The 144,179-nt window shown below is 40.3% G+C and overlaps 3 protein-coding genes and 2 pseudogenes across 8 annotated transcripts; 1 reads left to right on the top strand and 4 right to left on the bottom strand.

The window, feature by feature from the left end:
• Nucleotides 1–29,861: 29,861 nt before the first annotated feature.
• Nucleotides 29,862–48,772, top strand: CCDC90B (coiled-coil domain containing 90B). The gene is made up of 9 exons (XM_080911507.1): nt 29,862–30,301; nt 37,406–37,525; nt 38,266–38,369; nt 41,961–42,062; nt 43,208–43,249; nt 43,328–43,399; nt 43,792–43,845; nt 45,614–45,728; nt 48,286–48,772. The coding sequence occupies exons 1-9, from the start codon at nt 30,202–30,204 to the stop codon at nt 48,345–48,347; spliced, it is 771 nt and encodes a 256-aa protein (XP_080767633.1). The 5' UTR covers nt 29,862–30,201; the 3' UTR covers nt 48,348–48,772.
• A 1,687-nt stretch (nt 48,773–50,459) lies between these two features.
• On the bottom strand, nt 50,460–87,768 carry ANKRD42 (ankyrin repeat domain 42; the record flags this gene model as incomplete). Of its 3 annotated transcripts, none has more annotated exons than XM_080912873.1 (12): nt 50,460–50,675; nt 53,633–53,777; nt 57,194–57,320; nt 60,717–60,889; nt 64,704–64,809; nt 66,445–66,570; nt 68,362–68,562; nt 75,312–75,447; nt 77,902–78,021; nt 79,165–79,272; nt 84,533–84,696; nt 87,711–87,768. In XM_080912873.1, the coding sequence occupies 12 exons, from the start codon at nt 87,766–87,768 to the stop codon at nt 50,583–50,585; spliced, it is 1,557 nt and encodes a 518-aa protein (XP_080768999.1). The 3 variants fall into 3 exon arrangements, with proteins under 3 accessions (XP_080768999.1, XP_080769000.1, XP_080769001.1); XM_080912874.1 differs by having other exon boundaries at nt 77,905–78,021; XM_080912875.1 differs by lacking the exon at nt 50,460–50,675 and adding an exon at nt 52,237–52,320.
• On the bottom strand, nt 68,973–70,561 carry LOC308416966 (UV excision repair protein RAD23 homolog A-like; annotated as a pseudogene). Its single transcript has 2 exons — nt 69,663–70,561; nt 68,973–69,157 (listed from the first exon to the last, which is right to left on the bottom strand). The product of its transcript is annotated as a UV excision repair protein RAD23 homolog A-like (transcript).
• Nucleotides 87,769–94,501: 6,733 nt separating the features above from the next.
• Nucleotides 94,502–118,988, bottom strand: PCF11 (PCF11 cleavage and polyadenylation factor subunit). 2 transcript variants are annotated; one of them, XM_080913543.1, is made up of 16 exons: nt 118,519–118,988; nt 114,880–115,005; nt 113,126–113,314; nt 112,629–112,823; nt 110,241–111,358; nt 109,302–109,482; nt 108,716–109,199; nt 106,628–108,180; nt 103,541–103,640; nt 100,517–100,636; nt 99,988–100,093; nt 98,853–99,036; nt 97,909–98,064; nt 97,392–97,484; nt 96,893–96,928; nt 94,502–95,728 (listed from the first exon to the last, which is right to left on the bottom strand). In XM_080913543.1, exons 1-16 carry the CDS (start codon nt 118,708–118,710, stop codon nt 95,513–95,515), a joined length of 5,049 nt encoding a protein of 1,682 aa, XP_080769669.1. In that variant the 5' UTR covers nt 118,711–118,988; the 3' UTR covers nt 94,502–95,512. The 2 variants fall into 2 exon arrangements, with proteins under 2 accessions (XP_080769669.1, XP_080769670.1); XM_080913544.1 differs by having other exon boundaries at nt 109,109–109,199.
• A 17,977-nt stretch (nt 118,989–136,965) lies between these two features.
• LOC308417788 (small ribosomal subunit protein eS1-like) lies at nt 136,966–142,440 on the bottom strand (annotated as a pseudogene). Its single transcript has 2 exons — nt 142,359–142,440; nt 136,966–137,725 (listed from the first exon to the last, which is right to left on the bottom strand). The product of its transcript is annotated as a small ribosomal subunit protein eS1-like (transcript).
• Between the last annotated feature and the right edge of the window lie 1,739 nt (nt 142,441–144,179).

Genomic DNA, 144,179 nt, shown 5'->3' with positions numbered 1-144,179 from the left:
TCAGCTTCCAGCTCCAGCCATCCCCACAGAAATGAATCCTAGTCCTCTGGAAGTCTGAACCCAAACAATTCCTTTCTTCTATAAGTTACCTCGGTCATGATATGGCATCATGGCAATAGAAGAGTAATTAGTATGTTTTCTTTTGTCTTTTTGGTTGGTCTGTTGGTTCATTCATTTGTTCCATTTAGTGTTAAGATTGAGCCAGGGTCTTGCCCACACTAGGTGAGTGCTTTACCTCAGAACATCTATGTCAAATCCAAACATCATAATACTGAAGTGTAAAGGCCACTAAGTATTACTAAGAGACTATGCTTTAAGGACATTCCTTTTTGTATGGCAGAATATGTAGTACATCACTTTCCCTGGCCAGCAGACTCAATTTAATCAGAGAAATTATTGGAATAGAAGAATTTCACATATCATTGCAGACCTACTGAATTAAATACCTTTAGCAACATGAAAGAAAAAAAGATACCTTGACAGGCGTCATGGTGCACAGATTTAGTCCAAGCACTTGGGAGGCAGAGACAGATGGATCTCTATGAATTTGAGGCCAGCCTGGTCTACATAACAAGTTCCAGGACAACCAGAGCTACATAAAAGAGAAGAGAAAGATGCTATCTCAAGAAAGAAAGAAAGAAAGAAAGAAAGAAAGAAAGAAAGAAAGAAAGAAAGAAAGGAAGGAAGGAAGGAAGGAAGGAAGGAAGGAAGGAAGGAAGGAAGGAAGGAAGGAAGAAAGAGAGAAAGAAAGAAAGAAAGAAAGAAAGAGGGCAGGCAGGCAGACAGACAGAAAGGAGGAGAGAGACCTTAAGAACTTGCTGAAATCTCATAGTTGTTTGTAATAAATTATTCTATGGTCTCCCAATCTTTTAAACCAGATTTCTTCTTCTGATAAATGATCTCTGCTGATTTTGATCATGAAAATTCACTCTCATCCTCCCACCTTCATAGAAAGCTTTAATGAGTCCTTTAAAATTCTTAGTCTCTTTGCCCCTCACACAGATATCTTCTAGAAGAAAATTAGTTCTCCCTCATTAACCCAAGTCTATCACCTTAGAATAGAAGGAGGTGACCAAGGTTTGATATGATCACTCCCTTGAGAGATGGAGCAAAAAAAAGATGCCTGTGAATTGTGAGCACCCTGTGATAATAATCACCCAGGTCTCCGTCTCTAAGCAACAGAGCACGGGGAGTAATTACAGGCTCCTGCTTTCATATTGCATTCAACAGTTTTCAAAGCATAACCACATCCTATTGAGTCTCTCAGCCATCTCAGGAGGACAGAAGAACAAGAATTATGATTAATGAGGCCCAGAAAGGCTAAATGATTTTTCCATAGTCACAAAGCTACTGAGCAGTAAGGTTGGTACCAGAATCCACAATCTTGATATTTTCTTCCAGAAAGCTCAGAATAGAACAGAACATGTCTTGTGCTGTTCTCAGAAGTGCCCTGACCATCCGTCAGCAATTTAATGAGGGTTAGCTGGAAGCCAGCTGAGAACAAGAACAATATACAAACCCATCAACTTCAAGACAAATGGAACAAACAAGGGCTAGGAAAATATTCCCAGGTCAAACATATCCAACTCCATGCTTTTACTGAAGACTAAATTCGAGAAACAAATACTTTATAAGCTCTTATTGCCACTGGTCTTAAACTAGCTGCTGCTAGTCAATGAAACATTGTTCCTCCAAAGGCTAAAACTTTCCCTGGCATAGGTAGGGTATGTTCTAATATGTTTGGTCCATGAATGAATCCCTATGAGTCTGTCTGAGCTACTGACTTTGTCCTTCTTGATACCCATTGAGAGGATGTTGGGATTCTTGTCTGTGTCCTCTCCCATGCCTCAACAGCCTGGGTCAGTGTATAACTTCTAATCATGACAAGAAGTCAACCTAATAGAGGTTTCTTCCTTGCTCAGCACAGAGCATAAGCCTCTCTTGTCCTAAAACAGCAATTTTCCATTGAACCAATCCTCATTTCCCCAAGATACAACAGATTTGACATTTTCAGAGCATAAGGATTTATTGTTTTAAGACAAAAGCAAAACAAAACAAAATCAATACAGTTTTATTTGCCAATTGTTGTGATAAACTTGAGAAAGGAGAGCCTCTAGGCTTGCTTTTCACTAATCCAGAAGGAATCTCCGATACAAAAGACAAGGAGTCTCTCTATGCTCAGCCCTAATCCCTGGTGAGCACCATCACCTGATTCTTTACCACCTCTAAACAGCTTCTGCAGGTCTTTTAAACAACGCATTGGATACGTGTATACCCACCATTAACATTAATTAGGATGAAGAATTAGAGAGTGGCTTCATTCTAACCTACCTCTGTCTCTATGCTTTTTTTTTTTTTTAAGCAAGCAACACACTTGCAAGTTTTTAAAATAGAAGCACACTCCCCTTCTGTCTTAGTCAGGATTTGTATTCCTGAACAAACATGGTGACCAAAAAGCAAGCTGGGAGAAAATGGTTTATTCAGCTTACACTTCCACATTGCTGTTCATCACCAAAGGAAGTCAGGACAGTAACTCACACAGGGCAGGAACTTGGAGGCAGGAGTTGATGCAGAGATCATGGAGGGATGCTGCTCACTGGCTTGCTTCCCCTGGCTTGCTCATCTTGCTTTCTTACAAAACCCAGGGCCATCAGTCCAGAGATGGCACCACCCACAATGGGTCCTTCCACCCTTGGTCACTAATTGAGAAATGCCTTACAGCTGAATCTCATGGAGGCATTTCCTCAAGGAAGGCTCCTTTCTCTGGGATAACTCCAGCTTTCATCAAGTTGACACATAAAACCAGCCAGTTCACCTCCTTCCACTCAGCTGCCCCCCCCCCCCCCCCCGCTGAATGCTGTAGAAGACAAGCCTAGGTCTGTTCATAGAGTTTTAAAATGCTGGAATCTGATTTTCTGCAGCTGTTCTAAAAGGGAGGCATGGCTGTGATTGCTGCTCCCTTCAAGCTGCCAATCACACTCCTTCCTCAAGACAGTATAGAATAGGACAGGTAGGTGGGAGATCTCTGACACAAAAGGCTGCCTCTGCCTCTCTCTTTATCTACAAGGCTGCCATGTCAAGTCCAGAAATAAAAGAGAAATGAACTGGGTGTGCACCAGTTAACTGCAGAAATACAGTCTTCCACATTCATTTTTAATAATATAATAAGTTCCAGGCACAATGCCCATCAAAATAGTTATGTGGACACATAGGCTAGCCTGACCAAGAACTGCCTATAGAAGTTGTATACAACTTCTGGGTATACAACCCTTTGTAAAGGAAAAGAATAGAAACAGATGAATGAGTTCTATAAATTGGTGTGTTTTTATCATTGCTATGACAAAATATCATATCAGAGAAAATTAATTTAGCAAAATTTCGGCTGATGTATCAAGAGTACAGAAGAATACCATCAGTCTACCCTTAAAATATAGACTTTTCATTTGTACGCTCATAGGGAGGAGCTTGGGGCAGCTGATCATGCCACATCAATAGGAAGGAAACAGGGGGAAATAAATGTTCCTGTTAAAATCATTTTCTGCTTTTTACTCAGTCCAGGAACCCAGCCCTTAGGATGGTACTATATTAGGGTAGGTCCTTCTCTGTTAGATAACATAATCCAGAGAGGTTTCTCACAAATTAAAAAACAATTTACCAATATTTGAATAAAAATACACCCTTAAAGACTAAAACTAAATCTACTTTAAAAGAACTAATGTTTAAAAAGCTAGCAGAAGAAAACTGCAGAGTTACTTGAATTACTATCTGAAATGGAAACGTTTAGTTTCTTTGGAATGTCAGTTATGTCAAATGATGTTTTGCTGAGGCACACAGGTGAGAGGGTGTCTTGGAAAGAAGACACATGGAGACTGTTTTCCTGAAGCAGACACTGGTGAAAGAATGTTTTACTATAGCAAACACGTGAAAGGACGAATGACGTTTGTGAGGAGTATAAACATGACCCCATAGGCAGTGGAAGCTCAAGCCTTGGTTTCCTCTGCTCCGCCTCACTGTTCTTCTTTGCTAAGGACATACATGTATTAGTTTCCCTTATATTGTGTTGCTGAGCCCATCTTGTGGTGACACCTTAGATAGAAAATCACCAAAGAACTTCTTGTAAGATTCCTGTGGCTGCTTGCTGCTTTCTAGCCTCAGGCTGGTTGGCAAGTCTTGCAGTTTCCTCTGGCTTGAAGTGTCCTTGCTGTTTTGTCTGTGGTGTCTGCTGAGAGGACTGGACTACAGCTGCTGGTTCATATTTGGTGTTTGCTACTGGACTGAACTGCTGATATCCTGACAATGAAGACTGGATTTGCCCCCAAAGAACTATTTATAAACAGGTTTACTTCCCCTGTTTCCTAATAACTTTTCCACAACCTCTGGCAGGTGGTAGAAAAGAGGAGAGGTTGAATCCTTATTAAAGTCGGTTGGGGGGAAAAGTATGCCTTCAACTATCCTTATTTGAGTGATCACACTGTCAGGAAAAAGAAACAATAAAAGACCCTGAAGTGTAATTCAAAGTTGATAACAATAAGATTTTAAAATATACTTTTAATCCCCACACTCAGGGAGTTAAGGCAGGAGGATCTCAGTAAGTTCTAGACCTGGTCTGACAGCCAAGAACTGTTACACAGGGAAGTCTTGTCTCAAAGAACAACAAGCAAGCAAACAAGTAAACAAAATACAAAAAGCAAATTACAAAAGAAGAATAAAGTGCTTTGTAATAAGTTTTTAGAAAACTATATTAAGGAACTTTTTTACCAAAAAGAAAAAAAAAAAAAAAGTTGAACTGCCAAAACTTATTTAAGGAAAGTAAGAATTCTTGAACTGACCTTCCATAACCAGAAAATATTGAGAATAATCTCAGGATATCCTCTTTAGAAGGCACCAGGCTAGAACAGTTAAGGTGCTCCCTGTTCTCCTGGAGAACCAAAGTCTGGCTCCAGTGTTAAGTGGTCCCCAAGCACTTGTAACTCCTGCTCTCGGAGATCCTAAGCCCTCCTCTAGCTTCCGGGGTACCACCATTCAGTTCTACCAAACCATGGTGTTGAGGTGAGGAGGGGGAGAATGTAATAATAAAACAAAGAGCAACAAAATACCTAGAAGTAAATTCCTGAATAATATGCATAACAGTAGGGAATTAATAATGAAAAATAATAAACATAAGGGGTGCCATGGCTTACTTAGATTTTGGTTTTAATTTAAGCGTTCAGAATTACCCAGGATCTGTTTTACCCATTTGCCCAGGTAAACATAACCAGGTAAATATAACCAAACTCCTGAAATCCCACCCATTTTCCAACTGAAATCATTTTTGGTTTTCCTCTCTATGTCCATAAACCTTAATAGTTACTTGCTTCCTCTCCAGTGGTAAAATAAAGTGGGAGGAAGAATAAATGGATGAGTGAATTACATGTCTCACTGTGTATGCACAAAGTGTATAGTATCTCACTGCAATCGATGCGGCTATATATAAGATAGCTTCAGTTATAAAACAGCCGATCCTTTTATGAATTACTAAGAATGAAGAATATTTGTTACTTAATCAATATACCTCTAGTTCAGAGCTGATAAAACTAGAAAGTGTCCCTTTCCATCAGTGATGCATGTTATTATCCTCAGTGTAGAGAGAAGAACCGAAGGTCGTTCAGAAAGTTGAGCAATTTCTCCAATTGCTTCCTTCTTAAAACTGTGGATTTTGTATTCCTTCCCATCCTAACTCTATATTTAATGAACAGGGTTCTTTCATTTGTTTCTGTCATTTTTGATATTTTTCTTTTTTGAGCCAGGTTCTTACTATATAGATACTGAACTGGCCTTGAACTAGTAATTAGAGATTGACCCCACACTTGTGTAGTGAGAATTTTGGTTTCCTTTAGGGGGCTGCTTCAGGCTGTCCACAGCAGCTGACTCTGATTTGCCTTGTGCTCTAGTAGGGGTGTGATTTTTGCCAGCTGCAGATAGTTTCTGCAAGTAAGTGACATTTAGAATTCTGGAGACTCTTCAGAGGTTATATAAATGTCCCAAGAGGTTGGTTGGGTTGTTGGTTAGTTAAATAGTCATGCACAAAGGAAAAAACAAAAAGAAATTCAATATCCTGACAGCAAAGAGCAAACTTGCCCCAAGGAACTTGATGCTCCTAATAAGCAGGAAGTAGTCTAACAATAATGTTGCCCCCTTTCCCCTCTATTCTTTTATATCTCCTGTATCGTGTTATGAGGTTGAAAGGGTAGAAGGAAAGGGGTGGAGAAGAGTGGAAGAAAGAACCCACAAAGTAGCTAAAAGTCTGGCTACATACTTGGCTTGCTCATTTGTTTTTAATAATGCATGAACATAAAGACCATACTTGCTCCATTAGAATCATATGGTTTACTTGACTCATTCTAATGAACATAACTATCTGAAGAATGAGTCCCTGTTTTTAAAATTAAGCCCAATGGTTCATATGACTAGAAGGCAAGACTTGTCACTCAGATAGCACGCCGTGAAAAACGTTATTCTTTTGTTATAACTCGCTGGTCCATCAGGATGGGTGAGAAGCGGGAGTTACTGCTCCCCAGACTATGCTCCTGTGCTCACTCAAGTTGGACTGGACATTTGAGGCCCTGTGCTCTACCCCTCATACTATAGTGGGAATGCTGAAAGACCCCACTACAACCAAAGACCAGCCCTCATCACATAGTCCTGAGAAAGATATTAAATCTGTGATCTATCTCAGGCTTGGGCTCAGCGTGGTCCTTCCAATGCTAATCCATGTTACCCTGAGCAGGTCATTAAAGGTCACTAGAAAAGAGTATAATACGTCTTCCCTTAAAGCAGTAAGGATTAATGAATACTTGACACCCAGCCTTAAATAAACAGTATAGTAAATACTACTTGTCATTTTCTATTATCTCATCATTTACCTTGTTTGTGCTAATCCACCAGTGCAGAGTGAGCCCAACTCCTCTTTAGTACAGTTGCCCTTCAAACTGTTGAAGAACATAGTCCTGTCCCTAAGTCATATCCAAATCAAACTACACAAGTCTTTCTATTCTAGTTTATGTAAGGCAGTTGTGTTCTTACTCATGAACTGTAAACCCTGATGAAAAATTACATTTGAAAATGTTCCTTTAAAGTAATATATACCACGATTAATAGAGAATTTTTAAAAAAGCATCATAAAAATATATTCAGCCTAAAGTCTGGCTTTCTAATTTAGAAGTGTGAAAACAATCCATATCACAAAATACACACATAATAAAGAGGAAGTTCAGAGTCCAACTGATAGGTGAAGTGATAGTGTGAACAATAAATTCATACAAGGAATAACCACTACTGTAAAAAATAGAGAAGTTAGAAACTTCATTAACAACCAAAGACATAATCACTGGAAATAATAATGAGACACCATTTTCTAGGTAACCTTAGGGAAGGGGGTGTTGCAATCAAGTCCGGTGAGGGTGAAAGAACAGAGAAACTAGTGCATTCAAAAGGTAGAAACATGGTATTATTTTACTTAAATAGTTTGGAGGACAACTCGACCAAACATATAAAGAGCAAACATATGTTTACATTCTCTGATCCTATAAACTCAGTTCTAGTGAATTTGCTCATGACCAGTCTCCTCATTTGCCAGCCTAGGGAACTGTCCAAGGGCAAGAACTGAATCGTTCTTATTGTGATCTTCCATACCCAGTGGTGCAGAGTTAGTGATGGGTACATTTTTGCTTCATGGAAAGATACTGAAAGTATCAGGCTGCTGGCAAGATGCCTAAGGAGGCAGAACACAGTCCATAATAGGGGTTGCAGCCCATGTTTCCCTGGGTGAAAAACGTCAGGGTCTGGGATGGATGCTGTGGTTTCCGGATCTCCTGTGTACCCAGTAGCTGCTGGGGTAGTGGGGAAATGTCCATGACCAGGCAGGAAGGGGATGGCTGCCATTATTCTCCGGAAGCCCTTACCCAACTCCAACTTCTATGCTTCAAAGGCACCTGGCATACATGTGGTACACATATACACATATATGTATTCAGTAAAACACTCACACATAAAATAAATTACTCTATAAAAATTCCAGCTAAGAATGCAATTGTGGCCTGAACTGATCCAAAACTTAAGAGACAGGAAAGAGTCAACTTACGGTATAGCAAAGTCTTACTCCTGAGACACTGGATTCTCCAGGTCTCCTTATTTAAACTTTTTAAAACGCTACTGATAACACCTCTCTACCACAAAGTAGTACCTTATCTTTTAATTTTCCCTAGACTCTAGGACTGAACTTACTACATATCCGTTTTCCTTATGTTCGAACGTAAGTGTTCCATTATACAGTGGGCATGATAGCACATACCTGTAATCCATCACTTGCAGATTAAGGAGGAAGAGGTTGAGTTTGAGGCCAACCTAAGCTACATCACAAGACCATGTCATTATCTTTTTTTTTTTTTATACCTTTCTTTTTATCCCATTCTCTTGTTCCCATGCCACCTCTTATGGCTGAAAGACGGGCAGGTGGGTGCTTACTACTGGCCATAGCTTTCAGAGTTGACACAAAATTTGGGAAGGCCACATCATCACAGCCTCTATTAGTGCTTGCACCCATCAGAAGGAAGAGAAGAATGCTCTGTCTAGACATGGATGAAGCTGTCAACTCAGAGACTCTTCAGAACTACCAAGTAGGAAAAATAAATGGAGCAAGAACAGTATTTGTCTCTTTATAAAGGAATCTCTCTTACATCAATTCCTTTGTGATTGAAACAGTGCCCTCAACTGTGTTTCTTCCTATGAGGAGAACTTTCCCATCTCATCCCCTTCAGAAGGATTCCCAGCTCAGTCACATTCCCCCACAGGCTTAAATACCTGACAAGTTGACTAAGCTTTTGAGAGAACCAAACTCCTGTGATTCTTCTGTGTCCTGATTTCATTAACATTTTTAAACTCTGCTGTTACTAAATTTTTCTATTCTTGCACCTGTTCGCATATTTTATCTGGAAGGCAACCTGCCACTGAGCATTGACCTGGAAAATGAGAACCTGAAACTAGAAAATAAACTAAGAATCTGGATAAAGCTAAAAATAGTTTCAACCACTATTGAGAGGTATTCCGTCATCTCAGGAGGACTAGCTAACTTCTCAGTTTGTTCTAACTTTAAGAATCTTTGAACAGCCCTGAACAGTGGTGCATAACCTTTAATCCTCGCACTTGAGAGAGTAAGGCAGGTGTATCTCTGTGAGTTCAAAGCCATCCTGGTCTACCTATTAAGTTCCAGACAGATAGGACTACATGAGACCCTGCATCAAATGAGAGGGGGGAGTGGTGAGGGAAGGAGAGAGGGGGGGGGGAGATGTCTTTGTCTAAGTGATAAAATTTCACCCTTGGCCCATCTTCGGCTCACCAGTGAATGGTGTTTGTGTGCCTCCCAGTGATGGAGGTTGAAGGTACTACTTGTCTCCTTGAAACGTCCTGCTCCCCTGGTCTCTGAAGCAAGTTGCCCTACAACAAGAACATCCTTTTTCTTCTAAACATCCCTGTGTTATTTTGAGGGACTACCAGTTACCCCAAGGGCAAGGACTCCTGGTTCAGTCTCTAGGCAGCACAGTTTCTCTAGGAACTATTGCTATATAAGGACGGGTAAGCTTTTCCGTGTCTCCCCCAGAGGCTACCTGCAGCTTAGCTGTGGCACACACTGGAAAATAGCCGATCCAGGCCACCCCACTGTGTCCAGTATAACTACAACAGTAAACACACAGTTTCCCAAACCTCCTGGCACATAAACTGGGTGTGATCCACTTCCTCCAGTCAGGTGGGATGGTTTGAGACATAGGTACAGAGCTGAGGTGGATGAAGAAAGAGACACAATATGAGCCATCACGTTTTTCACATGAGCTGACTTGGTTCCAGAGCAGAGTCAAGGCAGCCTCTTCCTGACTGGGGAAAAGCTTAACCTCTGAGTGTGGTTCTGGGGGATTCCTAGAAGCTCATATTAAGTTCTGTCTCTGTTGCTTCCAGCAATTCTGTGGCCCATAATTGCTTTTCCTCAGACGTCCCCCTGAGGCAAGAGGAACAGATTCTGTTATTTCTAAGTACGTTCTCTAGATAATGCCTCGCAATCTCTCATATGCCCCCACCTTCCACAATTGTAGTTATTTCTACAAATGAAAACTCCTTTTTCTTTTCTTGTGCCTCAGTTTACCCAAGCTTTATTGTGAACTTGTTCTGCTTCAGACCCTGGGCTGGAACCTGGAATTATTATCATGGTTTGGTCTCTTCCCTTTTAGAGAAACAATAAAGTGTGTAGTCACTATTAATCAGAGGTAGCTAATCTAATTTTATATGGAACATGCTTGTGTGTCTAGGGGGCTTTAGAGGGAAGATACACATGTTGGGGATGAACACTAGAAAGGCATTTTATCTTCATTCTATCTACTGAACACTACTCTGAGCATCTTCTTTTTTTTTAACAACTTTATTTTACAAAACAAAGATAAATGTACAGATTTTGAGCATTGTTTGCATAAAATTATACAATACATTTTTGTCAGTACTTTTTTTCAGATTTTAAAATAATTTTTACATAAAACTATGAATATATTTTTAGTCAGTACTTGATTTTTTTAAAGGTTTGATAGTATGCATTGAAAATTTAGTAGTTACAATGAGCATAAAGTACATGTAAAACAAAATGTAACATGGAAATAGTCAAAGTTTTCTTGTCGTATAGAGATTTTTTTGTTTTGTTTTGTTTTGTTTTCTTTATTTCTTGGACTTCATACAGTCTGTGAGTTGTTTCTGGGGCAGTGCGAGCCTCTGGGGTTAGCATCCCATTATCAGTGACTGCATATTATGTCTGTTCTTTTGTGACTGGGTTATCTCACTCAGAATGATATTCTCTAGATGCAGCCATTTTCTTAAGAATTTAGTCAAGTCATTGTTTCTGGTGGCTGAGTAGTATTCCATTGTGTAAATGTACCATAATTTTTGTATTCATTCATCTTCTGAAGGACATCTGGGTTCTTTCCAGCTTCTGGCTATTATAAATAGAGCTGCTATGAACATTGTGGTGCATATATCTTTGTTGTGTACTAAGGTGTCTCTGGGGTATATGCCCAGAAGTGGAATAGCTGGGTCTTCAGGTAGTACTATATCCAATTTTCTGAGGTATCGCCAGACAGATTTCCAGAGTGGTTATATTAGCTTGCAACCCCACCAACAGTGGAGAAGTGTTCCTCTTTCTCCGCAACCTTGCCAGCATCTGTTGTCATCTGAGTTTTGGATCTTGGCCAATCTGATTGGTGTGAGGTGGAATCTCAGGGTTGTTTTGATTTGCATTTCCCTGATGGCTAAGGATGTTGAGCACTTCCTCCGATGTTTCTCAGCCATTCGATATTCCTCAACTGAGAATGTTTTGTTTAGCTCTGTACCCCATTTTTTAATAGGGTTATTTGATTCTCTGGTGTCTAGCTTTTTGAGTTCTTTGTATACCTTAGATATTAGGCCTCTATCTGATGTGGAGTTGGTAAAAATCTTTTCCCATTCTGTTGGCTGCCGTTTTGTTTTCTTGACAATGTCCTTAGCCTTACAGAAACTTTGCAATCTCATTAAGTCCCATTTGTTAATCTTTGACCTTAGAGCTTGAGCCATTGGTGTTTTGTCTGAGCATCTTCTAATGGGTGAACCAAGGGTGGCAAATGTCCTCAGAGGTGACAGACTTTAAATTTACCATGAACTGGAAAGGTTTTGCATCACAATCAGCCTGCCTTCCATAAAGATGACAAAATACACAAGTTCTCCATTGACTCTACCTGTCTCTTCCTAACAGATGCTGTCATTTTCTTACAAGAGATCCGGGAGCAATGAAATGCTACCTGCAGGCAACCGTTAGGAGAGAATTCTGTTTATCATGGAAATTGTGGGGTTAATAGCATTACTGCTGTAGCTCTCTTGAACCCCTCCATCCTGAGCTTCAGGCATATCTGACCTTCCTCATATCTCTGACATGGCGTGCCCTGGCCCCTGTGCCTCCCTCACTCACATACTTCATACTGCTCTCGTGCTTGGTTAATATCCTGCCCATCCACCATGGCTCACCTAAAATGCCACCATAGGCAGAATTAATTTATTCCACATCTGTACAGTGTACACTTAGCATTTACAGATTTCTATAGTATTCCCTTTGACCATTTGCAAACCGCCCTAAACATCCAGACCATGAACTAACTTAAATTTTTATTGGAGCAGACTGTGGTTCACAGCTACTGTACAGAGAATATCACTGATCTAACCAAGTGGTGCTCATTTTTACCAAGGGGTAAAAATGAAGTCCCCAGGAGAGAAGATGATGGATTATGCTCCTATTCCCACCTGCATCTTCACAGGAAGAAAAGAATAGTCATGCATTCATTCTAATTCCTCAACTTCATCTGAAGGGTCTAGGGGCATCAGGATATAGGATCATAAAAATATGACAAGGGGAAAGAAGGATGTATAGAAGATAACCAAGAACTGAGAGAACAAGACTGGAGCAGGGTTAGTTAGGTGCTTGGACTCAGGCTCCACTTTTCAAGTGTGATGGTCTATATATGCTTGGGCCAGGGCCAGGAAATGGCACTATTAGGAGTTGTGGCCTTGTTGGAGTTGGTGTGTCACTGTGGGTGTGGGCTTTAACAGCTGCCTGGAATTGAGTATTCTGATAGCAGCCTTCAGATGAAGATGTAGAACTCTCAGCTCCTCCTGCACAATGCCTGCCTGGCTGCTGCCATGTTCACGCCTTGATGATAGTAGACTGAGACTCTGAACCTGTAAGCCAGCCCCAATTAAATGTTGTCCTTATGAGAGTCACCTTGGTCATGGTGTCTATTCACAGCAGTAGAACCCTAAGACAACAAGTTAAAGTTGATGGTCACGGACCAGAGAACTGATTGAGCCCAAGGGTCAACCGTCATTCTTTCTGTACTCCTTTATCCATGCACATATCCAGTGATTAGTCACAATTTCCCTTATGTTTGTTTGTTTGTAACTTCAGTGTGCATGATATGAAGCTATAGAGGACACCCAAACGCAGAGATTCCAAAGGCCTCAGCAGTTGCTCTAAAAAGATGGAGCTGCCCACTGGTATCCATTAGCATGGCCCTCCTTCCAGCATTACCCTGGGAAGCTGGGGTTCTGCCTTCTCCCTTCTGGATGGCCAAGGACTCATCCTGGTGGTCCTTGAATTTGTATCACAAACATAGGTCAAGGCAAGCTTTGTAGAGACAGTGGAGTGCTTGAGCTGAGATGTTTTCACAAGGATAGACCACTGGACCATGTGGGTTGGGGCAAGAATGAAATCAAACTCAAGTGATCTGTAAGGTTTTCCCCTTCAGGGTTTTAGACACAGAATTAGAGAAAATTTAACCTAATTTTGATAACTGGAATTAAACATAATGACACTTCAGAGCTTACAGCTTGTTTTCCTACCATCTGGAAACATCACTAAAATAGAATAATAAAAATAATGTTAATAATCCTAACACTTAGTAAGAACTTTCTCTGTGTCATTTGCTGTGCTGGGCCTCCAGAACTCACTTGGTCCTTACAACAACACCAGGAGGTTAGTGATATGCTCGCCCTTGTCTAAAGATGAAGAAATGAGCACAGTAAGCTTAAGTAAATTGCTCAACATCACAGAATTTATAAGAAAGTTGATTTGGTTCATCACCTTATCACATCAATTATTAATATATCTGTGTGAGAACTAGAAGACAGAATCTATTTTAAAATTGGAAATAAGAAGCCTGGTCACATTTCCAGTCATTCTAAAAGGCAGGCTATACATGCAATCAGCACTGTCTCACAAAAGCCCATTTTTATCTCACAGCTAAAGAGCAGTTAACATGAAAGTGTCTTCCAAGGCACGCAGTGTGCTGTTCACCAATACCTCTCACCCTACTCTCCCATCTCCACAAGGTGGCCAGAATGATACTCTAATCCCAAAATATGCATTTTTAAAGCCCTCTAATATCTTCCTCCTACCTACAGAGAAAGTGCAGAGAAGCAAAATACACTCCATGCTCTAGAGTCTTGCTTTTCCTCACTACTACTGTTCCCCAGGTCCATCCCCACATGTTCTATGAGAGGGAAAGAAACATTCCTAGACCCTGATGCCCCTGAGCTCCTGCTACACCTTTGTCAAAGCTGTTCACAAGTGGCCATCATGGTTGGAATCTGCTTTGTTCTGGCTACTTTAGCTGGTCTTTGCTATTTCCCATTCCAAAGGCAGAAAGCCATGATATGGATTTCAGGACTTAAGCACAGCCTCAGAAGAATGCTTACAATGATTCCCAAATACCTCTATGTCTTTTTGTCCACTGGGTTCCAACTGCCCTGAATAGCATAAGGGAAATGTCTGCATAGTGTCTAGAACACTCATTGATCAGCATGTGGCATTTTTGCCCTTCTAGAGGCCTCCCTTACTCCCCTAGAATGCCGTCGTAGAAGGGATGATGTCCTCACCCTACCTTTTTGGAATGATTGACAAGAATATCTTCAAGTCCCAACATTCAGCATTAAACATGGGTACTATGTTGGGATCTGGGTCTGTGGTTGTGGGTGGGTAGCAAAGAGCCCAGCAGAAAAGAAGGCAAACCTCTAGTGGTTGACACTAACCCTGAATGCACTATAAAAAGAACTAGCTTAAAGCAAGCTGGTCTAGAAGCACTGTCTCACCTTCATGGTGATTCTATTTGTGCCAGCAAAGGAAGAGGGTGGAGCTTTCACTGTGCTGCCTGTGAAACCTTCCTCTCTCGGCTGCAATAAGTACAGTTTAGTTATTTTGTAAGCAGAAGAAATATTGTTCCAAAGATGTGCTCCTCCTTGTTAGAACTTTCTCTGAAGGAACTACCTGTGCTCCTGCCCACAGGCTTTATACCATAAAGGCATCTAAGGAGATCCTATCCTCCAGCACCTACTCTTCCAAAAGGATGAGAATTCTAGTTCTACTTTGCAATGTTTTAGGAAACTTAAGGAGCCTAGATATTTGGATAAACTGAAACCAGAAAAACTGATGTATCACAGTCTTATTACCATGATACATATCTGAGAAAACTAATTTGGAAGGAGGAGAGATATATGTGGTTTCAGTGCATGGTCAGCCAGCCCTGCCATTTCCAGGCTGTGGCGAGGGAGAATATCATCCTGGAAGAATGTGATAGAACAAAGCTGCTCGCTGCAGGCAGCCAGACAGCAGAAAGAGACAGACAGGAAGGGGTGAGGAAAATATAAAACCTCAAGCATGTGCCTCCAGTAAACTCCTTCCTCCAAGTTGGTCTCACCTACTAAAAAACTGACAGCACCTTCTAAAATAAAACCACTAATGGGAATAAAAACTTCAACATACAAGCCTGTGGGGCCCATCTCCTGTTCAAAACCTAGCAACTAAACCCCCTCATACGTCCATCATCTGAATAGCTGGCTCTTTTGTCAGAAGCCATGCTGACACTTTGGTACCCCGTTGGCAGACAGAAGATAGTGTGCCCATCGAGACCTTGAATATGGGAAAAATGTGTTATTCAAACCCATTTCATATGGCAAGCTCTATAACTGGTTTGCCTATTCTGGGCCCCTCAACCTTACCTGAAAGATCCAACATTTCGAATCTTAAAATAACTTTTAAAATTGAGAACAAACAAGCCCAAGTTATTTAATAAATCTGCTAAAAGCAACTGGGACTTTTTAAATGCATGTTTATCCATAAATTCAAATACAACCATCACACTGTTATAGAAAGGCATAGTTAAGTAAAACCCTTTGATCCTGGCTGAGTAAATCTAAAGGTGTTTCTCAGCATTCCTGCAGCAGAAGGTCCTCAGCTGTCATCCTAACAGGGCATAAAGATCTTTCTCAACCCCTCTACAGGAGCCCCTATTCCACACATCTGCCTTTCAGGACCAACTCTCGACTTTGAAGTTTAAAGAACTCTAAGTTTTTCCAATATATGGTGCTAAGTCCATCCATCCCTTAGGGGTTAATTGTACCACAGTGTTGACATTCTTTGATTCTGGTGGTTGTCACTTCTAATATACCAACACAAAGATCCACATCATACTTGAAAAGGCTCACAGTCCTGCTGATGTCTCTATCTGCTGAGATCTGACTTCTGGAAGAAAGAACCTCACTTCTAAATGAAGGACCATCTTCAGGACTCATATCATCCCTTCTCCCCTCCCCCACCATAGCAGCGTAGAGAGCCACAATTTCCTGTGTTTCTAATTCTGTTGTGTATGGCTTTTACACATCCTCGTAAACACTGATATTGGAGTGCACATCATCATATCTGTGTCTTCTATAAGCAAATACCCAGATATTTCAATAAGAAATTCTCAAACCACTTCCTTCTGTATTACCTCAGGCTGCATAATGTGGCTCTGACAAATAGCCATAATTATCAGTTAAATGTTAGGTGACAAACCCATCCCTATTCCACCAATCTAGAATTGGAAGTATATAATTCTCAGCTAAGCTACGTTTTCCCCCAAAATGTTATTCTAGTTTGCTTCCTTTCGGTATAATAAAACTCCGACTAAAATCAACCTGGAGAAGAAAGGGTTTATTTAGCTTACAGCTTACAGTATATCATCAAGGAAAGCCAGGGCAAAAATTCAAGGCAAGATCTTGAAGCTGAGACCATGGAGGGAAGCTGTGTACTGGATTTGCTTCCCTGATTTGCTCGGCTTGCTTTCTTATGCAGCTCAGGACGACCCTCCCAGGATGGCACCACCCACAGTGGGCCAGGCCCAATCTGATGGGTGGATTGTCTGAGTTGAAGTCCCCTTATCCTATATGACTCTAGCTCACTGTAGAAATCCTAAAACCCAGAAACTCAGTGGATGCCAACAGCAAAGTTCTTTTAAAAGATCACACAGCATAGGAGAAAGGGTTTTTGTTTTTTTGTTTTTTTTTTTGGAGTCAGACATTCAAAGCTTTAAATCCCACCCACAGAAGTTGTGTGGCACTAAACAAGTTCTTTATCCTTTGGGGCCTCAGTTTATACATCTATCAACTTGAAGAGATCATTGCTAGTAAGTATTGTTGTCTTGGAGATTGGAGTTCATGCCGCAAGAATTCCTAGGTTCTATTTCTTTAAAACCTTATATCAGTATTTGCCTCACTGAGATCATCAGAATTGGTGGGGTAACTATCATTAGTGATGTAACTATGGAGGGTGAGTCAGGTTTAAAAGTTTCTAAAATAGAGCTAAGACCATACAAACTGTATGACTAAGAAGAGACCAGTGAGACAGCTCAGCAGCGCTTACTTGTGCAAACCTGTGACGTGAGTCTCATCCCTAGGTCCCATAGAGGAAAGAGAGAACCAAAGAACCAATTCACAAAGTTGTCCTCAACCACATGATGTGTTATGGTACATGAAACACACACAGACACACACAATAAATTAATTAATTAATTAGTTAATTAATTAATTAAAGATTGTTTTTTTATTATCAGACATACAATTATCTCCAATAGGATAAGCAAACAAAACTGGATCTTTTCTCCAAAAGTTAAACAGAATTACCATACTACCCTACAGTTACACTCTTAGCTGTACACCCAAAAAGACTGAAAGCAGAAAAAGAAGTATGTGTGCATTTGTGTTCATATCAGGCCTATACACAATAGCTGAAACAGAAACAATAAACATTAATGAATAAATGGAAAAACATATAATAGTAGATGCATACAAAAATGTTTGGCATGAAACACTGATAATGCTGCAACATAGACAAACATCTGAAACATTTTGCAAAGTGGGAAAGGTATACCAAAAATATCACCTATCAATGGTTCCATTTATATGGTATATCCGGAACAGATGAAACCCATAGAGGCAGAAAATAAATGGATGTTAGCCAGAGGCTGAGAGTAGGAGAGAAGGGGGACACCTTCTCCTTCCTGTGTGCCAGGAATGAAAATAATACAGTGGTTTCTCTCTCACATACTTCCCGGTTTTCTTATGTGCCGTGGCCCTTCTGCACACAGTGTTCCCCCACACTGGGATCTGCCACACCCGCTTCTACCTTTTGCCTATTCTCCCAAAGGAAAGCCCACAGGGCTTCGCACCCACAAGTATAAGCCTCAGTTACATGTTTCCTTGGCAGCCACGCTTCCCTTCATCTTGGTCATTATTAGTCTCACAACCAACCTGAGATCAGGACCATGCTTTGTGTATATCTTTCCGTAACTTGTTTGAAAGAACAAATGAATCATTAGTGAGAGACACTAGGATATTATAATTCTTTGAGAGTTTGTTGCCATTTTCTTTATCATTCTTTCCTCTGATTGACTGCAATTGTTAGACGTATGTTAACTTCCTGGCACATCCAGGAAAATAAGTTGTTTCCTCTGTCTCAGGAATTACACAAAAATCTGTAAAATAAGCTTCAGAAAGAACAAAGAGTTGATTTCTATCCTTTCACTCGTATGCCCCCTAGTGTCAGGAACTAGCAAATATGCTAAAGAAGAAAATGAAATCCAGATAAAACTATTTCACTGTCCTCTTTAAAAGACTCTGGAGTCACCTGCAATAGAGAAGACAGACTTATGAGTGTAGCATATGTATTCTCTTCCACTTATGACACCCCAAGCAACTGTGCCAACATTAGCCCTTGGTCTTGGTCCTTAGGTATCTGGGTCTTTGAGAGAATGTAGGTGGCTAGTTTTATAAAGTGGATTCATGAATCATTTGCTAAGCTCATTACATTTATAGACTTCTCTTTGATATTCACATGCTCATGAACAATATGCTGTGTACCTTGATCCAAGACCTTCCCATGTTTTCTATGTGTGTGATGAAATACTTAAAGATGCTGTGTCGTTGTAGAGATGAACCTGGAAGCCTAGCAAGGAAACCAGCCAGTATCTTTGCCTTCGCTGGGTATTTATCACCTTAGCACTGAATCAGCACTGTTCTCCCACTCACTAATGAGGTCATTTAGCACAAAGCACTTGCAAACTGGAAAAAAAGTAATGGCTTCATTATATATGTGTTTGGCAAGGAGTAGCACTTATCTAAACTTGGTGTGCACAAAAGTAAAACACATGATGATAAACTGGGACCTCTTCTGAGCTGCCAGCCTTTGAGTTGTGGACAAACTAGCTCACTTCAGAGTAGCTGCCTTTCTAATGCCAGGCCACTTCACACCAGTGGCACAAAAGAAAAACGATGCTTTTGCCTGCATTGGTGAACGGTAGAGCTCTGCCTGGAAAGAGACTTCAATGGACTCTCAACTTACTGTGGCTCAAAAATGTTCAAAAGTTCTTGAGTCTGCTGTATGAAACTCAAAATCTTTACTCGTTCTTTATTTGCCTCTGATTTCCCAAATTCTACCCAGCACCCATGTACTCCCTTGCCCCGTCTAAAGCTTTCTTTACCAAATTATGACATATTTTCAATACTCACAGATTCATTTATGTATATTACCAAAGGCTTGTTATGGGCCAGGCCCTGTGCTAAGTACTACAGCCAACAGCAATAGATGTGGTTACCACAGCATAAAGGCTTTATAAGATGGCATTCCCACTGGAATCTGACCATTATGAAGAAGTTGGCCTAATACATTAGAAAATGTTCTTCAGGTTGTGAAAGCATCTCACACAAAGGCCATGAATAAGAAAGCCAGGCTGGGAGGCCAGAGGGTGTGGGTGGCTGGGTGGGGGAGCACTCCACAGAAGCAAGAGGAGGGGTGATGGGATAGGAGCTTTCCAGAGGGGAAAGGAGATAACACTTGAAAAGTAAATGAAAATATCCAAGAAAAAAAGAAAGAAAAAGAGAGAGTAAAATTAAATAAAAATTATATTTTATAATATATAATAATTTTATGTTCATATAACATATATAGCATACATATCATATATTGCATCATGTAATAAATAGTTATAATTTATAATATATTACATATGTTATGTTTCATATGTAATATCGTATAATAGTACATTTATCATGTAATACATATAATAAAATAATATGACATTTCAATTTAAAAAAGCAAAATTAAAGTGTGCTTGCTCATTCCAAATCTGTCTCTTGGACCCTGTGTCTCTGCTTAATAGAAATCAGATTTGAATCCTACCTCTCCCCTCATTTCTAAATGCTTTTATTAGCGTGCAAGTGAAGGGTTTAATAATGGCATTCTTATTTAATATTATAATTACTTTATGCTTGCTTACTCCCCACTAACTGCTCCTGTTACTTTCCCCTTCCTCTTTCCTAATGGTCCCTCCCCTTCTATTTTATGTCATACATATACACATCCCTAGATTACACTTATGAGGAACCCCATGTGTGTTTTGTATTTGTGTATCTCTGCCTTATGTTGTGAAAGACCAGGATAAACCCTGACTCCCTAACAGGTAAAGTAGAAGACCCCTAGCAGGTAGAGTAGAGCCAAAAATGTAGGATCGCAGGTTCAGTGACTGTTCCAGGAACTGGCTGACCATAAATAATTTATGGCCTTAAGGTCAGGGTGACTCTGTTTCAGAAACTGACTGACCATAAAAACATAAAAGTTAAATAACACATCATAAACAATCTCAAGAAACCGGATGTTCCCCTCAAGATTCTTCACTGGTATTTTTGGTATTCTCCAATGGCATACACCCGCTGTTGTGGTTTGTTTCCTTTAAAACCCCCTTCTCGCAGCCACTCAGGGTCAGACTTCTCTACTCCTGAGTGGGATATGAGTCTTGACCCCAGTGCACTGGTCAATTAAAAAACCTCATGTAATTGCAGCAAGGATGGTCTCTCGTGAGTTCTTGGGGGGTCGTGTTATCCCAAGACTTGACTGAGGGTATCCCCTCTGCAGGGGTCTTTCATTTGGGGGCTCAGTTCGGGATTTACGACCACCCTCGTCTCCAAAGACCCACTTGGAGGTGAGATAATGTCTGTGTCTTTGCAATTGTCTGTGTCTTTGTAATTCTGTGCCGGCGAAATTCTGTTTCTGTAATTTTGGTTCTGCAGTTGCTCATGAGTTCTGGTTCTGGTTTTGCAGTCACTTGCATCTCAGGTAGAGACGGAGGTTCACGTCTCTGGTAGAGGTGGGGAGTGTGAGTACTGGTAGACGTGCCAGGGGCTCACCAACTGCGTTGCCTTGGGAAACGTCCCAAGAGGTCTTAAGGAACCCCAGGGACACCTGGATGATTCCTGTCTGGGTGCCGGTGAGGGTACAGTAGTTCTCCTGGATTGGAGAAGCTGTGCGCCCTCCCGGCCATCTGTATTTCTGGAGTGGTTTTTGTCTGTCTAGGTGGAAAGGATAAATAGAACCCTAAAAGAGACCAAAATTGGTCTTAGAGAGCGGCAGGAATGACTGGACAGCTCTCCTTCCCTTTGCCCTGTTCTGAGTTTGGAACACCCCTCGATGATTTAAACTCACCCCTTACAAAATTCTGTGGTGGTGGGGGGGCACCGCTCACTGAGTCGGGAGGATTGCATGATCCTGATGCTCTTCTTTCTAAACCCCTGTTTACCCACTTCTGTCAGTTGGTAGCTGGGCTGGACTCCTGGGACATTCCTGATATACAGATCCTCAGAATATGCCTCTAGAAGTCCCTAAAAGATTTTCACCCAGAGGCAAGTTTGGGTGTGGGAATCCAGAGGCAAGGTGCCACTTGGGGAGACTAGGATTTTACATTTGCCCCTGAGATGGCCGAGACTGGGCCACCGCTCAATGTTGTGGAGGCTTAGAAAGTTTACTGACTCCTGTTGGCTTTGCCTCTCCTCAGGACCCCCTTATTATAAAGGCATTGCGGTGTCTGGGACCTTTAATAACACCGCCAACCATGATACCTGTGTCTGGAAGAGTAAGAACAAGTTAACCCTTACAGAGGTCTCAGGAAAAAGGACCTGCATAGGGAACCCACCAGCTGCTTCTAGACATCTTTGTAATGAGACCCTGCAGAGCAAACATCTACTAATAGATTCTTGGTACCCATGCTTGATAAATGGTGGGCATATAGTTTGGGATTAACTCCTTGTATATTCGCTTCTGTCTTTGAGGATACCAAAGACTATTGTATACTCATACAGCTGGTCCCTCGGGTTTATTATCACCCTGCCGGCACTCTTGGAAATGAATTTGAGACTCAGATGATCTGCCACCAGGAACAGCAGTGAGTCAGCGGTGAGCCAGGGACAGAGGACTGCCGAGGAGACATTCCGACTAGACTGGGTGCAGAGAGATCTCTGCCGAGCGTGCAAAAAAGTGTGGTCCCCCGGTTCCCCCTCCCCACTCCCGCTTCCTTCAGGGAACCAGTAACCCGGCATTGGGCTATTCCCAGCCGGACAACCCGGAGTGCAGAACGCGCACTCAGACCATCAGCCACCAGGAACAGCAGTGAGCCAGCGGTGAGACAGCAGTAAGACAGCGGTAAGCCAGCAGTGAGCCAGCGGTGAGCCAGCAGTGAGCCAGTGGTGAGCCAGCAGTGAGCCAGCAGTGAGCCAGGGACACAAGACTGGAACAGCAGTGAGCCAGTGATGATCCAGCGGTGATCCAGGACACAGGACTGACAACAAGATGGCAAGAGGAAAGGGAAAGAACATACCCCCAGGGAAAACAAGACAACCTGGCAACACCAGTACCCAGCTCTCCCATCACAGCAAACAGCGGAATGCCAAACACTCCAGAAAAAGAAGACGCAAAACTAAAATCATACCTCAAGACGATGATAGAGATCCTTAAACAAGAATGGGAGGAAAAGCATAAAAAATTAGAAGCTTTTAAAGAGGAAACAAGAAAAACACTCAAAGAACTCAAAGAACTAGAGGAAAACAGAACCAAAGAGATGAAGGAATGGAAGAAGGAATTTAAAACAGAAATTGACACAATAAAGAAAACCCTAGAGGTAGAAAACCTAGAAAAGAAATCAGAAGTCACATATGCAAGCATTTCCAATAGACTACAAGAGATGGAAGAGACAATCTCGGGGGCCGAAGACAACATTGAAAACATAGACAAAACAGCCAGAGAAGATGCAAAAACCAAAAAGCTCCTAACCCAAAATGTCCAGGAGATCCAGGACACAATGAGAAGACCAAACCTAAGGATAACAGGAATAGAAGAGGGCAAAGAATATCAACTAAGAGGCACAGTAAATATCTTCAACAAAATCACAGAAGAAAACTTCCCTACCCTTAAGAATGAGATGACCATGAGCATAAAACAAGCCTTCAGAACTCCAAATAGATTGGATCAGAAAAGAAATTCCTCCCAACATATAATAGTCAAAACGCCAAGTGTCCAAAGTAAAGAAAAAATATTAAAAGCAGTAAGGGGAAAAGGCCATGTAACATATAAAGGCAGACCAATCAGAATCACACCCGATTTCTCAACAGAGACTATGAAAACTAGAAGAGCCTGGACAGACATCATGCAGACCCTAAGAGAGCACAGGTGCCAGCCAAAGCTGCTATACCCAGCAAAATTCTCAATCACCATAGATGGAGAGACTAAGATATTCCAAGACAAAACTAAATTTACACAATATCTGACACAAACCAAGCACTACAAAGAATTATAGGTGGAAAACCCAACACAACGAGGGGGACTACATCCAGATGAAAACAAGAAAACTCCTAAGCAAGAAAACCAAAAGAAGAAAGACATACAGATACAATTCAACCTACAAAAGCAAAAATAGCAGGAAACAGCAACCACTATTCCTTGATATCTGTTAACATAAATGAACTCAATTCCCCCAATAAAAAGACATAGGCTATCAGACTGGATACATAAACAAAACCCAGCAATTTGCTGCATACAAGAAACTCATCTCAGAGACAAAGACAGACACTATCTCAGAGTAAAAGGGTGGGAAAAAACCTTCCAAGCAAATGGCCTCAAGAAGTAAGCTGGAGTGGCCATTCTAATATCGAATAAAGTAGACTTTCAACCAAAAGTTATCAAAAAAGATAAGGAAGGACACTTTTTACTCATTACAGGGTGAAATTTGTCAGGAGGAACTCTCAATCCTTAACATATATGCTCCAAATGCAAAAGAACCAATATTCATAAAAGAAACCCTAAAAGCTCAAAAAAAACATTGCTCCTCACACAATAATAGTGGGAGACCTCAATACCCCACACTCACCAATGGACAGATCAGGGAAACAAACCTAAACAAGGACACTGTAAAACTAGCAGAGGTTATAAACCAACTGGAATTCATAGATATCTACAGAACATATCATCCTAAAACAATAGAATTCACCTTCTTCTCAGCACCTCACGGCACCTTTTCAAAAATTGACCACATAATTGGTCACAAAACGAGCCTCAATAGATATAAGAAGATTGAAATACTCCCATGCATCCTCTCAGATCACCATGGTCTAAGGCTGGTCTTTAACAACAACAAAAACAACAAAAGCCCACATACACATGGAAACTAAACAATGCTCTATTAAATGATAGAAGGGTTAAAGAAGAAATAAAGAAAGAAATTAAGGATTTTCTAGAATTCAATGAAAACGAAAACACAACATACCAAAACCTATGGGATGCAATGAAAGCAGTACTGAGAGGAAAACTCATAGCTCTAAGTGCTTCCAAAAAGAAACTGGAGGGAGCATACATCAGCAACTTGACAGCACAGATGAAAGCTCTAGAACAAAAGGAAGCAGATACACCCAAGAGGAGTAGATGGCAAGAAATAATCAAACTTAGGGCAGAAATAGACCAAATAGAAACAAAAAGGACCATTGAAAGAATCAACAAAACCAAGAGCTGATTCTTTGAGAAAATCAACAAGATTGATAAACCCTTAGCCAGACTAACTAGAGGGCAAAGAGAGAGTATCCAAATTAACTAAATCAGAAAGGAAAGTGGAGAAATAACAACTGAAACTGAGGAAATTCAAGAAATCATCAGATCATACTCAACAAAGCTGGAAAATCTGGAGGAGATGGATGAATTCCTAGACAGATACAAGATACTAAAGTTAAATCAGGACCAGGTAAACCATCTAAATAATCCCATAACACCTAAAGAAATAGGAGAAGTCATCAAAAGCCTCCCAACCAAAAATAGCCTAGGTCCAGATGGGTTCAGTGCAGAATTTTATCAGACATTTATTGACGACATAATACCAATACTCTCCAAACTATTCCATAAAATAGAATCAGATGGAACACTACCTAACTCATTTTTTGAGGCTACAATAACCCTCATTCCTAAACCACACAGAAACCCTACAAGGAAAGAGAACCTCAGACAAATCTCACTTATGAACATTGATGCAAAAATACTCAACAAAATCCTTGCAAACCGAATCCAAGAACACATCAAAACGATCATTCACAATGATCAAGTAGGCTTCATCCCTGTCATGCAGGGATGGTTTAACATGTGGAAATCCATCAATGTAATCCACCATATAAATAAACTCAAAGAAAAAATCCACATGGTCATCTCACTAGATGCTGAGACAGCATTTGACAAAATTCAACACCCCTTCATGTTAAAAGTCTTGGAAAGAATAGGAATCCAAGGCCCATACCTAAACATAGTAAAAGCAATATACAGCAAACCAACAGCCAACATCAAACTTAAGGGTGGGAAACTTGAAACAATCCCACTAAAATCAGGGACTCGACAAGACTGCCCATTCTCCCCCTACCTATTTAACATAGTACTGGAAGTCTTGGCCGGAGCAATTAGACAGCAAAAGGAAATCAAAGGGATACAAATTGGAAAGGAAGAAGTAAAAACATCACTATTTGCAGATAACATGATAGTGTACTTAAGCAACCCCACAAATTCCACCAGAGAACTTCTACAGCTGATAAACAAGTTCAGTAAAGTGGCCGGATATAAAATTAACTCAAACAAATCGGTAGTCTTCCTATATTCAAATGACAAACATGTGGAGAAAGAAATTAGGGAAAAGATACCCTCCACAATAGTCACAAAAACTATGAAATACCTTGGTGTGACTCCAACTAAGCAAGTGAAAGACCTGTATGACAAGAACTTCAAATCTCTAAAGAAGGAAATCGAGGAAGACCTCAGAAAATGGAAAGATCTCCCATGCTCATGGATTGGAAGGATCAACATTTTAAAAATGGCCATCTTACCAAAAGCAATCTACAGATTCAATGAAATCCCCATCAAAATTCCAACCCAGTTCTTCACTGAGTTGGAAAGAGCAATGTGCAATTTCATTTGGAATAACAAAAGACCTAGAATAGTGAAATCCATCCTCAACAACAAGAAAACATCTGCGGGAATTACTATCCCTGACCTCAAGCTATATTACAAGGCAATTGTGCTGAAAACTGCATGGTACTGGTACAGAAATAGGCATGTGGATCAATGGAATAGAATAGAAGATCCAGAAATGAGCCCTCATGTATATGGTCAACTGATTTTTCACAAAGGAGCTGTAAACATTCAATGGAAAAAGGACAGCCTCTTCAACAAATGGTGTTGGTCCAACTGGCACTCAGCATGCAGAAGAATGAAAATAGACCCTTTCTTATCTCCTTGTACAAAGCTCAAGTGCAAGTGCATCAAAGATCTCCACATTAAACCAGATACACTGAAACTATTAGATGAGAAAGTAGGGAAAACCTTAGAACATATAGGCACAGGAGAAAATTTCCTGAACAAAACACCAATGGCTCAAGCTCTAAGATCAAAGATTTACAAATGGGACTTAATGAGATTGCAAAGTTTCTGTAAGGCTAAAGACACTATCATGAAGACAACACGGCAGCCAACAGAGTGGGAAAAGATACTTACCAACCCCACATCAGAGAGAGGCCTAATATCCAAGGTATATAAAGAACTCAAATATCGAGATACCAGAGAATCAAACAACCTTATTAAAAAAAAATGTGGTACAGACTTAAAAAGTTCTCAGTTGAGGAATATCTAATGGCTGAGAAACATCTAAGGAAGTGCTTAACATCCTTAGCTATCAGGGAAATGCAAATCAAAACAACCCTGAGATTCCACCTCACCATCAGCCATATTGGCCAAAATCCAAAACTCAGATGACAACAGATGCTGGCGAGGATGTGGAGAAAGAGGAACACTTCTCCACTGCTGGTGGTGTTGTAAACTGATACAACCACTCTGGAAATCAGTCTGGTGGTTCCTCAGAAAAATGGACATAGTACTACCTGAAGACCCAGTTATTCCACTTCTGGGCATTTACCCCAGAGATGCTCCAACATACAACAAAGATACATGCACCACAATGTTCATTGCAGCTCTATTTATAATAGCCAGAAGCTGTAAAGAACCCATATGTCCTTCAGTAGATGAATGGATACAAAAATTGTGGTACATTTACACAATGGAATACTACTCAGCTATCAGAAACAATGGCTTTACAAAATTCTTAAGAAAATGGATGCATCTAGAGAATATCATCCTGAGTGAGATAACCCAGTCACAAAAGAACAGATATAATATGTAGTCACTGATAATGGGATACTAACCCCAGAAAGCTCTGAACACCCCAGAAACAACTCACAGACTGTGTGAAGTTCAAGGAAAAATAAAAGAATATATTTTAATTAAAATAGAACTGTATCACATCCCCCTTTCCTTCCTACAGCCCCTCCCAGTTTCTCTCCTATCCCTTCAAATTAATAACCTCTTTTCCTATATTATTGTTACATATATACATATGTGTATGTATATGTACCCACAAATACTTAATTGCAACCTTAAAAATGTATTTGTATACTTTTATGCAAAAATGCTTAAAAATTCATACATTTATCTTTGTTTTTTAAAATAAAGTTTTTTTAAAAAAAGAAAATGAATTTGATAAGCACCGGAGACATTTCAGTAGGGAACCCATTTGTTGACGTTAGCAGTCATATTGGGACTTGGAGTAGCTGCAGGTGTGGGAATGGGCACCGAAGCACTAATACAGACCCCTCAGTATTTTCACTCATTGAGATCCGCAGTAGATAAAGATTTGTGAGCCCTAGAACAATCCATATCTAAGCTTGAAGAATCACTGACCTCCCTCTCAAAGGTGATCTTGCAAAACAGAAAGGGACTAGACTTGCTGTTCCTTAAAGATGGAGGCCTTAAGAGAAGAATGTTGCTTTTACGTGATCATTCAGGAGTGATTAAAGACTCTATGAGTAAGCTGAGAGAAAGACTAGACAAAAGGAAAAGAGACAGAGAAGAACAACAAGGATGGTGTGAGGGATGGTTTAACAGATCCCCATGGCTGACCACTTTAATCTCCTCATTAGTGGGGCCTCTTTTAATTTTGCTTTTGCTTCTTACATTTGGACCATGCATCTTTAACAAGTTAGTAGCTTTTGTTAGAGAAAGAGTGAGTGCTGTGCAGATTTTGATGTTGCACCAGTAATATAATGCTTTACAAAGTCAAGAATATCACTATTATGAAGATACTTAGATCTAATTCTATGATTGGAACTAGGCACTAGAAGTGGGGAATGAAAAACCAGGATAAATTCTGACCCCCTAACAGGTAAAGTAGAAGACCCCTAGCAGGTAGAGTAGAGCCAAAAATGTAGAATAACAGGTTCAGTGACTCTGTTTCAGGAACTGGCTGACCATAAAAACATAAAAGTTAAATAACACATCATAAACAATCTTGAGAAACCGGATGTTCCCCTCGCGATTCTTCACTGGTATTTTTGGTATTCTCCAATGATGTACCACCACCACCCCTTTGTGGTTTGTTTCCTTTAAAACCCCCTTCTCGCAGCCACTAGGGGTCAGACTCCTCTACTCCTGAGTGGGATATTAGTCTCAACCCCAGTGCACTGGTCAATTAAAAAACCTCATGTAATTACAGCAAGGCCAGTCTCTTGTGAGTTCTTGGGGGGTCGTGTTATCCCGAGACTTGACTGAGGGTCTCCCCTCTGTGGGGGTCTTTCAGTTACTTAATATCATACTCTCCCATTCCTCCCCAGACCCCAAAATGTCATGAGTTTGATTGTCTTTATGACTGAATAATAAGTACTCAGTTGTGCGCATAAAAATTCTCATTCATTTGTTGATGGATTCCTTGGCTTCCTCTACAGCTTGTCTATTGCAAATAGGGCCAACATCTCACTCTCACTGGACTAGAACATTGTTTAAACACTTACATAATAATAAAGTATCACTGTTTCCTATGGAAGCTTATTCTCTACACTCTCCTATTCTCTCTATTACAAATTCTTGGAGAGCAGAAATCCTTGTAATCCCCACATAGCCTGGCAGAAAATCCTGCACAGTAAGAACTTGCCTTGTTGCTGAAGTAAATTATTTCTTTGTTCTTCAAATTACTGATTGTTTAACCTAGTTGGCCTTCAGATATTTCTGAGAATGAAGGTGGAAAATACTTCAAAGTCTAGAGTGCTTCATTTGAGTACTAGGGAACCACCCGCAGAAGAGGGGAGCAGTATCTCCTGCCTCTGTGCCTAGTAAGCACTAGTACCCACGGCAGAATCATTTCTATTTCCTTCCATGTGTAATTTACTATAGCACTTGCCTGTGGGAATTAAGTTTTGTTTTTAATGAGCCTCAAGTGCTTGAAATGGTGATTGGTAGGTAGCTGATTCCCATAAACTTGAAATGGTAAGCCAATTATAACTAGTACGTTGTTTTCAAGATTTTACCAGGTGGAGCAATGGCTATGGTAACTTAAGTCGTCGAAGGGTAAATCATAAACAATAGCGATCCAGCAAGTGGAGAATTTCTGTTTCCATGAAAAGGCTTAAAACAGTTGGTCCTCCAGTGCACCAGAGGGCCAACCAGAAAGACCCGAAACTGCAAACGTGTGCTGCGGTTTGGATTTCCATATGCCTTCTGGAAGAGGACACAACACGGTCTCATCCCCACAATCCTCAGCAGCGAGGTTTGCGGGTCCCAGGATGCTATGCGGCAACATTGGGCTCGGTTTGGGAAGCTTCCTGTGGGAATAAAATCACGGCCAGCAAATGGGCGTCAGAACGTTCTCCAAGACCTCGGTTTCCTAGGGCGGTAAAAGAGGAAAGAGATGGGAGGGGGCGATGGGCTAAGGGATAAGCTCTGAGCCGTGTAAAGTGTGGCTCTGTGAAAGGCCTAACTTTGTTGAAGAAAAGGCCCCGTGTTTTAATGACAGACCGGAAACTACATTTCCCAGAATCCTTATGGTAGGAGAACTTCATTGTCCGAAAGCCTCTGCGAGAATCAACACGCATTCCGGTTCCCTTTGCTGACCGGGAGCTCCGAGAATGAGGAGCCGCTGGATTTGGCGGTTCCTGCGCCCTGACGGCAGCGGACTCCGAGGGATTTCAACTCCCCACGGGCGTCTGTCATCCGCCCTGCGGAGAGGTGAGACGAAGACTCGCTCAGCGAGAAGGTTCGGGCGGGAGTGCGTGCTCGGGCGTCCGCGAGAGTGACACACCCCCTACGGGGCCCCGCCCACCGTCGCGGGCTGACCCCATGGGGTCTGGTAGGACAGCCTTCGTCCTAGATCCAGCCCTTGCGGACCTGCGCTTCCGCTTGGCTTCTGATTTGGAGGGGGAACGGGGCAGGGTTCCGTCTCATAATGTTAATGAACTCTTTGGTAGTTTGCGAGAATCGTGATTTACAAATCACATAATAGGGTTTTGTTTTGTTTTTTTAATTGCCCTGGAATGTCTGCGTTTCCAAACACTTACTTTACTCTGAAAATATCTTATTTTACTCTGAGAACTATTTCCAAGGCTTTTTTTTTTTTTTTTTTTTTTTTTTTTTTTACACTTTTGCTTTTCAATTTTTCCACCGTAAGAGGCATCCCTGTTGGGATTCTGTAAACCCCACCCCTCAGTTACTTAGCCACGGCCAGGTATACCCCACCCCTCAATTACCTGGCAGTAGCCAGGTATGCTCCGCCCCAGTGACCTGACACTATAAAAGGGGCTGCTTGCCCCCTCCTCTTTCTCTTGGCCTCTCTTGCTCTTGTGCTCTTGCAGCCTTGCTCTCCCACTCCTACCCCTCCACTTACCTTTCCCTTCCCCCTCTTTCCCACGTGCTCATGGGAGAGAGCCTCTACTCCTCTACTCCCTCCCCCCCCCCCCCCCCCGCCTCTACCACCCTCTTAACTCTCCCATGACCTAAATAAACTCTATTCTGTACTATACCGTTGTGTGGTTGGTCTCTCAGGGAAGAGATTCCCTACATGGACCCCCAGAGGCATCTCCCTTGACCCCAGGCCTTGCCGCACCTCCATGGGCCATATGCCCCCCACTCTCTTCATCCTTCCCCTAACATTGGTGCCGTGACTCGGATCATCATCCTTTCACAACATTGGTGCCCTGTGACTTTTCCTTTCATTGGTGCCCCGTCATCTTTTCCTTACAATCCCAACCTCCACATTTTGATCCTTCTGGATCTGTGATGATAAACTGGGTTATTCAGTACCCAAACACTTCTCCCTCCACAGTTGTAAGGGTTTGTTGTTTCCTTTCCTTTTTTTTTTTTTAACCTGTTAATTTTATTTATTCCACTGACTTGCAGTCAAGGCTGACCTTGTAAGGCTGCTAGAATTAGTCATGCCTTTGATTACATATCTAGGAAGATAGTATAAATACACATTCTGATGGACTTTTCAAAAGAGGATGGGAGGTGTGTCCACTGGTAAACTCGTGTGCTGCACTAATAACAAAGATCCTCACAAAAGGCCCTGGCTGTGGCTCTCAGCCAATTCCAGGTTCAGTGAGAGCTGCCCTCTCAGAGAATCAGGGGCATGACCGAACAGGATACAACGGCCTCACACAGAAGGGGGTAGCATCATTTGGAATCTGAGGAAATAATTCAAATCTCAGTTTATCTGAGTACTTTTACCAAAGCTATAACACCCCAGGAAAATGTTAATATTTTAATACAGTTCTCAAGTTATTCCACTAGAGACTGATGACTCTTAAGAAAATTTTGTCTCCCCTTAAAATTAGTGCATGGTTTGTGTCCCTGCTTAGTACAGACAAATAATGTCAATAGTCTGGCAAATTTGAAAGTTCATCCTTCTACATGCACACACCCACATACATGCATACGTGTGGATACACACAAATAAGGAAACTAACCATTTATGTCATTTGAAGTTGTTCAGTTCTTAAAACAGGCAATAAATTAATAAAATTTGCCACTTAGTGAACTCTATTTTATATGCCTTTTTTAAAAGTAAATTTTAGCCTTTTCCAGTAGAATCATTGTGCTAGGATTAAAGGCATGCTCCACCACTGCCTGGTGTCAAATGGATGTTTAAGGAGTCATTATGAATCAAATCGCTCATGTCACAGTCAGGACAGTCATCAAATACCTATTGGGAATATTTAAAAGCCTTTCAGAGAAACGAAACAGACCCCTTCCCCCACTCAAAGTCCTGTTGCCAGAGACTATAAATGCATCAGAGAAATAAGTGAAGTCACATAAAGAAATAAATGTGCTGGAGAGATGGTTTAGCGGTTAAGGACACCATTCGAAGACCTGAGTTTGGTTCCCAGCACCCACCCCAGGTAGCACTTGTAAATGCCTGTAACTCCAGCTCCAGGGGATCCATATATCTTTCATTATTCTCAGCCCTGTCATAACTAGAATCCAAGGTAGAAATGACACTGTCACATGCCTTGGTGAATTTTGCCCAGTATAACTAGATTTCAGTATAACTCTAGTGTCATTTCCAGATAATCTTTATTCCCACAGAGGACCAAATGAATATGTTTTGAAATCACTTCATAAGAACTACAACCTTAAAGGTCCAGAGCAGAAGTGAACACCTTACAACCTTCTGCTACCCAGAAGGCTGAAATAGGACCATCTGAGGCAAAGGTGAACAACTTCGACCCCAAAACATCATTCATCATTGTACATACAATGCCAAACACAGTCCCTTTCAACACATAGTGCAATTAAAGTTGTTGGGAACTGGGAACACAGATCAAAAACAGACAGACATGGCCCCTACTCTCACGGTTTACTTTGGTGGTTAGCAAACTTTCTATGAAAGGACAAACAGTAAACATTTCAGTCTGTGCGGACCATGTGGCTCATTTAACCTTCTGTCATTGTAGCATGAAAGCCTCATGGATAATGATTTCAGTTAAGCTTTACTTATGGAAACAACTGTGAAAACTGGTGTTGGTGACCTGGCAGGAGCTAACTGATGCCTGATCTAGTGAGGAACTTATAAATCAACAGTTGCATAAATGTGACTATGGTGAAAGAGAAAATTACAGCGTACTTTGAACAGCGATTAGAAGAGATCTGACCTCAGGAATCCTTGCACACTTCACTCCAGAAGAGACATTTGTGCAGAGCTCTCAAGAATGAGTATGAACAGGCAGACAAGAGCTTTCTGAACACAGGGTAGTCTACGGCCCCAAGAAGGGAAAGCAAGCAGATGGCATGCTTGTGGATAAAGCCTAAGAGCCAGAAAGCGCAATGGAACATGAGGCCAGCCGTGTCCTTAAGGTCTCTATCTCAAGGAGGTGATTTTTGTGAGGCATTCATTATTTGTTGACTTAAGTCAGGAGTTGTAGTAATTTGACTGCCTGTGAAACCTAAGATCTGAGACTTGCCTCTGAACATCACTTTTTCCCACCAAAATGAGAATTTTAAGAATTTGATAATAAGCATGAAAACGTTAAAATGTATAAACATTTTTGATTCTCTTGGAAGCAGACTTCTGAGGAAGCAGTAACTACAAGTACCAAATCATTCCTCCTGATGCAGCTGAATAGGAGAGCCGCTCTATCTATGTTTCTGAGGTTCATTCCCTCACCTACAAAATTCCCTCACCCTCACAAAATGTTTGCTTTGGTTTTGTTTAACCCTTTCCAGATGACACTCAGCTTAAAGGCTACTTTGCTAGTATATTTTTTCAAAGCATTGTTCTGACTTTCCAACTGCTTTTATCTCTTTGATTAAATGGAATTCATAGGTGAGGCTTTTTTTTTTTTTAATAACACATGTTTACTGCCTTTTAGTCCATAAAACCAGTGAAGGCACTGGGTATGTCTGGCTTCACTATATTTTTCCCTGTGCCCAGCACATGATCCAATGCATAATCTATATTGTTATTATAAAGATTTTGACTATAGAGATACTTAAGGAATCACACACATATGCCTTATAAATTATTAGCATAAAGTAATGCCTGAAATTAAACCTGTCCTTTAAGTAACTAGATATGTAAGTAGCTGAGGACAAAATAAGACAACACAGGCTATAGGGAAGATGTGAGCTTCGTAGTCAAAAGAACCTACATCTGAATCCTATCACCTACCACTGTGTCTGTGACATAAGCAAATTCCATTGTCTTTCCTAATCCTGGTATGGTTTGATCTAGTCTGAACTGGGTTTGGTATGTAACTCAAGCTAGCATAGAATTCACAATCCTCCTGCCTCAGTCTCCTGAGTCCTAGATCACCATATTCAGCATTAGGTACCAAATGAAGCTCTAATAAGCATGATTTTTTTAATTTAAAAATGAGGATGATACCACCTTGCTTTGGAAGCATATAAGTTAACTGGTATAACACCTTATACTTAACTATCACACTGACAGTTACTATCTTAATGGATCACAATAGTTGAGTTTTATATGTGCAGAATTCATTCTCAAATAAAATTTTTTTGTTGTTTTTATTGGCTACTCTCTGTCTTTACATTCAAATGTTAGCCCCTTTCCTCCCACTCCCATCCCCCCTCCTCCTCTACTTATTTCCATGAAGGTGCTCCCTCTCCCAATCACCCTCTGCACCTCAGTGCCTTGGCATTCCCCTACACTGGGAAAACGCACCTTCACTGGAGCAAATGCCTCTTCTCCCATTGATGCCAGTGTTATCCTCTGCTACTTATGCAACTGGAGCCATGGGTCTCTCCACATGAACTCATTGGTTGGTGTTTTAGTCCCTGGGAATTCTGGAGGGTTTGGTTGGTTGATAATGTTGTTCTTCCCATGGGATTGCAGACCCTTTCAGTCCTTTCCTCTAGCTCCTTCATTTGAGACCCGTGTTCAGTTAGATGGCAAGCATCCTCAACTGTATCTGTATGACTCTGACAGAGCCTCTGAAGAGGCGTCTCTATCTGGCTCCTGCCAGTAAGCACTTCTTGGCATCAGCAATAGTGCTTGCGTTTGGTGGCTGCATATGGGCTGTATCCTCAAGTGAGGCAGTCTCTGAATGACCTTTTCTTCAATCTCTGCTCCTCTATTTGTTCCTGTATTTCTTCCCATGAGTGCTTTGTTCTACCTTCTAAGGACTGAAGCATCCACATTCAGCCTTTCTTCTTTTTTTTTTTTTTTTAAATATGTATTTTATGTATATGAGTACACTGTAGCTATCTTCAGACACACGGGAAGAGGGCATCAGATCTCATTACAGATGGTTGTGAGCCACCATGTGGTTGCTGGGAATTGAACTCAGGACCTCTGGAAGAGCAGTCCGTGCTCTTAACCGCTGAGCCATCTCTCCAGCCCCTCAGCCTTTCTTTTTTTGAGCTTCGTAAGGTCTATGAATTGTTTCTTGGGTATTCAGAGCTTTTTGGGCTAGTATCCACTTATCAGTGAGTGCATAGCATGTGTATTCTTTTGTGACTATGTTACCTCACTCATGATGATAGTTTCTAATTCCATCCATTTGTCTAGAAATTTCATAAAGTCATTGTTCTAATAGCTGAGTAGTACTCCATTGTGTAAATGTACCACAATTTCTGTATCCATTCCTCTGTTGAAGGACATATGGGTTGTTTCCAGCTTCTGGCTATTATAAATAAGGCTGCTATAAACATGATGGAGCATGTGTTTGTTATATGTCGGAGCATCTTTTGGGTATATGCCCAGGAGTGGTATAGCTGGGTCCTCAGGAAATACTATGTCCAATTTTCTGAGGAACTGCCAGACTGATTTCCAGAGTGGTTGTACCACAGCCTGCAATCCCACCATCAATGGAGGAGTGTTCCTCTTTCTCCACATCCTCGCCAGCATCTGCTGTCACCTGAGTTTTTTGATCTTAGCCATTCTGACTAGTGTGAGGTGAAATCTCAGGGTTGTTTTGATTTGCATTTCCCTGATGACTAGAGATGTTGAATATTTCTTTAGGTGCTTCTCAGCCATTTGGTATTCCTTGGTTGAGAATTCTTTGTTTAGCTCTGTACCCCATTTTTGGTACCCCATTTTTTAATAGGATTGTTTGATTCTCTGGAGTCTAACTTTTTGTGTTCTTTGTATATATTGGATATCAGCCCTCTATCAGATGTAGGATTGGTAAAGATCCTTTCCCAATCTGTTGGTTGCTGTTTTGTCCTCTTGACAGTGTCCTTTGCTTTAGAGAAAGTTTGCAATTTCATGAGGTCCCAGGAAATATTTCACAATAAAATTCATCAGACTATACTGTGTCCGAGTTGAGTTTTGAGCATTTAATGGATCAGGACAAGGAGTCAGAAATAACTGGTAGCTCTTAGATCTCCTATACTGACCAGTAAATGCTCCAGAACTTAAAATCATTCCTTGTGGCTTAACAGTGTGTCAAAGTGCTATTCCGTGATAAGACATACGTTAACTCACACAGTTAGAGAGCACATTACCGACCAAAGTACATATTATAACATAGTCCAATGATAGCCATGAGTTCTTTTGGGGTTACTCACAGAAGCAGAAATGACTGAAAGCATCACCAAAGCCCACCCCAACATGGGTGGCAGCTCATAATATGAGGACCTGGAGCAACTGCACAGCCTGCAGGCAGCTCAGCAGGTTGGAGAGCATCTTTCCAGGTGCCTCAGTTCTGAACGTCACTTAGGCAGTTTGTCAGGTTTCTGCTTCTGTGGGACAGCTGGTCTGGTCTGAGTCCCCTTAGCCATGCGGCTCCTCCCAGAATCTCTGCACCACGCTTCATTCCTTATCCTAGCAGGAAGTTGTATATGTTCCAGCTTGAGCTCCCTGAAGAGTGAAATGTTCCCACATTGAAGGATCACAAGTGCCCTTGTGAGTCCTAAAGATACAGTATGAAAACTACAGCCAAGGTAGCATAAGGCTTCTCGTCTGGGTCAGAAAGAAAACAGTTACCCACCAACTGTGACAGCTGAAAACGAGGAAATACATGAGATGGGTACAAATGGGAGGTTCTGTAAGAAACTTCTGAGCAGTGAAGAAAGTGGGGCAGATTCTGCTTCCCCATACGTAGGGTAGAAGCAGTGGCCTCTAAAGCAGTTAATACACACGTTAGGATTTAGACCGAGTCTTGATTTTTGAATGCTGAAAGAAGAAAATGAATATGTTAATGTTTGCTATGTACAGGATAGCATCAGCTGTGAAGGGGATTGAGAAGAGTCAGTTAATTTGGTGAAATTACAGGACACTTGTTTGGGAAGCTAGAACTGTAAATACATGAAGAAAGCTCTTTAGACGCCAAAGTGTGATTCCACTGTAAATTACTACAAGATCATTTTTTTCAGGTTTCTTGACCACCACAACCAAGTCAAGTTATGATAGAAGACCAGTGGACGTAACTCCTTTAGAACAAAGAAAATTAACTTTTGATACCCACGCATTGGTGCAGGACTTGGAAACTCATGGTGAGGAAACATGAACACTTGAAAGAAGAAAATTATCAGCATTCATATAATAAATTCCCAAGTCAGTGGCACGGTTGCCAACAATTAAGAGGGATTACTGAAAGAGAATGGCTGTCATACACTGGGATGTTTTATAATTGCTTAAAATCATTGTTGGGAAGGACAGAGAGTGAAAAAAAGCACAGGATAAAATATATGCCCAGAATTATTTAAGCAAAGTTAAAAAAAAAAAAAAAACAACACATTTTTAGGTTAATACTAAAGTCTGAATGGAAATATTAATGTTGAAGAATAAAAAAATTAATAAAGTATTTCTAGAAATGGTAATATTGTAAGGGAACACCTGATTGGCAGTGCAGAGTGGTATTCAAAAATACTGAATCTGCTTAGTAAAGTTTTAGATCAAAAACAGAAGAAAGTTTAGTCATTTTATAGAAAAATAGGCAAAGGCCATAAAAAAGTAGCGCACAGAAAAATAGAAAGAGTGTGTGCATCAGCTTGTAGAACAAATGATGAAATGCCATTTTATTGCCAATTATGTACTTACTACCCAAAAAAGACTAGAAACGTTCAGTGTTGTTGTGTATCTAATATTAGGAATCACAGAGTGCGTTTAAAATAAGATGGCCTGTTCGCCTTTTCATTGTAACTGTTTTAAGTATTATAGTTGAGCTATTGAAAGTTTGTTAGCTGTCCCTGCTGGTGATGTACTGTTTTAAAATGCAGATTTACTTATACAGGATTTGACAAAACGCAAGCACAGACAATTGTATCAGTACTAAGTACACTATCAAGTGTCAGCCTGGATACTATCTACAAGGAGATGGTGACCAAAGCTCAACAGGTACCACGTTCATTTTTTATCACTCCTGAGAGTTTCATTGCATAGGCTTTTCCAAGGAAGGAAGGAAGGACAAATATGGAAGGCCTTTCTCAGAATCTGTTTAGAAGAACTGGAGTGTCCCTAACAAGAGTACTTGATACTTAGAGTGGAATTCAGTCATCTTCCCTTGTGTGAGATAAATGTAGAATTTCAATCATGGGGTAGACTATAGTGAAACAACTCTTCCCCTGGAAAACTCTCCAAAGTAAAAGAGCTAGCCTTTCTACGTGATGCATATGCTGTTTTGATGGGCTGCGCCATGGTTAACTTTTACAGACTTTGTAAGCTAGGAACAGACATGGCTGCGAGTGACTTTATAAATGACCTGGCTGCAGTGTTTAAATAAAAAAAAAAAAAAAAAAAAAAAAAAGCATCATTTGTTGGGGGTGAGGGTTCATAGGCATAGGTGTGGAGGTCAGAGCACGGCTTGGGCTTGGAAGAGTTGGTTCTCTCCTGCCACCATGTGTCTCTCCTGCCACCATGTGAGTCCCGGAGATTGAACTCAGGTTGTGAAGCTGAGGCAGTACATGCTCACCCACCAAGCCATTTCCTGACCTGTGCATGGACTGAGTGATTGCTAGGACTTCATATTTCAATGAAAATGGACAACAATCAACCAGCCACTGAACTGTTTAAAAATCTGTTTTCTTCTTTATTTTATTTTTTTCAAATTTAGTCTTTTTTCTTCAGATGGTTAACCATAAAAATGAAGATTTCTCACATGAAATTAGAATCTACTCCAACATACAACAAAGACACATGCACCACAATGTTCATAGCAGCTCTATTTATAATAGCCAGAAGCTGGAAAGTACCCAGATGTCCTTCAGTAGATGAATGGATACAAAAATTGCAGTATCTTTACACAATGGAGTACTACTCAGCCATCAGAAACAATGACTTAACCAAATTCTTAAGAAAATGGCTGCATCTAGAGAATATCATCCTGAGTGAGATAACCCAGTCACAAAAGAACAGACATAATATGCAGTCACTGATAATTGCATACTAACCCCAGAAAGCTCTGAACACCCCAGAAACAACTCACAGACTGTGTGAAGTTCAACAACAACAAAAAAGAATATATTTTAATTAAAATAGAACTGTATCACATCCCCCTTTTCTCCCTACAGCCCCTCCTAAGTCTGTCTCCTATCCCCTCAAATTAATAGCCCCTTTTCCTATATTATTGTTACATATATACATATGTGTATGTATATGTACCCACAAATACTTAATTACAACCTTAAAAAAATGTATACATATTCTTTTATGCAAAAATGCTGAAAATTTGTACATTTATCTTTGTTTTTTAAAATAAAGTAAAAAAAAAAGAAATTAGAATCTACTTCATGTAGTTTCATTATTTTAAAGGTTAGAGAAAATTAAAAGCTCTTAAAGATTTTTAATGTAATTCTTAATTTGTTAGACATTAAAACACCTATCTCTTCCATTTAACTTTCTTTTCAGTTTTGCATTATTTTTAGCTTATCTTATTTCAGGATCACCACAAACTAGTGAATTTAAAAATGGAAAAAGGTGATCAAGCATTTAATTAATTCTCCCAAAGCTCTGCTATGTCTTATAGGGAGCTATTAACATTTTCAATAAAATAACTTACTATTAAATTTTAAGCATGCTTTTTGTGCAAGCAGGAATTTAAAATTATGATCTGAGGACTATTCCAGCTGCCTGAACCACTTAATCCTACATACTAAAAATAGTGTTCAATGTAGAAATGTTATTATTAAACTTTTGGCTTTTAAAAGTACTGTTTTGCAATATTAAAGACACCCTGTTAATCTAGGAACCTCATCCCACCTCTAGGATAAGGGTGAAGTTACTTTTTAGAAGGAAGCAGCCATGTTTGAAAGTGATGTCTAATGAGTGGCAGACAGAGTGATGAATCAGAGAAAGATCTGACAGAATCGGATCTGCCCAACTCTCACCAGAAGAGAGGGAAAAAAGAAGCTATTTAAGAGAGAGCAGCACAAAGGAAAAGGGAAGGGGGACAGTATTACTGGGATTGTGGTAAAGAGGTTGCAGAGAGAAAACAAGCTAGACACAAGTAAAGACAGAGCAATTCAGTCAGAAACTGAGAGGAGCTATATTGAATCTGTCAGCTTGGAGAAGAGTTTGCGCCAGAACAGCTGAGTTGAATCAGCCAGCCAGAGATCAGAAAGAACAGGGGTGAGCTTATTTAGCAGCAAGTCTCAGAGACTGAAAACATTCTAGGCCTGGATAAGATTGTACAAAGGCTAGAAGCTTCTGGGATTAGGCCTAGGGTAGCAGACAGAGGTATTGATCCTCAGACATGACAATTGTATCAGCTGAACAAAAGTTACTTTTACATAAAGATGTATGAATTGTAGACCCTTTGAAGACCAAATTATTATAGCTTTCAGAGCTGTCTGAAATTGCTATGCCCTGCTATATGAAACTCAGCAGGGCCCTGTGACTTTAAAAATGGACTAGTGGCACTTTTTGCTTAGACTCTTTTCTTTATTAAGAAGCCCTGATATGTAAGCCTGGTCTCAAGATTACACTCTCTTCTTTACCATTTAGTAAAGAGAGAGACATTATGAATCTTTCTAATTTTAAGAAGTTGACTGTGGAAACAGATTTCTTTGTAGGCTTGCTGTGAGTCACTTCTGCAGAAGTGTACTTGGTGCACACTGAGGCCGAGGCAAGAGGGATAAGAATTATGTTTAAAACAGTAAATTTGATTTTTCCCATTTGTACAGGAGTTTGTTACAGAAACAAAGTATCCTCTAAGTATTTTTTAAGTTATATAGAGCAAGACCTTTTCTGAAAAAGCAAGGGTAAAGTCCTTTATAAAGCAAATGCTTATGATGTCAGGTAGGAGTTTCCTTTTCTTTTACGTTTTCTCTGCAGTGTCAAATACAGGAAAGAAACCAAGACATTTAAACAAAACTAATGATGCTGTGCTGATAAAGAGCAGTTATTTCAGCTGTTTATCTTACTTTAAAAAAAAAATCCTCTGACTCCTATTTGATTTCTTTATATTTTCATATGGTAGAAAAGTCTCTCAAAATCACAACACTGAAATATTAGTAACAAAACCAAGAGGCAGGAGAGATGACTTAGAAGGGCACTGGCTGCTCTGCCAGAGGTCCCGAGTTCAATTCTCAGCACCCGCATGATGGCTCTTAACCACATGTAATGGGTTCTGATTCCCTCTTCTGGCATGCATGAAGACTAAGCATTAATAAATTAATAATAAATGAATAAATAGATCTGAAGAGAAAATGCCTGAAACACTGAGGAACTCATAGAAGCTACGTAAGCATTTTTGTTGGGTACTTTTTATTAAAAGATGTAGATATTTCTCTTCACTTGAAGATAAGGTTTTCTTCCTTGAATTTCCTCATTTTTATTTTGTTATTTTAGATATGAGTTTCATGTGTCTTTTTCTAATCAGGAATTATACCTGTTAGCATGTTGACAATCCGTTAAAAATCTGTGAAAAACAATTCAAAAATAAAAGGATGCCACTATTCCATATGTCACTTGGTTATTTTTATTTCCTAGGAAATAACAGTCCAACAGCTAATGGCTCATTTGGATTCCATCAGAAAAGACATGGTCATCCTAGAGAAAAGTGAATTTGCAAATCTGAGAACAGAGAATGAGGTGAAGGAATTTTTAACTTACTAGTAGTGATTAAAAAGTAACTGATCTTACAAGTATGCTAGTAAATAACTTAGTAAAACCAAATTATATATTACAAAGCCTTTAAATTAAAGATTCACTGTTTAGAGCTGGGCATGGTGATGTACACCTTTAATTCTGGCACTTAGGAGACAGAGGGGTGAGTATCTGTGTGCCTGAGGCCAGCCAGGGCATTCCAGACCAACTAAGGCTAAAGTGAGATACTGTCTCAAAAAACAAAAACAAAAGTCACTGTTTAAAACGTAAGGTTAGATTACCTAGTCTTCATCTCTAAACCAGTTTCTTGCATACTGAGTACATATTTGTAAGCTGTTTACATAGAAATCATAGAAAGTGGGAAGAATCTGAGCTCCAATATTATATAAATTTTCTAGTATAGCTTATCATATATTGTTTTTAAAACTGGAAGTTCCTTTGTATTTATTGCTGTGACGTCCTTATCACTATGAGCAAAAATTTAAATATTATTTTAAAGTTCTGTTTATGTGCACGGCTATATGTATAAGGGTGCAGGTGCTAAAAGCGGGCATCGGTCCTGCGGTGCAGGAGGGGTGACAGGCAGTAGTGAGCAGCCTAATCTGGCTGCTGGCAACCTGAACTGAAGCCCCTAGAAAAGCAGTAATCACTCCAGAGCATTAAGCCATCTCTGGAGACCCCCAAGATGTACTTTTGTAGTTAAATCAGGATCAGCTTAAAGATTTGGGGGATAGAGGCTTAGGAGGGAAAGGAGGAGGGCTATAGAGAGACATGCCTGTAGAGTTGAGAAGAGGGTGTCAAAGCCCCTGAAATCGGTGTCACTGGTGGCTGGTCCAGCTCAGGTCCTTTAGAACAGCAGCAAGCAGTCTTAACCACTGAGCCATGTCTTGACCAGCTCTAGTTTAAATATTTTTACATTTAAAAAAGTAAACCATTTTAAAAGTAAAATCTAACACCAAAACTAAATGTTTTGTACCTAAAATATATTTAATGAATACAGTGGTCTGTTCTTTTTTAAAATCATAAATCTTTATTTAAAAAGCCATAGATACCCAAATTTTGCTAATCTAAGTATTCAAACTTTTAAATCACTTTTGGATTGATCCTAACTGTCACCTCTTTACACCTAGAAAATGAAAATTGAACTAGATCAAGTTAAGCAGCAGCTGACTGTAAGTAAAGTTTATTCCACTGGTTTCAAAACAGATACCCATTAAAGATCATTTTAAAAATACTGATTTCCTTTAAAGAATGAAACCAGTCGAATCAGAGCAGACAACAAGCTGGACATCAACCTGGAGCGGAGCCGAGTCACAGACATGGTAACATGCCTTTACAGATTATTCTAATTATGTGTAGGTAAATATGACACTGTGTCCACCTGGGAGGCCAGAGGCATCCACATTACACACAGCCGTGAGCCCTCCGTGTGCAGGAAATCAGCAAAAGCAGTAAAAGTCCTCTCAACTGCTGAGCTATTTTTCCAGCTCCTCCAATAACATGCTTTTAAATGAACGTTCTTTGTTCTTTTTATCTTTTTTAAGTTATTCATAGCCATTTTCCTGTCATAACACAAGTAGGTTGAGAGACAATTGCAGAGTCGGTACTTCACCGGCTTGTGGGCTCCAGAGATCCAACTCGGGTTGCAGGCTTGCACGACTGTGTCATCATCTGCTGACCATTTTTTCTTTTAATCTGACTATATATCCTTTAGTTCACAGATCAAGAAAAGCAACTTATGGAAGCAACCAATGAATTTGCCAAAAAGGTAAGGCTAGTGTGTAGACGTTTCTTCCATGTATCATGTTCTTCCCCGTGCCTGTTTCAGTGTGTAAGGTAATCCGATTTCTTCACCACCGTCATAGTTTGCCAGCACTTTGGGGAAAGCTGCCCTGAGGAAATGGTGAATTAAAGCTTCCTGTGGTTAGAGAGATGACTCAGCATACCACACTTAACAGGGGACTGGAGTTTGGTTCCCAGCACACACATCAGGCAGCTTTCAGTGTGTTCCAGAAGGGCCACGTGCCTGATGCCCCCAACATATATCCACACAGACGCACAGTGTAAAATAAAACAAATCAAAAAAAAAAAAAAAAAAAAGGTTGGATTGGGCCACAGTCCCAGCACTTGGGAGGCAGAGGGAGATCTCGCTGAGTTTGAGGCTAGCCTGGTCTCTACATAGTAAGGTAGTAAGTAAACCAACCAAAGCTACATAATGAGACTCTGTCTTGGAAAAAAAACACACACCCCTCAAAAAAAAAATAACTTGCATGACATGCTTTTAAAAAATTAAGCTATTTTTTACATTGACATACTTTTATAGGAATAAAAATACACTATTTTTAAGTAAATGTCTAGATATAAATTTTTTTTAATCTTTAATTTTTTAAGCTCCTAGTAAATATCTAATGTTTATTATGAACCAGTACCATTATATATTTACATATGGCTGTTAATGTGTTTGGTTTTCAGGTCAGCCTCTCTGCTTATTAGTAATTCTGCTTTAGCAATTTGTAAAATAATATACAAAAAGATTAAAATCACACAGCCAGTAGTATGTGGTAGAGCTGAGCTGAGAACGTAGGTTGTAGGGGATGGAGACGGCTCGGTGGTTAAGAGCATTGGTTTCTCTTCCAGAGGACCCAGCACCTACATGACGCTCACAACTATCTGTAACTCCAGTTTTGGGGGATCCGTCACCCCTACACATCTATACATGCAGGCAAAACACCAATGCACATGAAATAAAAATAAATAAATTTAAAGGGTCCTAATCCCAGCGTGATATATAATCCCAGCACTCAGAACTGCAGTGAGTTTGAAGCCAAGCCCTGCAAGTATGCAGTATCCTTTCCCAAATGAAGAACCCAGACTGTAAAACCAGTGCTGAGAAATCCTTTCACATTCTCAGTAATTCTGTAATAAATCATTAATAAGTAAGCCCTAGCTTTCTGATTTAGCCTCATCCTTTTCTTAAAAGTTCTCTTGCTCAGAATTTAGTAAGGGAAAATCACCTGTGCTCTTTCGAGAATCTGTTTTCTTCAACTTCTTGGCCAGACAGAGTAGATAAAGAAATGAGCAAATTCACATCAGCTCATTTCTGAGCATTGTTCCGTATGTATGCAGAGTTACCCACCAGGTATGTACCAGGTCCTTTATAGTGAGTTCCATTCACATTATAAATGGTTGGTTGGTATTTATGTTTGAAATGTTAATAACATTCCAAAGACTTTACATACAAAAGTGTTAGTTCTGGGACTAAAACATTTGCTTCTTAGGTTATCATATATAGTTAGGTTTTGAATATCTTAGAAGATTTCTACTAGACCGTGCCCAGTATTGAATGATTCAAGAAAATGATCACCCGATATGAAGTTGGAGGACTGTTTGGTCACTTGGCAGTACTCATCTACTATTAAGACTTTTTAAATGTACCATTAGCACAAAATAGAAGGTTTTAATATAAATGTTTTTGTCCATTATATATGTACATAAGGATAAAACCTTAATTCTTGGCTTATTCCAATTTGCTACAGGATACACAAACCAAAAGTATGATTTCAGAGACCAGTAATAAAATTGACACTGAAATTGCTTCCTTAAAGACGCTGATGGAGTCGAGCAAACTGGAGACGATCCGTTATCTTGCAGGTAAGTCTGTCAGAGGAAGGAAGGGCTACAGTGAACCAGGCCAGGACAGAGAAAAAGTAGAGCTATAGATGCTCCTTGGTTGCTTGGTACCCTGTTCTCCTTGAAGAAGGAACCAGTTTCACCATCCGAGTAGCAAGCAGCTGTGCGGTTTCACTGACAGAAAAAGGTGTCTGGTTATCAAAAAAATAAATAAACCACAGGAAAAAAATGGTAAAGTTAATTGGGTAAATTCCACAATGAAAATTTTCATTTATTGTGCAAGATCACAAAAGTAGATGTGGGCTATTTATGCAAAGGGAGAGGAGTGGAAGGTAAGGAGACCTCTTACCTTGGACCAGCTGAGCACACACATACTGTCCCAAACGTGGACTGGCTCGTTGACAGGAGGAATGCATCTGTTAAATATTATTTGTTTAAAGCACTATGTTTTAAATTATCTATATAATTCAAGAGCCATGAAAATGCCCTCACTGTCTTGATTTAGTGTTAGTAGTTTATATATCCTATCTTCTGTATACAAGTAAGATACACTTGTAAAAAAGAATTACCCATTTTAGTTAACTCCATGTGTTAAAATGTAACTAAATGTTATAAGTGTAATTTACCATTAAAATGTATGACATCTTTTTATATCTAAAGATAGTATTTTGTTATATGAAACACTGTTTCCCCAACAGTGTTGCTTTCAGCTCTTTATCCTTAAGAGCAGTACTACTCTGAACATATATATATGTGTGTGTGCATGCTTCACTAAATACATACGTTTCTATACCCTTGTTGCTGTACACATTTAAAATCTGGGGTCACAGCAGTCATGGTGGCACATGCACTTGGGATGCAGAAACAAGAACAAAAAAAAAAAAAAACCTGGAGGTCAAAAGATGCACCTATTTTAAATGTGTGTATTAACAAATTACCATATAAATAAAATTCTAAAATCAGTAGTTTTCTGGCTACCCACTGTTTGTGATGTGGCAAGTTAGAAGATGAATGAGTCTCAGTCCTCAACTGATGTATATCCCCTTATTTTTTAATTTAAGAGCTCTGTTTTTATTTCTAACATTAGGTTCATGTTTAAAATCCAGATTTAAAAAAAAAAATCTAAAGTTAAACCTATTTTAACAAAGTCTGTAAAAGCAAAGGCCTTAAACTCAACTGTAACGCTAATGGAAATTCTAAAACAGCCATTTGGAATGTTCATTCTCTTCCCAAATCAGTCCCAAAGCAACAAAGAAATAGTTTCAGATATTATCTGGTATTTCCTAATATTCTCCTGAGTATTTACCTAAAGAATACAATCAATAAAAACAAGCAAAATACTGCTGGGTACTTTTAATGCCAGCACTCAGGACAGAGTGATCTCTTGAGTTCAAGACCAACATGGTCTAGAGAAAGCCTGTGGTGGGGGAAAGGGTACCTCCAAATTGAAGATGGTGACATTTTCCAGAAAGTTCTCTTTTAGCAGTTCATAGATATACAAGGCAAATTTAATAGACTTAGTGGTATTAGGAAAAGAAATAAACAAGTTAGCAATTGATTTTAAAAGGATTATGGTGGGTCTGGAGAGAAGGCTTAGGGGCTAAGAACACTGTTGGCTTGATTCTCAGCACCCGCATGGAGGCTGTCAACCATCTGTAGCTCCAGGATCTAGTCCGCTCTTCTGGCCTTCACAGAAGGCTCCTGACACATACATGGGGCACTGTAAATGTAGGTGTAACACCCATACACATAAAAATAAGCTTTAAAAAAAACAAGTGGAGAAGGTGGGGGAAGGGGGTTACATTTCAAATGTAAATGCAGAGAGTAATAAAAAATAAATTTAAAAAAATAGACTTTAAGTCATCCTTCTTTTATTTTGCTGAGCATTTGAAACCAGTAATATTGAAGCATCTTCTCTTCCCCCTTTAAGTATATTTTAGTTCTGTTGTCACTGGTGAGCAGTGGTAGGATTTGGCTGTCAATTTGCCCAAACCTTTTAGGCTTAGTCTCCCAAGTATCTGGAAGTATGGGTACATACCATTTGTGCCCAGAAACCTCAATTACAGAAATGCCTCCATAAGGTCAGCCTGTGGACTAGGCTGTGGGGAACTGTCTTAATGACTGTGGGTGGCGCCACCTCTAGATAGACAGAGCAGGCTGAGTAAGGCAGTCAGCAGCACTGACATTGCTTCGGTTCCATCTCTGGGTTCCTGCCTTGAGTTCCTGCCCTGTCTTCTGCAGTGATTGGGTGTAAGTTAGAGTTGAATCCTTTCCTCCCCGGGCTGTTTTGGTCATGGTTACAGCAATAGAACCCTGAGACCCAATGTTAGTAACTTTGAAGCACTGCTTACATTTTCTGACATAACACCTATATTTCTTTTAATTATTTTCGGGTTTACTCTAAAATATAGGAAGTACTGATGTAACTTGTCTTTACAAATGCCTTTTATTCTTGGTTTAATTTTCTAGGAAAAAAAAGAACATGGGATATAAATTTGACTTTCTGTTTCTGTTCATTTCTTTTATTGTCTGAAATAATTAAGCTATGACTTGTAACATAGATTCTTTCTATTCACAGCCTCAGTGTTCACTTGCTTGGCGATAGCATTGGGGTTTTATAGGTTCTGGAAGGAGACCTGACACTCCTGCTGCTTCTGCTGATGATGATCACTCCATAGAATGTACTTACTGCAAACTCTTCAAAGCACTTGTGCACTAAATGAAGTGTTTTGCTGCTTTATTTTGATGTTGTATGTCTTTGTGTTGAAAAGCTGTCACTCGGAGCCTGGCTTGAAATAGAAATGCACTTTGTCCTTATCCTTTGATGACTATAGCAATAAACAGTTTTGCCGTTGAGCTTTGTAAGTGAAGTAGGATTTGTTATCAGATTACATTCTTGAAAACAGTTCTGTACTCTACACTTGCAGGATTTTACTTTCTTGGTTATTATTGCAATTAGATTTTTATATAAAATGAAAATGCTCTTAACAAAGTTGATTTTTCAAAGTGACTTCCCATGGAAGTGGAGATTTTTTGTAGTGAATAATAAATTTTAAAATAATGTATTTCCTATTGTAAATGTGTTATACTTAATACAAGATATATAGTTATTCTGATTACATGTATCTTTTTAATTTCTCATATGTGCAGCATTTGAGGGATGGGCTTTGTGGCTTGTTTGCTGCTACCAAAGATTGAACCCAAAACTTAATGCACGTTGGCTGATTAGGTGTCCACCAACTACCCTATGTTCCCCAGCACTCACCCTCACCTCCTGAATTACTTCACATTGACCCATCTATATGAGACAAACTTCCCAGTGATTCACTTAGTACAAACATCTCTCCATGGGGTGCATACATTCATATATAGTACTGGGATCGAAACTTCCCACACCAGAACCAAAAAAAGGAAATTCAAATTTGTATTGTTTTCCTTTTGTTGTTTTGTAGTCTTCACATTTTCCTCTTCCTTTTTCCCTTGTGTGTATATGTGTGTGAGTTTTACATGTGCATTCATGTGGAGGACAAACATCACTTTTGGGTGTCTTACTTTGAGACAAGATCTCTCCTTTCTTCCCTCTCCCCACTCCCACCCCACCCCTGCTCCTGTCCCCTTTTCTTCCCCAACCTCTTCCCTTTCAGCTAAACTGAGAAGCCCCAGGAATCCATCTGTTCCTGCCCCCAGCACAGGGATCACAGACACAAGCTGTAACCGAAGGTTTTATAAGAGAGCTAGAGATACAAACACGGGTGCTTCAAGCTCTTTGTACACTGAGTCACCTCTCCAGCCCCTCTATATTTTTCTTACACCTTACTTCTCTATCCAGATTGATACAGCCAAGAATGACTGACCATTTGATGTGGTGCTGTATATTAAACCTGGAGTTTCATGTATGCTAGGCAAGCACTTTTCCAACTGATATACCTCCCCATCCCATCCGTGCCATTTTTAACAACTGCTTGGACTTCTGACTAGCCTGATCTGATCTCAGCAATCAGATTCCTGCAGACATCAAATCCTGTTCATACTAGCTAAGTTTAAATAGCCATCACATATTTTGTTGGCTCACCATAGGAAGAAAGAAATAGGGTGGGAATGTTTGGGAATTAAATGAAAACCATGTGCTTTGCTGTAAAATCTGCCTCTTATCTGCTTCCATAAAGCACAGCACAGAGCAAAGATGGAATTCCCAACCTCATTACTTAAGTGGTCCTCTTAGTAAAGGTGTAGCATGCACTTTTTTTAGAGTAAATTTTCCCTCATATAAAGCGTTTGAATAAGACATTTAGTAATTGTTCTAACTGCTCTGTTTAAAAATTTACCCCCCCCACCCCCAAGTCTAGATGCTTTGTAAAAGTTGGAAGTCATTTGAATAAATATTTTGTCAGAGTGGGTAGTGTGTGTGCTCATGTGCACACACACGTACATACATGCATGAGTGTCTTGAGACAGTCACTGTGGCGCCCAGCTGCCCACAAACTCATAATACTCCTCTGGTTCTTAAGGGCTAGATTTAGAGGTATGTACTGTAATACCTAGCAAAGATCATATGCACATTAGAGCATCTAGACAGTAAAATAAAATTCACTGTGAAGCCATAGTATCATTTTAATAATTTTTATTATCCACAATTGGATTTCCTTTGACTATTAGATTGTATCATGATAGTTCCCACTTTATGTGAGTACTTGTAAAATTATTACTCATGGATGTTGGCTTGCATATATATGTATATAAAAGTACCCTGAGTCTGAGATGTTTAAGTCCCTTTGATATACAACATTTTCACCTTCAGGACTGAGGGATTTCTATTGATTCACATATCTCTACAGTGAAGGGAGATCAAGGCTTTATTTAATGTTACTGCATCGATTAGTACCTTCTCACAAACATGCCCCCAGGAGACGCCTTTTTTTTCACTCTTCTTTCACGCTTCTCTTTGCTAGACTCACACGAGTCATCTTCCTATAAAGAAACAGAGAGTCAAATACATGTGCCATGCTAACATTCTTCTATATTTCCAAAAGGAACAAAAGAGCCATGCTAAGTATTTTCTGCTCTGATTAACTTTTTTTAAGATTTTGTGTAACTATATTCCTGGATCTAAAGTACCTGTGCGTCATGTTGTGCTGAATCAGTAAGACTAGGAGAGCCTTGAAAGTCAGTGCTTGCTACTTAATAGAGCCCCCAAAAGGAATGACTTGTCATTTCTGCTTCTCTTGACTATCATTCCACAGCATAACTGACATGTGGGATGTGCTAATACATTTTATACAGTGTCCATTAACAAGGTATGTTTCCTCTATCACTCTGCCCATTGTCCACCATCACTGAATCTTTCTCATCTTGGTATTCACATGAGTGAACACAGAATAACCAGTAAATGCTAACGGAAGGAGCAAGAGAGGGATGAGCACAACAGATGCCCACTGTTAGTCACTGTTGAATGATCTGAGTCAAAAATCACTGTGTCTACCATTCACCACTACATGCTCTGGAATAGCTGGCGAACACCAAACAGATTTTGTAGGTTTTTTGGTTTGTTTTGGTTTTTTTTGTTGTTGTTGTTTTGTTTTGTTTCATGTGTGTATGGTTTTGGGTTAGGTTTTTGTTTTTTCTTAAAAAGGAAAAATATAAAGTGGGTTCTGGGAAGAGATGAGTGGGGAAGAAAATGACAAATATACACTGTACACATGTCCTTGGAGAGAGCCCGTGGCGAGAGTTACTCATGAAAGTCTTCCCATCGTTAGCCGTTGCTAACATGCTACAGTTAACTCCTAAACACTAGCATGTGAGCTCTGAACATGCTACCCCCTACCCAACCTGGAGAGATGACACCACGTCTCCATACCCTTCCTTCCACTTGCTTCCTGAAACCTACGTTCGTAAAGACACATCTGCCAGGAGTTTTCCCAAGTGCAGTAAGAAAATGAGTGAATGGCTTGTGGAATGAATAAGGGGAAACCATGGGTGGACTGGAGGTAGGCAGGTTACAGTCACGGCTACATAAAAAGCTGCTGTCACTTTACCACCTGTCACTAGGTTTCTCAATATGTAACATAAAATAGTATATGCAAAACATAAAGCTTTGACATCAAGCCTAATATATTAATTATTGATAATGACCAAGATTTCAACATGTGTTAAATGTTCTCATGAAACTTACAATTTCAGGACTTTGGGTAAAGTATAGAACCAAACTAAAAAGTGGGGGTGTGTCTTCAAAGCAGTACAGCGTGCTTAGTAGAAAGAGTGTTTGGTTAGGAGTCTTGGGACAGCAGTAAGGTGCCTTCTAAGGACTTTTATGGGGCACATTAAGTTAAAGTGAAACCCAAATTGAGGAATACACTTCATTAAGGCAAGATTTTTCAGAACAAGAAATGACAGGAAAAACCAGGCGGACTGTTTACTGAAATGAATTTGAATAAGGAAGGACTGGATGTCTACAGATTATGCATGAAAGGAGAAATAAATGAATGGAAAGATTCAAGAATCCAAAACTGGTACCACCTAGTGGTCCACGCCTTTATTCCTTCACCCTAGCATCTGGAAGGCTTGGTACAGCCTGATCTACAAAATGAGTTCTGGGCCAGCAAGAGTTACACAGGCCCTGTCTCAAACGAAGGAACAAAAAACCTAGACAGTTAAAAATAGATCTGGGGACAGTGGTAGTGCACTTAATCTTAGCACTAAGGTGGTAGAGGAAGGCAGATCTCTATAAATTCAAGACCAGCTTGATCTACAGAGTGAGTTCCAGGATAGTCAGGACTATGCAGAAAAATCCTGTCTTAAGAAAGAAAGAAAGGAGGGATGGAGGGAGGAAAGAAAGGAAAATGGAAGGGAAGGGAGAAAAGGAGGAAAAGAAGAAACAAGGGAAGGAGAAGAAAAGAGATATGGGGTAAAAATCTGGTCTTGTTTTAGCTATTTTAAAATTATACACTGCTAGGAATTTCAGGTAGTTTAGCTATGAGAACAAAAGGAACCCTAGTGAGAGCTTAAAACAGAGAGGGTCTGAATCTGTTCCTATGTCACACTATCTGTATGCTCAAACAAGCCACCCATCTTAGTCTAACATGGTGGCATATACCTGCAAACACAACACATAAGAGTCTGAGGCAGGAGACTGTAAATGAGCCTGGTACATTTTAGGTCTGTGATACGTAAGACCCTATTTCAAGAAAAGAATAAATGGGAGGAAATGAAGGAAGGCATGTGAACATATATTTGTGGGTAAATTGAAAATTAGCTACATCGCATGTTATACTAAACTGTTAGCAGTGGCTTCATCTGGATAAGGAAATTTGGTGTGAGGAAGTACATTTATCTGTTTTTAATGAACACTTATGTTTTCTAAAGTAATAAAGAGGTTAACAATTTGTTTGCATAAAATAAAAAGCCAGGATGTTTTGTTACAGGTCATGTGTTTTGTTACAGTGTGTTTTTTGAGACAGGGTTTCTCTATGTAGCCCTGGCTGTCCTGGATGGCTCTAAGTGCCCTACTGAAGAGAAACTGTTATTCTGTCCTCATTCTAGAATTTCTTGTGTTCTGATTTGGGTTGTTGAGAGGTTGTTTCTTTGTCTAAAACTGACATCTGGTGGACTCACTATTTAAATTCTTGCCCTTTAATCTTGGCCTTTTTGTTTGTTTGTTTTATAACAAAAGTTATATATTTGAAACTCAAAATACAGCTCCAGAAAGTAGGAAAATGCTTATTCACAGTGGTAAAGAATATCAAATTCACAATCCTGGTGTGTATTCTAGAAAGTATAGTTAGCTCTACTTTGTAACACAAGTTCAAATAGGCCAAAGGTTTGCCCACATCAAAAAAGATTATTGAGAGAATTCAAGTTCACCCCAACTCAAATTTTAGCCACTTCTATATATCATTTATCAAGAACAATAAATGTGAAGAGACACCAACCATGGCCACGCCACTGGGGACCTGGATTTTCTCCAGCGTTTCCTTGAGTTGATCTACTTCCACTCGGTACTCATCCAGCTGACACTCTAACTTCTCCCTGCGGAGTCGCTCGTAGGCCAGCTGGTCCTGCAGCTCTTTGATGGTCCTGTCAAAAATGTTTTTCCGTCAGTTCTGATTTACCTAACAACTATTTTTGTTAACAGTGGAAACCATCTATACTTTAAAGTAAAATGAATCATTCATTGCCAACTGTGCTTAAGATCTTATATAATCCAACAGTGGTTTAAGAACTGAGGACAAGCAGTGACCATAAAATAAATAAGTGAAATACATGGTGTACTGGAAGGTAACAAGAACTGGAGACAGAAAAATGAAGCAGGAATCAGTAATAGGAAATGTGGAGCAGGTGATTAATACTTCTGTGCTTGAAACAAGCTAGAGTCAAGTGAAGGGGGAGCTGTAACTGAGACCTTCCTCTGTCAGACGGACCTGGGAGCTGTTCTTAATGAAAATAAATGATATGGGCAGGCCCAGCCAGGCCCATCTGGGCACATGGCCCTCCGAGTATTAAAAACTAGCTAAAGAAGCTATGAGGAGCAAGCAGTGAGCAGCTTCAGTTCCTGCCTCCAGGTGCTTGCCTTGAGTTCCTGCCCTGACTTCCCTTCAAAGACAAGAGTGTAACTTGGATGCATAAGTTAAGTGACCACTTTTTCCTTTGTCCTAGCCCGTGTTGGTTTTGGTCAATGTTTCATCACAGCTAAAAAAGCCAAACTAGGACAGAACTTGGTGCAGGGAGTTGGCTACAGCTGTGACAGACCTGGCCAGGGTGTCTTGGAGAAGACTGTGGAAGCTTTTACAACGCTGGGCTCCAAGTGCTAAAAGCTTAATGAACTGTGATGGGAGCTTGGAAGTAAGACTTTGCAGAAATGTAGGCTGATTTGTAAAGTTAGTAGAACTACCAGGGCCATTCCTGATGTATTTGAGTTAGGATGGCTTTGGAAGCCATCTTGCCAAAAGCAATCTACAAATTCAATGCAATTCCCATCAAAATTCCAACTCAATTCTTCATAGAGTTTGAAAGAGCAATTTGCAAATTAATTTGGAATAATAAAAATCCCAGGATAGTGGAAACCATTCTAGACAATAAAAGAAGTTCTGGGATAATCACCATCCCTGACCTCAAGCTGCATTACAAAGTAATAGTCATAAAAGCTACACGGTATTGATACAGAGACAGGAAGGTAGATCAATGGAATAGGATTGAAGACCCAGAAGTGAACCCACACACCTATGGTCATTTAATCTTTAACAAAGGAGCAAAAATATTCAATGGAAAAAAGACAGCCTCTTCAACAAATGGTGCTGGTTCAACTGGCAGTCAGCATGCAGAAGAATGCAAGTCAATCCATAATTATCTCCCTGTACAAAGCTCAAGTCCAAATGGATCAAGAATCTCCACATAAAACTAGATACATTCAAACTAATAGATGGGAAAGTGGGGAAGACCCTTGAACACCGGTACTGGGGAAATTTTCCTGAACAGAACACCAATGGCTTATGTTCTAAGATCAAGAATTGACAAAAAGAACCTCATAAAATTGCAAAGCTTCTGTAAGGCAAAGGACACTGTCAATAGGACAAAATGGCAACCAACAGATTGGGAAAGATCTTTATCAATCTTACATCTGATAAAGGGCTAATATCCAATATATATAAAGAACTCAAAACTCCAGAGAATCTAATAACCCTATTCAAAAATGGGGTACAGAGCCAAACAAAGAATTCTCAGCTGAGGAATACTGAATGGCTGAGGATCTCCTAAAGAAATAGTCATTGGGGAAATGCAAATCAAAACAACCCTGAGATTCCACCTCACACCAGTCAGATTGGCCAAGATCCAAAACTCAGGTGACAGCAGATGCTGGCAAGGATGTGAAGAAAGAGGAACAATCCTCCATTGTTGGTGAGATTGCAAGCTGGTACAACCACTCTGGAAATCAGTCAGACAATTCCTCAGAAAATTAAACATAGTACTACCTGAGGACCCAGCTATTCCACTCCTGGGCATATACACAAAAGATGCTCTACCATGTTGATAGGAGCCTTATTTATAATAGCCAGAAGCTGGAAAGAACCCAAATGGTCTTCAATAGAGGAATGGATACAGAAATTGTGGCACATTTACAAAACGGAGTACTACTCAGCTATTTAAAAAATGACTTCATAAAATTCTTAGGCAATGAATGGAACTATAAAATATAATCCTGAGTGATGTAATCCAATCACAAAAATACACCCATGGTATGCACTCACTGATAAATGGATATTACCCCAAAAGCTCAGAATACCCAAGATACAATTCACAGACCACATAGAGCTTAAGAAAAAGGAGGAGCAAAGTGTGGATGCTTCAGTCCTTCTTATAACGGGGAACAAAATACTCACAGGAGGAAATATGGAGATAATGTTTGAAGCATAGAGTGAAGGGAAGGCCACCCAGAAACTGCCCCACCTGGAGATCCAGCCCATATTGAACCACCAAACCCAGACAATGTTGCCAATGCCAAGAAGTGCATGCTGACAGGAGCCTGGTATAGCTGTCTCCTGAGAGGCTCTGGCAGACCATAACAAATACAGAGGCGGATGCTCACAGCCAATCATAGAACTGAGAATGGGGTCCTTAATGGAGAAGTTAGAAGAAGAATTGAAGGAGTTGAAGGGGCTTGCAACCCAGTAAGAACAACAATACCAACCAACCAGAGCTCCCAGATGTTAAACCACTATTCAATGAATACACATAGACGAACCCATGGCTCCAGCTATACATGTAGCTGAGAATAGCCTTGTTGGACATTAATGGGAGGAAAAGCCTTTGGTCTTGCCAAGGCTTGATGTTGCAGTATAGGGGAATGTCAGGGTGGGAGGGGTGATATAGAAGCAGGGGAGGGGTGATGGGATAGGGGATATGGAGGGAAATTCAGGAAAGGGGATAACATTCACAATGTAAATAAAATATATCCAATAAAATCAGAAAAAAAGTATTGCCTCAGAGTCAGCATAGGTGTGGTCCAGTAGGGAGTCAAGGCTGGACCTTAAACTAAAAGATGAGCTTGGAAATGTGTAAGAATCTTCCAGATTCCAGACATGTGGCATAATCCTTTAATTCCAGCTTGCAGGAGAAAGACACAGGGAAACTCTTTGAACTTGAACCATTCGTGGGCTATAGTGAATTCTAGGCCAACAACACTACATTTTAAGATCCTGTCTTTATTTAACCACAAAAAGGGTGGGTTGTTTGTTTGTTTAATCAGGATTTCTCTTTATAGTCCTGTCTATCCTAGAACTCACTATATATATAGACCAGGCTGACCTCAAACTCAAAGAGATCTTCCTGCCTCTGCCTCTGCCTCCCAAGCACTGTGATTAAAGTTATGTATCACCATTCCTAGGAAGGAAGGAAAGGAAAGGAAGGGAGGGAGGTAGGGGAGAGGGACAGAGAGAGAAAGGATCCCTTGGAATTCACAGATACTCAATACAGTGCATTGGTTTTAAGGACATTACTTCTTAGACTCCAGCTGTTCTTTCTTCTGCTTTAGCTCCTCTTCTGTTATCCCACCCAAGTGTTTAAAGTTGCTCTCAGCGATTTCCAGAAGTTGTCTCAATTCTACAATTTTCTTATAAGCTCTCACTGAAAGACAGTTAAATAAGAACCTGATTTAGATGACAGCAGGATGATTCTCTCCCAACATTTCTTCCTTTTGAAAAAACGATTTTTTAGAATATTTATTAATTTTATTTTATGTGTGTGAGTGTTTTGCCTTCCTGTGTGTCTGTGAACCACATTTGTGTCTGGTGCCTGTGGAGGTCAGAAGAAGGCATTTGATCCACTGGAACTGGAGTATAGATGGTTATGATCTGCCACATGGGTGCTGGGAACCAAACCCAGCTCCTTGAGCTCTTAACCACCGAGCAATCTCTCCACCACCACCCCCAGTTTGCTTCCTCTTTAACAGAGCCATTGTCTGCAGCTCATGGAAGGAACTGATCGAGGTGTGATGATATGTAGAAGGGAAAATAGCAATGCAAGCAATAAAGACACAACTGGAAGATTCTGTTACTGGGACATCGTCGGATAATTACAGTGCTCACGTCATAGGCAAGGCATCTTACGGAAGATTAGCCGTGCTTTAAGAAGTGCCAGGTCATGTACTATCTGCTGCATGATAGAAAGTTAGGAAGACTGATGCCAGCAGGTTACCCTGGCTGAATTCACAATGGAAAGGTCTGTCATGCCCCTGGAAATACGCCTGAGACTGACTGGGAGCTTTTAAGTCTTTTTAAAGGAAAAATAGATATATCTAGACATGAATTTCAATTTTTTTCTTAGAAAATATTGTTTAAGCACAACTATATATTCCACCTAAAATAACTAAAAACATCTTTCAAAGATCAAAAGGAAGGCAACTGACATTTCTGAGCTTCTGCCACAAGCTCAGCAGTTCCCATCCGTTAGTGTGTGAAATTAAGCCTCCTAACAATTCTGTCAGGGCAGCAATAGCAGCACTGCTGGATTTCGGAGACTAAATCCCTGGTGGGGATGCTCTGACATCTGAATTCGCTGCCTAAGACCCACTATTCACTCGCTCTACAGCTTCCATGGCTGTGCTTACATTAGCCTCACTTCAAACACATTCTTCTAGCTTTCCTCACCAGAGGTTCACTGAAACTAGCCTTATCCATTAGAACAAACACAATGAGAAGAGATAGTCAGGTTATGTGGACACAATAAGTGTGGTGACAAGGGTCCTACATACACAAGTCTGAAAGCCTTCCATCCAGTTACAGAGTGACTTCCGAGTAACAGCATCTGCAAACCCAGGGCTCTGTCTCAAAGTTCTCTGGCTGAAGTGACACCATGACTGTGCGTCTCTTTTAAGCACTTACTGTTGGGGATGGCTCACGGTGTCAGCTTAGTCGGCTGCCCTGCTGGTGAGAAGCATGGTGGCGAGCAGGCAGATTTGATGCCGGGAAGGTAGCTACAGTTCTACATATGTATCAGCAGACAGCAAGGAGAGACACTGGGCCTGGCCTGGGCATTTGAAACCTCATGCCCATTCCCAGAGTCACATTTCCTCTAACAGGGTCACACCTAAGAGTGCCACTCCCTATGAGCCTGTGGGGGCTGTTTTCATTCAAATCACTCTAGGCTCTTTATACAGCAAATTATACGGACACCCTAATTAGTGTTTCTTAAAAGATATTAGCATTCTCATACACTTACTGTGATAGATGAAAATGTTTTGTAAAGTTCTACAGAAATATAAACCTTTCAATATTATAAAGCAAAAATACTGGCAAAATTATATACCAGGAGCTGAAATGCCAGCCGGACTGCCACAGAGACAAAAATTTGCTCTAGTTGTTTCGTTCTATAAAATTATATATATATGGAGAGAGGGAGAGAGGAAGGGAGGGATTGGTATTTTGCCTGTATTCACATTTGTGTGAGGGTGTCAGATCTGAAACTAGAGTTACAGGCAGTTGTGAGCTCCCACATGGGTACTGGGAATTGAACCAGGTCCTCTGGAAAAGCAGCCAGTGCTCTTAACACTAAGCTATCTCTCCTGTTTGATTGCTTGTTTGTTTTCTAAAACATAACACGTATAAAAGCCACAGCCTCATTGGCTTCTGGGTATTTGTGTCAAGTAGCATGTATTCTGGGGGAGTGGGGCAGTCAAACTTAAAACTAATTTAGAATGTTTGGGTGGTTATCCATTCGTTGTTGACTGAACAGATCTCTCCCAAAATTCACATTAAAGCTCCATCTTTCAATGTGATGCTACTTGGAGACAGGGTTCTTAGAAGGTGTCTGGAGTTGAATGGCACGGCAGCAGGGACCCTACTCTCATGGGTCACTATCATTACAGTCCACTTTCGATGAATCACATTTGCATCTTTGTTCTGCCCCCAAGCCCTCCTCACTCTTTCATTTGAGGACATGGTCATATTATAGTCAAAAGCAGGCCCTTCTCCATAAAACAATCATGTTAGACTTTGAGCTAGGAGTTCCAACCCCTAACTGCAAGAAATAAATTTCTGTTAACTTTCCTAGCCTCTAATTACAACAGCCTGAGCATATCAAGACACCAGTAAATGAAGCCAGATTATCTTCCAAGTGGCAATCATTCGCTGGAGACTGGTTCTAAGACTATACAGTCCAGACTGGCTTCAGACTTTGGTCCTCTGAGCCTCCCAAGGGGCAGCACTACACTCTGGACTTGGCTCTGTGTTTATGATCCACTTTAATACCTTTGTCTTATCTAACTTCTTCAGTTCCCATGTTGCATTCTTTCACTCCAAAGACCCTGTCACACACTTTTTTATACTGTAAATAACTCTTAGGACAAAAATGCTGGAAGTAGTTCTAATTCTGAAAATACCAAATTACTTTTCTTTGTAGACAGTATTATTTGAATAATTTCCAAACTTGTAGTAAAAAAGTAGGCCTGATAGTTAATTTTTATTTATGTGTATTGTTAACTTTTATTTAACAAATAAATTATTTTTAAGGATAAATAAATAAATTTTATTTATGTATATAGTTAAGAGCAACAAGAGCTCTTAACCACCTACCAAGCCAGCTCACCACCCCTGGCATCATTTGTTTATGGTGTGTGTAAGATATATAGTCTGTGTGTGCACATTGATATGTACACACGTTCTCTTATGTGCATTCAGGTGAGCATGTGCTACAACACATGTTTGGGGTTCAAAGGTTAACCTCCAGTGTAGGTTCTTTGTTGTTCATGGATGCATACTCCAGGTTACTCCAGGTTATTCCAGGTTACTCCAGGTTACTCCAAGTTACTACAGGTTACTACAGGTTACTCCAGGTTACGTGGCCCTGGAGCTTTGAGGTATTACCCTGTCTTTGCCTGCCATCACGTCAGGAACATGCCACCTTGCCAGTGTTACATGAGGTCTAGGAATTGCAGCCAGTGATTTTACCTGCTGAGCCCTTTCCCCAGCCCCGTGGCCATTGTATCTTTGAGTGGCTGACTCATGACAGAGGCAGCATACTTACTTCTGGCGTTTGCTTTGTCTGATTCACTCAGACATAAGTCATCCTTGGCATCGGTGCTTCCTTCAACACCATGCCTAAGAAAAACCTTTATGTGGTCTTTATCACTTTCAATGTCATCTGTGTCATATTTCTGTAGCCCCTCTAAGAGCTTCACTGCTGCCAAATGGGCGAATCTGTAAAAAAGAATTAGTAATTAATTAACCAGATCCAAAAGACATAAGATACATTTAAACTGCAGCTCACACTCAACCTGGACAACTTCATGGTCCATGGGCTTCTGTCAACCCACCACCAAGCAAGGAGGCAAGCCTGTACCAGAAGATCACTGAGATCTGTTGTATCTAAAACAGACTGAAACCAGAACTTTGGGTGTGTAACTACAGACATGCAACAGACAGTGAACAGCTCAAATCCAGACACACTGTGCTTTCAACTATGGAAGAAGCAAAGAACTGTAGTACTACCTGTACTACTCTACCTGTACTACTCTACCTGTACTACTCTACCAGTACTACTCTACCTGTACTACTCTACCAGTACTACTCTACCTGTACTACTCTACCTGTACTACACTACCTGTACTACACTACCTGTACCACTCTACCTGTACTACTCTACCTGTACTACTCTACCTGTACTACATTACCTGTACTATTCTACCTGTACTACTCTACCTTACTACCCTACCTGTACTACACTACCTGTACTACTCTACCTGTACTAGTCTACCTGTACTATTCTACCTGTACTACTCTACCTGTACTACACTACCTGTACTACTCTACCTGTACTACACTACCTGTACTACTCTACCTGTACTACTCTACCTGTACTACTCTACTCGACATGTAATACTCTACCTGTACTACTCTACCTGTACTACTCTACCTGTACTATACTACCTGTACTACTCTACCTGTACTACTCTACCTGTACTACACTACCTGTACTACATTACCTGTACTATTCTACCTGTACTACTCTACCTTACTACCCTACCTGTACTACACTACCTGTACTACTCTACCTGTACTAGTCTACCTGTACTATTCTACCTGTACTACTCTACCTGTACTATACTACCAGTACTACATTACCTGTACTACACTACCTGTACTACCCTACCTGTACTACACTACCTGTACTACTCTACCTGTACTAGTCTACCTGTACTATTCTACCTGTACTACTCTACCTGTACTATACTACCAGTACTACATTACCTGTACTATTCTACCTGTACTACTCTACCTTACTACCCTACCTGTACTACACTACCTGTACTACTCTACCTGTACTACTCTACCTGTACTACTCTACCTGTACTACTCTACCTGTACTACACTACCAGTACTACACTACCTGTACTACACTACCTGTACTACTCTACCTGTACTACTCTACCTATAGTACTCTACCTGTACTACACTACCAGTACTACACTAACTGTACTACACTACCTGTACTACACTACCTGTACTACTCTACCTGTACTACTCTACCTGTACTACTCTACCTGTACTACTCTACCAGTACTACATTACCTGTACTACACTACCTGTACTACTCTACCTGTACTACCCTACCTGTACTACACTACCTGTACTACTCTACCTGTACTACTCTACCTGTACTACTCTACCTGTAGTACACTACCTGTAGTACACTACCTGTACTACTCTACCTAACTATACTACCTGTACTACTCTACCTGTACTACCCTACCTGTACTACACTACCTGTACTACTCTACCTGTACTACTCTGCCTGTACTACTCTACCTGTACTACCCTACCTGTACTACACTACCTGTACTACTCTACCTGTACTACTCTACCTGTACTACATTACTAATACTACTGGATGGTCTGGAACTCTACCGGGATTGTAGACCTGCCCCGGCCTTTAGAATGCTGGGTATGCACATGTATTTAAATGCTCTTTTTTTCTAATTTTCTTCTTCCTATTATTTCTCATACCTTAGTTCTTCACACCTTTTCTCTCTTACCAATCTTCCTGCTATTTTCCCCTAATTCCCATTCCTTATTTTATTAATAATTTACCTAAATTAAATTTTAATATCCTAATTTACCCTATAAGTTAACTTAGTCATCCTTTCTTATTCTCCTTGGATATACAGTTCTCATTTCCATTTTTGTATTTCAGTATGTTTAAGTATTAGTTGGATATATGTTGGCATATACCTATAATCTCAGTACTTGAAGCTAAGGTGGCAGGAGGATTATAGCTTTGAGGCCACTTTGGGCCCTCTGGTAATTTAAAGCCAGTCTGGACTAAGACCTGTCCAGACAAGCAAATAAAGTCACAAAGGCAGTGACGAAAGTATTTTCAACATACAGTGCTATAATTGATATCCATAAGAGAATGAACTTAGATACATACCCAGTACAATATGTGTGTGTGAGTGCCATACATACATACATGCATATATACACACACATACATACATATATACACACATACATATATACATACACACATACATACATACATGCATACATGCGTATATACATGCATACATACGTACACATACATACATACATATATACACACATACATGCACACATACACGCATACACACATACATACACAGATGCATACATACACACATACATACATATATACACATACATACATACATACACACACACACATACATACACACACACACAATGAGCCATAGACTGAAAACACAGAATACAAAGTCACAAAGATTCTGAAGATCTAACAGCAAACACATACTCCATAGAGGGAAAACTTCCCTGAAACTGACTCACTTCCAAAGGTGTTTCTAGGGTATGAAAACACCCTCCTACAACTGAGAGAAAAATATCCTTTGCAAAGGATATTTCTGAGAAAGAACTAGTATCTGGAATATATAAAGAACCCTTTAAAACCAACAGCAAGAAAACAATTCCATGAGGTACAGTGGCACAATCCTCTGATCCCAGCAGCAGGGAGGCTGAGACAGGACTGCAAGCTGAAGGGCAGCCTAGGCCACACGTAAGTTAAGCAGTGCCTGGGCCTCCCCTGCCACCGCAGCCCACACTCACGGGACAATTCAAGCAGCACTAATGACAAAAACACCAAATGTGATGGTGCAGATCCTCCAGCAAGTGTCTGTACAAACGCTGCTGCTGCTTAAAAAGAAAACTAAAACAAACTGGTTTTCTTACAACAGGCTAGTCCCATCCCTCTGCCCTCTCTGTGTCATCATCTACGCTCATCTGTACTGTGCTCAAAGCCACGCCTCTGCAGTTTTCCTTGCTCACACACACCAGTGACATGGGAGAGGTGACGGTTTGATGAGTGAGCTTTGCTTGTACATTTGTTTCCTTTGGAGAAACGTCTCTAGGGCTTCCGTGACGGCAGGCACTGTGCCTCCCACCTTCACAGTCTGACTTGTGGCCACGGTGCCTGCACTATGGGAACCAGACCAGACACTGAAGAAACAATGAATGAGCAGAAGGGCCTGACTGCACGAGCTCAGCGCTCCGCAATAGAAGCTGCACTTAGCGCCCATGTGAGTCCCTAACTACGACTCAGACCCGTCCTTCTGCTGCTCTAGCATCACTGTTGTTGCTCCTCGCTACCCGTGTTTCTCAGCAAGGCCTCAAGGATACCTGGGTGGAGCAAGCATGGTGCACACTGGTTAGACCACTCTAGTGTGCTGAGGACTCCTGGAGCTGACCTTGTGGGGTAGATGCTACGGTCACAGACTTGGCTCTCATTTTGAAAGTTCCCTTCCTCAAAGAAAAGAGAACCAATACCATCCAATGCCATCATCCAGCTGAGAATGAGTGCTTTAAAGAGGAGACAATAAACATCAACCAACTTACAAACTGATGCCATCAGCATCCCCCAAGCCTGTATTAAATAATCAGGAATCTAAGTGTGGGAAACTGAATGCACAACTCTAAAAGCGGAAGCAGGAAGACAACAGAAGCAACTAGACAGGATCTCTACCTCTTGGCCACGTCGCTCGGCCTCTCTCCGGCGTTGTTGGTAATGTTGCTGTCGGCTCCCATTTCCATTAACCACTGCAAACAATCGACGTGGCCCTGCCCAGCAGCTTTTAAAAAGAAACAAGGAAACATAACACACACAGAAAAAAAGTTATCAGACACAGTTTTCGGACATCTTGACCTCACAGGAACTAACAAAGCAAGCTGTGCGAAGCTCTTCTCTCTCGCCTGTACATTTATTAGACATTTAACCAAACATCTGCTGTGCTCAGGCCCTATCCAAATAATGTTGGATACAGATATAGAATTTGGAGTTTAAAGTTCAAACAAGCAAGTCAGACACTAGAAAGCAGTCTTCCTAAGCCTTACTCAGGTGCTATGTCATCTGCACAGCGCCTATGCACTCTTATGTCTCCAGAGTGAGCATGCCAGCCACAAAAACAGCAATAGTCTTGCTCTCTGCCTATCTACCATGCAGACTCCAAGGATCCAACTCATGCCATCAGGTCTGGACCACATCGCTGGCGGCCGTCACCCCAATCTCACTCTGGCATTGACAGACATGGACAGGATCTCACTAACCATTAAATATAGTGAGATGTACTGGGAACTGCCATAAACATACTGTTCCTAAGTCTTTATACACACATCATCACTTTGATCCTTGGAGACTTGCCGATTTCTCAGTTCCTACTCCCTCCCTTCATCTCTCCCCATCCAGAACAAGCAGCCAAACATATACTACAGAATCTCCCAAAGTAAGACAAAAAAATCTCCTTTAGACAAAAAAAAAAAAAAAAAAAAAAAAAGGCAACATACTGTCTTTCCTGTTCCTGAATGTGATCAAAAAATCATATTTGTGATCATGAATAATGGTGTTTGGTTTAAAATAATTAGTTTAACCTGACATTTCTGTTCTATCTCAAGTCACACAAAGGAAAACTGGAAGATGAATAATTTCTCTAAAATGGAATATAACAAAAGAATTCTGAAAAAATGACAAGAAAAAAAAAAAAAAAGAAAAGGAAAGGAAAGGAAGGATTTGGCCTGGAGAGACGGCCCGGCCATTAAGAGCGCTTGTTTTTAAGTCCCAGCATCCACAAGGCAGCTCACAACTGTCTACAGCTCCACTATCAGCGGAGCTAATGCTCTTTTCTAGCCAGTTCAGGTAACCATTCAGACAATACTCATATACATAATAAAGAAAAGTGCCCAGGACAGAGGCAGAGGCAGGCAGATCTCTGAGTTTGAGGCCAGCCTACTCACAGGAATATATAGCAAGACCCTGTTTTCAAAATAAAATTAAAAAAAAAAAAAGAACTCTTTTTCTAAAAGAAAAAAAAATGTTGTAAGAAGGATCCTGACATACTTGGCATCATAAAAGGCACTTGAACTAGAAATGAGACTCTGTGTATTCCATATAACATTCACGGCTACCCCCCAGGGTAGGTTTCTCATAGCTACTTTCTTTTATTTTTAAGATTTATTTATCTTATATATTTATTTATCTTATATTTATATGAGTACACTGCGGCTGTCTTCAGACACACCAGAAGAGGGCATCGGATCTCATTACAGATGGTTGTGAGCCACCATGTGGTTGCTGGGAATTGAACTCAGGACCTCTGGAAGAGCAGTCAGTGCTCTAACCACTGAGCCATCTCTTATACTCCTGATACCTACTTTCAAGACTGAACAACACACAAGAAATCACAACTAAAGCTGAAGTAGGAAGAGCTCACCTTTATGCATGGGAGTTGATCCATTATCATCACGTTCGTTTAGATTGATTACCCCATCACCTATCAGTTTCTTAAGCATCTCTAAATCACCCTTAAAGGCAGCCACGTGACCTGGAAAGTCTAAATCTGAATAAGAAGTCAACATTTTAGTAGACGTATGACTTTGTTCTTCTCCCTACCTCAAGCTGCCACACAATTCAGGTCTCAATATTATCTTAAGTATGAAGCTACCCAGGTGGGTTCAACTGATACACTAACATAAAAAAAATGTAATAAATCACCAAATGTTCTACACTTTCTAAAACAGCAAAATTACAAATTATAACTTACTAAAATTTAACATTTTTACCCTTTGAAAACTAGAAGGATATGAATGGGAGAAAATGTTTGCAATATACATCTGACAGAGTTTATTTCAGGAATCCGTACTAAAAATAAAAACTCTCGATAACTATGAGATGTCAGAAAGTAAGAAGATGTTTCATTAAAGAAGAAGCCTGAGGAGCCAGTCCAGGAAAAGATGCTCCAGGGAACAGCACTCACCACTAAAGCGACAACAGAACAGTGACCACTCCCTTGTTGGCAAGAACAGAGGACGTTGGAAAGCAGCTCCTTGCCAGACATGGTGGCACATGCTTTTAATCCCAGCACTCGGGAGACAGAGGCAGGTGGATCTCCGAATTTGAGGCTAGCCTGGTCTACAGAATAGGTTCCAAGATAGCCAGGGATACACAGAGAAACCCTGTTTCAAAAAAACCATAATGAAAGGAAGGAAGGAAAGAAGGAAGGAAAGAAGGAAGGAAGGAAGAAAGGAAGGAAGGAAGGAAGGAAGGAAGGAAGGAAGGAAGAAAGGAAGGAAGGAAGGAAGGAAGAAAGAAAGAAAGGAAGGAAGGAAGGAAGGAAGGAAGGAAAGAAGGAAGGAAGGAAGGAAGAAAGAAAGAAAGGAAGGAAGGAAGGAAGGAAGGAAAGAAGGAAGGAAGGAAGAAAGGAAGGAAGGAAGGAAGGAAGGAAGGAAGGAAGGAAGAAAGGAAGGAAGGAAGGAAGGAAGGAAGGAAGGAAGAGGAAGGAAGAAGGAAGGAAGGAGGGAAGGAAGGAAGGAAGGAAGGAGGGAGGGAAGGAAGGAAGGAAGAAAGAAAGGAAGAAAGGAAGGAAGAGGAAGGAAGAAGGAAGGAAGGAGGGAAGGAAGGAAGGAAGGAAGGAAGGAAGGAAGGAGGGAGGGAAGGAAGGAAAGGAAGGAGAAAGAGAAACAAAGAAAGAAACAAAGAAAGAAAAGTAGCTCCTTAAACAATATCTAAAGTTAGATATATGCCCACTACATGTTTCACTCCTACTACTTACCAAGAGGGATAGATACATATGTCCCTGGAACATAACAGCCACCCTACTGATAAATCCCAAACTGAAAGCAATGCAAATGCTCACCTCAGCTCAATTGATCACAGAATACAATAAAGCAATAAAGATGAATAAACTACAAGTACACAGAGCACATATGATTAGATACAAAACTCCAGAAAATGCAAGGTAATCTGCATTAACACAAAGCAGATCAGTGATTGCATAGGCCCAGGCCCCACAAATGGGCTGAACCCTCCACTATCAATCACTAATTTAAAAAATGCCCTACAGGCCTGCCTAAAGCTAGATCTTAAGGGGCATTTTCTCAAATAGGCTCCTCCTCTCAAATGACCTACATTGTATCCAGCTGCCATGAAACTAGGCTACACAGTCACATACACTGTTCTCTATACTACTGATTACATGCTTTGTCTAAGATGCTTCATAATAAAGAATCTGGATGAATACCGGTAGTTACATACGCTAAGTTTCAGTAGAGCATTTGCCTTACAAGTTCTTTATCTTTGGGTTCCATTTATTATTACCTTTCTCTATTAAAGTACGTGGTTAATTACTCACCATCCTGATCGTCCGGAGGGCTTCCTTCATACTCAGCCCCCTGAATAAACTGTACAATGTTCTGTTTCAGGAAGCGCTGGGCCAGGTCCAGTACATTCTCTCCATTATCATTGAAGGCTTTTAAGGCTTGTGCTGCGCTGTTCATTCTGCTCAGTAGGAACTTAAAGCAATGGAGGTGGCCTTCCATGGCTGCTAAGTGAACTGTAAGTAGGACAAAAGAATGGGCTTAGTCCTAAAAGACTGCATACTAATCACACATTAGCAAATTCACTATTTCCACACTAAAGCTTTGAAAGTAAAATAACAAATTCATTTCTAAAAGCTATAAAGAACCAAAACAAATAAGAATGGGATGAACAGACAAAAAAACTTTATTCACCTCAGCACCTTTATCAGAGGTGGTTCTGTCCTGGGGAAAGGTGGCCTTGGCCTTCATTCAGAATTGATGTTACCCCTTTTCCAGGCTAGAGGCCAGACTGGGGAGGCCTTGGACTTCTGACAGACTTACTCCAGGTGGAAAGATCTGGGCCACTCCAATGGAGGATAAACGTTTAGGGCTTCAGCTTCCCCCTCATCATGGTGGAGAAAGGAGGGTTGTCCTTGGGGATGCTTCAGGGGACGGGGAAACAGGCAAGTGCCTCTCCATCTGGCTGCAGGGAGCTGGAACAGAGGCCAATAGGGGCCCATCTGTCACCTCCTGGTCTTGCCAACAACTTTGAGCAGGCTGGACTCCTTTCTACAGCTTCCTTCTCCTGTGGTGTCACCTGGATATAGTTCATGTGTGGGGCCTCCTCGCCTATGGTTTAAGACCCAAATTGAGTCTTATCTATTTGAGGCTCCGATGAATGAGACAAGAAATCGGGGATCCATGCAAAAGCAAGAGGTTTATTAGTCCAGTGCACTGGGGTGGCCTACATCCAGAGGAGAGGTGACCCTGTAGGTGGGCTACAGCGATGGTGACCAGGCGTGCAAGCACTGGTGGGTTTAGTTGACTTTTAAATCGATTGGCTGCTGCCAACGTGGGTTGCATCTCAGGACCTATGCCCTACATTCCAGGGCAACCCAGATAAGACACTTCTCCCTGGGAAGAAGTGCTGCTTAGCACCTGCTTGGGTCATATATTAAGGCTCTTCCCCTACATTCCAGGGGCTGCACAGACAAGGTTGAAGCACTCCTTCCTGGAGGGTGCTGGACCACAAAAGCCCTTAGTGGAAGAGGAGCGCTGTAAGACCCTCAGTGGGAGGGGGAAGCTGTAAGGAGGCTGTGAAACTGTAAAAGCCCTTAGGGTCCCTCAATGGCACCAACCTCCCCCTCTATAGCAGCTCCCTAGGTGAGCTCATTCAACATCTGGGTGAACGGCTCATGGTGATGGCTAATTTGCTGTAAGAGCTGAGGGTTCTCCTGGCCCAGCTGCTGGAGCAGAGCAGGCAGCAGCGCTGGGTTCTGCTGAATCACTTGCCGCATGTTCTGGAACTGCGACTGGTCCCGCTCAAACTCCAAGGGGGTTCTCCCCTGCTTCTGTGGCCTGGCTGTTCGGTTCAGGTGCCTAGCTTTCCTGGAAGGAACCATGTTCAGGATCAGGGCTTCCCGGAATTCCAGTGGGCAAGTATTCCACAGCTTGGGGGTGGCTGCAGCTGGCCCTCAAGGTGGCTACAACTGACTCCATGAAAATGACCACAGTCAGCATCGTCTCCTACTCAGAGCCAGTCACTAGTGTGGAAGCTGCGTCTTCCTCTCACTCACTGCAACCTGAAGTGGGAAAAGAGCCAGAAATGGATTCTGGAGACATTGTGGCCGACTCCTCTGATGGGCTCTCGTCCTCTCGGCTGGTAGGTGGAAGATGACACATGCCTGAGACGGGGGCTGGAGGAAAAGGTATGGAGGGCACCGGGGCAGCAGTGGGTGAGGCCTCTGGGGGTGCAGAGGTACCGTGGCCAGCCTTGGCCTTGGTCACCATGACAACCACAAAGTTCTTCTCATCTATATGGTATTCCCTGAAGATCTTGCCAGCATAGATGAGTTTCAGTCCAGCCGCAGGGAAAACATGTCGGGCTTCTCAGCTTCTGTCTTCTCCTTCAGCACCTTCATGACTCGTTAGGTTCCATGCGGATCTTGAAGATCTGCTTCTACAACGTTTTTAAAGAGTGATGGTGATGGCTACGGCCACAGCGGGGACAGAGCAACGGCAACTGCAACTCATGCCACCTCCGCCATCGGAGTGCCCAGCCACACTGCCCAAAGAATACTTCAAGTATGAGATCAGACTGAAAGGCCAGAAGCCAGAACTTTGGGGGGAAGGGAGAGTTATGAAGCAATGACTTCAAAGAAAAAGTTCAATATTTGGGCAATCTGTGATTAAAGGAAAGCAAGGTGGTCCGCTGTGTCCTTAAGAAAGAAAAGTCCTTACGTCCCGCGGCTAGTTTGCTGGCACATACAATACTGCTGGGCCATGATGCAGCCCTTCCAAAAGGTTGCCCCTGAAAATGAACCCTGCTAATGACTTCATCACATATTCCTGCACACCTCACAGATTTGCAAAACTAAGCTCTTCCCTCAAATTGTCCTGACATTGTCTGCTGCATCTTAACTCCTAGGAAACTGTCTCCTTCCTATGTTGTCCAGGCTTGATTACCTCTGTCCCTCCCCACATGGCTATATCAGAAACTCCTAGGTCTCCCTCAAAATATACATAGGACCCAATTCCGTCCTGTCTCCTCAGTTCTTTCATTCTACACCAGCATAAACAGTGGAACCCAAACAGTAGTTAAACCCTGCACTTCTGTTTTCTTTCCCTGGGCACTGGAGATTAAACCAGGTACCTGAGCATGCCAGGCAGCCAAAATGACCCTATAAGGCAGTGTGGATCTAAGCCTTCCCAACGCTGCAACCCTTGAATACAGCTCCTCACCTTGGTGGCCCCCAATCATAACATTATTTTTTTTAAGATTTATTTGTTTATTACACAGTATACTGTAGCTGTTTTCAGATACACCAGATGGCGCCAAATACCATTACTGATGGCCGTGAGCCACCATGTGGGTGCTGGAAATTAAACTCAGGACCTCTGGAAGAGCAGTCAGCTCTCTTAACCACTGAGCCATCTCTCCAGCCCCATAAAATTATTTTTGTAGCTACTTTATAACTGTAATTTTGCTACTGTTAAAAATTGCAATGTACATATTTTTGGAGGTAGAGGTACTAAGGGGGTCTCAACCCACAGGCTGAGAATCATAGGCTCAGGCATAAGTCTGCTCCGGTCATGCTGTGTTCAAACCCTTTCAGTTGCTCCTGGTACACTTCTGTTATATTGTCCTGGTCACATTTATTGGCTACTATGCAAACCACAGCAGCACATACCTCGTCACCTAGTCCTCGGATCAGTCATAAGACAATTCCTTTGGTCTCCACCATAGTCATTGCCTGACTATGACACTCTTTTATTCCACTATCCTCTGCTCCCCTTTGCATGGATATTTACCCACACATGTATTCCTGTGTAATGTATGTTTGGATCGTTCATCTTCCCCCTCACACTACAGGAAAGCAATGGCTGTACTTCCTACTTAGTTACCTCTAACACATGGACACATATGTGGGTGACATTCAATAAGTATATGCAAGTCTCTCAGAGCACATGCTCATTATATGTGATGTGTCTCTCTAAGCATCTCTTTTCCCTTTCATGCTTAAATCACTATTAAAGGAGTTTTAAGCCCCAAATCTGCCCCATAAAAAGTTTTTTAGGAGTATCTCTAGTTGTTGATTGTCCTGAAGCCGTTTGTATTTTAATGATAATTCCACTTCCACAAGAAGGGCTGCCCAGTCAAGAGGTGACTTTATCTGAACCTTCCCATTTTAATTAGTAAAATAAAGGAAAGCCAGCGACTGGGAGGGGTGAGGGAGGTGGAGAGGGAGAGGTAGGAGAGAACTAAGGGTGGAGATCTTAGGAACACCAAGTTTCCCAAGGACCAGTTAGACCCAGGTGAGATTTATTGGCGTTAAAAAGCTATGAACATTAAGGATTTCATAGGCCTAATATCTCATAGAGAAGTGCAGTTTGTATCTTTGTCTATTTGACGTAATCTTGTTGTGTAGAGGGTTTGTGGATTGAGAGTTGAATATATAAACCTGAATGAAAAGCTATTGTGCTGTAGAGTTATATTTATGTGGGATTTTGGGATAGAGAAACACCCTAGGACAGAGGCAGAAAACAGGTGGTAGAAAACCCTCCAGGGAAAGGAAGTTTCGTGGATAAATTGGGCCTTGGTGGTAGCTCAGACCAGGCGCCAGAGGTGCGGGTCTCCTTATCAGGGTCTGGCCTGAGGAGTGAGACCTCAGGGCCAATAAAGAGATAAATCATTATTTATTTTTTAATATTTACTGCAACACTAGTCACTCAGGAAGTATCCTCTATACTATACTATTATAACAAGTATACATATTTTAAAAACAAGCTTGATCTTTTTAATGAGAAAACAGCAAAAAAGAACAAAATTGATCAGACACACTTGAAATGAAAGTGACTGTGACCTTGTAGAGCACATTAAAAGGTCAATTCTGAGTAGGATGGACATATAAACATGAAAGTAAAATAACAAAATTTCTCCAAGTCAAAGGTCTCTATGACCACATTAACCAGGAGCATTTCTGAGTCAAATATAAAAATTACTAACCACAAAGAGAAGATATTATTAAATTGAACTACATTAAAGGTAAACTTCTATTTACTAAAGGATGTCTCAAGAGTAAAACATCGGCCTATAGAATGGAAAAGGCATGTGCAATGTATGTAGCTGAAGGCTTCCATCTAGACTCTGTGAAGAACCCTTACAACTCTTGAAGAAGAATCAGAATATAGGAAGGACATCTGGACTGGTATATCACAACAGAAACTAACCAAGTAGCCACTAAACATAAATATATAAAATTATGTGCCTTGGCAGTAGTCATGAGCAAAATTACAAATTAAAACCAGCAAGAGATCCAATAACTCGACAGAATTACTAAACATAAAACAACTAGTTAATGGTCAGGGTTAGTAAAATAAGAGCTACTAAATGATTTCTTCCATATTCCCATATTACCTTCATTATGAATTTTTAGATGGCATTAAAATAATGAATTTCACTATGTTTTTATAGTATTATTGTAAACTGCTGATAATCACTATCTCATTTGCCTTTCTTGTTGCCCTTTCCCCAAATAGTTGTCCTTCTGCCTTCTGGTTTCAAGCCTTTATATTAGATAGATAGATAGATAGATAGATAGATAGATAGATAGATAGATAGATAGATATTATATATATAGATAGACAGAGCGAAACAAAAGAGAGAGAAAACCTTAATTATATTTGTTTAAAATTATATATCTGTACTTTTATAATTTAAAGCATTCTTTATATGTGTGCATGTGTCTGAGCTGCACACCCTTGGTGTTGAGACATCATACACTTAGGTCTGCTGTAAGAGTGGAAGTGCTCTTAACTGCTGAGCCATGTCTCCAGACCCTCTGTGTTTTATACTACCATTACAGATTTAATTTTATGTACAATTAAATCTAAATTCTGAATAAGAGAGAAGTTCCCTGTAGAGCCCAGGCTGGCCTTGATCTCACTACTCAGCCCATGGAGTTTCCCAGCTGGAGGCACACACCAACCCCCACACCCGGCTGCATGTGAGACCCTTAAATACCACTATGGGGTAAAGGTGGTACACCAACTGCGGAAAATGCAAGCTAGCCACTTGGAGTACTAATTTATTTTATCATGTCCAGCTCAAAACTAGGGGGGACTGATTTATAAGCAGAAGTCACAGATTAATTGTGAAAGATAGAAAGTATCCGGAAAGGGGATGTGGAAGACCTTTCTGGGTGCAAGCAAAAATTATTAGTTAATCTAATGGTTTTAATGATGTGTTCATATATGGAAAGGCAATGGCATGTGCACAGAATTGGGTACTTTTCCATACAGACATTATACTTTAAATTTGTGGTGGAGGGTGGACTGTATCTCACTGGTAGAGATCGTATGCTAGGCTCTAAACTCAATCTAAAGCAAAACACATGAACACACAAAGGGGGTGGGGGAGAGAGATTTAATTGAACAAAAGAATAAGTTTCAAAAGGATGAGAGCAAAGTAAAATCACTTTCACATATTTAAAATAATGTATTCACACCAACCAACAAATCTGCACAAAAAGAATGCCAAATGTGTATGTGCATGAGAGTACACATGCATATGTGCATGAGAGTACAAGTGCATATGTGCACAAGAGTACAAGTGCATATGTGCACAAGAGTACACGTGACCTCCAGGAGTCCAGGAAAGGGCATCAGACCCCTGCAGTTAGAGTTACAGGCTGATGTGAACCAGCCATAGGAGCCCTGGAGACTGAACTAAAATCCTCTGGAGAACCAGAACAGCAGCAAGTTATTTCACTGTGGAGCCATCTCTCCAGCCTTCAAGAATCCAATCTTACTAGGACCTGTCTTTTGAATTTCAATACCACTTTATATACAGTTTATTTCAAATTAAACTGAAACTACAATAACAAACCAGCTCATACACACATGTCCTCTAGATACCTAAACAATAAAATAGTAGCCTGAGTATCAGAGAGGTAGGAATTAAAAAAAAAAAAAAAAAAAAAAAGTACTAACCCTGGGGACACTGGTCAGTGCCCAGGCACCTGCTTAACTTGTCAAGCTCTCAGCTGAATCCCACATGAATAATGAGGAAGAGGTGGGATAGGGGGTGGGGAGAGAACCAGTTTTTCTAGTGCTGAGAGCTCAAGAAAAAAGCTCATGAAGAGTACATAAATAGGTGTTAATAAACAGTTCATATCAGCTTATCTCCTATTTTGGCTCTGTGAAGACATTACAGAATGACTAGACATCTATATTTCCTAAATTTTTATCAATGAAAACTGCAGCCTTTGCTTTAGTGCAATACCTGGAAGGTTTCCGTTGTGGTCCACGTCTTCTATGCCACATCCCCATCTGACAAGAAGCTGCAAGCAGCCAAGCCGCCCATGAAAAGCTGCATAATGCACAGGTCTCCATTCTCTCTTGTCAGTCACGCTGGGATCCTACAAGTAAAATTCACTCAGTTTCAAATGGACTCAGTGTCTTGGCATTTGTAAGAGAAATGGTAAATCTAGACAATTCTGCAATTGAAAATTAGAAGCCTGATTTTATGGCAGTCTTAAAATTATACAGCGGATATCTAATGTAGTAAAAATTTGCTGCACCTACTGATATAAACACATGAACAATGAGGTTTTCAGTGAACTGTAGGAAACAGTCTTTTAAAATGAAACTACTTGGGGTTGGAGAGACGGCTCAGTGGTTAGAGCACTGACTTCTCTTCCAGAGGTCCTGAGTTCAATTCCCAGCAACCACATGGTGGCTCACAACCATCTGTAGTGAGATCAGATGCCCTCTTCTGGTGTCTGAAGACAACTACAATACATATTATACATAATAAATAAATAAATCTTTTAAAAAATAAATAAAAACAGCTAGAGCTTGTTTCACATCATTATTCAAAAACAATTCTTAATTTTAAGAAGAAACTACTTCAGGGCATCTTGGTGCATGTCTTTAATACCAACTCTCAGGAGGCAGAGGCAGATGGACTTCTGTTGAATCAAGGCCAGCCTGGTGTACAGCAGGCACTGCACAGTGGAACTTCGTCTCAAAAAAAAAAAAAAAAAAAAAAAAGAAAAAGAAAAAGAAAAAAAGAAAAGAAATGAAAAAGAAAAGAAAAGACAGCCAAAAATTCAAAGGAAAACAAAATATCAAATGATCATCTCATTAGATGCTGAGAAAGCATTTGACAAAATTCAATACCCCTTCATGTTAAAAATCTTGGAAAGATCAGGAATTCAAGGCCCATACCTAAACATAATAAAAGAAATATACAGCAAACCAACAGCCAACATCAAATTAAATGGAGAGAAACTTGAAGCAATCCCACAAAAACCAGGGACTAGACAAGGCTGCCCACTCTCCCCCTATTCATTCAATATAATACTCAAAGTTCTAGCCAGAGCAATTAGACAATAAAAGGAGGTCAAAGGAATACAAATTGGAAAGGAAAGAGTCAAAATATCACTCTTTGCAGATGATATGATAGCGTACGTAAGTGACCAAAACTCCTTAAGTGACCAGAGAATCCTACATCTGATAAGCAGCTTGAGCAAAGTGACTGAATATAAAATTGATTCAAACAAATCAGTAGCCTTCCTGTACATTAAGAAATTAGGGAAACAACACCCTTCACAATAATCACAAATAATATAAAATATCTTGGCATAACTCTAACCAGGTAAGTGAAAGATCTATATGACAAGAACTTCAAGTCTCTGAAGAAAGAAATCGAAGAAGACCTCAGGAAATGGGAAGACCTCCCATGCTCATGGATTGGCAGAATTAATACAGTAAAATGGCCATCTTGCCAAAAGCAATCTACAGATTCAATACAATCCCCATCAAAAGTCTAACTTAATTCTTCAAAGACATGGAAAGGGCAATTCTCAAATTCATCCGGAAAGACAGAGGCTGAAGGAAAGGACATCCAGAAGAAACCACCCACTGTGCAACCCATTCCATCCACTGACACAAACCCCAACACTATTGCTGATGTGCTTGCAGACAGGAGCCTGGCTTGGCTGTCCTCTAAGAAGCTCTGCCAGTACCTGACTAAGACAGATGCAGATACTCACAGTCACCCATTGGACTGAGCCTGGGGACCCCAATGGAAGAGTTAGGGGAAGGGCTGAAGGAGCTGATGGGGATGGCAACCCCATAGGAAGAACAACACTATCAACTAACTGGACGCCCCAGAGCTCCCAGAGACTAAACCACCAGGCAAATATGCATGGGCCGGTCCATGGCTCCCATTACATACATAGCAGAGGACTGATTTATCTGGCATCAGTGGGAGGGGAGACACTTGGTCCTGTGGAAGCTTGATGCCCCAGAGAAGGGAGATGCTAGAGGGGTGAGGTGGGAGTGGGTGGTGAGTGGGGAAGCACCCTCTTAGAGGCAAAGGTGAGGGGGAGGGAGGAGAGGTTGTGGATGGGAAACAGGGAAGGAAAGTAACATTTGAAATGTAAACACATAAAATGATTAATAAATTTAAAAAGAAACAAATAAGCATTAAAATAAACAAGTTAAATTCTGGAGTAATAAATCACTTCTTAAAATGGTGTATGAAGTAATGAGTTTTTTAAAGCATTATGCAGATATACACAAATTCATAAAGACATAATTACCTGGTGGATATTTGTTTAACCGCTTCAGAGTCTTCCCAGTTAAGCTCTAAAGCAGCAGCCAAACTCAGAACCTGAAATATCCTCTGTACTGCTCACAGTGAGGAAAGGTGAGGGGGAATGTCTCTCCATTGCTGCATCCATGTTTAAAGGTGGGAAAGGTAAAGGGAGAACTGACTTCTGAAAGTCGGGAAGAGGTATGCAAACTACCAAATGCTAGTCCATCAGCACGGTCACATGCTACGACTAATTAAGAGGGTCCCTCACCACTCCACTTCGCAGCATCACTTGTAAAGAGAAAGAGTGTCCGTGAGTGGCAGCAAGGTGCACTGGGGTGCGTCCGCGGTCATCTTGAGCTGCTAGGTTGGACCCATTGATTATAAGAGCCTAGAGACAGAAAAACAGGAAAGTGTGCATGAATACAGCTGGGAAACCATGAACGCAGTCACAGAGTAAACACAAGATCACCATACATGAACTACAGGTATATTCCTTATGTAATGATATATTCCTTAGGCAATACTATAATGGGTTTTCAAGTCTTCTGTAACACTGCCTGCGGATCCATAATTGGCTAGATGAGTTCCAAGTCAATGTTCTAAGATGGTTTCATCCAAATGTCTAACTAAACCAATTTCCATACAGGTCATGAACTATAGGATTTCTTCCTATATAACAGAGGAAGAATTAATTTCCCAATTAAAATCCAGTGATATATTTTCTGGATATCAACAAACAGATTCTAAAGTTTATAGAAAACAATTGGAAATCCATGTGAAAATGTTGAATATAAGCACAGACCTCTCAAACATTTAAAAAAATTAACTTGGCCAAATATGGAGGCACGTGCTTTGAACCCCAGCACTCAGGAGGCAAAAGCAGAAGGATCTCTGTGAGTTTGAGGCCAACCTGGCCTGCATAGCAAGTTCTGGTACAGCTAAGGCTACGTAGAAAGACCCTATCTCAAAAAGAAAAAAGGAAGGAAGAAAGGAAGGAAGCAATTAACTTTAAATGGACCATATATACAAAATACAAAACTATAATATCCTAGATGAAAAAATCTAGATGACTTAGGGCCAGGCTACTATATTTTAGATACAATACCAAATCCACAATCCATGAAAGAATTGATAAACTACACTGCATTGAAATTAAACATGACTATTCTAAAAAGGCACTGGGAAGAAAAAAACAAAGAGTTCACACAGAGAGAAAATATTTGTTAAAGGACATATCTGATAAAAGATTGTTACCCAAGATATAAAACACACCCTTAAACATTAAGAATTTAATTTTAACATTGGTCAGGGCTGTGGATGTAGCTCGGTGGTAAATTTCTTAAATTACAACAGACCTTGAGAGCTAATACTTCCAAAGACCATTCAGAGCAGACGTTGACCAAAGAGGATAAGTATATAAAAAGCCACTGCACATTAAAGGCCACCAGAGAAACACAAATGGAAACACCAGTGAGCTAAACTCACTGAATTAAAAAGAAGGAAAAAACAAAACAGGAACCAAAATCCTTACCTGCAAGCAGGCATCCTGACCCCGGATTGCAGCTATGTGAGCCGCTGTCCATCCACTTGTAGTTGTCTGTGTGGCATCAGCACCATTCCAGAGCAGCCAGTGAAGGCACTAAGAGAAAAACAAGCCAGATGCTTTTATTATTTTATAACGTTTAACTTTGGTATATTTTGAGACGTTCATTGTAGCATGAGATACAAAAGATGAGCGTAAGCCCAGTGTAAGAAAATCAAACGCATAAACACAGTGGCCCAGCAAGCAACATCTGACTTCACTGTTACCTAAGTAGAAGAAAGTAATGGGAATCATAGCAAACTGGAAGACACACTCCTGTCTATCAGGTACAATTGATACTAAATTACTGGCATTTCTTGCAATGAGTGAAATAAATACTAGTCAAATAAATATACCACTTAGCTAATAGTGTTCATGCCAAACAAGACCAATCCATGAGCCAAGTTCCCTCAGAGATGCCCAGTCAGAATTAATATTACCTTTTTTAAAAAAGATTTATTTTATGTATTATTAGTATAGTGTAGCTGTCTTCAGACAAACCAGAAGAGGGCATCAGATCCCCTTCCAGATTGTTGTAAACCACCATGTGGATGCTGGGAATTGAACTCAGGACCTCTGGAAGAGCAGCCAGTGCTCCTAACTGCTGAGCCATCTCTCCAGCCTGTACTATAACCTCTTTCATGTTTCCTTTCTAGAGAGTTCGGCATTTCAGAGTTGCTGCTCTTCCTCTTCCTGGAGACAGAAGTTCAGTTCCCAACCACCTCTCACTCTAGCTCCAGGGGAACTCAACACCCTCTCTGGCCTGGGTCAGAACAGGCATGTACATGCACATGTGTGCAAGCTCGTGCGCACACACGCGCACACACACTCACACACACACACACACACACACAGAGACACAAACACGTACACTAGCATACCTAGTTAAAATACAATAAATCTTTTCTTTATCTTTTTAAGAGTTCAATCTTGCAATGCTGTCCACGGTGGCCTTGAACTCCAGGACTTTTCCCTGAGCCATCCTTCTGAGTAGCTGGGTATACATAGCTAGCACTTAAATGCTGAGCTTCCACTACAGATCTTCAAATGGATCAAAAAGCTTCGGTATCAAAGCATAGTATCCCTAAAATGTATATGCCAGGGACTTTTGAAAAAGAGAAGCAGCCAGTGAGATGAGACCTGAGAGATATGAAACTAACCCAAATCTGCTGCCCCTGGAGTCTGTGCTGCAGAGGCTGTCACTGTCTTTCAGTCCTACCTCTAAGAAGCGTCTTTCCTGCTAAAGGAACTGGCTGTCGACTCATGTTCACATCACACATAACCTGTAATTTGTTCAAAGACTTTAGGCGTCACTTGTCTGCCACCAAAATGAATGACCAACACAGCTTTTCTCGTGTTTCCAGTGTTTAGGTGAGCACGGGTGCTGTGGGCACTGCTCTCTTTTATACTTCTTCTGACTGTATGTATCAATTATTTTGTCTTCACAGTTCTCACACACCATGTGGAAGTAGGACAACTTGTGACAGCTTTCCTTTCCTTCCATCACGTAGGTTCCAGGGACTGAATTTTAAGGTTGTCAAATTTAGCAACAGGCACCTTTACGTGCTGAGCCCATTCTTTAAAAACAGCCCAACCTCACTTAACCATCACAAGTCATTCATTTATTCAGCAAGCATTGGTGGAGACACTATGTGTTAGAATCATACAGCTCATGGGAATCAAAGCCATGATACATACTCAGGTGCTGCTTTAGCTCTTCTTTTCAGTACCTATGTAGTGAAGCTGCTATTACATAGAAATAATGTACATTTTACATGGTAACAAAGTACTGAAGTGTGATCTCTGGTGCTGGGCATTCCTGCACATAGCACTGTCGCTCAGGAACTGTTTTATTCCTCTCACTACTCTTATGCATATGTTGTTTCTTACTGTAATCTTAATTTCTCTAGTAGCTAAATTTTGAATTCACAAGACTCAACTGCCACCAATAAACAACACATTCTGTGAAAGCAACATTTTTGCCCATTTATGCAGGTGTTTTTTTACTGTTCAGGTTTTTTTTTTTAAGATTGTTTATTATATATAAGTACGCTGTTGCTGTTTTCAGACACACCAGAAGAAGGCATCAGATCTCATTACAGATGGTTGTGAGCCACCATGTGGTTGCTGGGATTTGAACTCAGGACCTCTTGAACAGTAGTCAGAGCTCTTAACCACTGAGCCATCTCTCTAGTCCTACTGTTCAGTTTTAAGTGTTCCTTATTTAAACTGGTTGTAATTTTCTGTCAAGTATATGATTTACAAAGTTTCTATCCTGTTTTTAATATAAGTCTTACAAGTTTTGTTATATTTTGAATAAATCCTATACAGAACCTAGTATGGGTTGAAACTGACATTCATTTCACAACAATGTCCAACTGGGACAACTAATAAAAATGTTATTTGCTCTTCATTAAATCATATTTGCCCTTTTTTAAAAAAATCATTCAATCAATTAATAATTGCTCAGCAGGTAGGAGCATTGGCTGCTCTTCCAGAGGATCCGGTATTAGATTCCCAGTACCCACACAATATGTCAGAACTGTCTGTAGCTCCAATCCCAGAGGATCTGACATCTTTTTCTGGCCTCTGAACGTTCAAGGCACATACATGATGCACAGACATACATGCAAGTGAAACTTCCATACATGTAAAATATTTTAAATTAGTTTTTAAAAAGTAAATTAAATAGTAGGTGCATAGCATGTACCTGAAGTCCCAGCTGATCAAGAGCCTGAAGCGGAAAGCATTTCTTCAGTTTAGTAGTTTGAAAGTATAGTGAACAAACATACTGAGACCAACCACACTTAAAAACAAAACTAGAAAACTTTACAGGGCTTTAGAAGCTGTTGAAGGACGAAGTGAGCAAGACCTTCACATAACCAATAACAGAATTAACAACGCTGTCAACACTGGCCTTTTAAATCTGGAAACTGACCAAAGGCATATAACAAGATGGAAAGCATGTATTTAAGAAAATCTGCTGAGTCTTATCTGCGGGTGTAGCTCAGCTGGTAGAGTTGCCTAGCATGACCAGTGTTCTGAGTTAGATCCCCAGTGCTGCACACAACAGGCGTGGGTGCACAGCTATAGGCCTAGCATTTAGCAGGTGGGGGCAAGAAGATTACGCGCTAAAGATCTTCTGCTGCACAGGAATTCAAGGTCAGCCTGGGCTACAATACAATCTATCACTTTAAAAAATAAAAAGTAAATTCTTTAAAGGAGATGCTGGTGAAATGACTCAAATAGTTAAAAATAGTGGCTTATGAGTTCATGCCTCAGCTCCCATGCCAGGTGCTCACAACTGCCTATGATTCTAGCTCCAGATCTGACTCCCTTCTGATCTCCTCAGGCACCTTCACACATGCGCATTACCACACACACACACACACACACACACACACACACACACAAATAAATAAAGGCAATTTTTAAAAAGAAACAAAGAAAATCTACTGTATCTTCCTTTTTAGCCTGGGACTATGGCTATCTATACCCATAGCTTCAGAGAACAGTTCTGCTTGGTTAGATAGTATAATTTTCCTACCAGAAGGACAATTTTTGAAAGTGAACCAAAATCAACAACAATAACACTGGGCCCAGGTATACTGTTGAGAAAAACTCCAGCCTCTGTAGCCAAGAACCTGGGAAAGACAACATCAGAAATAGTCTGAAGTCACCACTTAAGAGGCAGAGGAAGGTAGATCTCTGAGTCTGAGGCCAGCTTGAACTATAAAGAGAGTTCCAGGTAAGACAGAGCTATATAGTGAGACTGTCTAAAATATAAGTAAATAAAATAATTTGTAAAGGTTTAAAGATTATGTGAAGGTAGTCAATGAGGCTGAGTGGGTACCAGGAAAATATTCAAGGTATCCAGTTTGAAAGTCAGTGGTTGCTGTTGTTGTTTTTGTAGGGTTTTATTGTTGTTTGTTTTGTTGCTTCTAAAGTCAGCCAAAAAGCAGAAAGAAGGAAAGAAGAAAGAAAGGGAGATAAAATTTTTCTTTTGATGAACTAGTGATAATTCAAACACAAACATGAAAAACTTGCCAGAATGCAGATTTTTGATATAGAAGAAAACAGAGACCACCACCCACCTACAGCTACAAGCTCACAGAGAACAAGGAACAATTCTCCCTCATGAGAGGATCTACTGACACATCAAAATAAAAGTTCCTGGTCACTTCAATGGAAGCCCACACTGACCCTGGAAGATTATCTGACCCCATCTGTTTGCATGAAGCACAGTCATGTTCACAGAAAAAAGTATGTGTACATTTGTTAGGAATAGGTAAGATGTGACTAAACCTACCATAATCTATAGGCAACTAAAAGACAATAGTTAATAGAAGCATACAACTTTGAAACATACGAAATTCCAATTGCCCTTTTATATATCCCCGAGAATAAGACCTGTAAAAAATATTCATTAAGCATAAGTTTGTACAAACTAAAAATTGAAACCATTATGGAGAATAAGAATAAACTAAGAATAAGCCTGAAACAGTAGACTAAAGAACATATATGAAACCACAAGGCTTAAACTCAAAAGCATATTGTTGGCCAAATGAAACACGTGGGGAGTGGTACACATAAAATGTGCTACCTGTATGACAGCAGGCAAAAGAATTATGCAACATGCAATAATTGCTTAAAACGAGAGTCTAATAAATGCCAAAGCTGTATTTCACTTTCTGAAGGAGTGACACACCTGAGAAGTGTTCTTCGGGACTTTAGATTTTCTGCAAAGCATGAGGGTGGCTCACTATGCTATCCTCTACAAGTTAGCCTCTCTGCCTGTCGTTAGGACCTAGTCACCATATTGTAAAGAAGCACAAAGTAATCCACAGCAGAGGGAACTTACCAAAGCATCTACTTGGAAATAAGGTACTCAGTCTATATCCAGCATCAACTACCAGATACTGAGGAAATGAGGCCTCAGGAGAGCCTGGCCTCACCCCACTGTTTTTGTTCAGTCCTAGAAAGTGACTTTAGGTTTTTCATAGTACATCAGGCAGGTACTCTACCACTCAGCCTTATCCCCAGCTGTTGTCCTTGACTCTTCTGACCAGAACCCCAGATAAGCAAAGACAAGCTGTCTCTGAGATTCAATTCTCAGCTAACTCATAAGCACTAAAAGCAGGTACCTTACAACACTGAGCTTTTATTAGAGAGCCCTACGAAAGGGCACTTAACAGGTTAAACAGAAAAGATTATTATTTTGAGTGCTAAGCATAAAGTCTTTTCCCTCCCTGTACACTGAATGTATGAAGCTATAATCGTCACCTTATTTAGTTTAATAGAAGTGGTAGATTCTTACTTCTAAACTCCCAGAATGTGCTGCCCAGTGCAAAGGAGTAAACTTATGGAGAACATCCACTTCGTTGAGGTTGGCTCCACGCTCCACGATGTCTGAAAGCTGCTTGATGTCTCCAGCCCGTACCGCATCGTGTATGCTACTAAAGTACCCCTTCTTCCTGGAACCTGTTGAAAAGTCAAATTTCTTCAACTATATTACAGAACTGTAAATAAAAAAAAAAAAGAGGACTAAAGCAATGAACCAGAGGAAGCACATCACTTTAGCTTTCTGAATAATTTGCTACAAAATTTAGAGTAGTTTAAAACAAAGAACAAATCACAAGCATCCTTGTTAACAGAGAAAAGTGTGTGTGTGTGTGTGTGTGTGTGTGTGTGTGTGTGTGTGTGTGTATGGTAGATAAGACAGTTTTAGACTAGGGAAAGACAATAATTAATATAAGCATACAATGTTGAAATATGAAAAATTCCAGCTGCCTTGGTATACATTCCCAAGAATAAAATTTGTATAAAACATTCACTAAGCACTGTTTATATAAACTAAATACCGAAACCAACTAATCATCTTAATCATACTCTAGGTTCTAGTTCTGAGATACACAGGATGAACATTGTCCCACTATTCCTCCTACAAGAGAACTGAATATATCAAATATTAACAATCACCAGCCATCCTGGCATATGCCCTAAATCCCAACACTCGGAAGACAGAGACAGACAGATCATTATACGCTAGAGACCACTTTGGTCTATATAGTGAGTTGTAACCCATCCAAGGCTACATAGTAAGGCCCTGTCTCAAAAAAAGAAAAGGAAGAGGGGTTGGAGAGATGGATCTGTGGTTAAGAGCACTGGCTGTTCTTCGGGAGAACCAAGGTTCAGTTCCCAGTACCCATGTGGTGACTCACAGTTATCAGTAACTCCAGTTCTAGGGGATCCTCTGGCTTTCATGGGCACCAGGGGTACATGGGATTCATGTACATGCATACAGGGAAAACACTCATACACACAGAATGAAATAAGAAAATGTAAAGAAGAAAAAAGAGGAGGAGAAGGAAGTAAAGAAAGCCATTAACTTTTCTTAGTCCTACCAGACAACTAAAGTCTCAGGTCAAAGTGACATTCTAAATCTAGAGAGACAAGCATATACAGAAAAATGCAATTGAGTTCAGTTTACAAACACTGCTTAAAGTCAGAAACTGCTAGAAGCTAGAAGTAATTATTCAAATGACTTGCCCAAGCTGTGTCATAGTTAGGGACCCTATTACTGTGATAAAACACCATAAGCAAAAGCAGCTTGGGGAGGAAACAATTTATTTCAGCTTCATGTCCCAATTACAATCCAACATGAAGAGAAATCCCTCTTAGACAAAAAGGAAGCCAAGATACAAAGAACTGGTATCCAAACAACAGAACCAAAGATGAGTTAGGAAAGAGTACGTGTATTCTCCTGGGTATGGGTGCCACGGCATGCAGCTAAGGTTAGAAAGTCTGAGCATCTGGGGAGGGAATTCCATTAGAGTTGTCCTTTTCTGTACGGTGTATGTTAGTATGCCTTTGTGCTGTCATAGCAGTTACATAGTTCCTGCTATGGTACTGAGACATGCAACTAAGTTTGTGCCATCAGGGTTAGCAGTGTCTGTGGGAGGAGGAGTCTCAGGACTTAGCCTATGCAGTATGGGTTGTCAAGCCTGCTTGATGAGGGACATGAAAACACTCTAAGAACAGTTAAAAGTTTACAGAAAATTTTGCAAGTCTTTGAGATTAAAACACAAGGGTCAATTGTCAGCAAGCATAGCGGAGGTTGCCTGGGCTCTGTTGTGTGTAGTTTAAAATGCATCTTGGGTGTCACCCAAGTAGGAATTTGTTTCTGTAAAGGAGCGATTGCAACAAGAAAGGGATATGTGGCTAGCATCCTCCATGTTAGTCTCTGATTTGGCAAGTAAAAAAATAAGCAAGAGAATGAGGTAGAGATGTTGGCTTGATGCTTCTGAAGGTTTAGGGCTCGAAATCTTAAGGACAAAAAAGGAATGTGAACACAAGTTAGGTTCATACTCAAAGCTCTTCTTGGGATTCATGAGCTTGAAACCATGGGAAGATTCAGAGAGTGAGGAACGATGGTAAAAGCAATAGAAGATACCCACAGGTCAGCAGCTCAGCGTGTCTTCAGAATATTCTTTGCAGCTCAGCTTCCTTTTATCTGAGACTGACTCTCAAATTTTATTCTATACTCCAGCAGGAGAGGCCTCATGAATCTGATCAGTTTCAGGGACATCTTAAAAGCTACTTTAAGTGGTTTACCTTCCCGCTTAAGGAGCTTCCTGCAGGATAGACTCCTTTAATCCTGGGACAGAACTGCTCCCAACACTTCACCCCTTTCCCCAGCTCTTAAATTATTTTCTTTCCCAATGCTGAGCTGGACAAAAAAGGTCTATGAGGGTAAAAGTTGCAAGGAGTCTCTGAGACCAGCGGCTTGGAAGAGGTTTAGACCACCTGAGTCACCTAGAAAAGACAGTTTCCAACCTGTTGAGCAGCTGCCTGCCAGCTGGCTATTTGATGTGCTCCAGGTTTCCCAGCTTTCCTGAGCTGTCGTCCATGCTGGGGTGAGTTTTGGTGATGCAGCTGTCTTTGAGTCATCTGTGCTTCTGTAAGTAACCCCTCACCCATATTCCAAGTGGCCCCAGTAACACTCATTGGCTCACCACATTGAACTGGCGTTACCCAGTACTTCGGTTTGTAGGGATCCCTATCTGGGTCTCCCCAGGAAAAGTTTTGTCACACAACACCCTCAGAAAGAGGAGGAAGAAAAAGAAAGAGAAAAATAAACAGAAGAAGCCAGTAAAGGGAGCTATAAAAGAGTGAAAACTAAAAAAAAATTAGACGGATCTAACTTGTCATTTCTGCAGTGTCAAATGCTGCAGAAAAGAATTTACAAACATCCATAATATTTAACCAGTGATATCTGACCTGAGTAAAATATCTGCCAAGACAAATGATGTAGAAGAGGGAAAGCTCAAATAAGGAAACAGGGACAGGTGAGTAGCTTTTGGAATCAGTGGAAATAAAGTGGAAGAGGGATGAAGATAAAGTGAAAAGGCCAGCAGGGCCTCAGGTGGATGCCCTTTAATTAGGAAATGTGCTGCGGCCTAAACAAGGGATGACAACAAAAGACTGTGACTCACTTGGGTCTGCAGTCTCCTTACAGGACTTGGAGGATCCTGGATCAGCCACACCAGGCATGGTGTAGTCCTTCGTCCTGGGAGTTGGACTCTGGGGAGGAGTAGAGCCCAGGTCCTTGCTGAGCTGGTCTTCAATTGCTCCAACGCATGGACCACTGCTGCAAGAACTGAACTCCTCGTCGCTGGTTCGTGACCCAGGATCCTCCCTTCTCTTCCAAGATTCCCTAAATCGGGAATTTTCTTCGCTTTCTCTCTCCCAGAAGTCACGGAGGGGGCGGCTGGAGTCTTCGTTGATGCTCACCCTAGAGGAGTCTCTGGCCTCGTAGCCCCTATCATCACTTACTCCTTCCCAATAACTACTGAGACAGTGGCTACCATCGACACTCGCTCCTTCCCAAGAGCCCCTGCGGTCATCACTGCCTCGGTCCCTGGAGTCACTGGTTCGGGGCCCTCGGGTTTCAGGGACGTCCACCCAGGCGTCTTCTCTGAAGGCTGCCCTCGAGTCGCAAGGATGCGAGCCAGCGACTTCACCTAGGCTCGCACCGCTACTGCGTTGGCTGCTGCCGCCCCTCACAGCTACCCATGGGCTGTTCTGTCGGTAACCATCCTGTTGCCTAATTCTCTCCTGCTGCCCTAGGTCTTCACTGGGTCTTCTCGAGTCCCTTCGGGGAAAGCTGCTGTCCTCACTTACTCTTGTGGAAGAGATCCTGATGCGGCCGTCCCCTCCTTCTAGGTTTCTTTCCCTGGGGTTGTGGCACCAGAGTCCCTGATCTTCCACGACCTTCTCCCTAGACCCGGAGCCGAGGTAGCCGTGCGGGCCACGGATCCCACATGCGCGGCGGCTGGCGCGGAGACCGCAGTCTCCGGTCTCCTGGGCCCGCGGGTGGTTCTGACGGCGACCGCCTTCGGCGGGAACGCTTTCCTCAGAGTTGTTTTCCAGCTTTTCAATTCCTGCAGCTTGGAGGGCGTGGCGGCGTGGCCATCACCTTGGAAACGGGTACACTTCCGGTGTTGCGGTCACTTCCGTATCCTTTATGCATGCGTCACTTCCTGCTTCCTTCCTTTCACCTTTTTCGGGGCTTCGCCTGTGGAAAGCCGCACGACTCTGGTACCGATAGCTTTTTCGGTGGGTTTTTATTTGGTTTTGGTTTTGTTTTGTTTGCTCAGTCTCAAAAGAGCCTGCCAAGGCTTGTTTCTGGAATCTCCTGTCATGGGTATTGCCCCCAAATGGAGGTTCTAGGACTGCGGTTCGCGGAGCTGACCTATGTGCCGCGCCTCAGGGGCCTTTTCGTCCTTGGCAAGCCCGGTATACTATTTCAGTGCTGATTTGAAAGAAAATCCGTTTTGGCCCTATGGCTTCGGAAACAGAAAAAAAATCCCTAAAGGGGGCGGTAGCAGGTGCAGTCCCTGTCATTGTTGAGTGTGCTTAATGTCGCTTGGATGTTCGCTTGATAGGTATCATCCTCAGTTTACTGATTGACACAAGAGACCACTAGTTTGCTAAGACAAAAGAGCGGGTAAGTTCTAAAAACAGCAGTGGTTAGCCAAAAGACACTCCAGTACTCCTACTTTAAATGCAACATTTCTTTCACTGTTACATTATTACTAACTGAACTAAACCTTTCGCTCCAACATTGCTCAGAATGTATTCTTCCACTTTATCTTTGCCAAGATAAGCATCGAGTTTTGTGCTAACCGCTGAGAATACAAAATGGATAAGCATCGTCCATATTGGTTGTCCTTCGCAGGTGGGTATTTTATTGTCGCTGTGTATGCTTGCATTGCCACCATGCTTTCTCCCGTCGAGAGTGACTGAGGTGGGGAAAACAATCTTTTTTCATTTCTCTGCCTTTAAGTATGTAGTTTGCCCTTAAGAAACTACTCTGTCTCCTCCATTTATTTTCTCTGAACAAGTTTGGAAAATTCCTCGAAATATACCTTCTCTCGAGAGAAGTAGATTTTTTTTCTGGATATTTTATGTATTTACATTTCAAATGTTATCCCCCCCCCCAAACTGACACTTCTTGGGTTTATGTGAGCAGTCTGACATTGCATTCAGTGCTTTGTATGAGTTTTCTTATCTCTAAAACTTGGTTGACAGTATTTATGTTTTCATTCTATGTATTTAAAAAAAATTAACGTTGTTTTTGGTATTAGTTCCTAGAATCTAGAATAGTTATTTCATGGAAGGGCTGCTCAGTAGCTGTTAACAGAGTTTGTAGATTGATCTGATCATCAGGTTAGTGAACTGACACTCTGAAAACAAGAAGGGCTTTTGTTTATTTACTGTTTGAAGGGGGTATGGGATTAGTCAGTCATTCCAGCCTGATTTTTTCCCCCTTTTTAGAACTGGGGCAGCTGAGACCTTTTGTGAGACAGATATTTACTGAATCACATATGTGAACCAATGCTTATCAAAACTTACTTGCAAATAATTTCTAAGCTAATCTGTATTGTGTTTATTTCTTACAGATGAAGAACAGTTCACATTTGATCAGGATGACATTAGTAGGAGTTGGGGATTTGGAATCTACAATGTCTAACTCTAGACTAGCACAGTGCTTATAGCTACTTCAAATAGTAAAGGTTCTATTTCTACGCTATGCTATATCAAATAGATAAGCCTGGACAGTGGACACAGCAAATCTGAGAAAGAAAAAAAAAAAAAAGAAAGCAGTATTAGAAAGAAGGAGAACTTGTTATATACAGGTCTTTAAAGACATCAAAAATTATTTTACATTGCCTACACTAGTTTGGAAAATTGATTTGAATAATCTAGGAAAATACAGACACCCAAAAACTGGCTCAAAATCTATAAAATCATAAAAGAAATCTATCCTTGGCAAATGCCATCAGAGAAAGGGCAGGACAGAATACTTGCCAAATATCAAGCTAACATAACTAATTGAAAGTTTTAGTGAATTTAAAATCCATTATCTATGAACCAGTAAGTATATAATGTTTTCTAAATACCTTGCTCAGATACTATAGCCATCATACTTTACAGATAGAGTTAAAACATCCCTACAAGAATGGCTAGGTTTCATTTGTAAGATGGTGCACAGAAACAAGACAGCTCGGCCTGTAAGAAGTGATTGATACCTGAATTGGATCCCCGAAACCCCACAGAATGGTGAGAGCAGATTACTACAAGTTGTTCACTGACCTTTGCACACATGGTGTACATACACACTATACATAATTACCTTTTTATCACAAGGGTGAATTTATAAAAGATTGTGGTAGAAATGCAGTCTACAGGCATTCATGTGTTTATAATGCATAGGCAATTGAGAAAAAAAGTACAGAAAATGCATGTACTCATTTTTAAAAATTGTTCTTAAGAGAATTTCAAGTTTGGAAATAACCTATACCAAATTAAGAGATTACATTGTAGAACATAAGAAGAGATATAGAAGGAGAATTCTAATTTAAAAGTTTTTAGTATAAAGACTAGAGAAGCAAATGAAGACATGTACTATCATATAAAGCGGAAGACAGTTTTAAAAGTCATGGTCCATGACTAAGAAGCTAAGGAAAACAACACTGGCACTGGCAATTTTTCACTGACACAACAGTTCTAATAAAACAATCAAGATTTAAAAATTGGAGTGCATAGGATTTCAAGGTAAGTTGACAGTAAAAGCAGATTCTCAATTGAAGAATGATGATTTCATACTGGAGTGGTCATATCAACATTCCAGGGAACAAGAATTGTTTTCAGATAGGAAATTATAACTAATTAGAAATGGTGAGTTGCCCACACTTAGTTTTATTTTTATTTTTTTATTTTTTTATTTTTTTTTTTGTTAAATGTGGAATTTTTCCATCTGTGCACTTGTACCTGGTGCCCTCAAGAGGCTACAGGAAACAAAACTCTAGGGTCTGGAGTACAGTTGTGAGCTGCTGTATTGTGCTCACAACAGAGCACAATACAGATTCAAACCAGAGTCCTCAAGAGGTATTAGTGTTCTTAACTGGTGAACCATCTCCTTACTCCCATCTGTTTTTAAGTGAGAGAAGACAAGCTAATCTCCCACAAGTCAGGGAGTGGGACCAGTTCAGGACAAATTAAATTTTGACAACCATTTCTATTCCTTTGTCCTCATGTACTCCATAGACTTGTTTACTTTCAAAATATTAGTCTCAGTATTTTGCTCAAGTCATTGGGGGTCAAGTAATTTCTTATCTCAGTCTCCTAAGTAGCTAGGATCATACTGTTGCACCCTTTTCTGCCCCTGCACTCCTCAAAGAATATGTCTCTCCCTTTGATGCTACTTGAGATGTCCTTTGCCTTGACATCGTATGGGTAGTATTTGGCTCATTATTTAATCCGTTGCTGAAGAACATATTACCTCAAGAAATTGACAGTTTTGAATTACAGAAAACTACCATTATATAAATTGAAGGTGCCTGTTTTTCCTTGATTTTACATAGTAACTGGAGGAGAGAATTTATGCTTAAGTGCTCATGTGGAAGTCAGAGACTGAATTAGGGGAGTTCTTAAACCACATAGTTCTTTGATATTAAACCCAGCTCATAAAGACTTCTCAGTCAGCTTTACCTGCTGGATCATCTCTCTGGCCCTCTGCCCACCCATTTTCTCATTTCCTTATGCATAGGAAATGCTCTACCACTACAGCCTCGAGGCACTGATATAAGATCTATATAGCCTAGGCCAGCCTTTAACTTGTAAACTTCCCTGTCTTAGAAGGGCTGGGAAATCTGGGCAGTTTATCTCCTCTTTGCAGGCATAGTTAGATGCTGCCTTCGAATTTCCTAAATTTAGTGACCCCTATTAATGTAGTTTGACATAGTATGCCAGCCACTCAGTGAAAATATAAGTAGAATATAATTTTTAAGCCATTCACATAACATATATTCCTTCCTAACAGTACTTAGTGTGGTCCCTCTGTTTTTTTTCCAGAAAAACTTAAGTTCAGAAGTTTTACATTAAAAAAATTACATTTTTAAGTCAACCTAAAACCCACTTTTAGAAGATAAAAGTATTTTTATGTGATCTCAAATTTTTCAGCTTTTTTTTAAGGATTTTGTGTGAGTGCCTTCTGTATGCACACGCCATGTCTGCCTGGTAGCTGCAGAGGCCAGAAGAATCAGAAGAATCCCAAGGGACTGGAATTGTAGAACTTGTGATCCAAACATTGAGGGTGCTGGGCTATGAAACCGGGTTCTTTGCAAGAATATCAAATGCTCTTAACTACTAATCATTTCTTCAGCTCCCAAAACTTGTTTGATTCAGAACATGTTCTGAGTTTTGCGGTACTTTGCAATATAGTTCTGAAAGTTTCCATCTTTGGGAGCTGAAATGTAATTCTGGTAATTTCTAGTGCTTAAAAAGAACTTGGCTTTTACTAGTTGGCCTCGTACAAGACCCACTGTACACAGTGATTCTAAGGCTGAGCTAATTTTGGAGATCTGAGCCACTTTCATATTTGGCCTCTTACAAGGAGAAAATGAGAATTAAAAGTTTGTCAGTTGACATGTAAATACCATTAGTCATCCTAGAAACAATACTATTCTTTGTAGATCTCAGTAAAGCCTCTTTTCCTTCAGTCCACTTGTCTTAAACCCATGTCAACTAAGTTGGCACTGGTAGCTCTTTTGTCTTCCTACTTATGGTCAACACAACTTGCACCTAGCCTAGGTACCCATATTATTTTATATCCATGTACAATCTTGTACTTTGAGACAGGGTCACACTTGCCTTTATTGGCCTTGAATTCGTAAGAGATCCTGCAGCTCTGCCTCCCAACTACTGAGATTATGCATGATGTCTGGCCCATGTAATGTCTTTACCTTACCATATTTTTGTGACTTAGCCTACCAACCTATCTTTAACTATTGGTAAGTATCTTTTATCTTCCCACCTTCCCAGATGTTCTTATCTAGGGACTCTTTCTTTGTCCCCTTCCAAGTATTTGGTAGTAGCTGTCATTGGTCTTGCAACGTAAAGGTTGTGCTGTCCTGGGATGCATTTATAATTTGCTGCTAGATAGAGACTATTGATATTTAGGTTCTGGTTTGTGTTGACCTGATACCCTTGGAGGCAAGAAGGATCCCCCGAGACTGTAAATAGAAATGGGAGTGTATGCTGTGAATCAAACTGGGATCCTGTGGAAGAACAGCCAGTACTTCATAGTACTCCATTTAACTGTTGAGCCATCTCTTCAACCCTGACTTTCAGATGAACATTCTTTAAAATTGTAGTCATTTGTTCTTGGGGAAAAACTAGACAAATACAGGATATTGCTTTCATTTAAAATGTCTAGTACTGCTTCAGAATCAGTATAATACAGACTCCTTAATATGAACAAAAAACTGATTCTTAAAAAATCACTAGAGTTTAACCATATGTAATTTTTTTTTAAAATAAGGGTTACAGAAAGAGCTCAATAGTTTAAGAACACGGGCTGCTCTGGCAGAAAAATCCAAAGTCTGGGTGGCAGTGTTTACACACAGCAACTCACAACTGGCTGCAAACCTAATGCCCTTTTTTAGCCTCCTGTGGGTAGCAGGTAAACATTAAGTTTTAAGCTGTTTCTGCCTAACTCTCCAGTGATAAGCCTAACAGTGTTCATTCCATTCTTAGTTATACTACAACACTTATTTTCATGTGCTTATTTCAATCTTAACATTTATCTTAGTTAAAAAGACAAAACCAGGTTTCACACTGTACTTTTGGAGTTGCTAAATTTTATTCATTAACCAGAGTACCCTTTGGTGCTGTAACCAAAGAAATCACATGAAGAAGCCTTCTGACTCCCACCCAAAAAAATACAAGTTTTAGTACTGTTTATGTTCCATATACTTCTATAAATAGAATATATCTGGGAGTATGGCTCACAACTGGCACTCACTGCACTCATTTTAAAACACGTAAGACATACGAGTCACATTTTAAGATCACTCAAGAAATACAAAAAAAGATTGTTCATCATTCAATTTATTACATGTATGAATATTAACATCTCATCCATCTAATTCAATCAAAACCAACAAAGAAAAAAGTTAACCATGTGTTTTCATATGAACATTCTTATACAGAATCCCTGTAACTTAAAATAGAAATGTATTCATCTGCATTAAATTGACAATTTTAAAAATATTTTCTAAAAAGAAAAATCACTTTTAGTACTTAAATATATTTGTTAGTTGCTTGATGGTCTCAGTGTCCAAGTTTAAGAATAAGCGTTACTGTTTCATTACATACTTTGCAAAAGTGGACATTGTGGATGATCCTAACTGGAGATATATGTAAGCACACAGGTCCTTTTTGTTTTTTGAATCTTGCTTTTCTATTTGAGAAAAACTAAGTTTGAACTTAGCTGCTTTAAGTCCCAGGAAGCTATTAGAAAAAAGCATCATGTTAAGATTGCTGTTTAGTTCCATTCTTGCCCAATAAAAGTATAGAAACACTGTCTTTATTTGATGGTGTGCATAAATATTACACTCCATGGATAGCAAAAATATTTTTATTTATAATTTACAGTTCACAAGTGAAAATCGTACATTTGTACACATACAATTTCATTTTGTTACATTTGCACTCATCTACAGAACTTTCACACAACAAGCACCTGAAACTGTGCAGGCAGTAGGAAATGCAAATACTAAAATGTATTTATTAATAACCAAATGATAGCTGAAGGCCCTGCCACAGCTAGACAGTTTATATAGATATGTCTATATATACATAAAAATTCTTCCCCTAGATCCAACAGCAGCTTTTGTTAAAAAGAAAAAGAAAAAAAAAAAAAAAGAAAAGCATACCTTTCTCATTTTATTTAAACTGACTCAACTGTATCACTTTCTGTTTTAATTTCAGTGGGTGTTGCTACACTTTCTTCTGAACAAGCTGGTGGGGCGTCAATTTGTTCTTCCTTAACTTTGGGGCTTTCACAGGGTTCTTGCAATTCGTTTTTGACAATGTTCAACATAATGTTCAAAGGGTTTTCAACTGGTGTCTTGCTGGGAGATGGTGTACAATCAAATGAAGATGTCTACAAAATGAAAATCCCTTTAAGTACTAATGAAAGTTCAAATCATTAAGTAACAATTTTGTACAATTTCAGACAAAGGACTACCATGTTCAATTACAGTGCTTGTTTCCCACAAGCTAAAAACATTGTTCAGTTTAACACTCAGCAAGGAAGTACATTAACACTGATAACCACTAAAAGCCAAGAGAGGCTTCAGTAATAAGCTGTTATAACAGAGGGCAATCCTAGTCTAACTTTGTGAATCTTATGTGGATTTTAAATAGATTTTTTTTAAAATCCCTTCAATAAAAAATGCCCTAGAAAACTACACTAGTCTTCTGGTGACCTAAATATATACTAAGATCTATGAAACCAGTGCCATGAGTAGTCAACATGTTCCACCAGCTTAGAAAAGTCAAGGTATAGATATTATAATTTGAATTTCTAAGGCAACTAGACTAGTGTGTTACCAGTTTTATTTAAGTCATCATTTAAATTATATTATTAGAGCTGGGAAGATGACTCAGTGGATAAAATGAAAGTTTACCATGCAAGTGTAGGGCCCCGAGTTCAAAGCTCCAGAACACACATAAACTTTAGATTCATAAGAGAATCCCTGGGAAATTCTAGAACAGCTAACCTGGTATAATCATAAAAGAGACTCATGAAAGTTTAAGGACAAACACCCAGGTCTCTGACCTCCCCATGTATTTATTGTGGCACATGTGTAACTTGCATTCACATTAAAGTACAAACACAAATATTTTTATTTATTTATAGACAGTGTTGCTATGTGGTCTTGACTATCCTGGAACTCACTATGTTCTCAAATTCAAGAAATCCTCCTGCCTCTCAAGTGCTGTGACTAAAACGTCTCTTAAGTGACTAGACAATACATAAGAAAAAAAATTCTTCCCAGAGCCCTAATAGTTTATGTACATTGTGATCCTTCTCTTTAGTTCTCCACTTTTCCCTGCCTGGTGGTCCAGTAAAAGTTACAAAGATTCAAGTAAACAAAGCAAGAAATAAACATTACCATGAATTTTAATTGTTTTTTACCAGTGATAAATTGATGCACCACAGAGCCTATTTAGTACAAATATTTAATAATCTAGTAACTTTTAAAAAATTAAAATAAAATTTATTAATATGAATAAAAATATACACTATCCAAAAAGAACTTACATTTTGATAATCTTCATAACATGATGGATGGTAAATCTGAAGAAGGAAAAAAATAGCTATTACATGCATGTTCATTTATAATACATTTGGATTCTTTAATTTTTAAATCAAAGAATAATAAAAACCATTTGGCCAAAAAAGAAAAAAAAAATGAGTTTATAAACTTTTAACCTTGCCTAACTTAAAAGAGTGAAAAATAATTTCTCTTTAAACATGGCTTTGTAAATGTATAGTTTTATTTTCAAGAGAATAACAGTGCTGATTGCGAAATGCAGTACTGTTAAGACAGAAAATCTAATTGAGCCTAGCGACAGTCTTGTATGCTTAAGTATAAAACCATATGGCTGCTAGAATCCCTCTGAAGAACATTGACTATTAAAGTCCAGTATCTTTTTACTAAGCAAACCCAGAAAGGATTACGAATCATTTTCAAAAAGGTGAGTTACTCTAACAACATGATCATTAACACTTCCTTATAAGATAAAGAACTGGAAATTACCTTTCCGTCTACTCTAATAGCATTTTTTAAGTGCCATTCTTCCTCCTCTTCATCCCAGTACTGTTCAAATTGTTCTTGACAGATTTCACAACTCTAAAATAGAATCATATAAAATTAATTTATATTGTTCATTAAAATAAAAACAAGCCTTTTTGAGTAATACATTTTTAAAAATACAGAATTTTAAGGAATGTCCAATAAATATGCTTTATGGATTATTCCAGCCTTTCACAAAAAAGGTTAATAACATCTCACTATGTTAGTCATTGATGGCATCCGACCCAAACTAGTCATAAAATAGCCAAAATTGTTTTGTTTTTAAACGCTTACAAAAAAATCCTTTTATATTTGCTTACAACAAACAATGTCTCATGTACCCTAGGGTGACATCCAACTCTATATGCCAGGTGGTTCAACTCTCTTGAACCCTGAACCTCTGTGCTACCTAAGTGTTTATGATTTAAAAGGATTGGAGGAACACTGCCATAGGCAGGGAATTCAAACACCATTCTATTACCTCAACTGCTCCAGCTGGTCCAGCAGGTACACTTTGGAACTCCTTCTCTTTAGCAGCCTCCTGAGTTTTAAGGACAACCTCTTCATGAACCTTTTCAAAAAACTGGCTTTTTGCACGTTCTTCCAGATCAGCTATTTCTTCGAATTCTATCCAGTCCTTAAAAGAAATGAATTATGTTCATTTCTGTCCACATTTTTACAGCTTTGTCATAGCTGTAATCACTTTAAAGTTATGGGTAAATTTTCATATAGTATGCTCTGATGTTATTTTAATATACTTGTTTTATTTGAGCCCTATAACTAATCTTTTTTTTTTCTTTCCAACAGGATCTTAATATGTGGCCCGGCCATCAACAATGTGCTTGGCCCACTGGCAATCTTCCTTCTACCTTAGCCTCCCACACTTTAAGTTACAGACCACCAAATCAGGCAATGACTGAGATCTTAATGCTCATCTCCTATTAACTCTTAAGATACCACTAACTTCACAATTTTTCACTTTCATTTATTTTGGAACTGGTTAATAAAATGGCTAATAACGAGCATTTCTTGCTCTTGTGGGACAAGGTTTCAGTTCCACTAACATGGTAGCTTACAACCATCTGTTTGCTAACTCCAGTTCCAAGGGATACAACACTCTCATTCAGCCTCCTCAAGCACTACTCATGTAAGTGCATTTCACTTTGAAGAAGAGCTAGAAGTCCCCACAAACACTAAAGAAGAATTAGAAATTTACATGTTTTTAAAAGATGTATGGGTACAGGTGCTCCAAGGAAACTAGAGGTGTCAGATCTCATGGAGCTGGAGGTGCAGGCAAGATGCTCACACACAAGTATCTGTATTCCAGGGGTCAAGTTTATTCAGAAAGTTCATGTTAATTATTTAAGCATATACTTCCGAATATAACTGACATCTAGATAACTCAGAGGCATATGGATTACTTACTGTTAGACTGTAGTACCAACGTCTATGAGTGACTTTTCTGCTAACGTCTTTCTCAGTTCTATTTTGCCGATAATGCCAGTCCAAGTGATCTGCATAAACATCTGTCTGGGATGTCGTAAACCTCATTCCACAAGAGTAACACTGAATCCCAGTGTACAGCCGGTTTATTACACTGTCATAACGTCTATTTTATAAAAACAAAATGTTCAATTTTCACAGTGGTTAAAAACAAAATACTTAAGTTTTCTATGTCTTAATAGAAATCAAATCAGAAAGATCTTTGTAAAAATTACTGTGTTGTTGACACTTTTTACTTTAGCTTTGGTTAAGTGTGAAACACGAGCCTATTTTCTTATTTATAAATTTGCCTTGGTTACTTATTTCCTTTCCCCTAAAAATGGAGTAACAGTACAGGCTACCTAACAAAGCAATAGCAATTCAATTGCTTATTATGAAGTTATGGTCAATATAGAGAAGACATGATTAGTAGAAAGAATTGGCAAGAGATTTCACCTCCCTACAATATTGTTTTGAATAAATCATTTTAAATTTATGTATGTTTACAGGTACATATGTGTAAATGTGCACATGGGTGCAGGTACCCAAATAGTATAGAGATGTCAGATACCCGTGGACCTGATGAGGCTGCTTAGCATTCAACTCAGACTCTGGAAAAACAGTATGTGCTCTTAACCATTGAGCCACCTCTCCAGCCCCTAATGTTTACAGTTGTTCCTTGCTATCTACAAGTAGAGCATGATGGCTCACACTTGTAATCCCAATATTCAGAGTTCAGGTCAGGCTAACACATCTCCAAAAGAAGGAAGAAAATGAAAATAAACAAAAACCTAAAATAAAGGCATGAATAATTATTAGTACCTAATATTTAAACTTGAGCAGCAGATAAAGGGTAGAAGTCAAGCCACTGCTATCTAAATGATTGTCTCACAGATGAAAGTACTTTTCACAAAAGCTTGATGGTGTGAATTCAACCCCCAGAAACCACAATACAAGGAAAGAACTCCCAAACCTTGCCCTCTGACCTACACAAACAGGGTAACATGCATGTACCTGCACTCACACACAGTACAGAAACAATCCACATTAATAATAAAATTTTTTAAACATCACATACTGTTTCAATTCTTCAATTGTGAAATTAGTAAGATCTGGAACATCTTGATCTTCATTCTGATCCTCCTCCTCCTCAGGGGGAGGCTGAGCAACAGCCTCGTTTACCTCTGCAGTTGAGAAGATTCAATTTTCAATACTACATTCTGTTCTGTTCTTTACAGCAAAAAACTGGCTACAAGCATATAGAAATCTAGATAGTATTAGGTATGTTTGATATGACATTAAATGGCAAAGAAACCTAAAAACATTTCTTAAAATCTTGTTTCCTCAACATTCAGATTGTTTTTAAACACCAAATTAATAGATGAACTAGTAAAACTCAGCATATCGTATTTTATATGAAATGTTAACTAACAGTGGGCCAGGAGAATAGAATCTTTAGAAGTCATTAACATTTTCCTTACACTTGTTTTTCAAAAGATACCACAAGGTATACTAACTTATTCAAGAGTGGAACTTTAAGATAATTTATTATACCCCATAATAATAGTATTTAAGCTTGGAGTATATAAGTATACAACCATACTCACGTGTTGTAGCTGAATCAGGCTGTGACAATTTGAGAATTCCTGTTTTTAACAGTTTTGAAAACAATTCGTTTACATCCACCTGACTGAGATGATTATCAGGGTATGCCTTAGGAAGACCACCTTTTTAAAAAAAAAGTCAGTAGAATATAAAAGATTTGTATCATATTATTTCTTCAAAGTTATAGCATTCTTCAAGATATTAATATCTTTTTAATGATGGGTTTATTTAAAAAGCTCAGGTGTTCTTTTTGGCTGATATATCATTACTTGGAAAATATTCCAGGATAAATACTGACATATTTAGTAGTCCAGGATAAATAATAAAAACTGTGTGTATACACACATTATATATATATAAAACATATACTTATATATACTTATTAAATTACCAAATTTATTTTTTAAATATTTTGTTATTTAAGCTAAAAATATTTAAATATTTTAAGTTAACAAATGTATTATTTAAATTGTTTTAACTACTTACTAAACATCTAATGTATTTAAATAATTTTTATATTTGCATTTTTAAAGGGCATTACTTGTCATTTCACCTCTTGTCTAGTCACTCTCACACCAAATAAAGCAGGCTTCAAAGGACAGTGAGCCTTATCCTGCTACACATGCAGCACCGTGTCTGAGACCAGCTTCCACCTTTCTATTTCACTAGCCCTGATCTAACCACCGCAAAAAGTAGTTCTCCAAGGCTTAAGTAGTGAAGCATCTCTTTATAAAGACCAAAGACAAAGTTTTAATACTGCTGACTGCTGCTTCCTGGCATGATAAACCAGAGAAATACTTGATGAAAGGGTATGAAGCCCAAAGCACCTACCCCCTCTAATATGTGTTGAGCTGGCCTGGCAAAGGAATTTAAAACATTGCTAAGCACTGTCAACTTTACCAAAGCTTTAACAAGTTGAGTAAGACAACAAACAATCTTCTTAAACTAAACACAACCCCATTATTTTTCTGGCACTATACTAATAACTAATCTTTTAGCTCATTTGTCAGAAACAGGACAGCAGGTAGGCAGAAGAGTGCTTACCTAGCAAACTCAAAGGCCCTAGATTTGGGTTCTAGCACCATTTATTTATAAAAATAAAAAACAGTATTTTAATCAGACAGTGGTGATACATCCTGTTAATCCCCAAAAACTTAGGAAGCAGAAGCAGGCAGATCTGTTAAGAGGCTAGTCTGGTCTACCTAAGTTACAGGCTACCCAGGACTACACGGTGAGGTCCTATGTAAAAATTAAGTAATATTTTAGTGTTTACTACTGTTAACCATAACTGTCCCACTGAATGGCCGAATAAACTTGTATCCTTAATACATATATTCCCAACCCAGGAAACAAACTGTCACTCCATCTGCAACAAGGCTCTCACATGATTACATATATTTATATATAACACACCATTCTGAAAACCAGAAAAATATGTAATTCTTAAACCTTATGTCATCAACTTCAACATGACAAACTTTTTCTAAAGAATGCTATTTTATTTGTGTGTGTGTAGGTACATATGTACAAGTGCCCACAGAGGTCAGTACACATGTATGTGTGTCTGTGTGCATGTGTGTATAAGGATATGTGTACACATGTACAAGTGCCCATAGAGACCAAAGAACCTGGATCTCCCTGTCACTCAAGTTACATTTCAGGTGATTATGAGCTACCTGATGTGGGTACTGGGAAATAAACATAGGTCCTCTGCAAAAGCAGAATATATTCTTAAATTCTAAGCCATCTATATAGTCCCCAATGAATTCTTTACTCAACAAGAAAAAGTAGTTTCTAAAAAATATATATTCACGTGGCACTTAAAACTTACTTTTACATATCTCATTTTGTTTTCTTTTAAACTTTTAAGAAATTAATATTTCTTCTGAGAAGTATTGACACTACTATCTCCTTTTATTGAGGAAAAACTGGAAAGGCCCAATACTTGTTTATGCCTGACCCAGCCACAACTACACAATGGGAGTTGCTAACTAACCCTAGTTGTCCACATGTGTATTAAATTTAAAATGGCAGAATTTTAAGAACTAATTCATAAGATGTAGTTTCATGAGAACCTCCCTAGTTTATAAGTTATGAAAATTCTTTAAAATTTTGTGAAGTCAGTAACAACATTATGTTAAAAATATTATTTGTTTGGAGGGGGGTTGGTTTTTTTGGTTGCGCTTTTCTTTGGGAGATTTTTGTGTATGGTATGGATATTTGGAATGGAACTCAAGGCTTTGCGCATGCTCAGCAAATGATCAAGCTACTCTCTAACCCCAAAAGTGTGTTTCTCAAACAGCTTAGAAATGTTTTGTTCTGTTTGGCTTGCACTCAGGGCTTCATGCATGCTGGGTAAGTACTGTACTCTAATACTGAGCTGTATTATATCTCCAGGCTTATGATTTAGAAACTAAAGTATCACAGCAGTGTATACACACACTCTCTCATTCATAAATATGTACATGTACAAACACACATACATATTATATACCCAAAATATATTTCCCATTTACCCCAAAGTAAAAATGATTCTAAAATTCATTATTAGTTACAATTCACTCTAAAATAATGAAAATTCCTATCGGGAGACCTGGCTAATAAATTAGTTTTTTTCTTTTCTATTCACCCATTAAAAACTTCAAAATGAATCACTTTATGAGGTGGTATTCCCAGTATTCATGTTTACTGGATCATAATACACAGTCAAAAAGCTACAAATATCAACTAAGTTTCTGCAGTTTATAGTTTTCTTCAGCCTATCGCAATAAAATTATCATTCCTCTAGCAAACCTCAATAGATTTTCTTCCCTCCTGATTACAGTCTGTATGTCCAATCTAATTATCTCTGTCTGTAAAACAAGGTTTGCACGGCATAATGCAACACCATAAACTCAAAGGATAAAACACTTTAGCCAGATTAAATTTCTATAAATTGAACACAATCTCTTAAAAGTGTCTTTTTCTAAACCAAAAGCTAATGAACAAAGGTTGTCTTGAAAATATCACAATTCAGAAATACATACCTGGAGGATTTTGAATAAAAGCTCCAGGATTCTGTGGATGAACTGGTAAAAACTGTTGTCCTTGGCCAAATGCTACTGGCTGAGCAACACCAGTCAGAACCTTTAAGATAATGTTAATTTTAAAAACATTCTCTCTATAAATTTCTAATCACATTCTACCATAAACAAATCACATAAAAATGTCCTAAGGCCCAGGCCTGTGATAATGAAGATTTAGAAAGTGACAACTGGTACACTTCCACAAACGTTCATAGTTACTGTTTCTGAGTTATAAGGAACTGAGCCTAGGTTAAAACTTCCTTTAAATGAGGAAGGCATAAAAGAGCATTCAGGATGCAGAGGCAAGACTCTGAGTTTGAGAGTAGTGTGGTTTACTCCAAGAGTTTCAGGGCAGCCAGGGCTACACAGAGCAACCCTAGGAGGTGGGGGAGGGTACTAGGGGAGAAGGTCCGAAAGTTCACGTGTTTATGTTATACAAGTCATTTACCCTGAGGGTGCTTTTCCTTATTTCCGAAAAGAGAAGAACTGAACTGGCATCCAGAATTAAAACCTTTACATAATTACAGCTGCTAGTTAACAAAGCTCAAGCCAGAATTCCTAATCTTGAATTTTTTTCCACTCAGAAGTCTGTTTAGCCAAGTATGACGGTACCTAACTACAATCCCAGGAGTGGTAACTTGGGAACTGAGGCAAGAGGACTGCAAATTTAAGGCCATCCCAGGTTATGCTAACACATTCTGAATTATGTCTTTAAAAAAAAAAAGCAAAGAGAAAAGTATTCAGCAATGTGAACTTCAAGTAATCATCCAGCTTTGCCATCATTTTTGAATAAGGTTATAGCCAAATTCAAAAGTCATTATGTATTACCAAAAGTCATTAAATTAAAAAAAAAAAAAAACAACAACAACAACAACAAAAACCGCAAACAGCCGAGGATGGCAGCTCACAACTATAATCACAGCACTTGAGAGGTTAAGACAGGGCAACAATCTTGAGTTTGAGATGGGTGTGGGCGATACAGTTTGGTATCTGGACAGCCTGGAACAGAGATGAGGCCTTACCCACAAAAAACAAATGAGTGTGGGTCTTAAGCTATGGCTTAGTGGTGTATCATCTGCTAAGAGTCTCTTAGTTCAAGCTCCAGAATCATAAAAAGATAGACTGCAATAAAGTAATGATAACTGTAGTAGCATACAAATTTGGTATTTTGGATTTAGTTATATAAATCTTTTATTCTATTACTATTTTATATGTATAGTATCTATTATATATAATGTTATAAATCATTTATAAATCTTGTTCGTTATCCTTGTGGCTTCTCAATGGTGTAGAACACAAACACACACACAGACACACACACAAATCAATTTGATACATCACAGAAAAAAAGATTAAACAAAACACCATGGTACAGCATCTGTTAATAATGGTATCATTTCTACATAGTTGAGTCATATGGAGTTACATAGAGACTCTGTCTCAAAAACAAACAAACAAACAAACAAAAAGCTGGAGTTGGCTCAGTGGTTTAAGAGGACTGGCTGCTCTCACAAAAAACTGGGTTTGGTTCCCAGCAACCCCTTGATGGCTCACAACCATCTGTCATTCCAGTTCCAAGGAAGAATCTAATACCTCCCCTCCTGGCCTCTAGGGTATCTGCACAAACATGGTGTACATACATACATGCATGCAGGAAAACATTCATAAACATAGAATACAACAAATAAATCTTGAAAAAAAAAAGTATGCAGAACAGAGCCAAGGATGATAGACAGGCCTGTAAACTGAGCAATTACAAAGCTAAGACAGGAGAATTGGGAGTCCAAGGGCAGCCTGAGCTCCACAGTAAGCTCTAGTCAGCTTGAGTTACAAATAAGACTCTTTTAAAACAACAAAAAATGTACAAGTACATGGATGGATGACTGTACACATATGTATGACTATCACATATCAGAAGGCAGGTAGCAAGTTAACCATGTGGGCATTAATATCAAGCAACTGCATCCAACTAGAGTACCTAAAAATGTGGTGAAAATTGAAAATTAAAAGTTAAAAAAAAAAATACAACTTTATTTCTTATTCTTACTTTTAACTCAGATTTAAGGAAATTCTTGGTTTAGAAAACATTCAAAGCAAATCACTTCCCATGTTTTCTTTTAAGCACACCAGGGCTCAATAGCTGTTCACAGTATGAAGGTCATTAAAACATTCTATTAGCGTTAAAAAAACAAAGAATCCAACCAAAAAAAAAAAAAAAAAAAAAAGTGCTATAAGGCCAGCAAGACAGTTCAGTGGGGAAGGTGCTTGCCCTCAGGCCTGAAGATCCCTGGTTCCCACATGCGTAGGAGGAAGAAAAATGCTTCCCAGTTTTCCTCTGACCTCCACAAGCTCACCATGGCATGTATGTGCGACAACACAAACACACAAAAATACAGTTAAGTAAGAAACAGTTCAGTGGCAGTCAGCAGAGTGCTTGCCTATCACACACAAAGCCCTTGTTTAAATCTCCAGCACTGGGAACAATGAGCACACCTGTAGTTCCAGCACTCCACAGGTGGAGACAGGAGACAAGTTCAAAGTCACAATATAGTACAGAGTTCAATACCAGTCAAAGCTAAATGAGACCTTTTCACAAAAAAATAAAATAGGAGCTGAAAAGATGCTTCAGTTGTTAGAAGCGCCTTCTGCTCTGCTGTTCCAGTGGACCTGAACCAAGTCCCAGCAGGCATTTGAAGCAGTCCACAGGAGCTCCAGTGCCCTGCATCTGGCCTATGCTGTCACCTGGACACACTTGCAAAGACTGGCACACGTTCCATTAGAGAGAAGGAAAACTGAGACGATTCAGCATCCTGGTAGAGAAAAACTCTCATCCCACTTCCCTAACATCCAGGTGTTACATTAAGTACATTAAGAACTTATACCATAAACTACATTCTTAAAGCTTTTCCCAAATACTAAAAACAACTGTTAAAAAAAGAAAAGTTAAGTCAACCTTCAGAATTAACCTACACAGAATTTGAGAGCAGTCTAGCCTAAGTTTACTTACCTACATAAATACCACATAATTTTAGAACTAGAACAGCTTACCTGTTGAGATGTCTGAATATTTCCTACTGACATTGGTGTAGGTAAATTGCCAAAGTTTCCAAACTGAGAACTCTGAAGATTCTTTTCATCAAAATAGTGTCCAGATGCTCTGTTAATGGGATTTGGGAAATTCTGGTTTCCAGGGCCATGTGGTCCATTAAAATTTGGTCCTTGAGGTGTATCAAATATTTGTTCGTGTCTTTGGAACTGTAGTCCTTGAGATGGGACATTAAAAGCATTGCCGGGGGGATCATTATATGGGCCAGTCTGATTGAAAGTATCAATCCTTTGTGAAGGATGATTGTCAAATCTGGTTCCTTGTAGACCAAGAGGAATATCAAATCTTGATGCTTGCTGGTGTTGTGGCCCATCAAATCTTTGAGGTACACCATCAAATCTTGGTTGAACCTGCTGTCCAGGTGGCCCATCAAATCTCTGTGGACCTGGCTGACCAGTTCTTTCAAATCTAGGACCTGGCTGGCCATGTAATCCATCAAATCTTGGCAAAAGTGATGGCTGACCTGGCTGTCCATCAAACCTTAAAGAGTGACAACCTTCAAATCTAGGACCACCTTGACCCAGAGGCCCTTCAATTCTCAGGCCACCTCCTGGTACAGGACCCTCAAACCTCATTCCACCTCCTTGCTGAACTAAAGGTCCTTCAAACCTGATCCCAACCCCCGGTTGACCATGTGGTCCCTCAAACCTAAGGTTCCCACCTAGTTGATTATGTCCTTCAAATCTCAGACCTGCTACAGACTGACCATGGGGACCCTCAAACCTCATTCCAACTCCTTGCTGTAGCAAAGGGCCCTCAAATCTGATACCACCACCTGGCTGACCATGAGGCCCATCAAACCTAATTGCAGCCCCTGATGGACCATGACCCCCTTCAAATCTGAGTCCACCTACAGGCTGACCTCGAGGATTATCAAATCTAAGACTGCCCACAGGCTGTCCATGAGGTCCCTCAAACCTGAGACCACCCACAGGTTGACCACGATGTCCTTCAAACCTGAGACCACCCACAGGCTGACCGCCTGGTCCTTCAAATCGTAAACCACCTGCAGATCCCTCAAACCTCAGACTAGGTGAACCTTCAAATCGAAAACCACCTCCTCCTCCTTGACCAATTGGCCCTTCAAACCGCAGAGGTGTTCCTACTGGTCCTGGAGGACCTTCAAATCTCAAAGGACATCCACCTCCTAACTGACCTTGTGGTCCTTCAAATCTCATAGGGCCTCCTCCCCCCATTTGTCCTGGTGACCCATCAAACCGAAGAGAACCTGGTGTAGGAGGTCCATCAATTCTAGGGCTTAATTTATTAGGTCCTTCAAAAATCATCTTGGCTGGGCCATCTCTTGTCACAGATGGCCTACCAGGTCCATCAAATAATGGTCGGTCTTCAGCGAGAGCTGTAAGTCGCTGATTTGTATCAAGGCCAGCAAATCTTGATGCTGGGCCATCTACAAATGGTTTATCTGAATCTTCATATCTAGGTCGCTTAAGTGGAAATCGATCATTGAATGGCGATCTCTGCTCCTCTCGTACACCTTTCAAAAAGAAAAATACACATTTTCACTAATATGAATATACATCCACTTATCTTATTTCTTATAGTTTCTAAAACTTATCCAAAGATATATTATCTCGCTATATTAGTGGGTAGGGAAGAAACAGACAGCAACAGTAAGTTTAGAAGATGCTCTTTTGATTCAGATATACCTAGGATTAAAAAATTCCCATTGTGTCAAGGTACTTGTCATTTTACTTTGAGACAAAATTACTTGACATCTCTAGTTTTGTTTCCTATTTGTAAAACTAGAGTAATACATATTTCCTTGGATTTGTGGATTTAATAAAATAAAAAAAAAAAAAAGTGAAGTCCTTAATATAACTGACCTTATAAATTATTAACTAGGTCCCTTCCCTTTCCATGGGCAAAGGCAACAAGACAGAAACACACACACACATACACACACACAAAGGTAGTCTGAACAGTGATAAAATCCAGCCCCACTTAGCTTGTTCCTTTTCCCTTCACTGCTGTGTGATTCAATAGGCATAATCTCATTTAGCTTTTTCTACCTTTAGCAGAGACTTGCTCGTCATGTCTTCTCCGGCCCTCATGGGGTGAAAGATTCTCAGCATAAGTACGACTCCCAGATACAGGAGAAAGACGTCTTGCTCTTTCACTAAATTGTTCTTTTCTGTCAAACTGTGCTCCACTATTCCTACTTGCATGTTTACTTTTGGATGGCTCACATTCTATTCCAGACAACAAGGCATCAGTCAAAGGGTAGTCAAATATATCAGGATCTAAGAGATCAAGTCTTGGAAATGAATGCTGAACCTGTGTCCTTTTCAGTTTTGCTTTATGTTCATAGTAGGTTAATTCAGCATCAGATAAGAGAGGTTTCTTTTTTAATCCACCTTTATTTTCTTCTTTAGGACTATCCCGTACATTGCATCTATGTTTACCTTCTTGATACTGAAATAGCTGTCGAATTTGATGCACAACAACAAGGAACTCATCCTGTGTAATTTCACCAGATGCTAAACGTTCACTCGTCTGCATGGGAATGATAAAACAAAATTAAGTATTTTAAATATAAGAAATACAAAAAAAAACTGAATAAAAAAATAACTACATGAAATTAATGATAATCACTACCTTTTGAAGTAATTCTCTTTTGCTTGCAAGAGTTAACTCTTTAGGAATTTGAAGATTGGCATCTACACTTAATCGATGCTGCTGCTTTGGAGCTCGAGGTGACAAGATTCCTTTAGTGCTTGACCAGCTCTCCCTATGCCTAAGATGAGGAGGCTTACTATGTTCATCACCCTGTTGTAAGCTGAAACCACAAAAGTAGTATTATGTCAAAACATTTATTTAAAAAATAAAACTCCCAGGCTGTACTTAAGGATCTGATTAAATAAAATAAGAACATAAATTTTTTTTCTGAAAATTCTGATAAAAACAAGCCAAATAGAGCACAAATTCTGATTCTTAAGAGTTTAAAGATTTGATTCAGGGGAAAAAAGAAAGGTTATCTAGATTTGATACTAGGTTTGACCCCTAGCAGCAGTACTACCAGCACACACACATAGAAAGTAAAATAAAGAAAACAAGATGATAGATAGAATCATGAATTCAAAGACAGAGTAGGCTAGCTAGCATATTCCAGGCCGAGTGGGACTATAAAGCTAGACCCCGTCAAAAAAAAACACTAATAACTAAAACAAAAAACAAGCAACTGTGATTTTTGCATATAAACATACAATACCTCATGAAGATGTGGAACCTTTCTAAACTTTCATTTCATGTCTCTAATGAAACAAGAGTATTTAACTGGTTGTTTTAACAACTACAAAGATTAAGTATAACATCCAATTAATATCTAAATTAACACTACCCTTTAACTGCATAAAGTCAAGAATGAACGATCACACCTATAATCCCAGCATTCAGGAGGCTAAAGTAGTAAGACTGTCACTACTTACTTAAGTGAGTTCAGGCTAGCATGACATATGCTTGATTGAGCCTTGTCTTAGTAAACATCAAAATAAAAATCACACATTTAGTATTTTAACAAAAACATCAACAACATACCTTTTATTTTCTTCCCAACCAGATTTCCATCTTTTGGCAGACTTAGAGCTTTGCCAATTCTCTATATTCTCCTTTGGGTCACCACCTGATTTCATAGAATGTTGACCTGCAATTTCTTGAGGCCGGTCCTCATCCATCTTTTTCAGTCGTCTGGGATCTCGAACATCCTGCTTAGCACTTCTCTTAATATTTCTTTCTTCCCTGGAAGGTGGTGGAAATTCATCCATATGGGACTGTTTAAGTCCTGACTGACGCATCTTTCCAGCTTTGGGTGCCAAAGTGGGAGACATACTTCTTTGCCTTCGTTTGGGCGACCGTCTATCTCTTCTCTTTGGGGAATGTACAATTGGTGACCGAGACTTAGGTGACCTTGATCTTGATCTCTTTCTAGTACTTGATCTCCCTGGTTTTGTCCCCTGTTTTTCCAATTCTTCTGTAACCATGTCTTGTTTTTGGACAATTCCATTTATTATTTTACTTCTACTTCCAATCAATCTGTGTTCAGATGACTTCATGTGCTCATCTTTATCCTTCTTCTCTGCAGTTTTTCTCTTTTCTTTTACATCTTCATCTTTGCCCTCAGCTTTATCCTGAAGATGCTTCTTTAATCGTGGATCTCTCTTGTTCATATCAGACAACCTCATACTTTCAGATTCTTGATTTTTCAAGTCTTTTGTGTGGGATAATTTGTTTTTCAAAGGTGACGGTGATTTAGATTTAGATTTAGATTTAGAATCTAACTGGTCAAGTTCTTTCTTGGTTATTCTTTCACCTGATTTACTTTTTTCTTGCTTGGATGAGTTTAGTTTTTCAGAGGGTACAGTCTTACTTGTTTTAATATCAGACTGGTTTATTGTGTTCATTACAAATTCTTTCCTATGACTTTGCTCTTTGCCATGGGAAGAATGTTGGCTCATCCTGTTAAGACGGGGATCCCGGTTAGTTCCTTTCAAGTCTTGCATTTGTAAGGACGGACCAACTCGGCTTTTGTCAGGTTGTACAGGGACCTGATGGGGAGTTTTAACAGCCATAGTGGGAATTTGTGGAACATGTAATTTAGATGGTGCTGATCCTGGACCCAAGTTGGCTGTCTCCTGCTGAACACTCAGAGATACTGCCTGAAATACAAAATGTTCATTTTAAAACCATAACCCATGGAGACTGTTTCATTTCTTTGTCATTATATAGACTGTATTAGAACACTTCCAAATATCCATTTGCTCAACACTGAATTAATAATACACTTCTGGGGTGGGGAAGGGGGCAAAAAAAAAAAAAAACCTTGGCAGAGGTCTGCCTGTCTCTTAGCTCCCAGTGCTAGAATTAAAGACATTTATCACCAAGCATAGCAATATTCTATTTCTATATGAATATAATAAAGAGTCCAAGGATATAAATGATCTTATTTCTTACCAGCCCTTTATATTTTAGAATATAATTTCTAATACAATGAAAAAAATAATTCCTCAAAATATCCATGATTCTAAACCAGACTGTAGCTCAAAACAGTAAATGACTAAACCACAACTGCTCTGCACAAGACATAGAATGATTCTAACTAAACTGTGTCATAAAATACTTCCTCTCAAAATGTTAATGAGCTTATAAAATCCTGTCTTCCTACACCTCAATCTCAAACTTAGATGCTAAATAAAAACTAGTCTTTCTTGAGTACAAATACATACACTCTTGGTTTCTTTATATTTTTGATGACTTCTGTAAACATTTAAAAAACCTGATTTGTTCATGATTATTATTTAAAGACATTCACCTCACTACACTATCTTAGAACTGGAATTTTAAAACCATATTTAAAACAATAGTAAAAGCAAAACTATAGTGCTAACCTGGTAAAAGTAGTAATTTTTTTTCCTAGTGTTTTGAGACATGCTGCCTCAAACTTGCTATGTAACTGAAGAGGGCCTTGAACTTCTGATTCTCCTGCCTCCTAGTCCAACTACTAGGACTACAGACTTGTACCATCAAACCTGGTTCTATGTGGTAACAGGGATCCCAGTACTGATCCTAATACAAATGTGTATACATATATACACACATACACTATATATATATATATATATGCATATATATTACACAAGCACACATACAATACACACATTTGTGTTCTAAAAGCACACGTACAATACACACATTTGTATTCTAAGACAGCAACCTAGTAGAACATATTGAGAAAAGAAAAAAAAGCACACCATTCATAATCAAGTGTTTTAAAATAAGGATAATAAAAGTCTGGCTTAATCAGTATCATCATTTTTTAATTAAGTAAAAGTAGGGAAGAAAAACAAATCAATAATGTTCAAAAACAAAATAACTATTTCCCTATGAGAGCATAGTTAAAGATTTAAACAGCCAATTTTCCCTACTCACCAGTTGTGCCTTAGCTTGTTCTAACTCAAGCTCCAGCTTCTTCTGCTGAAGTTCTAACAACTGTTTTTGTTTTGCCAGTAACTGTTGTCTTATTAGTTGTTCTTGGGTGAGATTCTTTTGTATGTCAGGTACAATGGGAGGAGTGGAGGTATTGGGGGAACTGACCACTGCGCCAGGTGTTGAAGGCTCATCAGGCTGTTAAAAAAAAAAAAAAACTCTTTTAAGCAAAACATTTAGAACTACCAAAGGTCAACCAATAGTTACCAACCTTACCTTACTATTATCCATAGTCACAAATACCCAATTCAAAGGTTCACAAAAAAATGCTTAAGGATTGAAAATGCCAAATGTTATATAAGAAATTTGTTGATTCATGTACACATTTATTACTTTTTCAATTTAAACTGATTCTAGATTTTTGCTTTTTGCAAAGTTTACATGTTAACACTTGATAGTCAAATTGTACTACCATATACATCGTTCATATAAAAACTTACCGATTTATTTAAAAATTTGGGATTCACATGGATGCTAGATGTATTCACATTAGGAGGCAGAGGTTTAATAGGCCAAGCAGGATCTAATGAATTGACTCTGACATCCAAGGCATAAAGTTTCTTCAAAGGGAATATTTCATCCCATGTGGAACGTAATTTAAATAAACTTTTTCTAGTATTTTCATCCACCTAGAACAACAGAATAATTCTCTGGCTTGTTAAGTTACTATAGAATATTATAAATTTTAAGTATAAAGCTACTTGCTAACTCACATATCATCCATTTGTACATAAATATCACAAAAACTTACTAAAAGCATGTTTAATCACTAAAGTTAATAAATTTAGTTCTCAAAAGAAATCAGAAAAGTAGTTATTTCCTAGACTTCAAGCAGTAACCAGGTAACTTTTTATCTTTTTAAAGCACAAGTCTCTACGTTTTAGGGCTTGATATAAATAAAATTCCTAATAAACTCACTGGATGAAAACATAAAGCCAGAAATTGGTTTACCTGATGGTTAATTCTTTTTTAAGTGACTTGCTAGTAACAGTTAAAAAGAGAAAATTATCTTAGCAACCAAATGCAATATACTGTGACTATTATCTCTGAACTATTACTTTGGATACAGAAGACACCCTCATAATTTTAATTCACAAAATCCTAGGCAAAAATGGGCATTATATATCTTGCCTGTTCACATTATTATGTATGTAATAAGATTTTTAGAAAACAAAAAAAATCCAGTACTTAGTAAGACAAATTTTTAACTTTAACCCTTTATCTATATTTGTGTTTTTAAAGAATGTTTATAATATCACTTTTATTAACAGTAATAAATCTAGATTTAGTAAAAGTATGATACCAAACACCCAAATAATTGAAGCATACTGAAATTTAAATCAGATTGTTCCCCTGAGTACTTATTAAAAAGTGGGCTGTCCTTATCCTCCAGTAACTAGTATTTAGCGAAGATGTACAAATAATCTTATCGCTGACACTTTTTAATATCTGAAATATATACAGCTTTCCAAACCACTCCTCTATAGACTATTTCTTTTCTACCCACTTAAATAACCCTACTACCCAACTCTACCACTCAAGACAGCTGGTACATCCTATAACATCAACTACGGTGTTAGTAATCTTTAAAATAAATATATTCAAGGGCCCTATTGCTCAGTGTGAATTATTTTAGAAAACACCTCCTGCTAACCAAACAAACTAGTTACAATGTCACAATGTAAAATCCCTAGCTATGAACACTGACAAGCATTTCTCCCAAGCACTACAGAGGAATTAAAGTATTTCCAGAGTAGCTTAAATCAATTGTCTAGTTCACCATTCACACAGCCCTGTAACTTTAACAAGGTTAGCAACTCTTAATGACATTTGGGGCACAAGAGGATCATGCTTCCCACTCCCCAACACTAGTTACTTAAACTACAAAACTAGGCACTATGGAAGCTAACTTTTTGTCCATATTCTACAAATAACTTTGCATAATCAATACATTTCAACAATACACAATTATAAAAGGATATATTCAAATCTTGAATGGATTCAACAGCATTTTAATACTTTAACATAGAAAAAAAACACACTAGCATTTGCCGCTTTCCTTCAAAAGGTACTTTACAGTAAATGTCCAAAATAATGGAACATTCCACCACCCAAGAAAACCCAACACAAGACAAGTATTTATTTAATCTGGAACACATCTAAAACTTTTTCAAATGTTTCTAAATATATATACCTTTTCAAACACACAAATAAATGTTGCAACTAGATTTTTAGTAAAGGCAGTGAGATACTCTCTTCCAACATTTTTCACGATAGAATCCATAAGGTACATAACTGGAAGCTTCTCTGAGGAAGGAGCCTGAAGTATAAAAAAGAAACTGAGAAGTTTAGTATAGTGAAACCAAGTGTTTATAAACCTACAATACAGACCTCTAGTTTTGTTGGTACAAAACGCTTTTGATGTTAATTTTATAAGCCTTTAAGTGTTCAAAAGTACTTGTTTCTTACAATATTTTAATTGTGCATAAAAAAACAGCTCAGAATTATCAAGAGGAAAAATCATTATCTCTGGTACTTAATACTCAACACAAATTTGTGTGCATTTGGCAAAAAGTGTTCAAAGTGACAATAAAAGGAGAGGAAAAAAAATTTTCATAGTCCAAGTGTCTGCTTGGAAGTCTGTGTTTATGTTGCACCTTCAATCAATCAAGTACTCTGGTAGATACCCTGGTTTCACTGGATAATTTTGTATGCTAAGGTCTATGAAGCTTTGTTGTTACCTAGAAAAATCATGAATACTTTTCTATAATCCAAACAAACTTAAACACACTTCACATAAGAAGTCAATGGCAAGACGCTTAAACCTTGCACATGAACACGAAGAACTGCAAGCTTGTTACTGATACAAGAAAAACTGGATAGAGGAGCCGCTGAGTCATGTAAGTCATGTTCAACTGGACTGGAAACCTGGATGTCCTGAAGATTTTCTTCACAGCATGGATTGTCGTCGAAATATTTCTCCTCTTACATGCACAAACCAAGGATTCTAAATTTGTGCTGAGCCAGTGTGGAGATGCTGATAAAGGTACCAGCCCTTCTAGGGTAAAGTTGCCCCAGTTGTCAAAGCCTACCCACCACTGGCTTTTAGAAGGTACAGCAAGCTTCCAGAAAGCATCAGCAGGTTCACAGACTTGTTGAGGAGCACTAACACACATGCCACATAAGCTGTTAACTGACTCCACAGGAATACCCATGATTTAAGAAAACAAAACTCAGGCGAACCCCGCCCCCAATTACCCACCCCATGTGTATATGAATCTAACTGAATGAACACTTACCCATAGCTACCTGTAGCTAGGGTAGGCTCACACTTCTGGGGTATGTAATGCCATACTTCACAAAACAAATTGCCCTGACAAGTGTGTGGAAATGCTCTTGCTTCTGTTATCACCTTTACAACCAAAGTTGTCTAAAACATTTGAGTAATTCTGTATTAAAAAAACATGTGCTAATAAAGGGTTCACAAAGCTACTGTGTAGGGGCAAATTATTAAGTACCAACATGTCAAATGTTTTATTGGTGTCTTCACCTTATCATGTCTTGTTTTTGTACTTAAATAGGCTCTTTTAACACCACAATCTGTTTAATAGGCTAATGTTTTATTGTACAAGTGAAGTCCTTCTATTTAATAACCTTTCCCCTGTTATGAGAAGGCTGAAATTAGGTGAGTCCATTAGTTTAGTATTGCTGAGATGCTAAAGAGTAAGGACACAAACATACACTCCCAGAAGCATTAAACCAAGCCAGTTGCTACCAAATAATGGCAAACCTCCCCTCACCCCCAACCCAGATTAGATTCGTTCCCCAAAGTGACCTTTACATCTTCCACTTAGTCTGGCTTTACAAAAATAACCAGGAAGCATGTGCCCAAAAATTGAGCTCACTTTTACCAGAAAATAGTCCACTTATTTTCACCACTTTGTGTAACAAAATACACAAATACAAGTTTTATGTGGTCAATAGTCTCCAAGGTCTTGTAGATCCATTTTAAAACCATCAAGAAGCTGTCTCCTTTGGCAATCTGAGCTGCTAAACATTAGGTGCTGTGAATACCAATACCCAAAATAGTTTGAAAACTTTTGTTCTTACAAATCCAAGTGCTGTTCGTTTTTTTTTTTTTTTTAAGGTATTTAATGTTAAGTCTTCAACAAGGAAAAAAGGTACATTTCCTCTGCCAACATGTATGTGGTTATCAACAAAAAGTTGAGTATGAAGAGCACTTCCTTCTTAAACCTCATACTTTTAAAAAACAGCTGTTTTACAAGCATTCAATAGAAAAAGGTGAAGACTTGTTTTAGCTGTCAAAATGAACATGATAAATTTTCTGAGCCCTTAAGAAAAAAACAAAAACCTTTTTCCCCTCTTTACATTAAGGTTTGAAAGGACCACGAGAAACCGTGTATCTTGTGAACTGATTTACCCAAAATAGTGGATGGACCTAAAGAAGAATGAACCCAAGTCACTTAAAGACTTTTGTTTAAAACACACAACCACATAAGTAAAAATCCTTGGAAACAGATTCTACACCTTACAAAGGTAAATAAAAAAGACAAATACATATTTTATATGTTTTATTCACAAATTTTATAATACCAGTCACACATTTCAAAACCATTTATTAGAGTCAGACCACTCAGTTGTACACTAGACAGAAACCGTCTCTAAACAATATATTGGTGGTTGTTGTTAAAAGTGGCCTTTTAAAAGGGGTTCACTCTGCTAAAAGGAGGCTCATCCTGATAACTGCAATCACTAACAACTAGAGAAAAAAAAAAAAAAAACTAAACCTTAAGTACAAGCTCGAAAAGTAACTTAAAACGTATTAGTTGGGAAGCGGTTAAGACTCAATATAAAACTAAGTTTAACAGTAACTTTACTTAAATGACATATCGCTCCCACATGAATCCACAGAAGAGGAAGACCAGAGGGAAAACAGAAGGTAGCAAAGGACCGCTTCGGTCAAGGGGTTAAGAAAAGCAAGCCTTCACTATCAGGGAAGGGAGAAAACGAGAATAGGAAAAGGAGGGACTGAAATTTTCAAAGAAACTCAAAGTATTTTTTACCCACTGGGCCAATTTCTCCACCTACAGGTTGGATAAGATCTCCTCACACACACCCAAACCCCACCCTCAGCCCAATTTCTCTACCATTGGGGCAAAATCAGACCCTCTGAGAGGAGAATAAAAGTTTGCTCTAACAGCCCCCACCCCAAAATGGGGTTGACGGGTGTGAGCAGCTGCCTGGCTGGCAGGGAATGGTTTCTCCTCTCTTCCCTTTCGCATCATGTGCTTTGCAGGCGCCATGTTGAACTAACAGGCCGCTGCTCCACTCGGGGCCAATTCCCTATACCCAACCCGCCGACAGCTCGCTCCCAGGTCCCCCTTCACCTCCTTCCAACCCACAGAGCACAATTCCCCAAAAAGGACACTAAGGGGAAAGCCCCTCCCCACCTTCCCAAGGGCTTAAGATGGTTTGTTTTTAACTCTTTCGCTCCCAAAACACAAACTGTCTCTAAGTATTCCCCCATTCGAAAGGGCTGTCCCTGATGCGTGCGAGCGTGGGGACGTACTCAGAGGTGGCCTAAATAGGGAGTTGGTGAGCGGAAATGGGGCTCCACCCTGCATCCTCCCCGCTCCCTCCCCGAAAGAGGCCCACGCTCCCAGCCGGGGCCAAAGACCAAGCCCGAGTCGGGGGTGGGGGGTTGGAGAGGAGGAACTCCGTCCCCCTTCGGATGGAAGCGAGACCTGGGATGAGGCTGACACTAAAATCAAGGAGTATTAGAAGAATAGGAGGCTGCGGGGTGTATAAAAACCTTGGCGGTTTGGGCCTCGATGAGAGAGACGATCTCCTTGGCGAAGGGCAGGTTCTCCTCGGCTAGAATGGTCAGCATATTGATGTGCGGTTTGCTATTGAAGGTCAGGTCTTCCAGCGACGACTGATAATCTCGACAGGCGTCCTCCCGGGCCCCCGCAGCCCCGGCCTCGGCGGGCGTCTGCTCTGACATTGCGCCGCGGCCCCCCTCCGAGGTCCGCCGCCGCCGAAGCTGAAGCCGCTCGACACCCCGCCTCCCTTCCGACGCCTCGGCCTCGCTCCTCGGGTCTCCGGCGGCTGCGGCTTCACCACATGCTGACCGCGGAGGGGGGATGGGGGACGACCCAGGGGGAACCTCGGGGAAGAAACGCCGCAGCCTCACGGGGAATCTGCGTCCACTTCCAGCCGCCGCCGGGGCTTCTTTCTCCACAGATACAAAATGGCGGCGGCAGTGGCGGCTCCAGCTCCGAAAATGTCTGTGTTCCCAACCGCTGCGTCGTGCGAAATGAACTAGGGGAGGGGAAATGTGCGGTAAAGGGGCGGGGCCGTTGGAAACACCAGGCGGGATTGGCTGGCCCGCGCGTGTCACAGGCCCCGCCCCCGGCTCTTCCGCAAGACGTCCAAGCGCCGCCTTCTTCCCCGGCCGAGACTCGGCTTTCGCAACACCTCCTACTCGAAGGCGCCGAGCAAAAGACGGTCGGTTCTCATTGGCCAATTCGTAAGGGACTGTTCGGTCATTTGTTACCATAACAACCCATCCAGGCAAGCCAGTAGAAGACGGCGGATCCCGTGGACTGGCCCAACCAGTTCATGGAAGCTGCACCAGGTCCCTTCTGTTCCTCCTTTGCACTCCTCCAACCACGGGGCGGCTCCGTCCATCGTCTCCTCCCGGTGCGGGCGGGGTTGGCGTGAGCTGGAGGAGCGAAGGCCTCCACTGGAGGTCTCAGGTGCTCCCGGGAGCCTGGGCGGGGCTCGCCGGCCAAGCTGCCCCTCAGCCATTAAGGCGGGGGCGGAGATGCCTGGCCTACCCGGAACCCAGACTGGAGTAACTCCTGCAAACTGCCACAGTCGTAAAAGCACCTACACGGGCTTGCAGGAGTCGAGTCTCCAGGAAAACGCTTTTATTAAGGGGCGCTGTGTGAGAGAGGTGTTCCCAAAGGAGTTGGAGATCTTTTGAAGTCTCATTTCTGGACGAGTATTTACAATAGTAACAGCAAACCCTGAGCCTAATAGCACTCACCTCTTCAATTGGCTACACTTCCAAGTGACCTTAGAATACAGATACACAATATCTGAGCCATGCTTGATGGCTCTGGCCTTGAACCTCACCCCTCAGGAGGCCGAGGAAGGTGGATGTCTTGGAATCCAAGACCGGTCAAGTCTAAATGTAAAGTTCCAGTCCAGCCAGGGATACATAATGAGGCCTTATCTCAAAAAACATATACTTTTAATCCCAGCACTAAAGAGGCAGAAGTAGCTCAGTGATCGCTGATTTCAAGGTCAGCCTGGTCTACAGAGTGAGTTCCGGGACAGCCAAGGCCACACAGAAAGTGATCTTGTCTCAAAAAAACAAAAATACATCTGGGACATATAGAAAAATACCTTAGGTTTCTATAATACGTTTTCAGGATAAACAAAGCAAATAGTTTATTTTGTCAGAGCCTTAGTGAACTGGATGATTGACTTAATAAAAGACAGCTGAGTGCTCGCTCCGGCAGCACATATACTAAAATTGGAACCATACAGAGAAGACTAGTATGGCCCCTGTGCAAGGATGACACGCAAATTCGTGAAGTTCCAATTTTTTTTTACTATTTCCAGGTTACATCTTGTTTTACATGTACTTTATGCTCATTGTAACTAGTAAGATTTTAATGCACACTATCAAACCTTTAAAAAAATCAAGTACTGACAAAAATGTATTCATATACTTTTATGCAAAAATGCTTAAAATCTGTTTTTTTTTTTAAATAAAGCTGAGTGGGGTACACCTAGACATTAAATCATTAATAACTCAAGAGCTAAGAAGATAGCCTTGTGGCAATTTTTGGTATTTAAAAATAATTGTGTTTAATCTTTACACAACAAGAAAACTGACTATTTCCATGTTATGTTTTGTTTTACATATACTTTATGATCTTTGTAAATAGTAAGATTTCGATGCATACTATTAAACCTTTAAAAAAATCAAGTGCTAACAAAAATATATTCATATAGTTTTTTTCTTAAATGCCTTTAATAACCTGTACATGTATCTCTCATTTTTTTTAAATAAACTTGTAAGGAAAAAAAATATGGTAACTCAAAAGAGAAAAAGACAGCTGAGCTCATGCCCACCTCTGTTTGCTGACTTCTCGTATCTGCTTCTGTTTATACTCTGCCGCGCTTACCTGTGGCTTCTGGGAAACTCCACTGCACGCCAGTGAAAGCGAGAGAAACAGAAAATAACTTCTTAGGGTTGTCATAAAAGTAACTCTGACTTACAGGTCTCATGTCATTCTCAGAACTATCACATTGAAATGCTGTGTCCTTTTTTTTTTCTTTTGAAGATTTAAGAAGCCCTTTGTGTGCTGTTCGAAAAGAATCTCTAAGATTTATCACTAAGCGAAAAATAAGGCATAGAACCCTGCACATTTCAACCCTAAAGTCGTTTTTTTTAAACCCGAGGAGAAAGGTGGATAACAGTAGCATGGGCCTTTAATCCAGCACTCCAGAGGCAGGCAGGTCACTGAGTAAGTTCCAGGACAGCCAGGAACTACACAGAGGAAAGAGAAAAACCAAAACTCAAGCAACAATAACTACAACAGAATCAAACTAAGGAAGAGTTGGGCCTGGTAGCATAGCCTTCAATTCCAGCACTCAGGAGGCAAAGGTACGTGGATATCTGTAAGTTTGAGACCTACCTGGTCTACATTGTGAGTTCAAGGACAGCTAGAGCTATGTAGAGAAAACCTGTCTCCAAAAAAAAAAATAAATAAATAATAAAACACAAACGACCCCCCCCCCAAAATTGGTAAATAAATAAGACTTTTTTGCATGTACTTGTAAGATTATATTTTTAAAAAAAAGCAAAAACTAGATATTGGAAAGATGACGTTGCTATTAAGAGCAATGGATACTCTCCTCCCAAGGACCAGGATTAGATTCTTAGCACCTACATGTTTGCTCACAACCACCTGTAACTTTAGCCCCTTGGAGCCCAACATCCTCTCTTGACCTCCGAGGACACCAGTAAAACAGGTGGCACACAGACACAAATGCAGGTAGCGTACCAAAGCCATAAAATAAATTAACCAAAAAACATTTAAGAAATTTAGAAAGCAAAAAGCTTGCAACAATTACCCCTTGATCAGGCAGTGAGAAAAAAAAAAATACTGTTACTTCTTTCATTGTTTTTGTTTGCCTTTGAACAGTCTACCTGATAAAAGGATTAACTGATTTAAAGAAAGAATAAACACTCATGTGGACACAAGCATACACACAAATACACATACGTGAACACACATATACAAATATGCACACACATGCATACATATATTCATGTATGCATATATGCACACACATACACAGAAGCACACACACATACACACAGTTCTTGTGGCTGATCGATAAAAAAATCAGATAGGTCCTTTTTACACTAAGCTAAATATCACTATTTTATAAAGCCATTTTAACCATTAGGAAAGGATAAGACAAATAAAAATGTTCTATTATTATTAAACTGTCTTAGGGTTAAATACATAAAATGCGAAGCCCCTCATGATTGAATCACTTTAAATATTTCTATTAGAATGATGATAATTGTGGAACTAATCAAACATGAATCTTAGAACTTGTCCAATTCAACCAGGCAGTGGAGAGACAATCAACTGAAGAATTACAGAATTCACAGAGTCAAGTCAGCATGAATGTTTAAAGAAAGTTTCATCTTAGCCACGGGCTTGAAACAGGTTTTGCTGCTTCGGTAAACTTCAAACTCTCAGGTTTAAAACCAATATCATTTCTTCTCTGGGTCTGTGGGTTTCAGTAGCTCTGCTGGGTTGGGCTAGAATCTGATGGGCTTGATTCCAGGCTACTGATGAGGTACAAATTTCCTCATTCTCCTTGGACCAGTGGTTACATGGGACATGTTTTTCTCATGAAGGGTCATAGGAGTCCAAAACATGAATTAGAATCATGAGATGCCCCTCTAGATGTTTGTCATGTTGGTCCATGTATCTTTGACTAAAACAAGTTACAAGGCAGAACATTTATTTGGGAGGGTGGTGGTGGAGTTGCTTCTGCCTCCTACAGCCAGGAGACTAGATGATAAAGACGAGATTCAGAATTCTACGGAGAGGCCATGAAGTGTGTGTGATTCAGTCTACATAATCTTACAAAAACTAAACCGTCTCTGACAGAATGCTGCCCCTGGGTATCTACATCCCACGAAATAAACCCTTGACTATAAATATTCTGCTGAAGGGGATGGAGGTGGGGTTAGCTGTGGTCTCCTGAGATTGGTAAAAATAGAGATACTGTTATAAATAACCCCATATTGGATGACATGTATATAGTTGGTCTTTTAAGAAGATAGGCACAAGACAGTAGCAGCAACTTGTCCTGGCTCCAGGATGCATCAGCTTGTTAAGTGTGGTGCCCAAGATGCCTTTTCCCCCGAACATGTCCAGTCATCATGGGTCATGGAAAGATCCACTGGCATGTTTGGTTCTGGTTTTCTCTGGTGCTAGGCTGGAATTCAGAGCCTCCCACTTGCTGAGCAATCGCTCTCCCAACCAAGCTGCATCTCCAACCCCAAACAGTCGGATTTTTGCTGTAGCAGAACATAATACTAAAGGTTAGGTGCATGGCAAAGCTAACATCTTAGGCACCTAGCCATCAACATATGGCAGAACAGACCCTTATTATACACAGAAAATATCCTTAAAGGCATATGAACCCACAGACAAAAGTAAGGTAAAGATTCACCTGTCTTTGACAACTTAAATTCACTTATTGAATTAAATAATACATCCCATTACAGGAGAGGGCATGTGGGGCTGGTACTTGCCAACTCAATAACTGTTTGAAACAGGTATAGAGGTCATCATTAAATATTAAATAACGTGATGAGGAACAAGAGAGGTGACTCAGAAGTTAAGAGCACTTGTTGCTATACCAAAGGATCCAAGTTTGGTTTCTAGCACCCATGTTAAGAAGCTCGCAACTGCCTGTAACTCGGTCTAGAGGGGGTCCAAAGCCCTTTTCTGCCCTCCTCCAGGATCCACACACAATGCACACATATACACACACACACAGTGTGCATAAATTTCTAAAAATATGAATCTTTTTTTTAAAAGGACAAATAAGGAGGCCACATGACCCAAAAAATCAGAAGAAAAAAAAATAGTAGTAGATGCTCCAGAGGGAAGTTAAATTAACATATAAGGGCATTAAAAAGATATAGGAAAGTTAAATTAACATATAAGGGCATTAAAAAGATAATACAAATGGGCTAACACCACCTAAGAAAAGATGAGCAAATAAATGGAAAGATAAAAATTTCAACAGAGAGGTGAATCTGGAGGTCAAGAAGAAGGAAGAAGAGGGAGAAGACTAGGAGGAAGTGGAGAGCATCAGGAAGTATTTGACTTCTAACACTGCTTACAGAAAAATCTAGACCGGAGACATCCACGAGGCACTGAAAAACCTGACGCTGTGTGGGCACAAAGGAGAGATGCACTCCATCCACTTTCCCGCCTGTGCCGTGCCCATGTTCATTCAGGTGGGCATCGACAAGAACTTCTCCAGTCCCTGCACCACCTCCCATGGGCACCACCCCCCATCCTGTGGGAGGTGGGCTTTCAAAGTTGAGGAGCAACTTTGAAATGATTTGAATGACTGCAAAGTTGAGGAGCAGATTTGAATGACTGCAAACCTGAAGCCACGTAAACTGGATAAGCTGCACAGTTTGACTCATAGTCTGCTTTAGCTGACTCGGGTAGCTTAAGTAGCAAGACAAATGGTATGATTTTTGAAAACCCCATCAATCCTGAGTTATATTTAAAAAAAGAAAAGTGTTGCCTGGACAGCCCACGCCTTCTGTTGCTGGTTAATATAGGTAGACTCGGTGTCAGCACTCTAGCAGTAGACCCCAAGGATCTCTACAAAAGAGTTACAGGGATCAGTCTTGGAGTGAACCATTCCTAGGCTGACTGTTGCTGAGACTGCTGAAGACGTTCTGGAAATGGCAGGTAGGCTGTGCACATTTGGTCTAAAGACCAGCTGAAAGCTCTGGGTTTTGGAACACATGGTTACCTTGGAGCGCCCTGTTGGAACTGTTCAAAATGATTGATGAGTAGTAGCGGGAACAGCCCCCTGTGAGGACAGAGAACTGACAGGCACTGCCAGAGAAGGTGACATCTCTTTAAGCCTCTGTGGTGGATGAGCCTGTTGTATTTGCAATCTCGCTTCATCTCATAATTAGTCTGGAAGATTTTTACCCTCACCTCTATTTGTTTTCATGACATTTCATGATTTCCTGGTTTCAAATGAAACTATGAATCTAGCATGCTGCACTGTGAAAATTGTGTAATCTTTTTTTTCAATAGCTTCTGTTTTAATGTCTTGCCACAAGAAGGCCCTTCCCTCGTTCCTGTCCCTCGATGACCTCCCTCTTTCATATCTATGTGCTTTCCTTATTGTAATTGCTCATTTTAATCAAGGTGCTGACCAACTCAACACAAGGTAAAACATGTAACCTAAAATTCTAAAAATGTGCCAGAGCAAGAAGACTTTAAAGGAATGGACTAATGAACTTAACGAAAGTGACATACTTTGAATGTTACATGTAATTTTGCCTTTGTTTTCTTAACCTTTATGACTATAATGTTTCATTGGGTTTACATTATACTGAATTATAGTAAGTGGAAATTGTTTATGATGAAATGTCCTCATTCAACATATGCCATACAGATAGCAGCAAATCTTTGTGCAAGAAGTTTGGAGGGGCTCACAGTGGCTTTAGGGGAAAATAAGGGGTAGAGGTGTCAGGTAGAAATAATCTGTTTTGTAACAGACATGTAACAAGACAGCTTATATAATAATGTTAAAGGTTTGCTTTTTAATTTTATTTCTAGTGTTTAAAGTGAGATCTGTACCTTACTTCATTTCTAAAACTTAAATATAATTTTTAACACACACACACATATAAGCATTTCCTTGTGAATGCTTTTTGTTAAAATAGATGGGTCACTTTCAAATGAGGATCTTGTACACACACTGAAACACAGGAGATCCAATTGCTTTCAGATCTTTGAATGGCAGGACAGAGCCAGGATAGCTCAGTGGAAGAGTGAGGGCTGGCTATGTGCTCAGTTCAACTCTCCAGGGCCAAACAAAGCAAAACAAAGGGAAAAAACCCTCTAAGAACAACTTGCTACCTTCATTTATTCTTCTTCTTCTTCCTCCTCTTTCCTCCTCTTCCTCTTCTTCTGAGTATGTAGACTAAACATGTGTGCTTTCACTTCCAATTCAAATCAGAATGTTAATGCCATGCCTCGAATACTCTACTTCATATTTTTAATATAGCCAAGAACAAAACAACCAATAGATTTTTTTTTACTAAAGATGAGTAGCGTTATTTAAATAAAATTACTATTATATTTCTTTTTAAAGTACTATTTGTACTTTTAGAGAGCTCTAGAATGTCACATGCAAGGTGCATTAATGATTTTGGGTGCCATAGTCTCTGTCTCTGATCCTAGCTTCCAGATACTCAGACTTTCTTGAGCCCACGAGTTGGGGGTAGGATGGGCAACATTGTGAGGCGCTGTATCTTAAAAATAAAAATGTAAGTGGGGTGTGGTTGGGCACACCTTTAATTTCAACATCCAGAAGGGAGAGGCAGGCGGATCTCTGCGAATTCAAGACCTGGCTGGTCTATATAGCAAGTACCAGGACAGCCAGGACTACCTAAAGAGACCTTGTCTCCTCGGAAACAAAACAAAAAGCAAATAAATAAAAGTATAATTGAGTAACTGAAATTTAGAATTTCAAAATAATTTTACTGTTTATAGATAGTACAAGCATAAGCACACACACAGTTTCACTATGTATCCCCAGCACCCCAGATGCTGCTTCACCAAAGTTGTATGTCTTTGAAACGCTGATGTCAGCTGGGCACAGTGGCACACTCGGAGACAGGCCGATCTGCTGTCTATATGTTGGTGAGGGCAGGCATAAGATAAAGACAAGATCCTGTGGTTGGACAGTGGAAAAGGAAGGTGGGCTGAGAAATTTAGAGATGGAACAGAGAGTATGAAGAGAGAGGGAGGAGGAAGGAAGATGGAGGAAGAGGACGACCCAGATCCGTATGGCTTTAAATAGCCACAGGTAGCTATGAATATTTTATAAGGAATGGATTATTACAGGACAATTTGTCCAATCTAAGTGGGCAGTTTATATCAATATCAATTGACTCTGAGTTCTTTGTTTGGGCATTTTGTGGGTTGAGAATTTACTGGTATAAATCTGACAGATAAATTATAAGCCTCTAGAGTTTTGATTTTACCAGGTTACAGGGATTTGTGACAGCTAACCAACCACATGGGGTAGATGGCCGGGGATGTGAGCAAGATCCGCAGCAAGAGAGCCTCGAGATGGGCTAGCCATGGAAGTGGGGCCAGAGACTAGCCGGTGCTAGCATGGGATGGTGCATTATTATTATCTCATGCAACAGAGGCCAGTCTTTTCTATAGAATTAGTTCAGGACAGCCAGGGCTACACAGAGAAAACCCCAAGACAAATGTCTTAAATGGAAAGAAAGCAAGCTCGTGAGAGATCATCGCTTTTTAACCCAACCCCTGCAAAGTGTCTAGGTTGTTTATGGTATCTGACTAGTATAGACAATTACCATTACCATCTTTTTTACATTAATATTTGACAACAGCTGCTGTCAGTGCCTCCCTGATAGTCCCCTGGTGCCCACTGTTTCCTTAAACACTTTTGACTTCAAGCACCTGTGACTCTGCTTTGGAAAGCTTGTCTCCACTTGGGCAAGGCACAAACCCTGCAGTGAGGGAGAGCCAGCAATACAGAGGAATCCACAGAAGACAGATGCGCCAGCTTCCCCTTTCTCCTGAGGTTTTATATGCTATCCCTGAGTAGGATTGTGCTCCAGTTTCCCAAAGTAGTAATCGGCTAATTAACTTTCCACCCGTACTGTCTTCTCCCCTTCACTCTTGGTGACCCTGGGGTCTCTGTCTAAATGAGCCATTTTTGCTCACTCCAGCTTAGGGACTACCTCAGGAAGAACCGAATTTAACCCTTACATTTGCTTCCTAGGTTATTTGGTAATTACTAACGTGGAACTTCCATTTCAAGAACATAACTCGTTAGAGCAGTCACTCCAAAACTGATGTAAAGAATGTCTATGTAGCAAGACCCATTCAAAGGTTTTCATTTTTAATATACACACAGTTTCCTTTGTTTATTTTTAAGAGTTTATTTATTTATCTTTAAGGCAGGATGCCACTGTGGAGTGCTGGCTGTTGTGGATCTTGCTGTGTCGATCAGGCTGCCCTCGAACTCAGAGTTCATTCTTTCTCTGCCTCCTGAAAGCTTAGGATTAGAGGTGTCTATCAATACCCCAGCTATTCTTACTTCCTAACTGGCAGTTCCTAATAGGCCAGGGTTTCTCTCTGTACGAGTCCTGGCTGTCCTGGATTTGATTAGTAGACACAGCTGGCCTCGAACTCATGGAGATCCGCCTGCCTCTGCTTTGTGAGAAACAGTGTGTGTGTGTAAGAGTATGTGTGAGTATGAGAGTGTGAGTGTGTGTGAGTATGTATGTGAGTGTATGAGTGTAAGTGTGTGTGTGAGGGTGAGTGTGTGTGCATATGTGAGTGTGTATGAGTATGAGAGTGTGAATGTGAGAGTGTTTGTGTGAGTGTATGTGTAAGAGTATGTGTGAATATGAGACTGTATGTGTATGAGTATGTATGTGAGTGTATGAGTGTATGTGTGTGTGAGAGTGAGTGTGTGAGTGTGTGTGAGTGTAAGTGTGTGTGAGGGTGAGTGTGTGTGTGCATATGTGTGTATGAGTATGAGAGTGTGAATGTGAGAGTGTGTGTGAGTGTATGTGTAAGAGTATGTGTGAATATGAGACTGTATGTGTGTGAGTATGTATGTGAGTGTATGAGTGTGTGTGTGTGTGTGCATATGTGTGCATGTGTGTGTGAGTGTGTGTGAGTGTAAGTGTATGTGTTTGTGTGTGTAGCTAGCGATTGAACTAAGGGCCTCTGTAGATACTAGGCAACCACTCTAGCTCCAAACTACATCTCCAGCCCCTTATTTTAGAAGACTAGAGATTCAGAGAGGTTAATCATCTTTTCAAATTCTATTATTAATACATTCCATGGCATGACTAAAGTTAGAATTCCCTGTCTCCGCCTAACAAAGCCCTCTCCCCGTATTTTGTTCTGCTCTCAATCAAACAACAAAGCACCAATGCAAGCAAGCACTGTTTGTTGTCTTGTTCTAGGAGTGAGATACAAGAGAATGGGGTTCTCAACATTTAAGACTTAAATTTCGGGAAGCCAGAGAGATGGCTCAATGGCACTGGCTGTTCTTCCACGTGGTAGCCCACAATTGTCTGGGAACTGACACCTTCACACAGACATGCGTGCAGGCAAAACACCAGTGCACTCAAAGTAGAAATAAATACACACATAATTTTTTAAAAAACTGAAAACCAATGCTGCCACTCCATATGTAGGAAGAGTTCCCAGGAAACCTAGTAGGTGTGCACACTGCAAGGCGTTTTCTGAGTAAGTAAACAAACCATCTGGAACTTGTGGTCACCTGGATTTCCCACAGTGCTTTGCGGCACACCTGATCACACAGCACTTCATTCCCTGCCTTCCTTCCCTCCAAGATCATGAGCTCCAGGAAACTAGGAACCATGTTTAGACATTATTAACTTTCGTGTCCCTAAATCTAGCATAATTCCTACTATATAATTGTAGTTGTTTGGGAAGCTGAACTAAATCTGGGTGGCTCTGGAGACTTGCTTCAAGATCAACAAGAGAATAGCATGTCTAGGTGACAAGGACAGAGGAGGCAGAGATGAGGAAGTAAGCCTGAGGGCCATAGGTGTGGAGGAAGTGTCTACAGCGGAGCAGCTGTTCAACGCAGTGTTGACATGAACACCTTTGAGCTGGAAAGGAAGCCTTTCCAATCCAGACTGCTAACTGGAGATTATAGGCAACTAGGGAATTAAAGGAAGGCAGTCCCAGCCGTTGTTAAAACTAAAGCAGTAAAGGATCACTGGAGAAGCATGAGAAACAGGTGTCGTTACCCAGCAACACTGTGGACTCTGTGTGTAGCCAACCCAAAGAAACCAGACTGCGCATGTCCTCTCAACCGCCCTGCTGGAGTGCATTCCAGCCAGGGTTGACTTGACATGCCATCATGTGTGATCCTAAGACCCAGGAAGACACCCAGAGTGCTGAACATCTAATGGTTGCCATCTCCTCTAACTTCCGTTCCCAACTTTCCCTCTAAACTGCATTGGCTGAGATGCTGCATTCTATAGTTTACTAGAATAAATCAGTATAGGACTCAAAGGAGCTGGGAATAACAAGCCACTGACTGTTACATTGTTTCCTAGAATTAAAGTACAGGTCTGAAAGGCTTGATACATACTGCAGCCTTTTAGCCCAAGTTCCTCCTCTAAGAAAACATCAGGTTTGGGTTACAATTTAGTGTGGACAATTCAAGGCACAAGAAAATACCTTGTGGTAAGTATCAACCCTAAATGAGACAAGCAGGCCCCTATTGTAAGCTGCATCACGGCAGACTGGTTCCCTCGGAGAGGTGACCACAAACTTTCTAAGCTTCCCAACTCTGCAAAGGCCCGTCCCAGACTAAGAACAAGGGAAATCAAACCTGAACAACAGCACAGCTTTGTGTCTGAAGAACTGAGAGGAGAATTTTCTGGATATTATTATACTCAAACAAACTCTTTACTCGGGCAATTTAAAAATCTGTTACTGCATAAAACCTAACAGCTTTACAGAAAGAGCTTTTACCCCACAATCATTAACTTGCTTCTTAAACTAACCTTGTGTGGTTGAGTCTATTTCAGTTCACAGGTAAGGTGTTGTATGTCCAGAGAGGCCTGGGTTATTAGGTGGAGACATCCAGGTTCGGGACCAGACTCTAGGTTGATCTTCTAGCACCATATAAACATCATCTGCAAGTGTCTTTACTGTTATTTCCCATCAACATACTGAAGATACAGCCTTAGCACTGTCACCTTTTTAATAACTCAAGCCAGTATATAGTGAGCCTAATCACATGCCGGGCATTAGTTTAGGTCCCAAATATATGGATGAATGGATAGATAGATAGATAGATAGATAGATAGATAGATAGATAGACAGACAGACAGACAGACAGATAGATAGGTATAGATCAGCAGGATATACTCTCTATGTGCATTAGGCAGCGATTCGAACAGCTGATAGCAACACCTTAGTAGCTAAGGATCACATACAGTGTTGCAAGAATGAAGATCATCTCAGACTGGGTTTGGTGCTGTGCTCAGGTAGTTCCAACTACTCAGGGAGCGGAGACTGGAGAATCACTTGAGCCCAGGAGTTTAAGACTAGCCTAGGCAACACAAGATACTCTATTGAAAAAGAAAAGGAAGAAACAAAGGAAAGAAGGAAGGGTAAGGATAGGAGGAAGGAGGGAGAAAGAAGGCAATTTTATAAGTGGTAAATAATAGCCTCCCAGAGGTAATTAAGACACAGTAGCCATGTGATTCTCAGACATTCTGTTTTGTTCGCAGAGTGTGTATTTGTATAAAGGTCAGAAGACAATGTTGAGTGTCCTTCCCCAGGTGCTTATTATCTTTTGTTTAAGACAGGGTCTTATTGACCTGGAACTTCACCAATTAGGTACCTGGTCACCAAGCTTCTGGGACCCACTGGTCTCTCCCTACTTTCTTACCAACACCAGGATTACAAAAGCCCACCACTGCCCAGTGTTTAAAACCTGCTTCTGGACATCTGAAGTCAGGTCCTAGGCTTCTAAGGCAAGCACTTTAATAACGGAGTCTCGTCCTTCACCTAAGGAAAAGCACTCTCTGCCAAATGAAGGCTGGCTGTGGCGTGACCATTGTACCCCTTTCCTGGATATAAGTGTAGCTCCTGCGGCTGTAAAAATCCACTTCTGCAACTTGTACATCAGAAACCCTTCATCTATTATCAAAGAATTATTGAGTGTATGTTAGATGGTGACCTCTGTACTAGGAGCTGGAGATACAATAAAACTAGCAAATCCCTTCTCTGAAAGAGCCTAGGGGAAGGAAACAGGCTATAAACAATTAGAGGGTGATAACGATTTCTTAGGCAGGTTTCTCACACCACATAAAAGACAATTCTGAAAATACCTTATTTGGAATCAGTAAGAGAAAAATCCACCATAACAGAATTTTATAACAGGTAAAAGAAGTCTTGGTTAGGCTTGGTATTGCACACCTTTAATTCCAGCACTAGGGAGGCAGAAGCAGATGAATCTCTGTAAATCCAGAATAGCCTGGTCTACAGAGTGCTACTCGGAGAAGCCCAGTCTTGAAAAGAAAGAAAGGAAGGAAGGAAGTGAGGAAGGAAGAAACAGAACATCATCAACAAGAACAACAACAAGTCTTAGAAGGTACGTATGGCAAGTTTTTAAATTGTCAGAGGCTCGAATCCCTTCTAACTTTCCATTCCAACACCCTTGCTGTATGGAGCCTTAGTCCTCATGATCCCCTTCCTCCACCTACTCTTCCTCCTCCTCCTCCTCCACCAAGTCCTCCTCCACCACCTTCTCCTTCTCCTCCTCTTCCTCTTCCCATAGCAGGGTCTTTAAAAGGTTACACAAGTATGACAGCAATACTGAGCAGGAGGAATGACGGTTTAAAGGCACTTTGCCTACATTGTGATACTTTGTCTCAACAGAATTAAATTAAATGAAACTAAACAGATGCAAGAAAAAGACAAACAGCAGTTCTACTTCCTTGGCCCTGACTAAATATCAAGCAATGTGGAAATGAGCTTTTTATCAGGTGTGGGGAGGATTATTTGGTTTCTTTTCAAGGTTGGGTAGCCATGAGCCCAGCTAAGTTCACATTCTGTTCTCAAATATGGAGAGAAAAATGATTATTAGAAATTGTAACTGAGAATCCAATGGAAAACAGCAAGTTCTACAGAGCCCTGATCCCAGGCTGGTGGCTATCACCTTACTGCCGAGCTGAGGCTGGAGAGGAACGGGATTGTGCCTTTCCCAGTCTAGGTGAAAGGTGTTTGGTTGAGGAACTACACAAACAGGATGTGGCCCTGGAGAGAGAAAGGCAAGAGAATAAACATCCTGACCTCCCATCTAGCCTGCCTCTGCTCTCTGCTCTCTGCTCTAACATCCTGACCTCCCTTCTAGCCTGTCTTTTATCTTAACTGCAATTAAAAGGCATTAAAGCCCAGGACTTAGACATCATGAATTTTGATAGCTAGAGCTACAGACTGGCTAGAACCAAGTGTTCTCTCTGCCTCTTAACCTTGGCTTCCAGTTAGAGCTGCTCACCCGTTGTTCTGAAGGCTCACTCTAAATGTGCTAAGAGAAACCGGCTGCCAGAGTTGCTCCTCATTATTCGGAACACAGTGCTCCTGAATGTTTCCAAAGATCGCTCAGAACCCACACAGGCCCTGGTTCATAACTGCAGTCCTGAGCTGAGTCTGTAGGTGATGAACTTGCAGTTGGAGGCGAAGAGAAGCCACCTTGTAGAAACAGCCATTGCTAGGAATAGGACAGTGGAAATACCGTCAGCTCTGAACATCCCAAAGCTCAAATCCTAAGTCATTTCCAGGGTGATCTTGGGAAACTAAGCACTTAGAAGCCCCAGTCTCTCCATCATAAATTAGACCTGTAAGAACACTTATTCATAAGGCAGTTGTACAATTATAGTGATAAAACAAATTTAAAGAAGCTTGCCAAATTAACCATGAGACTGTGAAGGGCAGAGGCTTTTTCATTAAAGTCTTTCTCATTATGCCCTGAGGTGTTTATTATCTTGACGTCACTGGCCTTAGGGGCACCATGCCTTTGACACTAAGAAGAACCCTACTCCTCCCATGTCACGTTTTACACTAGATAAATCTGGTTTTAGATTTTGTGTAAGGAAGCCAGCCTTCGGATCAAAGAGCTGTAGGGCAGTTCTTATGGGAATGTGTAGGGTTACTGGGCAGTTAAGGGACTGACTGGACACTGACTCCACTGTACAGAAGGCATGAATGGGAACAGCATAGTGCAGACGTTGTGCGATCTAGACAACTGTGAACGTCTACATTGCCGAAATTACAATGGCAACTCATGAAAGTTAAATGAGAAGATCATTAATACAGGGCATGCTATACAGTGGATATGTTTTTATTGCTTATTGTCACATATGTATTTGGATTTTTGCACGGAAAATTATAAGACCCACAGGAAACATGTGTACTTTGGAAAAGGAAGTGGAGAAATATTACTTTCTTTTACATTAAATAATGTCCTTGTGCCCATTCTACATAGTATAGACTTTACAGGCATTTTATTCCATTTTAGGATAAATATGTGATCTTCTTCCGCTTTCTTTCTTTCGAGACAGGGTTTCTCTTATGTACCCCTGGTTGTCCTGGAACTTGCTCTGCAGACTAGGCTGGTCTTGAACTCATGGAGATCCACCTCCCTCTGTTCCTCCTCCACCACCCCTACCAGCAGCCCCAGGCCAGGATTAAAGGCATACAGCACTACTGCCAGGAAGTGATATCATCTTAATGCAGACATTGTTACTAAAATCCAGATCAGTACATTGCTTAAGGTTATGTGGGGTTAGAGACAGAATTCCAACCCACTCTAATCCCAAACTCCATTATCATGTCTTTAATCATGGGGATCTGGAAAGAAGTGTTTGTTACTAGTGTCCTAATCCCACCGTCCTATAGTGTGTTCTCCTTTGACCCATCAGAACAGGTTCAGCTTGTGCTTCTCTGATGATAAAGGACAGATATTCAGTATTGTGCCTTTGGATCACATATATAGGAGTTGCTTGGTCTACTTTTTTAAGCAAACACAAATTATATCAGAGAAAAAATAAAAATTATTTTAATTCTCAGAGGGAGGTAAAGGAGTGGAAAACAGGCAGGAGTGAGGGAAAGGAAGCGAAGGAAGACATTTGCTGACTAGAACATACTACAAACACAGTCTAAAGCTCATAGGAAGCCTGCGGAGCAACAGTGAGTTTTGGCCTGAGGAAAGAACAGGGTAGCTGACAGGGCTCCGTACAGTGTGTCAGTCAGAGGAGGAACCCAGGCACAGACACACGGTTTCCAGGATGCTAAGGAAACAGTGCAAGCTTGAGAAGACTGAACACACATTGCTGGCGACCCTCAGGTAAGTCTGGGAGGCTGGTTGCTTTAGGGGCTGGGTTTAGGAAAGTACCTCGGAATGACGGTTCCATGTGGAACATGGCAAACTCAGGCACATACAGGCAGAGACAGTAACTGGGAAACAGAAGGAAAGGAAAGCAAGGAATAAAGAGTAATAGATATACAAATCTTATAAAAGTCTAACCATCAATCAGATAATCAGATAGTTCACCTTCTCCAGTGGAAGAACAAAATCATGTGTTGTCTGAGACTGTAACAATAAAAATAAGCAATTGTTTGATTGTTTAAAAAGTGTCAAGAATTGTAATAACACATTTTATACTTTTTTTCTTTTTGGGGGTGTGTGTGTAGATTTTGATTTTGAGACAGGGTTTCTCTGTGTAGACATGGCTGTCCTAAAACTTACTCTCTACACCAAGCTGGCTTTGAACTCAGAAATTTGCCTGTCTCTATCTTCTTTGGAGTGCTGAGATTGAAGATATGTGCTACCAATACCCTGCTACCTCATTCCTTTTAAACCTTAGGTAAGTATTTCCAGCTTGAGACATTAATCACAGCTTTTAGAAGCAGGTTTTAAAGATTCCTAAACCAGGTCTATGTGGAAAATAAAACTTACTTTCTAGCTGGACACAGTGGCACATATATATAATCCTGGTATTAAAGAGGCTGGGCCTGATATGGATGCCTCCTGAAATACTTACTGATACAGAGGAGCATGCTTGCAGCTAACCATCAGACTGAACACGGGGACCCCAATGGAGGAGCTAGAAAAAGAAGTAAAGGAGCTGAAAGGGTCTTTAACCCCATAGGAAGAACAACAATATCAACCAACCAGATCCCCCAGAGCTTCCAGGGACTAAACCATAGAGAACACATGGGGGCACCCAGGGCTCCAAATGCACATGCAGCAGAGGATAGCATTGTCTGCCATTAACAGAAGAGCCCCTTGGTCCTGTGAAGGCTCATTTCTCCAGTGTAGGGGAATGCCAGGGTGTTGAGGTAGAAGTGGGTGAGTGGGAGGGGGAGCATCCTCATAAAAAACGGGGGAAGGGGATAACATTTGAAATGTAAATACATAAAATATCAAACAAACAAACAAAAGAAAGAGGTGCAAGAAAGGCATTGGAAACTGTTGGCGAAACACACTCAGAACTTCTGTGTCCTGCTTCATTTCATGTCTAGAAAATATATTTAATAAAAGGAAAGGTAAGATCATTGTTCTAATTTACATTTTCTCTACTACTATTCATCATGCCTTTCCACTTTGCGTCACTAGGGAAAATCTGCCAGCCTTTCTTTCCTCCCTTCCTCCCTTCCTTCCTTCCTTCCTTCCTTCCTTCCTTCCAAAGAATTTCAGGACTACCCAATACAAAGCTGAACTGAAGTTTTATTAAAGATACATGCTTATAATTTTTAAAAGATTTTCTTATTATTTTTATTTGCATGTGTGGGTGTACACAAGTCTATTGTATCATGTATGTAGTGGTGCCTGCATAGGTCAGAGGGTGTCGGATCCCCTAGAAGTGGAGTTTCAGGTGGTTCTGAGCACTCTCGTGTGGGTGTTGGGCACCAAACCTAAATACATTGCAAGAGCAGTAACTTGTACCTAACCACTGAGCATTCCCTCCAGCCACCTACCAAGATACTTTAATACAGGTTTTCCATATAAGGGATAAAATAAGCCTGGTGGCGGGGATGCACACCTTTAATCCCAGCACTCAGGAGGCAGAGACAGATGGATCTCTACTTTCAGGGCCAGCCTAGTCTACAAATCTGAGATATTTAGGGCTAGTGAAATCCTGTCTCAATCAGTGGATGGATGGATGATGGATGGATGGATGGATGGATGGATAAGATAAAGACATATCCTAGGGCCTGTGTACACGTTTCTCAGTGAAGTATTATTGGTCATCATTTTCTTTTGAGATATCTTTTTCTTTCTTTTTTCACAAATAGGACTTTCTGTCACTATGACAACCTGGTTTTTAAATGGACCATTACACTGGCGGTTCATATCCATCAGCTCCTTCAAGGTTAGCACATGTCTCATCTACAGTCATTTTTGTAGAACTACTGCCTTTAGCATGGAGGTCAGCAAGTTTCCTAGTTTCTCATACTTGGGTTTCTTCAGCATCTTTACTTTTCTGACAGAGATATTATGAAAAGGTTATATGGACTGACAAACCTTTTCTATGTCTTTCCCAGTGCTGTCTGGAATCAATTTATTAACCACTTTCTTCAAGCCATTTCTGTGCCCTTCTCTGGTCATGATTTCCACCAGCTTCTTCCAGATCCTGTCCCATACACCAGATGTCTTGTGTATCTGATTGTTGCTTTGTAAAGTGAAACCAATACAGAAAAGATGGAGCGAACAATGATTGGTTGACTTGACATTCATATGAGCTTCAGTCATGGTTTTCCATTTTTTCACCACTGAACATATTTTGTCCTGGGTAAAATCCATGCCATGGGAATTAGTCAGTTTTTGCTGTCAACATCTCCAGTAACTTGTTTGAATTTTCTAACTGCAACTTGATCATGCTGTATATTGGCAAGGGTCACTTCAAACACTTGATCCCTGAGGCCATCAGAAACAACTTTGGTTTCTTGAGTTCTTGTGACTAGTGTTATTCCAATGTTTCTAATATTGAAGATAGCCTGAGTTTTCACATCATACCATTCTTTCTTGGGACATGGATCAACCACTTTTTTCTTGGCTCCCTTCTCGGCCACCTTTCATCAGGCATTGCCATGGTGCTGTTTGTATTCAAAGTGCTAAATTCTGTACCCCAAGATCTGGTTGTTCCAAGATGAGGAGAACCTCATTTATAGAAGCTTTTGTGGTATAGATTTTGCCCCCCAAATTATGCATGAATGGCTTATAAAGATGCCGACAGCCTGTAGCTGAGCAGAAGAGATGTGGGTGTGGTTTCAGTTCCTAGGCTTGGGGTCTGAGGCAGAGAGCACGCGGGAGAGAGAGGAGAAAGAAGGAAGAAGGCACCATGGGGTCGGTAGATGTGAGCACACGACCATGAAGGTTGGACAGTTCGAGTAGGAGTGGCCCAGGAGGAGCACAGCAAGTGGTATCTCAGGGTTATTGACAGAGAAGTAGACAAAACAGCACAGAGGGTTGGTATCTGCCCTGATCTACTGCTTCAAGGCTTATTATAAGTATAAAGATTCTGTGTCTTATATTTGAAAAGTAAATGGTTTAAGGTGGGTAGATGCCTCCAAATAATAATCTTTACTGCAACAACGCTGTGCTTTTCTACACCCATTTGTTTGATTTTATATTGCAGTTTGACATGAAGCTTTTCACTCTTATGTAAGCCAAGTTTCTGGATGTTTCCTTTGTTTTTGTCTTTTGACTTCTTCCCTTTGACAAGGCCTGCTCCATCCCAAGATCAGCTCTTATTTAATCTACTGGCTGGAGTTTGAAGAGGAGAAAAGATGTGGGTTGACCCAGAGGAGGGAAGGGGTTGGGCTTTCAAGGCAGATTGGATGACCAGGCTGTACAGTTAGAAGCAGGAAGTGCAGAGACTTACATGGAAATTTGATGATGTGGGTCTAGGAAAGGCAGAAAGGGAGAAGAAAGAACTAGGCTTTGGGGTCTTGAGAGTGGGGCCATAGAGTTTTGGTTTGTCTGACAGAAAATGTAGATTCATTGCAGCTGGCCTCAAAAGAGAATCTCATTTGGGAAATAAACGCTACATAAGGATAGGTTTTCTAGGCATTGAACAAATGCAAGACATAGGATGCTGCAATCCAGGCCCCAGGTGACGACATACTCAGTTGGCACAGCTGGCTAGAGAAGTGGAATGGGGGAGGCAGAGCCAAGAAATAAATGTTCCTGTAAGTGGAATCATGAGACAACTGCAGTGGGAGCAGACCAGGCTTTACAAATGTCCACACTAAGAGGCACGCAGGAGAGAGAGGCAAGGCTTCTGTTTCGGTGGCAGCAGCAGGAAGGTCTGTGAGGACAGACTGATTTCAAGAAAGATGTAACAGGAACGAGGAAACCTCGGCTGAGCGTCTGATGCTCTGATTTCAAAAGGACACCCACAATCTGTCCCCACATCAAGAGGAGAGCAACTCCCTGGACAGAGACAGAAACTTGAGATTGAGCTGGAACCATGGGGGGCGGGGAATGGTGCTTCTCCCCCACTGCATGGCTCTAAACCACACCACTATTGGAAGGGAGAAAGGCAGCTTTCCTTCGCCTTAGGAATGCTTGAGGATGAACCAATTAATGAAGACAGAGCCTTAAAAGGCATAATTCTAGTAAATGACAACCTCCTTGTCCAAGTTAGTGCTGGGGGTGAGACCTTGCGACTGAAGTTGCCAAAACAAACACAGACACTTGGTTGCATTTGAATTTCACATAAACAATGAAAAGGCTTTGGCTGGACCAGCAGCAGTGATGAGTGGAAACTGCTGCCCAGGGCAACGGCTTGCAGTGACCTAAGGAATTCTATTCAGTGACCTCCAGTCACTTGAAGCCAGGATCCATGTTCATGTGTGTGCTTGTGCTCCTGCTCCATATTTATGATTATTATTATTATTAATCAGTTTTTTTTTTTTTAGCTTTTGCAAGGGAGGATTTCTCTGTGTAGCTCTGGCTGTCCTGGAACTCACTCTGTAGACCAAGCTGGCCTTGAACTCAGAGATCTGTCTGCCCCTGCCTTTGAAGTGCTAGGTTTAAAGATGTGTGCCACCACTGCCCAGTTCATTTTACTGTTGTTGTCGTTGTCATCATCATCATCATCGTGTGTGTGTGTGTGTGTGTGTGTGTGTGTGTGTGTGTGTGTGTGTGTGTGTGTATGTGTGCCTATGTGCCCAAGGAGGTTAGAAACATCAGATTCCTGGAGCATGCATGAGTTACCCACTGTGGGTGCTGAGTATCAAACTTTGGTTTTCTGAAAGAACAGTACCAGCTTGTAATCACTAAACCTCTCTCAAGGCCCAGACCAGGGTTCTTCTCCGCCATGGGAAAGGATTCCAGGATAGGCCGGTATGGTGTACAATCAAAGTTTACAGAGACGAGATTTTCAAATATCTACTTAAGCATAGAGAGTGTGGGGGGAGGGAGGGAAGGGTAAGACCGGCCCAGGGTTGGATGTGGGCCTCTCAAAGACAGCCACGACTATCTCGGCATTATCCACACACACAAGGAAAGAGATAAGTAACATCTTATATCAGTGAATTATGGGATGGCTTTGGGAGTGCCTTGGTCAGGATTTCAATCTGATAAGGTAAGGCAAAGCATTATGGGGGTATTGAGACATGGCTTTTCCTGTATTGGGTCTTCCTGTGAGAGTCCTAGAAAAATTACAGATCTAAAGCCAGGAAAAGAGTGAGGGATGATTAGGCCTCCATTGCTACTTCAGATTATCATTAAATCAGCTCTACCTAAAAAGAATACTGTCCCTGTATAGGCAAAGTTCACAGAAAATGTTAATTGTGGAGTTCTTTTTAAAAAATGAACATTATTTATTTGCATGTGTGCACATACACATGTATTCACACACATGTTACACCTGGTGTCAGATCCCATGAAGCTGGAGTTACACGTAGTTGTGAGCTGTCTGATGTGGTTCTGAGAACTGTACTCGGGTCCTCTGCACAGAGCAGGAAGTACTCTCACCTGCTGAGCCACCTCTCCACGCTGGTGTCTCTTGGTGAGAGGTTTCAAGTAGGCCTGGGGGTGGGGACTCCCTTCTTTTCTCACACCCTTTAATGTTCCCTGGCTTTCTGTCCTGCCTCACTGTATGTATAACCCACATCTGTGGTTGGGATGCAGTCCCAGTACTCAGGAGGCAGAGACAAAGAGAATCTTTGTGAATTCAAGAAATTCACAAAAATTCAGGCCAGCAAGGGACACTAGCAAGTTCTTGTCTCAAAAAACAAACCAAGACAAACACACAAAAAGAAACAAAACAAATACTCCCCTCTCACACACACACACACATAAACAAAAGATCAAATTGTTCTATGGGACTAAAGAGTTGCTATTTCTTTGATACATTCAGATATTACTTCGCCCCCTATACAGGAGATTCTCTAAGTCTTTCAGTCAATTGTAGCTGTACTAGAGATGGCCAGTAGCTGGCAGGTGAAAAGAGAAGGAAATGTCAACTTCCTAAGGAAGAGAAGCTGCCAGTAAAGTAAGAAGAAACATGAAATAAAAGAGTTCCTTGTTTTGGTTTTCCAGACAGCCTCTCAGCATGTCCTGGTTGGCCTGGCTAGCCCCAAAGCTCCTAGAGATCTGCTGCGATGCTAAGATCTATTCTGAGTGTTGCAACACCTGGCCCCAACGGCATACTTAGGGGATATCCTGCCAGAAACTTAGAGTGAATCTGAATGGTGTGGGAGCCACCGTGGGGAAAGAGCAGGCACTGAAAACAGACTCTGGTGGACACGTCACCTCTTACATGAGTGTGTATTCGCTTCACGGAGTCATTTCCACCAAATTGAAAGCTTCCTTCCTGGAAGGAGGAAGGAGGCCCACAGGGCTCACAAAGCTTAGATGATTCAGGAAGCTCTGAGAGTTAAAGGTCACATAAGGCTCCTCCCCTGGGGCTATATATTAGTGCCAAACAAGTGCTCGGCAGCAGCGGGAGCACCGACTCAGGTCAGCTGATCTGTCTGCAGCTCTGGAGCCTCATCACCCATCCAGGGGAGGAACTTTACGGTGATGTGCTGCCTGAGTCACCATGGTCCTGTAAGGAAACCCAGTAAACTCACAGGGTCACCAAGCCAGATTTGGTCTGTTTTCAGTGGGTGAATGGACACATGACGAGACAGGCCTCCTGGAATATGATGGACCAGTCATCCATGGGCTGGAATTCCAGGCTCTCTAACAATTCAAAGAGCAAAAACAGATACAATCATTTGCAGAGGGAGGGGGAGGTTGGGATTTAATCTCTTAAATATAATAGGCCTATATGGTAGATTTTGGTAGTTAACACACCATATTAGTTACAATGTTTTCCATCAAGTTGGTGAAATCTGGCACATTAGTGCCTGTTCAGACATAGGTTGTATTGACAAATATTGTTTCAATACTTTAGACTATTTGGGCCTAATGTGTGTGTCAGTGTGGAGTGTACCCAAGGCTTTGAAACCCAACAGCTTGCTGAGGAATAGACCAACATTGTGCAGGCTCCTGGAGGTGTTTGCTCTGCTGTGTTAATAATAGGGTTCAAGGCAACATAGCCTGTCAGATAATTCAGGGAGACACTGCCCACAGGCATTTGTGTACAACCTTGACTTCAGCTCCAGCAAGCAATACTACAGGTATTACTCAGCTACCGAGAATGAGTCCAAGGTGAACCTCTGGATCATTCAGAATGTCAGCCAGCTCATGAAGGCTCGTAGGAAGCCGTCGTACTGGCTGTAGAGATGCCGTCACCGCTGCTGTCACTATAAGCTGGTCCTCTCAGCAGCATTGGTATCACAGACATTCTGGACATCTCCTCACACCTCCTTGGCCATTTACTGAACCTCTGACCTCAAGTACCAAGAGATGCTTAAGAAAAATAGGGAGACCTCATAGAACAATGCCATCACTCCCTACAAAGAGCACAGTGGTTGGATGAGGACCTGATCTCCGTTGACCCTGGCCTGAGTTTTGATGAGAGGCTAGTCATCACAGGGCACCCAGGGCTTTCAGTTACCACAGACTGCTTAGCACTTCAGGGCACCTTAGCATCTTATGGTGTTACTGACTGATCTTGGAAGAGTCTTGAGTGTCCGTTGAAGGCTATTTCTTTTCCTTCTACATCCTTTTATGACAGAACCACAATTGCCTCCTTTTAGGATTATCTTATGGACTGTGACAACTCAACAGCACACCTGCTGTTCCATCCAGGGGTGGCAGGCGGGCTGAAAGAAACCCATGCTGCTCTGTGAATTGGTACCTGCCCATTGCTTGTGGCTTTATGTTTCCATTTTTACAGGGATTCAGAACTTCACTTTTCACCAAACACCATTTCCCCTCACCATGCTAATTCATTTTTTGTTTGAGATTACAAAATAAACTAAATTGAGGATGCAGGGTGGGGGGAGAAAAAGAAAATGGGGAAGAAGAAAAGAGGTATTTCTGTGTTGATGGCTTTGTTTAGCTTCAAGAAGCATTCATAGTTCAAAGAAAATAGCGATCAATGGAAGACCACACATTAATTAAATAACAGGGAGTTGGGGCAGGCCTTGAGTCATTCCAAAGATCTCTCTGGATCCCCCAGAGCTGCTGTGAGTGGCTTTCATGAAACACACCAATTATAAGCTTGAAATGAGGAAGACTCCTGGTATCTTCTGGGGGGAAATGCTGAACAGGATTGTTTTTCTCCGGCTCTCCTTTCTTCAAGTATCTAGATTCCACATTAGAAGGAGTTCTCCAGTTTTAAAGGTACAAGTGAGTTTGGGGGATCAGGAGGAAAGACATTCATTCCTTGCTGGTAGACCTTGGGCTGTTGTGAAGAACTTCCTCCTGTCAATTGCAGGACAGCAGCCTGGTGTGGGACATGTTTGGTGCTGAGGTGTTGGGATGTCAGCAGCCTGACTGATGGGAAGCCTGGGCCCTCACCTTAGAGCCTTTCCCAGTGCAGGACAATTACAGGGCCAGGGACTAAAGGACCTGCCAACATGTATAAAGGATAGTGGTTCACACTGTATCTCTCACTGTTAAAAAGAATCTTGGGAATTATTATTTTCAGACGGGGAACCCATGTCTCTAACATGATAAATCACTAGTTTAAGTTTACATTACCTAAAAGTGTTCAGATCAGGACTTGGGGTTTCTGTTATTCTAATCCTAAATTATTCCTTCTCTGATTCAATACTGTTTGCCTTTTAAACAATTTGTTGTAAACATACCAAAAAAGTCTGCATTTGGGATCATTTGGGACCCCTTGGACATAAGAAATTATTGCTGTGGCCAATAATATAAGGGGTGTGGCCTCTAAGTTTTGCCATCCTTTTCTGGTCATAAAATCTATTTACTGAACATATACATCATTATGTAAGTAATTTATACTAACCATCTAATCACTACTATAATTATATGTACATGGGTATGTGTCAATGCATAGCTCTGTGTGTGTGTGAGTGCATGTTTGTATGTGTGACTCGCTCAGTCTCATATGCCAGTAATCTATTAGATTAGAATGTTGGCATTCTGATGGCTGGAGAGTAGCTCAGTTAGGAACACTGG

The sequence above is a fragment of the Micromys minutus genome, assembly GCF_963924665.1.
Source record: "Micromys minutus genome assembly, chromosome: 2".
Classification (NCBI taxonomy): domain Eukaryota; kingdom Metazoa; phylum Chordata; class Mammalia; order Rodentia; family Muridae; genus Micromys; species Micromys minutus.
The sequence above is the reverse complement of the archived record's forward strand: the minus strand, read 5'-3'. Positions and strand labels throughout refer to the sequence as shown.

What these genes read in the sequence shown, in the direction of transcription:
- CCDC90B (XM_080911507.1), top strand. Translation starts at nt 30,202, where the DNA reads ATGAGGAGCCGCTGGATTTGGCGGTTCCTGCGCCCTGACGGCAGCGGA. An exon ending in AAGTTAAGCAGCAGCTGACT is followed by an intron (nt 43,250 to 43,327) that starts GTAAGTAAAGTT and finishes TTTCCTTTAAAG; the next exon opens with AATGAAACCAGTCGAATCAG. An exon ending in GGAGCCGAGTCACAGACATG is followed by an intron (nt 43,400 to 43,791) that starts GTAACATGCCTT and finishes TATATCCTTTAG; the next exon opens with TTCACAGATCAAGAAAAGCA.
- PCF11 (XM_080913543.1), bottom strand. Translation starts at nt 118,710, where the DNA reads ATGTCAGAGCAGACGCCCGCCGAGGCCGGGGCTGCGGGGGCCCGGGAG. An exon ending in TTATTTGTGTGTTTGAAAAG is followed by an intron (nt 113,315 to 114,879) that starts GTATATATATTT and finishes CTGTTGTTCTAG; the next exon opens with GTGGATGAAAATACTAGAAA. An exon ending in CCAAATTTTTAAATAAATCG is followed by an intron (nt 112,824 to 113,125) that starts GTAAGTTTTTAT and finishes TTTTTTTAACAG; the next exon opens with CCTGATGAGCCTTCAACACC.